Source organism: Acomys russatus, chromosome X, assembly GCF_903995435.1.
Source record: "Acomys russatus chromosome X, mAcoRus1.1, whole genome shotgun sequence".
Classification (NCBI taxonomy): Eukaryota; Metazoa; Chordata; class Mammalia; order Rodentia; family Muridae; genus Acomys; species Acomys russatus.
This window is the reverse complement of record NC_067169.1, coordinates 47,374,537-47,518,715: the sequence shown is the minus strand read 5'-3', so window position 1 is coordinate 47,518,715 and position 144,179 is coordinate 47,374,537. Positions and strand designations below refer to the sequence as shown.

Sequence of the window (144,179 nt, the reverse complement as noted above, 5' to 3'; positions counted from 1 at the left end):
ATTCATACCTATAGTGAAAAAGAACAAGCAGAGCAGAAAGAAATAAGCAGTGAACAATTTAGTTTGTTGAGGCAAAGGGCTTGAGCAAGGTTTAAATTGCACCCAAGGTATTTGCTGAAAAAGAGGCCGAGTAGTTAAAAAGAAACTGCTTACTCTGCATTGGAATGATGAGAAAGGTGCCTGAACATGAAAGTTTCCAAGCATTTGAAAGGAAAGATTCTCAACTGGGAATGATGATTAAGGGATTCTCTATTCCTTGAAAGCAATAGTGTAGAGAAATTCCCAGAGACAGCACACAAAGCAGTCAAAGAAGTTCTGCCTGGATTTCCACCTGACAGCAGAAGTTGGTAGCATTGTCTACATGTTACTGGGTCTGCAGGCATACAATATACAAGATTGAGAGGTATATAGAATCTCCCATCATGGTTTCAGAGAGCCACTGATGTTCAGGCAATGTGAGTCAGTGTCTCAGTCCTTGAAAGGAGGCTCTAAGAGGCCAATGTATGAGGCTGTGCAGATAAAGCCTAACTTGCGATGGAGATGCCAAAATATTGGAGATGCCATGGTACCTTGATATGTAGGTGTTGGGACAGAACTGACCATACAATGAGGTGGTGTACATTATCAGTAGCAGAGCTGGAGGCATCAGACTACTCAAGCACTGTCAAGCCCAGATGATTCTATCACAAGTTGCAGATGCCTCACATGGTAGAAAGAACTGACTCCTACAAGTTTGTTCTTCATTCACATGAGTAAATAAAAGTGTATCAGGGATTGGAAAGACAGCTCAGCACTGACTTTTCTTCAGAGGAACTGGGTTCAATTCCTAGCATCCACTTGGCAGCTCACAACTGCCTGTAACTCCAGTTTCAGGAGAATCTGGCTCTCTTCTGGCTTCTCTGGGCCCTGCACATATGTGGTAATGCAGGCAAGACACTCATACACATAAACATTATTCCTTAGAAAGGTTTTTAATAGGCAGAATGCAACCAGATTTTCTGTCAGAATAGTACTTGAAAGGCCTCTAGCAGATTTCTGATAGATTATCTGTTTCCATCTGACAGCTCAGGAGCTGGGCCTGCACCATCTGTGATTCTTTCAGCAGTGTGGTCTTCTAAATTCCTAGGTCAACATTCTGTTAAGATAGGCTTACAACATCCAAAGAATTTTTCTAGCTGAGTGTTCCAAACTCTTCCACATGCCTCTTGCAAGCCAATTCCAAAGGTCCAAAATGTGAGAATATATAAGAATTAAAAGTGTAGAAAGAAAATGATGTAAATTTAGAGCACTTTAACGGCTCAAACAGGCTTTATTTAAAACCAGAGAAGTGAAATCTATGGAAAGATCTGCCTACACTGTGACCAGACCTGAGTTCAGGTAAACACAGTACACACTTCAAGCTGGGGTTTTTATAGATAAAAATAGGGAAGGGGGAAGAGGGTTTCCTTGGGAACAGAATATAGAAGTTAACTGTTTTCCTTAGGTAAATATTTTAAAAACCAACAACAACCTGCAGGGTATGTTGTCTCTCTGTGCAGCCACCAGGTGTCTGGAGTAGGGATCAGCTGCTTTTCTTATGCAATCCTCAAATAGCTGGCTTCCTGGAACTCTGAGTTCAGTTTAGGGCCTTCAGTTTTTGTTTTGTTTTGTTTTGATGGAGTGTCATTTATTAAAGACCCTTTATATATAAAGGATAAAGGATGTCATTTTCTGTCAGGCTCCTTGCTGCTGGTAGAATGGACATAGCTCTAGGGACTGGAGTGACACTGAATGTTATTTTTACTTTGTCTTGTGTGATGGACTGAGTGATAACAGGAGGCTATTCAAGAGGAATTTCTGTAAAAAGTTTAAAGGATAAAGTATAAATATAACTATGAAGCAGATGAGGGGAAACAGGGTAAGTAGGGAAAGGAACCAAGATGGAAGAATCCATCTGGAGTATGAGACGTTGGAATTTTAGTGCCTGTCTTAATTGTGGGCTCTGTCCTAAACAAGTTTTGAATTGTTATTGTAAAAGCAGCATTGTATATATTTTATTTCGGAGGTGTCAGTACAAGTAAAGTAAAAACTTAAAAGGGAGAGCTCTAATTCTTCCAGTGGTGGCAGTTAGGAGATCTCGCTCTCTATAGTTTTGGGGCAAACACCACAGCAGCCAAAAAGCAGAGTTTTGTTTTAGACTTTCTGAGATAAAGAAGCTGACTGATATAAAGATACACCTAGTCCTTCCACCTCCATTCCAATCCCAGAGATGACCTTTGCCCAGAGTTGCCAGCGAAAGGAGATAGGGTGGGTAGCTAGCTCTCTTTGCTTTTACTGGAGTGGAGGCCAGCATGATGAGTGGGGTAACTAGAGAGATGACAGAAATTCTAGGCAAAGGCAGGGCCTGGGTATACATCCCTGTCCAATTACTAGGTAGACATATGTAGGAACTGGTACCACTGACCCGGAACAGCCTTGTCTGATAGGAAAGATTTGGAATAAAGCTGAAGTAGATTAGTAGGTGTAGCTCACCATTTTTGTTGTGCAATAAGGAAAAGGTATGCCTTAGGGATATTGTGATAAAGCGCCGTAAACTGATTAGGAAAGACCAATGGGTTTTGGATTTCTTCTAACTAAAAACAATGTATTGGTGTCAAGGAAGGACCAGTAAGAGATGGAGGTGCTTAGAAGCCTACAAGTGGAGACAGAATCACATATTAACAGAGAGGCCACAGATTTCAGAAATGTCTTTCCTAGCCCTAGGAAATCAGGTCTCTCTTCCAGACCAGCAAAGGAACCAGAGGTAAATTTGGACAGACTGAAAGGAGGAGGACTAGAAAGATGAACAGTTTCTGAATCACCATGTTCTATAGGGGATTCTAGGCTTTTCTTTGGGGGAAACATACTGAGGGTGATATTGTATTGGCTTGGTGTAAGGTTATCAACTAGATGGATACAAGGAAGCAGGGCCTATGTATACATATGGTCCCTGATATGCTAGGGCTATTAAGTTTAGTAAAGTTCTTTAAATAGGCACTGGGGGATGGGAGAGTTGATTTTGTTAGAGTTGCAAAGGAGTGATTGATCATGGTTTGCTTCTTTGAGCCATTTAGATCCATCAGAACTTTTCCTGTAATATAACTCAAAATCAAAACTGGTCCATAGAATGCTCTCATTGGCTTCTGGGATATATTTTATTTTGGAGGTGTCAGTACAAGTAAAAACCTAAAAGGTAAGTCAAGTGGAAAAAAAGTATGGAAAATGTCTCGTTGGCTGTCTGAGAGAGGAAGAGGCAGGACCAACAAGGAGGGGATAAAGTGAGAATATCTTTCTTTAAAAGTTTTTTTAAGAGGAAGAGTCCAGAACAACAGGATAAGGTGCCCAGACAGTTTAGTGGTGAGTAGGCCCGGCCCGGGTGCAGCCTAGAATCCCAAGCATTGGTGTCACCAGAGCCCACTGAGCATTCGGGATCCATTGAGGACAGCAGCCTTTGCTGTTGCCAGGGACTCAGCCATAGCCAACCCAGGCCTGCAGGCCTAGCATGGCCCACCAAGCTGGAAGATCTCTGCCATGAGTACAGCCAGTGCCCAACCTCTGCAAGTCACTTACCAATTACGATGGAGTAGATTTAGTTGGCCAACCTGGACACTAGCAAGTTGTAGGCCATTGCCCAGGGAAGATCTATGTAGATCTGATAGAGGATTCCTGCTTGGGATTCTGCTTTGAGGTGCACTGGGATGTCAAATGCAGCTACTTCTATCTGGAGTTTGCAGACACTGCTAGCATGAAAGATGTTGGCATTCAGCCAGTGGAAGGCAAAGGAGCATGCGGCCACCCATGTTGCTCCCTTCTTGGAGAACCTGAGAATAGGCCCCCAGCAGGAGCTACAGCATTTACCTCCAGAATTCCAGTAGTCGCAACATAAGAGAAGGCAAACTGGACAGTAATATACACTGGTCCTGTGGCTTGGAGGAGTAAGCTAAATTGAAGAGGAAAAAAGCAGAAAAAGAAATAAAAAAGCAAACAAAAGTTCTATTTCCCCTTAAAGATCCTAGCATTTAAAAACACAAAAACAAAAACCCCAAAGATGAGAATTTAAGTATTCAGATCCATTTGAAAAGGTACCCAGTGCCCGCTCTGAAATCCTGGAGAGAGAAAGTCCACAGGCACCATGCTGTGTTTTGAGCTGTTTAAATACATCTGCATATACAAGATCCCTGTACTGCCCTCAGTACACAGCTGAGCAGCTGTGTGCCCAGCATATAAAATTCTTTTGTTTCTCAGATTTTGCATCTGCTTGATAACAAGGGCTTCCTGCACAGTTTGGATGCTGTTGATGGTCAAACCACAATCAGCTACAATGGACTGCTCCTCTGATTTCTAAGCCTCCAATTGGGCCTCTTTGATAGAAATAGAAGTCAGGTATGAGACTCAGAAACAAAAATATTCATTCCTGTTTGAATTTGGTAGGAGGTCCTATGACACTGTCTACAAGAAGTTGAGAATCGCCTGTTTTCCAAAGGTCCAGCATTTTCAGTCATTCATCAAAAGCCCTATCTTTCGATTCTACCTAGTGACAAAGGACAAGGCAGTTTGCAAACAGCTGAAGATTTTGTTTTGATGGTGGGAGGATGAAGTATACCTTCATGACTGTATACCATCTCCACTGGAAAAAGCTCGTGTCTTGAATTATATACTGTGGACATACGTTTGGTGCGGCAGGCTTTTCCGGCTTTTGAGTTGCTGGTGACGTAACTAGCCCATGGGTCTGACTTGATCATTATGACAGGTCACTATGCTCCAGGGTTATCACTGAACTATGGAAAGCATCATGGCCAAGGAAGAGGAAACTCTTTCCATCTGCCCCCAGTAAATGTGAATGAGAGTAACACTAAGAGTCCTGCACAGGCCTGGCATGGTTGTAGAATCCCTTGTTCCTTAAATTGGGTAGTTAGACCTCTGCTATGGTAAATAAGACTGTCACCACCATCTCTGCCTTCAACAAGTGGCAGTACTATGTCACTTGGTCCTCCCGACCTTCTTGACAGCAGAGATTGTGTTTTTCTTGTTGGAAGTTGGGAAAAGACCTCCAAAATGTCCTGACTTTGGAGGCTGGGTTAGAAGTGGATGGGAGGTGAGTGGCGTATCAGAACTGCCTTGTGTTTTAGTCCCTAAGTGAGGGTCTATGGAGGGTAGGAGGATGGAAGTCCTAAGGTGAACAGGATAGAACGGTGCTGCTTTATTTGAAATGTTTTCTTACCTCATTTGGTGCCCTAGTACAGGGTCCAGCCTTATCTGCCTGGCTTGGCCATGTTCCTGTCCATTGCTCCACTGCCTCTCTGGTCCAGCTCACAGTCCCAGGTGCTGCTTGCCTCTCTATCTTATGCTTTTGACCAGTTTCAGTTCATCTTCCAATGATCCTGCTCTGAAGCCTACACACATTTCATTTATCCATTTGTTTTGTTATTGTTGTCTAAGTTTTTCTGTTGTTGGTTTGTTTTACCTATTTGTGTGAAGACTTGGAGGATAAAAAAAAAGTTGTGTTGTGAGGGGCTGGAGAAATTGGTCAGCAGAAAAGAGCACTGTCTACTCTTCCAGAGGTTCTGAGTTCAATTCCCAGCAACCACCTGGTGGCTGACAGCCATCTATACTGGAATCTGATGCCTTCTTGTGGCATGCAGGTATACATGCAGATAGAGCACTCATACAGAAAATAAATAAATAAACTCTTTTTAAAAGTTGTTTTGCATGTGAGAGAGTTTGATTTTGTTATATTAGAAAAGCATGCATCTGTTGATATAGATGGTTAGGGAGGAGAGGGGCACATGACAGGTGGCTTAGCACATGTGATCAGAGCAACAAGTAAGTAGTCAGAGAAAATACTAAGTTCCACAAAGCAGGTAGCTCCCTCTCAAATAGGAAAGAGCTAGGATACTTCATTGTCTAGTCCATCCTCTTGGAACTGCATTGGCTAACATCATAGAAAGCATTATGATTATTATTCTTATGAACATCAATGTGACTCAGGGCAGGATGACTCCCCATCTACAAATTATAGCTATTTAATTAGTATTATTTGAAGACTCTTTAGTTTCCATGTTTGTTCGACTCCTGTGTCCCCTTGAAATAAAATGGAGTTTGTCAAGACAAGAGGACTATGAAGGAGTGAATGAGTGTTATTTTTCTAAAATCGAAGTAGAGTGGCTGAGTCATTTTTGGGTTTTGTGTAGTTCCCTCTATGACCATGATGAATGTAGAGAATGTGAGTAAGCCTCCTAAAAAGGCAGGGATCAAGGAGAGAGACCCTTCAGTGTCAAAAAAAGGAGCTTGATTGGCCAGACACTGTCTTGATTATCATGGATCCATGGATTTTCCAACAGCGGTAGGGGCTGATGAATCCAAGCAACTTCCAGGATTGCCATCTCTTCTGGGGACCTTGCATTTTTCCAGTGTCCCTATTTTTGACAGTTGAGAAAGGGCTCAGGAGGGAGGCCTGGGATTGGGGCATGCTCTTGCCCAATAACCTACTGCAAGAAAACTAAAGCAGTTCCCAGAAATCATTTGGGGATACTGGCGACCTAGTTTTATAGGCTGATTTGTCTTTTGTTGAGGATTGATGGCAGGTGCCAGTAACTGTTATTTAAGTTGAAGATGTTTTTCAACTTCTCCAATTTGGATTCTTCCTTCTTGTTATTAAAACCCTGAAGACCAGGTTGAAAAAACCTTGTGGGAAGTTATAGGAGCTTATTTTGAGTCTGTGAAGTTTTTACAAACATCAGGAACTAATTTGAATATGAAGGAAGAGCTGACCCTTGCAAGAAGTAGGGTCCAAACAAGTATATGAATTGCCTCTGTAAAGAAAGTCTTGAAAAGAGGTGGATTGTAATTGGACTCCTGACTGGTTTCCCTAATCTTAGCATAACTAACCTGTCCGTCAGCATTTTTTTTTAACATTCCTATTAGGAGGCAGGAGATCATATGATCTTTCTTATGTATATCATAAGTTGGTGTGTTTAGAAATTCCAACTGGGATCCTGGGAATGGCTAGCATCCATTCCAATGGGATTTCCCCTTATTTTGTTGATATAAGTCATTAGCATGTTGAATAACTATGAAATATGGCCTTTTTCATTCATTTCAATGGTGGATGTCAGAATATACTAAATATCTGATCAAGTTAAGTAATAATCTTGTGTTACTCCTAGAAACTCTTCTCTAAACTGGAAAGGGTTTCCCAGAAGAAAACCCTGCTCAACTATTCCTTTGCTTGAGATGTATCTGCCATGGAAAAGGGAACATGAAAGCAGATGTAACTGTCAGTCCCTCTAACTCCATGGAAGGGAAATGCAAGAAGTAGGTAAATGTGGGTAGGGATGCACTTTGTAGTCACATGAAGGGAGGAGAAGGAAGGAGTAGGGGAGATAGATAATAGCTGTAGATAGATGGGAAGTACAAGAATGTGGAGAAGAAGGGAGCTGTGTACAGAGAACTAGTGGCTGGGATTGAAGTGAGAATTGGGGGTAAGAGATGAAGTTTCAGTAAGGCTGAAATTGAGAGATCAGATAAGTGAGGGTAGATTGAAGGGATTGGGGAGTTGAGGTTGGGAAAGTAAAGGTAAGGGATAGGGGTTGCTGAAATACTTTAGGGTGGGGAACATTTAGGTGGGCAAAGACAAGAGTCAGATGGCCCAGAGCAAGATTCAGTCAACATTGAAGGGGAGGACTCCGGTGGGATTTGGTATGGGGGGCAGCTTATTTTGACAGAGAAGGATCTAAGAGGGAGACAGGAGAATTAGGTTACGAAGCTGAAGGTAGTAGGGACTGATAACCAGAGTCTGGCAAACAAAGGGAAAGGCAGGAGCAGAGATTAAAGAAACCCAGGGGAGTCTGCAGAGACTGATGCACCAACCAAGACGCATACATGGTGAAGACCTAGAGGCCCTGTTCAGATGTAGTCAGCCTGAACCAGCAGCTCAGTCTCCATGTGGGCCCCTAATATGGGGAACAAGGTCTGTCTCTGACACGGAATCTGTTGCCCACTCGTTCATTGATCACTTCCCCCTGGAGGGATGGCTTTCTTAGGCCACAGAGGAAGAGGATCCAGGCAGTCCAGAAGAGACTTGATAAGTCTGAAGTCAGATGAAAGAGGAAGAGGAATTCACCTTTCTGATGATAGGAGAAAGGGAACGAGGGGTTGGGGGAAAAGAGAGGGAGGGTGGGACTGGGACGAGATGAGGGCTACAATAGAGATGTAAAGTGAATAAATGTTTAAAAAATTAAAAGAAGGTCTGAACTTAGACAGTCTTTGACTCTGACCATTTGCCATTTCATTCGAGTTAATGGTTAAAGTCCTAAAAGATAGGGTGAAGGGCCCCAAGGCACTCTGGCAGGCCTACAGCCAAGGCCTGAGCTGCCAGCTGTGCTTTGTGCAGCCTTCTGTGCACATGCGTGACACACCACGGACTCTTGCCTGCCTGGCTGAGGTCACATGGCACCTGTGGCCCTAGACTGTTATTGCACTGCCAGCAGGCTTGGGACTCCGGAAGGGTGGCCCTGATGTAGCTGAGGCTGGGTGGGTGGTGGGAGCCAGGGCCAGGACTAAGGTCAAATCCAGTTGCTCTGCGGTGGAAACCTGCCCTCCTGCCCCGATTTAAACTAAATTTATGTTAAGGCCCTGGAAACCATTGAGGGCAGACTTTGCATGGTTAACTTTGCATTCTACCTCCCGTTTCCCTGATGACACTAAAAAAAAAAAAAAAAAACAAAAAAAAAAAAAAAAACAAAAAAAAAAAAAAAAAAAAAAAAAAAACAAACCACAAAAAACAAAAAACCTAACAACTGCCCCTGCTTAGGCTTCTTGGTCAAAACGGAAAAACGGAATAAGCCTGCTCTACGTGGAGTCCGTGGAGACTTGACATCCAGATCTGCTCCACAGATTACATTACCTGCTATTGTCTCCTCTCTTAAGCTGTCTAGGAGTCTGAGAGGCCAAAATGACCCCCATCCTCAGATATGTAACCCATTTTGCTGAATGTCCTTTGTCCTAGATTCCTGCTGCTCTCTGTCTTTAGATTCGCCTTAATTGCAAAAAAAGGCCAATAGAAGAGATAGCCTGCTGCTTCACCTTGAGCCTATGTAAACATCCCACTATCACAAACTATCCATCCCCAGGACAGGCCCTTTACTCAGGAAGGGGCCTGTCACTTCAAAGAATGACTGAATGTTTTACTTCAAAGAATGATTGAATACTTAGTTAATCCTCTTAATCCTCCCCTGAACACCTGGTTGTGGCTCTTTGCTTTAAAAGAAACAAATTTTCTCAGGGCAGCAGTCAGCTCAGAGTCTGATTGTTGTCTTAGGTAACTAGAAGCTCTTCCTGCAGTAAATAAAGTTGCTTTTTTGGTATACCTAGACTTCGGTGGTTCTTTCCTTTTTATTTTCATGTCCCTCTGACCCACCAAGCTGGGGTGAGTGGGATGGGGGGGAAGCGGGGTGGGGGGAATCAAACATGCCAAATTCAGGCCAGCAATTTTGGTTGTCAAGGGGATTTTGAGGCTGGATATGAATGGGAAATCAGATGGAGGTGGATTTTAAGATCTGATTTGAGGCTCAGTTATTTGAAAATGTTTCAGAAGGAAAGATAAAGGAATAGAGCACTGGTCCTCAAGCTTACTAATTCTACAAGCCTTAAATGCAGTGTCTCCTGCTACCTTCCTAACTGTAATTTTGCTACCATTATGAACTGAAATGTAAATATATGACATACAGGATATCTGATATGCAATCCATGTGAACGGGCCATTTGACTCCAAGAAGAATAGCAATCTACAGGTTGAGAACCAGTAGAATAGCCCATGCTAAAAACAGGCTGTTCAGGAAACAGCTAGTTTCCTGCTCCGGAGGAAATTCTCCAGGGATTGACGTTTTACCAGGACAAAGTTTTTGACTGTTTCTCAGGTTTGGGAAGAAGAAAAAGTCCTCATGATCTGAAATGAAATGGAGTCGAAGTCCCAAGTCACCACTGAGAATCGATGGGGCTCTTACCTACTCACATGATGAAAAGGGCAATGTACATGTGAGGAGTGTAGCTTCAGAAATGCCATAGATGACCTCTTGTCTGCTGGAACTTGAGTTAGATAATAAAACATGTGAATTTGCTACTCCTGCCAACAAGGAATTAAGGCAACTCCCCTCCCTCCCGCATTCCCCCACTTCACTCACATGCCAATGATACCACCAGAAACCATGACCAACATTTTTGTCACTGTTCTAAATGCTGTGAAGAGACATCACGATCACAGCAACTCTTATAAAGGAAAGTATTTAATTTGGGCCTGGCTTAGAGTTTCAGGGGCTTAATCCATTACCATGATGTTGCAGAGCATGGTGGCAGAAATGACAGCATGGTGCTGGAGAAATAGTGCTACATCCTGATCTGCAGGCCAAGAGGAAGGAAGTTGATCCTGGCTTGGGCTTTTGAAACCCCAAAGTCCACCCCTGGTGACATGCCTCCTCCAACAAGGCCATACCCCTTAGTCCTACTCAAAAAGTCACTCCCTGGCAACTAAGCATTCAAATATATGAGCCTATGCAGTCATCATTATTCAAACTACCACAAGACCAGAAGGGGTTGATAAGGGCCACCATTTAGCCTTAGGAAGCTGAGAGAATGGGATGGTTCTTATAGCATGAAGGAAGGATGAGAAATGGCAAATAGGAGGTAGGATAGAAGCCTGGTGAAGAAGTGACCCAGTGGAGCTGTAATGCCAATGTGTAAAAATTAAGAGTGTAGGAAGAACTAAATGATGAATGTTTAGGTAGCCTCAACAACTAGAGTACACTTTATTTAATGCCTGACATGTGCTTCTCCAGATCTGGCCACTCTGGGATCAAGGAATAAGACCCAGAAATAAAATTATCAGAACTCAGGAGAACACGGATTACGTGCTTCAAGCTAGTGGATTTGTGGCTACAGATAGGGAAAGGAGGAGTTCTCCCTGGGAACAGAATGGGAAAGAGCTATTTTCCTTAAATATACTTTTTTTGTTGTTTGTTTGTTTGTTTGTTTTACACTTCAGGGTGTGTTGGTTCTTTTCAACCACTGGGTGTCTGGGGTAGGGGTCAGCTGGTTTTCTTAGACAACTCCCAAATAAATGGCTTCTCAGAACTTAGATCTCAGTTTAGGGCCTTGCCTTTTCAGAGGGAGTCTTTTATTAAAGATCCTTGTTACATAAAAGGTGGAGGGTGTTGTTTTCTATCTGGCTACTTGCTTCTAGTGGAAAAGGCATTGTTCTATGGTTTGGGGCGGGGGAGGGGGTCTGGAGTAACTCTAAGAGAAGGATTGTTTTTACTTTGCCTTGTGCAATGGACTAAATAATGGCAGTAAGGCAATAACCCCAATTTTCAATACCAATATTCTGTATCTAATTTAGATAACCATGTATACAGATGCCCAGAGGCTATCCTAAACTAGATAATTTCTTACAAACATGCCCAAAGGTTTGTCTTCACAGTGATTCTGGATTCTACCTAATTGACAATATCACATCTAGTTTCCTGTACATTATTGCAATATCCTTAAAACATAAACATACTTTCCATTCCCCATAGTTAACAGTAGTGCAGATGCACTTAGCTGTGTCATTGGGAATATAAGCACTAAAACAGTTTTCTTTCCCTGGAAACCCAATATTATGTGAGGGTGGGGTGGGCTTTTACCTCAATTACTGCTAAGGAGAAACAATTCCAAAGCCACGATAATCCAGTACCAGAGAATATTTAAAACATTCTAAAAGAGATTTTGTGGGGTTAAATGTGCAAGCTAGGTGACCTACCCCTTCAACCAACAAATTAGAGCATTTGGCATGTAAATAATTTTATGATGTCCCTCCCAAAAGATCAAACACTAGGCAGTTGGCCCTTCTGGAAGGAAAAGTATTTGTTAAGATTGAAAGTATCTTTCTAAGACCTAAATGTCAATGGAATTTTTTTATTAATTAATTTATTCACTTTACATGCCAATCGTAACCCCTCCCTCTATTCCTCCCAGTCCCACTATCCCTCCCCATCCCCCCATGCCCCCACCCCCACTTCTCAGAAAAGGAGAGCCATATCACCTACTCCCCCAAGCCAGGGGGAAGTGATTGAAAAGCATGCAACAGAGATCCCAGATCTCTTTACTAGGGGACCCACATGAAGCTTGAGCTGCCCATCTAGTAATCTGTGTTAAGGAGCCTAGGTCCAGGCCATACGTGGCCCTTGGATGGTACTTCGAAATCTGCAAGGCCCCCTGGGCCCTGGTTAGTTGGCTCAGCAACAAAAAAAATTTTAAATGACAGATAATAAATCTGAAAGCTTATATTTTGATTAACAAGCAGAAACGAAAGAGAATTAATGGAATGGCATGAGCTTTTGAAACCTCAAAGCATAACCCAGTGATACACCTGATTCCATGAGGAGATACCTCCTCATCCTTCCCAAACATTTCTACCACCTTGGAACCAAATTTTCAAACCTACAGGGGCCCTAGAGGGCCCATTTTTGAGTCTACAGGAACCATTCTCATTCAAACATCACATTCTATTCCCTGATCCCCCTATGTAGTGGATTTAATTATGTTTTTGTTTTGATCCCAAGTGTGGAAAGTGAAACAGACTTGTGTGAGGGTGTGCAGTAATTTTCTTCTTGAAACAGATTTGTGAGAGAACAGGTAATATTTATCTACTAGAAGAAGAACCACCTCTCGTGGGAGCATGGTCTTTGCCAGCTGAAAAACATCCTAGTATGGACTCTGAGAGGATATGTGCATGTGCGTGCATGTGCGTGTGTGTGTGTGTGTGTGTGTGTGTGTGTGTGTGTGTGTGTGTGTGTGTGTGTGCGCGCGCGCGAGCGCACGCGTGGGCCCAAAACAAGAGGCTGTGCTTTTTGGTCTTCGCATTAGTTCCTATTGTTTGCCTGTTAATCACTCCCCTTGAGACATTCCTAGAGAGAATCACTCCATAGAATGTTTCTAAGTTCCAGGTTCCAGCTGTTACTCCAGGTTCCCATAGCTGCAGTTGTAGTTACCTCTTTGCTGAACTACTGGTTTGCTGTTTAATGAGCCTGCAGGAATCCTGCCAACTATGTCAAGAAACTGGGTCTTAAAAGGTATACTTTTAATGTGCCTATTAATCTCTTTTCTCTCCTATCTAGTGTAGGTAGGTTGGAAGAGAGGTATAAGCATTAAAGAACCCCAAATAAAGTGAGTTTGAAAAAGTTCAAGGCCTACACCCCTAAGCTTTTGGCCATATCATAATTTAGAATAGATTTATTTCAACTTTTCAAGTCCCCATAGTATTTCACTATCTCAACATAGATTAAAAGTCCAGTATCTCTTCTGAGATTCAAAATAATTTCTTAATTGTAACCCCTTAAAATAAAACCTCATACACTTCCAACCTACAGTTGCACAGAATATGCACTACTATTTCAGAAAGGATGAGTGGGGGAATAGTAGAGAAATATTGTACTAAGCCAAGAGCAAAGCTAGCAGGACAAACACCAAATCTTGCAACACCATGTGTAATTTCAGAGGGCTTAGATCAGCAGTTCTCAACCTATGGGTTGTAACCCCTCTGGGGGTAGAATGATTCTTTCACAGGGGTCACCTAAAAACATGAGAAGACACAAATATTTACATTAAAGTAACAAAATCACAGTTTTGAAGTAACAATAAAAATAAAGTTATGGTTGGGGATCCCCACATGAAGAAGGGCCACAGCATAAGAAAAGTTTAGAACTACTGCCTTAGATTGATCCATATTTACTGCTTGGCTGACTAGAATATACTTCTCACTCTTGGGATAGTTGTACTTTCTGTATGCAGCTCTCCTTAGCAGATATCCCAAGTTTCTGGCACCTTCAATATCCTGGGGTCTCCAACACAACCTAGACTTAATTTTCACAGCTTTAGGCAATGGCCTTTCAGGTCCTCCACCCAGGGCTTTCGCTGCCGCATACTTGTCTTTGGTTGCAGTCCTTAACTGAAGAGAAAAATTTTACAACCTCTTTACTCCTTCATGACAATAAAAGCTGAACAGTGTGGCTGACATTGCCAAGTTTGGCTGCCTGCTTGAGTCTGGCCCCCTCTTTGAATACATTTGCAAAGTCTTTGATTTGTTGTTGCCTCCTAGGAGCAGAAAAGTCCTCAAACCGTTTATTTTTACAAGTTCCAGGATTAGTCTGGGGGAGAGGTCTTGTGCTGAATATGCCACTCCCTTTAGTCCCTTTGCTTTAGGTCTCTATCTCTTTTAGCACAAATAAGACTTGGTTCCAACATTCAATTTCCTGGTGCTCATTTTCTCCTCAAATTGTATGTTTTGTATTTCTTTTTGTCCTGCTTGCTCTTTGTCTTTGCAGACTTGCATAAAGAATGATTGCTAAGGACCACGAGGCAGAGTCAATATTAAACTATCTTGAAATCTCTGTGAACAAAATTAGTCCAATATTTTGAAATTTAGCCTCAGGCAAATATTTAAGACAAGGTTTGCACTACTTTTCTAGTTCAAAGTTCCAAAGCCTTTCACAATGCTACAAAACAAAATAATAAAAACATCATCAATCCTGTTACAACAAAACCCCACTCCCAGTTTCTATTCTATTGCTGTGATAAAGCACCATGATAAAGGTAATTTATGGAAGAAATAGTTTATTTGGAGCTTACAGTTTCACAGGATGAGTCCATAAACATCATTGCAGGGAGCATGGCAGCATATAAGCAGACATGGCTCTGGAGTAGCTGAGTGTATACTTCTTGATCCATGAGTATGAGGCATAGAAAAATAACAGGGAATGGTATAATCTTCTAAAATCCCAAAGCCTGCCGCCAGTGATACACCACCTGTCACAAGTCCATACTTTCTAATCCTTTCCAAAGATTTTTATAACCAAGTATTTGAATAGGTGAGCATAAGGAGCCACCTAATTCAAACAACCACAGACAGGGTCAGAGTCACTGAAGAGATCCCAGTAGATGCTATTTGTGAAGGTTCAACTCAGTTACAGCAGAGATACCTGCATTTTAAAGATGCCAATATTGGAGAATGACTACTGGCAACAGCAGCAGGCATAGGAGATAAGCTATATGTTATGTGTATGACAAAACCAGAGACATATGACTGTTCAAGCCCTTTGGAGCCCAAACTATCTTTAGTGAATCTCAGACATTGGACATTGAGTTATTTACATTGAAGTTTGGCTTTGTTTTGTTCAGACTATGACTGTATTCTGGTTCTTTCTTCTTAGAGTAAGAAAGAATGTAACTTATTCTGTATTTATATGACAGGAGCCCACAGTTAACAGACAAAAATTTTACAGAAATATTGGGATTTGACAGTGACTTTAAAATTTTAGAGAGATTCTTAGATATGAGAAAGGCTTTGGATATTTCAGAGCAACTTTGAACTTTGAAAGAGACTAGATATTTTAAAGTGACTGAACTTTTAAAGTGTTTAAGTTTTTAAATATTGTGGAACTTTTAAAAGTTGGAGTACTTTTATTGTGATGTTAATAATAACATCATCTTAGAGATAAATGAGACAGGAGAGGTTCCAGTTGAAAAGTGATGTGTCTGTGTATGAATTTGGCAAGGGGTCAATTTTACTGGCTAGTTTTATATCAATGTGACACAAACATGTGTAATTTGGGAAAAGAAACCCTCAAGTGAGAAAATGTCCTAATCAGAGTGACCTGTAAGCAAGCCGACGGTACTTTTTATGGACTGATAATTGATGCAGGAGGGACTAGTTCATTGTAGGCAGTGCCATCCCTGAACTGGTGATCCTGGGTTCTATAAGAAAGTAGGCAGAGCAAACAATGAGGAGCAAGCTAATAAGCAACACTCTTCTATTGCCTATGCATCAGCTCCTGCCTCTAGGTTCCTGCACTAAGTTCCTGCCCTGAGTTTCCTGGATGATAGACTACAACTGTAAAGTGAAATAAACCTTCTCTTCCCCAATTTGCTTTGGCCAGGATATTTTACTACAGCAATAGATATTCTAATAGTAATAGACTACTCCTTAGGATATTTTAAAGAATGCTATAGAGATTACCATTCTAGATCTCAAGACATGGTTACAGTAAAAAAAAACAAAAAAACAAAAAAAAAAACTACGGTGGTAGTTAAGGAGAAGACATGTTGACCAATGGAACAAATAATGAGTGCATATAACTATAGATATCTGATTTTGACAAATGTGCCAAAAAAACCCCAGAAACTTCAACAAATGGTGTTGGAAATGCTGAAAGGCTATATGCAGAAGAATAAAATTAGACCTGTTTTTATCACCCTGAATGAAAATTAACTCCAAATGAATCAAAGACCTCAATGTGAACCCTTAAATAGTAAGACGTCTAGAAGAAAATACAACCAGTACCCTTTAAGATACAAGAGTAAGAAAGAACTTTCTGAATAGCACTCCATTTGTCCAGTAATTAATGTAAACAATTGACAAATGGTACCTCATGATACCAAAAAGTTTACGTACAGTAAAGGCAACAATCAACCAAGTGAATAAAAAGCTCACAAGAGTAAGAGAAAGCTTTTGCTAGCTAAACATCTAACAGAGGTTTAATATTCTGATGATATTAAGAAATAAAAATCAAAATAAAATAAAAAGCAAATAATCTAGAAAACAATTCAGTTAAAATGGGCTGAGGATATGAACAGATTTTGCTCAAAAGAGGAAATAATAACGTCTTGGAATATCTCAAAATGTGTTCCTGAATGATGTAAATTATTTGCTCCAAAGCAAATAGTACTACCTTCTTTATTTGCTTATCATGCTAGTAATGTTGTGGCCCCATCCCCAAATGGATATATAGAGAAGAATATGAAACTAATAAGCATATGTGTAAATAACAAGGCTCTGAAATTATTAATTACAGCTGCTTTATATGCTTTCTTTCTTTCTTTTTTTTTTTTTTTTTTTTTTTTTTTTTTTTTTTTTTTTTGGTTTTTCAAGACAGGCTTTCTCTGTGTAGCCCTGACTGTCCTGGACCCAATTTGTAGACCAGGCTGGCCTCGAACTCACAGCAATCTGCCTGCCTTTGCCTCCCGAGTGCTAGGATTAAAGGTGTGCACCACCACTGCCCGGATTATGCTTTCTATTCTTGTGACAAGATACCAATACAAAAAGCAACTTGGGGAGGAAAGTGATCCTGACCACTGTCCATCACTCAGGGAAGCCAAGGCAGGAACCTGTATGTGGGTTCTGAAGCAGCAGCCATGAAGGGATGCTGTTAATAGACTTATTATCCATGAGTCACTCAGTCTACTTTTTTATGCCACCCAGGACCACCTGTCCAAGGATGGCACCACCCACAGTGGGTAAGACCCTCCCACATCACTCATTAGTTAAGAAAATACCCAACAACCATGCCCATAGGCTGATCTGTGGAGTATTTGTGTAACTTCTGTTCCCTCTTCCCAGATAATCCTAGCTTGTATCTACTCGACAAAAAAGCTAACCAGCACACTTGCAAATCAAAGACATATGTACTTAATCTACAAAAACATTCTCATTAAACACTGGTCATTTATTTCAGTCACACAAAGATGGTAATGGTGTCACTTACTGCAAATCTGTTTAGATCAGATAAAAAAATTTAAATATTTCATGATATGAGCCTTTTTATGTAACTTTTACCCCATGCTATATAAAGATAAACAACTTTATATTACAAAAACTATGAAAATTAACCAATGGAGCTGGGCATAGTGGCATACACCTGTAATGCCACCACTCAGCAAGACAGAAGGAGGTGGATTTCTGTGAGTTCAAGGCCAATATGGGCTACAAAGCAAGCCTAGAACAGCCAAGTCTACATAGAGAAACTCTGTCTCAAAAAAACAACAAAAAATTAACCAAGAGAACATAAGTAAAGACTTGAAAAAACTTAAAGACATGAATTACTTTAATGCAGAAGCCTTAAAATTGTATTCCTCTCAATATGAATATGAGAATAAATTTAGAGAAGAATCATATTAAAAATCTTTTGGAAAATTAAACACGCAAGAAGACTCCAAAACATTGAAAAAATAATAAAGTGATACCTATCTTACCAGATATTTCTATATAATATAACTTTACAGCAATTAAAGAAATTTGGTACAAGCAAATAATGTAATAGAAAAAAATAGTAGAACAAATCTCAGAATTAGACGCCATACATCAGAGAAACATAGGTTACTAAATACAGACTGTGTGAAGCCTTGGACTTGATCCCTAACACTGTACAAAAAGTACATTAATACTGGGACAACTAGATGACAGATAAGCCGTTTTGACAAAAAGGAAAAAAATGACTCATTTCTTATCTCTGTCCTTACATCAAAGTAGATTGTACATGGACGAAGGAACAAAGAACAGTCTGTCTGGCTTTCTTTCTTTCATGTTCTTTCCTGAAACTTTGTTGAGATTCAACCTCATAACCACCTGTAACTCAAGTTCTAGGAGATGTAACATCTTCTTTTAATCTTATCAGACACAACGCATGCATGTTGTACCCATATAGACAAGAAGACACAAGCACATAAACAGAAATAAGAAAAAATGTATAAAAAATAAAGATTAGTGATATTAGTTTCATTTTGTGTGACAGCACTGTAGTAGAGAGGTCAGTTATACAATATCTCACAGCCAATACAGTACTGGATAAGAATTCACCAATATATGGTATGATCCTAGATTCCAAAATTCCTCTACTATGATACCTTGGCTCTCTATAACAATGATAGAATATACTGGTAAGCACAGAGAATATGGAAAATAAAGCTAAGAATAAAAAATAAGCCTCAAGATAAGTATGCATGTATGTATGAATGATGTATGTATTATTTATGTGTTTCCTTCTGTTAAATCATAATCATTTGAAGTAGCATTAAATAATATTAATACAGGAAATAGAAATCTAAACCACTTCAAATGAGGTTCTAAATATTATCTTTAAATGGTGTATTTTTTTAATATTATTTCAATAAACCTAGGCTTTCATGTCGAGGAAATTTGTCTCTGACATGACAATGAAGAAAGGCAGTGTTGAATCAGGAATCTATAAAACTGATTACTACCTAGTAGGCTCTAGATTGGATTCCTTGCACTATCAAAAGAAATTTTAAAAAATTAGGAAGACAAAGAGGAATTGCAGATTTACTGGAGTTGAATAGTTTGCTAAGCGAGCAGTTTTTTAGGGGTAATAAGAAAGCCCTGAGATAATTCTCATAATATCTTTTAAACAGAATAATCAGTGCTTTTGTGTCTCACCACATGATCTCCGCTGGCACATATTCTTGTACTCTATTGGTATCTGCTATGTAACATAGCCAAGGCAATCCTCATTATAGCCCAAATGGTGCCAGACCCATGCCCTTGAATCTCCAGAACTGTGAGTTAAATAGAGCTTTTCTAGGTACATGTGGTATTGGGGGTTGAACTGTGAGACTCTGGACATTGTAAGCATGTAGTATACCTTTGTGTACTGTCTCTTTTTAATTTAAATGTCCTTTATATAATATATTTTGATATTTTTTTTCTTCCCCAACTTCTAGAGCCTCTCCACTTCCCTATCCACCCAACTTTGTTTTCCCCAAACAACAACAACAAAGATACCTCAAGGGATAGGCAAAGTCAGTTTTCTCCAATGCAGTATCACTGTGTATATCAACTATAATCTAGGGCAGGCTCTATACCCAGTAATAGTTAGCCAAAATAAAATAAACTTCTTTTTTTTTTTTCATGTAAGCTTTTAATTTCATTGTTTGGCCATTTTTGTTCAAGTCTTTTTTAGAAAATATCCAGCATCATGTGTCTTATGATAGTAACAAAAAATGAATTAATATGTGTGTCAGTGAAAAAAGTTGCCACAATTTTCTGGAAAGAATAATTATATTTGACAATAGCATACAAAATGATTTTGAGAAGAAAACACGAGGACAGAAATACCAGCAGGGAGGTAATGACAATGTAACTGAACACAGGGAACTATGATTGATATGATTGGAAAAGAAAGAATAGGTTGGGGAACAACTTTAAAATAAAACATAAGACCTTGGAGATAGTAAACAAATGTAGCATTTCTATCATTATGTAAGTATAAAACTTATCTATTGATATGAAAATATAAATTGTTAACAAAGAAAAATCATTTTAAAATTGTATAATGAAATTGAAAACTGTCTGTCAAAGGTCCTTTAAAGAAGTTTGAGACTTAACTGGTGAAGGCAAGAATATAAAGACGTCTTTGGCTTATTCTTGGATAATGGGAAGATAGGGAATAAAGCAGAGAAGAAGGAAGTAGGATGAAGAGTGGTAAAGATCTTGCAAAAAACTATAACTAGCTTGCAATCTTACTTTAATACAAGTCTTTTATTATTAGAAATCACTGTTTCCTTTACTCAACAGAACAGGGATTAAACTCGAGATATTTGAGTGCTTGCCTAACAACCATTGAGCCCTGGGTTAAATCCCTAGTACCACACAGAGAATCCAAGCAAACAGAATAGGAATGGATATTTATAAATTTGAATTTATTTGAAACGAATAAAATAAGAGACTTGGAGAAATAAGTAGGAAAACTCAACTTTTTGTTTTGTTTTTTTATTGTTTCATTTGGGTACTCGGGATCAAATCCAAAGCCTACCACTCAGCTACATTTCAGGCTGGAAACTTCAAATGAACAAGTACTGTTTGAGGATGACAGTAGAATAAAGGTTAAACAGTAAACAATTCTTCATAGCAAACTAAGAAAGGACCTCCAGATGAAAGGAGCTGGTCAAGCGATGGCTGCTGGGAGAGGCAGAGTCAATTTCTTTGAAGATTCATGCTCCAGTAGATGGCCCCACACTCATACAAATAGTGGCAGTACTGAATGTACTCATGAAGTGATTGGAGGAATGTTGCACTTACAGAATTATAAAAAATAAATAAATAAAATCATTTAAAACTCTAGAAAATCAGAACATATTTCATTGTAAACCTTGTTTTATATTTTATTTAATAATTTTAGTAATTAGCAATTTAATTCCCATTCAAGAATGACTACACACTTTTTAAATTGTGGCATGTTGCCAGCTCTTAAGACATTCACTCTCTGGAGTTTGGGTATAGCTCAGTGACAAAGTATTTGCCTTGCATGTGTGAGGCCTTGTGTTCCATCCCTAGCATGGAAGAGTAAAATTTAAAAATACCATGTAGTTCTGTTGATGGTCCTTTGCCTTACAGAAGCTTTTCAGTTTCATGAGGTCTCATTTATTAATTGTTGATCTTAGAGCCTGAGCCATTGGTATTCTATTCAGGAGATTGTCTCCTGTACCAATGAGTTCTTGGCTCTTTCCCATTTTTTCTTCTAACATATTAAATGTGTCTGGTTTTATGTTGAGGTCTTTCATCCATATGGACTTTAGTTTTGTGCAGGGTGATAAATATGGATCTATTTGCATTTTTCTACATGTAGACATCCAATTAGACTAGCACCATTTGTTGAAGATGGCATCTTTTTTCCATTGTATGGATTTGGATTCTTTGTCAAAAATCAAGTGTCCATATTGTGTGGATTTATGTCTGAGTCTTCAATTTGATTCTATTGATCAATCATCCTATTTTTATGCCAGTACCACACCATTTTAATTACTGTTGCTCTACAGTGCAGCTTAAGATCAAGGATGGAGATTCCTCTGGAAGATCTTTTATTGTGCAGGATTGTTTTAACTATTCTGAGGTTTTTTATTTGTTTGTTTGTTTGTTTGTTTTTCTGTACGAAGTTGAGAATTTATCTTTCAAGGTCTTTAAAATAAATGTGTAGATATTTTGATAGGGATTAGATTGAACCTAGTAGGTTATCCGGATGAGACCTGATAGGCTGTAGTCATGTAGTGGAGGAAGAGGTTCCCTTCTGTCAGAGGTCTAGAGGAGGGGAATAGGGTGAAAGAGGGAGGGAAGGAGGAAGGGTGGGAATGGGAAGATACAAATGAGGGAATAACCATTGGGATGAAATCTGAATAAAACATAAGAAAATATAAGGAAAAATACCATTCAGTCAACAAAATTAAGGACTAGGTCTCAATTATATCCTCTATAAAATAAAGAGAATGAAGTTTCAGGTGCCTTTTACATGTAATATTCTGTGTGTGTTACAAAATGGCTGTAAAAGGCTTTGATTCTTGTAGAACACGTGCCTAAAAACATCTAAGAGTGTGAGTCAGTTTAGAGAGTGCATATAGAAGCAAAGCAGAAAATTGCTAAAAAATATATTGAAGAAAGACAAAGAAGGAGATGCAGCTGCTAAGAACCAAAAGTGTCCCCTCATCACCTTTGAATAAATGTGGCCACAACAGAGACAGTGATTGAAAACACCTAAATGAAGTGTCCATTGTTTTGGAGTTGACAAATGTGCAAAAAATAATAATTTTTATTATTGTAAATTATGTTATTATATTATATAATAATACAATACAAAATGTGCTACAATAATAAAATACACTGCAATAATTATGAGTTGAATGCAGTAATCCTTGTGGTTTTAGAAGGATAATGATTCATTTTTGATGTCATGTTTGTTCCTGAGTTTAATTATGAAAAGATAACAAAATAGTCTTCATATTTTGGTGGAATCTTTTTAATCCGCAAATTATTAACACTTTCTTCCAGTTGTTTTGGGGAACCAAACCTTTCATAATTTCCAGTGGATATGCTGTCATAGATTGATTGCAAAACCCCAGTGCTTTCCTAACTTTTTCATAAATCACCTTTATTAGTAATTTTACATGCAGTTGTGCCAGGGATATAAATTTAATTATTTCTTATCCATAATCATAAAGTCTGAGTGGGCAAAGAGGAGCAGAGTAGAAACAAGAATTGGAAAAGTGTCATTAAAACCATTACTATCATGTTAACATCAAGGTTCATGGTAGTTGCAATTCATAATATATATAGCAGCATTTATACAGACTGAGCTAAAATAAGTTTTTGTTCTTCATATGAGAAAAGTCATAATTAGAACTATTTGGTTAGTGTACAAAAACAATGATGATCTATGATCCCAATGTAAGACCTGTGGGGATTGTGGAGATGGTTCAGTGAGTAAAGTGCTTGCTTTTCAAGCATGAGGACCTGAGTTCGGATCTCTTGGATTTGCATAGAAGCTGGGGACATCAATGTATTCCTGTAACCCTGGTGTGAGGGAACAGAGAGAATAGGATCTTTCAGGGTCACTGGTCAGCTAATCTAGCCAAAATGATGATCCTCAGGTTTAATAAAAGACCCTGTCTTCAAAACCATAAGGTGCAAAATCAACTGAGAAAAATATCCTGACATAAACACCCATTGTTTAAAATGCCTGTATAGGCTAGTGAACCTGCCAGTGTGTGCCCATACAAATAATGTTTTTTGGTTTTTGTTTTTAATTTTTTATTAATTTATTCTTGTTACATCTCAATGGTTATCCCATCCCTTGTATCCTCCCATTCTTCCCTCCCTCCCATTTTCCCCTTATTCCCCTCCCCTATGACTGTTCCTGTTTGGGCCCAGGGGTCCCGCTCAAACTAAGGCACCAGCCAAGGACAATACAGGAGGTAAACTTTAAACCCCTACCCAGATCTAGCCAATGGGCAGAACATTCTCCACAGTTGAGTGGAGAGTGGGATATGACTTTCACATGAACTCTGGTGCCTCATATTTGACCATGTCCCCTGGAGGGGGAGACCTGGTGGCACTCAGAGGAAGGATAGCCGGTTACCAAGAAGAGACTTGATACCCTATGAGCATATGCAGGGGGACAAATAATGTTTTTATAAAGAAAAAATTAAATTAAAAATAAAACCTGTGGATTACCTTGAAATAGCATTCCTATATTGATACCACTGTGTATACCTCTTTTAGAAATTTACCTAGTATGTATGAACCTGTGCTCAAACCACTTGCTCTGTGACCTTAGACAGCTAATCCAAGTTCTCTACAATTTTAACTGTAAAACAAAGCATGGACTTTCAGGTATCTTTTATGCCTAGCATTTTAAAATTAAACCTTAAATTAATTTTATATGAATTTTCTCTGCAGATATTTAAAACTCACACTCATTTTCTTGCGTATGCTCTTAAAAAACTTTACTCAAATAAAATAAAATCAATCTAAAGTATACGTTTGATAGCCCCTACTGCTATTTTGATAAACGTTATTATTTTGATATCATGATCCTATCTTCATAAATATAAGAATATAAGATTTCTAAACTCAGTTTAACTCAGAGAGATACAAAAGATTTCAGTAAACAAATATGGTACACGTCCTTAATCCCGGCACTCAGGAAGCAGAGGCAGTCAAATAGCTGCAAGTTTGAGGCCAGCCTGGTCTACAAAGCGAGTCCAGGACAGCCAAGGCTACACAGAGAAACTTGTCTTGAAAAACAAACAAAAACAGGAAAAAAATAAGTAGCATTCTAATTATTCACTAATATCTTTTCTGTGTGTTTATATGTATGTGTGTGTGCATGCGAGTTTGTCCGTGTTGGTTTGTGCATGCGGTCATACGCGCATGCGAGCAAGTAAGTTTACTCACACACGCACGTGTGCGCATGCACGCCTGTGGGTCTGTGAGCATGCGCACATGTGTGAGTGTTTGTGAGTGTGTGGGTGTGTGTACGTGTGCGCAAGTGTCTGTGTTTGGATGTGTGAGTATGCACGGGAGAAATCAGGATTCCTGTTGTTTTTCATTCACCGTTCTTTGTTGTTAGTTTTGTTTTTTGTTTTGTTTTTCGAGACAGGGTCTCTCTGTGTAGCCCTGGCTGTCCTGGACTCACTTTGTAGACCAGGCTGGCGTCGAACTCACAGCGATCCACCTGCCTCTGCCTCCCTGAGTGCGAGGATTAAAGGCGTGTGCCACCATGCCCGGCTTCACTCTTTTTTTATTGAGACAGGGAATCCCACTCAGGCCTAGGGAAGCAGAGGCTGGTAGATTTCTGTGTTTTCATGGACAGCCTGATGTATATAATGAGTTTAGGCCAGCTGGGGCTATGTAGTGAGACTCTGAAAAACAAACACAAAAACAAAAACCTAAGCAAACAAATCAATACAAAAACCAAACAGTTCTCCAGAGAAATGATCAAAACCATGTACTGCAAAGCAGTTCATTACCTCGCTATGTTCAGCATCAAGTTAGTCCAGTGCTGACCCAGTGCAACGCCGCGCCACTTGATTGCCAGGCCATGACTGTATATACAGCTCCTTTAAAGGTCATGATTTACATTATGCACTATCATATCCTGCATTCTTATAGCACCAAATAGCTAACTTCTGCAGGGAACAAAGCGGGCGTTTGCAGAAGATACATGGCTCGTATGTCGTGAGAAGCAACAGAAAAAACATCCAAAGTGGTGCCCCCTGCTGTTGTAGCTCACGACTCCTGACTCCTATTTCCTTACAAAGGCCCTCCTCTACCGGAAGTTCCCCAATAGTCACGTGCCAGGAGCAGAACTAGCCAATGAGAATTGCCCCCCTGGAAATTAAGGCCCACCCACAAGGAAGGTTCTGAAGACCAGTAAGCGGCATTTTGTCACGGAAAGCTGCTGCTTAACCCGAAGTGAATTTCCTCTCCTGGTGTCTCAGGTTTTCGTTGCTGCTTGCGATCATTCAGAGCAGACATTTTCTTGAGGCATTGACCTTGGAAAACATGGAGCAATTCTGCAAGACAGTGGTTCCTAGCTTTCTCACCAAACTGTGGATGTTAGTCGACGACGCTGACTTGGACCGCGTAATTCGCTGGAGCAAGGTAAAACTGCATGGGAAGAAGTGTGGGTGTAAATAAAGAGAAGGATATGGCTTCGGGAAGGGTCTTTTCAGGTTGTGGAAAATTTTCAGACAGGTTGAAGGATGCACGAACAAGACTGTTTTGCAACCCCCAAGCCCTTTTGTGGACACGCAGTTCCGTAAGAAGATAATTAAGCCTCACTTCACCCAGGTCTGTGATTCCTAGCAAAAAGTAGACCCATTTTTCTATCTTTAATTTTTCTCTTCAGAATTCCTAAATGTGTGTCACTCAGGAATGGGACAACGTCACCATAAAAATGAGTAATGCATACTCCTACTGAAGCCCAAATTAAGGGGTTTATTGATTTTGAGTCTTTGGTACTTAGTATGGATCTGAGTATGCGACACGAGTGCTCTACCACCAAGCTACACAACAAGCTCTTCTTTCTTTCTTTTCTTTTCTTTTTTCTTTTTTCGTTTTTTGAAAGATAGGCTTTGACTATGCTGCCCTGGCTGACCTGAAACTCACTATGTAGATCAGGTTGGTAAGCGAGGAAGCTTTCTAGCCGAATGTCCCTAAACTTGGTGTTTCAGAGCTAGCAATTTTCACAGTTTCTGAGAGAATTTGTGATATACCTCCTTTTATTGCTGGGGCATTATTAGCCTCTCATTGACAGAACTGAGTGAATTATGAGTGCACTTTTTCCCCCACTGGGATTTTGAATAATATTTAGGTTCTAATCATTCTAACTGGGGATAAAATCTTGTAAAATCTGCTAAAGGCAGCCTGTGGCCAGTTCTCTAAGATAGTCTCTGTGGCATAGTGTCGATTTGTTTTTGAAGCAGGGTCTCAGAGTGTAGCCATAGTTGGTCTTGAATTCATGGACTTCGAGGATGTGCTACCATATTTAGCTGAGGTAAAACTTTTTGTTAATAAAACGTCAAACACAAATATAAAGTGGTACAGTGAATTCCCAAGTATCACATCTACCTTCAAATAATGATCAACTCATAGACATGCTTGTTTAATAAACAGCTTTTACTTTAATTCATTTGAAGAAAATAGTAGGTAGCACCTTCGATTTATAGCATCTTCATGAGTATAGCTTTAAAACAAATATTGAAATAAATATTTAATATTTATATAAAGATGAGCTGGAACATAGGTCTGTGGTAAAGCGCTTACCTGTCCTGTGAAAGGTTCTGGGCTCATCACCGAACCCTCAAAAGCAGCGATAATAAGTTATTACTAAGTTGCCTTAGATAGTTTAGAGATTGATCTTTCTATCCTTCTGAGCCTTACTCTAGGATTTTCAGAGTTATGAATTTATGTGAAGTTCACGTGTGTTGTTTTGATGCCATTTAAAGAAGACACTATCTCAAAGCAGTTGTCTTAATCCTCTCTGCATTGGTTTTCAGAGTTGCTTCATCAGTTTGCAATTACAGCAATGGTGAATAAGGCATCCCCCTCCTCCATATCCTAACTAACATTTGTTGTCAGTTGTTTTCTTGATTGTAACCATTCTGTGTAAATGAAACAATTTTCACCAATGTTTTAAAAGAAATAAACAAAAGCAAAACAAATGAAAGAAATCAAAACCACTAGCACTATCAAATAAAAAAACAAAGAAGTTAAAATGTAATGATTATAAGAGGTTAGTACAACAAAATTAATGCAATAAAAATAAACAAAACCGCTATGATAATCTATTATGATACTAAATGTGTATTTGCTCTTTAAGTAAGCAAAATAAACCAGGCAGTGGTGGCACACGCCTTTAATCCCAGCACTTGGGAGACAGAGGCAGCTGGATCTCTGAGGACAGCCTAGTAAACAAAGCAAATCCAGGACAGCCAAGGCTACACAGAGAAACCTTGTCTCAAAAATAAACAAAAAATAAAATAAGCAAAATGTATTCTTACATATAATTATACATAAAAAGAATATTTGCTCATTGATGTATAGAATGAAAGCTCTATTTTGAATATTGAAGATGGATAAAATTTATTTGTGTTGCTAATTTTACTAGGCTATTTCACAGTGGACCAGGAAAACATTTATGGATTTTGAAGATACTGTAATTCTTCAATTAGGATAGTGGTCTCTCTAACAGTGATGTTTTTAACTATTGCATTTTATTTTTTAATTATATGTTTGTGGTGTGTGTGTGTGTGTGTGTGTGTGTGTGTGTGTGTGTGTGTGTGTTATGAATACGAGTGCCCATAGAGGCCAGAAGAAGGTTTTGATTCCCTGAAGTAGGAGTCATGTGATCATGAACTGCCTGATATGGGTGAGTGCTGAGAAACAAACTTGGATCCTCTGAAAGAACTGCGCGTAACTGTTGAGCCAATTCATAGCCCCAGATACTGCTTTTTTGATAATGAACATAGAAGTACAAAATAAAGGAGAATAACACTTTTATATCTTAGCAACATTGAAATGGAATCCTTTAAGGGAGTAAGTTTTGGGTATTCGAGACAGGGCTTCTCTGTAGCTTTGGCTGTCCTGAACTCGCTTTGTAGACCAGGCTGGCCTTGAACTCACAGAAATCCACCTGCCTCTGCCTCTGCAGGTGCTGGGAAATGGAATCCATTTTTAAGTAACTGGTTTACTAAGACATTCACACATTGTTCAGTTCACTCAAATAATGTAATTCAAAGTTTTGTTAACATGTTCACAAAGTAGTGCAATCATCAGCATTCCTGAATTTTTTTTATCATTCCTGAAATATAAATTTCTATCCATTCCCAGTCATTCCTTAGTGTGGAATAATATTTAAATGTAGCCCACCCTTGTTTAAATAACACTTTGATTCAGCTACAAATCTCAATTGCTTGCATACTGTCCTATGAGAACATTTAGAAGGAATCTTTTGCAGCAACAAACTTATTTTAGTGGTGGACCAGTTCTTATTAACCGTGCTGTGGTGAGACTGAAAAGTAATTACTGCCTTTGGTGGAAGTCGTAACCTGTCCTGTAGACTCTCCATATGTTGTTGTTTGCATGAGCAATACCCCCCATAGGCTTGAGTACTTGAACATTTGGTTCCCATGTGGCATCACTGTGGACAGCAGTTTAGGAGACCCAGCATTCCTGGAGGAAGTGTGTCATTAGGGACAGGCTTCAAAGTTACAAAGTCTTACCTACTTCCAGCTCTCTCTCATTCTCTCTGAATCATCATGATTGTGGTTGAGGATGTAATCTCCTTGCTTTCTGCTTCTGCTTCAATGCCTCCCCACCCTAATGGTCTCTTAACTGTGTGAACCTATAAGCCCCAATAAATTCTTCCTTCTGTAATTTGCCTTGGCCACAGAAAAGAAACACACACACACACACACATACACACACACACACATTAATAGTTTACAGTGTAATAATAATACAACCCTATGGAAGGTTGTGTTCATACATACATATTCATACGTACTTACATATATGTGTGTGTGTGCGCGCGCGTGCGCATCTCATTTTTTACATTTAGTACTCCATATTGCTACCTTATCACCTTTAGTTCTAGCATTGTTACAACTCACATACATCATGAAAGGATTCTCCAATAAATCAAAGTAGTATCTCTAGACAACAGGAATCAAAGTTCCTTTGTCTTTAATGTGTGTTCAGTGAAATTAGCTATTGTTCTCACAGTTTATTTTTTCTTGTCTGAATAACATAAGTTCAACTCTATCCATCACTTGTAAGTGATGAGTCTTAGCTATTTATTAAATTACTAGGCAAGATGACATATTTTTATTAAGCCCAAAGGTTTTTTTGTACTATCAGACTTAAAGATAATACATTTGCTTGCCAAGTTTCACTTTGATCATTTTTAGAAAACCAGAGTGCCCATCGATATTCTCATTCCCTCTCCCTCCCTCCCTGTCTCTCTCTCTCTCTCTCTCTGTCCCTCTCCTTGTCCCTGTCCCCCTCCTCCCTCTCTCAGTATGTGTGTTCAGATGATACTTAATACTGTACTCTGTGTTAGCAATCGCCTGATTAGAGTCATTTTCTCCTCTTCTGTAGATAAGAAAGTAGTATAGATGGTTTGCTCTTTTGTAATTGCTACCTTATATAGTTTTGATCACACAATGTAAATAATTACTTTCTAATTCTTCCTATGGACCAAACTTAGGGCTCTGTGCTGCTGGACAAACCTCTGCCACAGAGCTAATCTCCAGATACCCCTATTTTCATTTCATTAGGATCTTATAGTATAGCAATATTGCTTTTAAACTTGTGATCCTCCTGCTTCTGCCTCTCAGGTACTAGCTTGCATGTGTGAAAGCACTCCCTGTGTTTTCTATTTGAATTATTCTTAAATTATCATACAAAGTAATTTCATAATATGGAAATTATTACATTTCATACATATGTCATTATAATTTGTTATTATTTATCTCCCTCTTACTGCTTTACTTTATTCTCCAAGCCTCCTCTTGCTAGTGCCTCTCCACTTCGGCTTTCAAGTTATAGTGCTTTTTCTGATACATATGTTGTTTTCAATACTCACTATTTAGTTTTCAAAAAGCTAAAGATGGAGTGAAATATAGTATGTGGTTAACTTGAAACATACATCATTGCATTTCCTTCATTCATTATGTATCATTATCAAGCCTTTAGTTATTTAGAAAACATGCATCCAATTTATAGTTATTGTGGTCCATGACAATTCAAACTTACTGACTTCTTTCAACTGAGTTTTTTTTTTATCCCCACAAATGTTTGATCAAGAAATAGAATATCTCATATTTTGTAGATATTGTCCGACATTCTTAATCTGTGAAGTCCAGTCAGTTCTAGAGAAAGCTAAGATGGTGTAGATTCTGGTCTCATAATAAGTTAGTCTATGAATAATTTTAAATAGCAAAGCCACTTAAAGATATCCCCATCCTCCTAACACGCACATATGCTCTCTTAGAGTGACACGGGGATTCCCACTAACGACTAGACCAGAATGAATTAAAATCCTTAGCTCTAGTGCCAGAGAAAAGAGAAATGGTTCAGTGGGTAAAAATGCTTGCTGTACAAGCATGAGGACTTAAGATTTCAGCAGCATCCAGGTAAAAAGTACATGTGTGTGTGTGTGCACGCGCATGTGTGTGCACATATGTAAGCTTTCTGACTGCTTGCGTTTTAAGGTTCAGTAAGAGACCTAGGCTCAATAGAATAAGGTAGAGAAATAGAACAAGATACTTAATGCCCTCCTCTGGATTCCAGAGGCATATGCATCTATACACGTACAACACACACACACACACACACAGACACACACACATTCTTGGTGGTTTGGGGGATTATAATGGGTAAATAGATTATCAGAACTTTTTTTCTAAATCTTAGTTGAAGTAGGAAATCAAGCTTTAAAAATGACATTTAAGTTATTTCATTCTTTCATAATTGCATTACAATTTAAATATATAATTTAAGAGAATGAACAGCATATAAGAATATTTTCACCTTTGCCTACTTTAACATGACTTTTGTTACAGTCTACTTTTTTTTAAAGTAAGCAAGGTAAGTATAGTGCCATCCATTGATAACTACTGTTTCGTATATGTGACTATCTTTTATGGGAGGCAGGGATGCTATGAATTGAATCTAGGTAGTCTTTGATCTGTATCATTGTCTCATTTCTTTTGTTTATGAAATGACACATTTTATACTTTTTGAAAATTTGTCTTTCTCATTTGAAATATAACATGAGCATTTCCATTCCTTAAATATCTTTATCATTATATAATATTCATTTGTATAGATTTAGTTACTCTATTAGTATTATGGTAGTTTCCAATTTTTGACTTTTATATAAAATACTTTTCTAAATATTCATTGCACATATCAGTCATTATTCTCTATACAATCTGGAATTAGAATTTCTAAGTATTTGGGGATTTTGAATGCCTGTTGTTAGTAATGTTAAGACAATTTAAATTCTGACAGTATGAGTGCCTGTTTATCTGAACCCTTGCTAATTTGCAAACACCAATTCATATTTTCTTTAGTCTTTATCAATTTGATTAACAAAACATTATTTCATTGTAGTAATTTACATTTTGAACACTTTTCTTGAAAACTTAATTGGTGCCTTAGTTTTCCGTTGCTATAATAAAATATCTTGATACAGGCAACCTAAAGGGAAGAGTGTTTATACCAGTACATAGTTCAAGGTCACAGTCCATCATGATGGAAAAAGACACAGTGGCAGCCATTCAAAGAAGCTTGCCACATTGCATCCATAATAAAGAAGTAGACAGTAAGACGTGAATGCATGCATGATTCTGAGCTCCTTCTCTGCACTTGTACAGCCCAGGATCCCTGGTTCGGAATAGTCCTACCTGCCAATAGGAAAGGTCTTCCCACATCAATTAACACAGTCAGGATAATCCCCTTTGGGTGTGCTCAGCACTCCATCTCCCAAGTGATTCTAGATTATGTCAGGTTGAGAATTAACACTAAGCATTATAATTGACTGAATCTTTAAATTACTCCTACATGTCTTTCTTTCCCAAGTTTGTGGAAAGTTTGTCCTGCTTTTGCTTTCCAAGTGCTGGGATTACAGATATGCTCCACCATGTCTGGTTTTGTCTGTTTACATTTAATTTTTGAGCATTTTGGACATACACTTTCATAATCAATACATTACATTTTCCTTCATAGCATTGCTTTTGCTCATGTTCTGTGTCTTTATGGCATATTTACCCCTATGATAAAGAATTGAAACCAGAACCTCATGCATGCTATGAATATACTCAACTAGTGAGTTCTACTTCCAGTGTGAAGAATTTTGTAATTTGGGCTTTAAATTTTTACAAGTTTGGGGCTTATGAGGCATTATTTTGAATTGTTACTAGGATGAAACTTTTTTTTCTGTAAATGACTACTTTTTGGTCTTTCTTTATTTCAAGGATGGTCAAAGCTTTCAAATTGTGAATAAAGAAGCCTTTTCCGAAGCAGTACTACCAAAACACTTCAAACATAACAAAATGGCCAGCTTTATACGACAACTCAATATGTGTAAGTATGATTTAAATTATGCAACTATTAATATTTATCACATAAATGTCCACTTTATTTCAATGTATAAATAGAAATCCAAGTTGAGTAAAAGCTCTTACTATAGTGTATTATTTAAACTTTGCTTAGCTTTTTTCATTGACGGATTTTGTCTTAGTTACTTTTCTATTGATGTGATAAAACAGTATTACCAAGAAAACTTATTTTTTAAAAAGCATTTAATTTGGGCCTTACATACAGTTCCACAGGGTCAGAGTCCCTGATCAGCATGAGGGGAATCATGGCAGGGGGAAGGAAAGCATGGCACTGGAGCAAAGAAAATTAACTGCGAAGTGTTGGCTTTAGAAACCTCAAATGCTACCTCCAGTGACACACCTCCTTCAAAAAGGCCATGTCTCCTAGTCCTTCCCAAAGGGTTTCACCAGCTAGTGACCAGCTATGCAAACATATGTGACTGTGGTGGCCATTCTCCTTTGAACCACTACAGGTCTCAAACACAGAACTTTCCTTTCTGGAAAGATCTGATTTAAATTTTTGAGTTATGCAAAACTACAGATGAATGAAAACAAAGATTTATCTAGTTTACATCATTGATAGCATTTTATGTAATACCATTATTAAGATTGCTTTCATTTTAGACACTTTTAAAAGTTGTTTATGTTTTTCTCTCAAATTTTTCATAATGTACATGCATTATTTTTATAGTGAAATGATATAATATTATCATAAAATATCTTTAAATTACTCTCAGATTTCTTTTTGGTGGTAAATTTTCTCTGAGCAGCTGACTTGATGATTACAGTTGTTAATTGTCTCTCCTCAACTTATCACAACTAGGGCAAAACTTTCCATTGCAATACGGAATTCACTGTATAATTAACCCACAGCCTCCTCCTTGGTGCGTTCATTAACCAATCACTGCTTGCTTTCAGGGCTTTATATGTGAGAAGTAGTATATGTGGTGATTTAAATCATCCAGGGTAACAAGCACAGAAATTTCATGTTTATTAACAATACCCAATATATCACTTAAAATATTTAAGATATACCAACTACAACTATAGGTATAATAAAAAATATATTTAAAGATTTCTTTGTTAACTCTCAAGTTAGTACATGTAGTTATTTTACCTTACTGTTTCTCTTCATCTTTCAACATTATAACATTGCTATTTAACCAGTCCAACTTTAACTACAGACATGATTTATTTTCATAGTTCCTAAGAAAAAAAACGATTCTCCTAACTCGTTATTTTCATCAGCTCTTGCAGTTTTTTTTTAACATGCACTCTCTCCAATATACAAAAATTAAGCCAGGATCACTCATATTGGAAACATGCAGTATTTTTCTTTCAGAGATTGAATTATCTCATTTAATAATAATATTTTATACTTCTATTTATTTTTTTGAAGATTATATTTTTTCTTTATGCTTTAGTAAAATTTCATTGTGTATATATCATGGTTTTTTCCCATTGATGTGTTGCTAGGTTGATTTTATTTTCTTGCTGTTGAGAATACTGTGACTGTGTGTGTGTGTGTGTGTGTGTGTATGTATATGTGTGTGTGTGTGTGTGTGTGTGTGTGTGTGTGTGTATTTGCCTAGGAATGCTGAATCATGTGCTACATATGTTTTGAATTTTTTGAGAAACGTCTTATGTTAGTTCCCATGGTGGTTACACAGTGGAAATTACACTCTTAGAAGCAGTGTGAAGGTCTCTTTTCCCAGCAGCATCTGTTGCATTTGCATTATTGATGAGACCCACTTCAATGGTGGTAAGCGGGAATCTCAAAGTAGTTTTAATTTGCATTTTCCTAATAGATAAAGATGTAGAACGTTGATCATAGCCACCTCCACCTATACTGCCTATCTCCAACTCCACTCCCCAAATTCATTCATGCATTTTCCCTAGCACATTGAATCTAGTGCTGCCCATGTGAACATGGGTGTGGGGCCATTCAATGGGGCACAGCCAACTAACCAGTGGCCATACTCCCAAAGATAAGTGACTTCGCCTTCTCAGTAGCTATCAACTGCCAGTACTAACCATTCTAGGGCTGAGGCTCAGTAGTCCTTTCTCCATTCATTTGGGAATTTTAACTGTCTTTTTTTTTTTTTATTAATTTATTCTTGTTACATCTCAATGGTTATCCCATCCCTTGTATCCTCCCATTCCTCCCCCCCCCATTTTCCCATTATTCCCCTCCCCTATGACTGTTCCTGAGGGGGATCACCTCCCCCTATATATTCTCATAGGGTATCAAGACTCTTCTTGGCTACCTGCTGTCCTTCCTCTGAGTGCCACCAGGTCTCCCCCTCCAGGTGTCTTGATCTTGTGCAGATGACCACAGCTACTGTGAGTTCCTGTGTGCATTGCCTATGTCATATCCAAAACAACATTTCAAATTAATGTTCTCCATCCTCTGGCTCCTATGTCCTTTTCTCCCCATCTTTCTTAATGTTCCTTGGTGGTTGATATAGATGCTGATATATGATTGTGAACTCATGCTTACTCTTCCTTATTGCTTTGATGAGTTATATGTCTCTGGATTAATCAATGCCCATGTCAGAAAAGAAGGTGTTCTGATCAAATTGAAAGCAAATTTAATCTATGGGTATAAACAAAAATATGTAGATTATTGCAATCTGATAACATTAGCACCTAGCAAAATGACACCAATAGAGTTTTCTCATAGAGACAGTGATCTCTCCAGACATAAACTGTTGCCCAGGTTAATAGTACCAGGCATGAACTCCCTCCTGTAGAAATGATAACAAATTTCCAACTTGTTTACCAACATAATAGTCATGCATAACTAGGCACATCTTGCTTGACATGTCAGTACTGTAGCATAAAGAATTCAGGACTGGATTAAGATGATCTATGCCTTTTCTTCTCCAGTAGCCTGAATAGCACCTCCTGGATAGTATGAAAGCTAGCCAGCAGAGAGAAAGTTTCCTGGTTAGTTTTAAACTGATTTCTCTATGTCCTACAACCAAAGTGTGTGGAATCTTTAGCAGTAGGGTCTTCACATCTAGTTATAGTGAGCAACCAAGAGCAATGGCAATAGTCTGTGCTGTTTTGGGTGCCAATGGGTCTTCCTGTCCAAAAACTCATAGGAACGTAAACTGTGCCTGATACTAAGATTTTCATTTAATAACCTATGTCTTCTGGGAGCAGCATTGTCCACCCACGAAGGGTAACTCTGATTATATACTGTTTTTAAAAACAATTTTAATTAGCTTACAAATTAGTGAGCTTTAAAAAAGCTTCATACATCTGTAGATTTGGCTAAACTTTCCCTTGTTTCCTCCCTTTGCCCACCTCTTCCTCCATTCTTACTTAGACCTTTAACCCTTAGTGTCCTCCTAAATACTTTCAGACTACACATGTCCAACTATGACCTCTTATTGTATTTTTAACTTCGATCATAGGTTTCCATGTTGCTTTTTCATACACTCTTTATTTTGGTTAATCCTTCCCCTATCCCTTTTTCTCAAATTCTGTACCCCACTTCTTTGAACCTTTTTGCCCCCAACATAATCCTTTACTTTAATTTTACCTATATTTTACTATGCTAGGATCCACAACTGAGAGAGAACATGTGTTGTGTTTCCTTTGGAGACTGGGTAATTTCACAGAAGAGTGTAGTCCACTTCCACACATTCACCTGCACAATTCATTTTTTTAAATCTTCTATTTTACTTTTTCATTAATTAATTAATTAATTAACTTTAAATCCCAGTTGGGACCACTCTTCCCTCCTCTCCTCCCAAGCCCTTCCTCTCCCCATCCCTTCTCCCCATGTCCCCCTTTCTTCTCAGAGAAAGAGAGACATGGTTATCAACCCTCCGTGCCATATCAAGTAGGACTGGGTGTATCTTCTACTAAGGCTAGACTAGGCTATTCAGTTAGGACAAAGGGATTCAAAGACAAGCAACAGAGTCAGTGGCAGCCCCTGATCCTGCTGTTAGAGGGCCCACAGGAGGACCTAGCTGTACATATGTTACGTGTGTGTGTGTGTGTGTGTGTGTGTGTGTGTGTGTGTGTGTGTGTGTGTGTCAGGGTTACTTTAGATCCATCCCATGGATGCTCTCTAGTTTGTGGTTCAGTCTCTGTGAGACACCTATAGGTCCAGATGAGTTGATTTTGTAGGTTTCTTTGTGGTGTCCTTGACCTCTCTGGCTCCTTCAAGCCTTCCTCCCTTCTTCCACAAAGTTCCCCCGAGCTCCACCTAATGTTTGGGTCTCTGGCTGTGGGTCTCTGCATCTATTTCCATCAGCTTCTGGGTGAAGGCACTCCGATGACTGTTATGCTAGCCTCCTGTCTGCAAGTACAGCAGAATATTATTAATAGTGTCAATGGTGGGCTCTCTTTCATGGCATTCAACTCAAGTTGGGCCAGTCACTGGTTTCCTGGGTCAAAGGTTTTGTATGTGGGTTGATGTCCCCCTCCTACCACTGGAAGTGCTTCCTTGCTATAGGAGGTGGCCACTTCATGCTTCATTTTCCCTACTGCTAGGAGTCTCAGCTAGGAGCACCATCAGAGATTCCCAAGAGTCTCCCCTGTTCCAGAGATGCCCCCCTAAGGATTTCTATTCTCTCTCACAGCCCTCCCCGTTTCTCCACACTTGACCACACTCCCATTCCCTTCCTCATCCTCTCCCACTATGTCCCCCCCTCCACCTACTTCTGATGTCTATTTCATTCCTCCTTCTGAGGGAAGTTCAAGCATTCTCCCTTAGGCCCTCCTTGTTACTTAGATTCTTTGGGTCTATGGCGTGTAGAATGGTTATATGGCTAATGGCCACTTATGAGTACATACCATGTGTGTATTTCTGGGTCTGGGTTACCTCACTCAGGATTATGTTTTCTAGCTCCATCCATTTACCTGCAGATTTCATGGTTTCCTTGTTTTTAATAACTGAATCAAACATTGAGATGTAACAAGAATAAATTAATAAAAAAAAATAACTGAATCATGTATTCCATTGTGTAAATAAACCACAGTTTCTTTATCCATTCTTCAGTTGAGGGACATCTAGGTTGTTAACAGTTTCTGGCTATTATGAATAAAGCTACTATGAACATAGTTGAGCAGGTATCCTTGTGGTGTAGTGGAGTGTCTTTTTGGTATATGCCCAGGAGTTAGTATAGCTGAGTTCTGAGTTAGAGCTATTCCAAATGTTCTGAGAATGAGCCAGATAGATTTCCAAAGTGACTGTACAAGTTTGCACTCCCACCAGCAATAGAGGAGTGTCTCCCTTTCTCCACATCCTTGTCAGCATGTTTTGCCACTTGCAAAACTCTGCATTTTGATTGGTTGTGGTTTTCCATAGTGGTCTTCATCTGTTGCAAAGAGAAGTTTCCTTGATGAGGAATAGAAACTACACTTATTTGAGTGAATGACAATTATTTAGAATGTAGTTATGGATTGTTCTGGTTTAATAGAGTAGTGATTGTATGTTTTCCTTCAATATCTATGTCTTCACTGGCTCTGGCTTGTTGGCTAGATTTACAGTACCAGGCATGATTTTCCTCTTGTTGCACAGGTCATAAGGTCAAATTATTGAGCTGTTGGTTTTCCTACTGTAATCATAGAGTTAATGAACCATACCAGTCTTTGTGGTTAGTAGGATTATTGGTTGCTTCCCTGTTTCAGAGCTTCTATGTCACCGTCTGGTATTCAGGTCAGTTTCAACTCAAGGGCCTTTGTGTGATGTTTTCACCAATAGGGACTTATCTTCCACAAATTGGAGGGCATCCAAGGAGAATACCTATAGCCTATAATAGTTTGGTAGTCTCTTAGACAACCCTGAAAAACAAATCAAAAAAGGAAGCCTCATACTTAGTGTTAGGGTTTTTGTTAGATGGGATTTGGCTCTTGCGGGGAGCATTTTCAGTCTAAGGACTTACATATATCATAGTTTTTTTTAAAAAGATAGGTAGTTGGTAGAATGATTCCTTATGGCTCGTTCATACACTTTTACTGTTATTTTAATCTCGTATGTATTTACCTCCCTCTAATTCTCTACTTGGATCCCCTCCTTTTCCCATCTCCCTAATCAGATCACTTGTACCCAGATATTCCCTTTTCTACTGCTCCCTCATCTCAACTCTAAAAATGGTCACTATTTTCCTGGTTTCCAAACTTACTCCAGGGTATTTACTCTCCTCTCAAAATTTGGAGCTAAGAACCCGAGTTGAGAGAGAATATGCAGCATTTATCTTTCTGGGTCTGGGTTACCTTGGGTTACCTCACTCATTATATTTTATAGTTTTGTCCATTTACCTGAATTGTATGTGTCTTGCAAAAATATGGGGGGGGAGTTGATGAGAAAAATAAGAACCCTCGTGTGATTAATTTTGTGTTATCTGTATTAATAGAGGATATGGTAATAAAAGTTAAACTTCTCACTGCCTGAAAGGAAAATAATCCTTCAGAAAGTAATTCTAGAAATAAATGTTACCTTTTAGAACATATTTTGGCAATTCTCTGCTTTTAATTAAGCACAGATAAGTACAGTAAGCTATGTTTAACTTCACTACTTCACAGGCACCCGGGCCATGCTTTTAACAGAGGATGTATTCTATTACCCTCCTCACCCCTTTTCTTTAGAAACTTTTCTCTCCTCTCACAAACCTTTCCATTTTCCTTGCCTCAATACATACACACTCCCATATAAATACAAATACGTAAAAAGTAGAATCTGGGGTCTACATGAGCAAGACACTGTGGTGTTTGCCTTCTCAGCCTTCATATAATATATTTTCAGTTTTGTTCATTTGTTTACATATTATATAATTTCATTTCTAATTTGGATGAGCAAAACTTCATTTTATTTATATATCACATTTTCATTGTCCATTAAACAATTGGTAGACATCTAAGCTGATTCCATTTCCTTCCTGTTGGGACTAGAGCAGTTGTGAACATGGATAGGCAAGAATCTTTCTGGTAAGATATAAAGTCCTTTAAATATATACCCAAGAGCCATCTAGCTGCATCATATGTATTGAACTTTTCATTTTCCTTTTAAAACTCCACACTAATTTCCATAGTGACTACACCAGTTTACATTCCTACTAACAGTGAATAAGGGTTTCTTATTGCTTAATCCTCCCCAGCATCTATTATAATTTTTCTTCTTCATAACTATTCTGAATGTGGTTGTAGGGAGCTTTACAATATCTTTAATTCTTATCCTGTCAGCTAAGGATGTTGAACATTAAAAAAAAAGTTCACTGGGATTTTGCATTTTTCTTTCAGAACTCTGTGTTCAATTCCTTAGCTGCTTTTTTTTTATTAGTTGTTTATTTTCTTGTCGTTTAGAGTTTTTAATTATTTGTACATTATATATATATATATATATATATATATATATATATATATTAATACTCTTAAGTATACTGTTGATAATACTACTGATTTGTGGCTTAGTTTTTTTCCTGACATTTTTCTGAAAATGTTTATCAGTTCAGTTTTGAGTGGGATGTTTACCTTGTCTTATATAGAGAATTATATTATTGGGTTAGTTTTGTAGCTTCCCATTTTACTAAAAGTGTTTATCAGTTCAAGTTTTGGGTGGAATGTTTACTGTGTTTTATGTATAGAATATATCATCTGCAAATGAGATAAGTTTACCTCATATTTATGTATTTTTTTTATTTGCTTAATTTGCCTTATTGCTTCGGCTAAGAATTTCAAAACTACATTAAGTAAGAGTGGAGGAAGTGTCTTGGAATCTCACACTGCCTCACCTCAAGTTAGACCCTATGCCTTCCTACATTCTAGGCTTGTCTCACCTCTTCACCTTTGGGAATCACTAAAGCTTCCCCGATTGCTGGCCCACCTCACAACTTTCTATAACCACTTAAGAGGCCCTTGTGAGTGACGAATTTCCAGCAGATGTCTTTACTCAGCAAAACTGTCAATCATAATTGATGAAAAATGAAAAATCATCCATGATAACAAAAAAAAAAAAAAAAACCAAACTGAAAGACTCTGTAACCACCATACAAGATTTTTGTAACGACTACTTGAGAACAGAGAAACACTGGTAGACACTAAGATACAGAGCAACAGCAGCATGGTAAGAGTGGATGGCTTCCATAACATATCATCACTGATGGACAGGTCTTCCAGAAAAAAAAGGAAAGCATCAGAGTTAAATGTCAGAGACTAAATTGACCTAGCAGACATCTAAGGATATTCTCTAATTGATGAATAAGTGTGTAAAGATAAAAATCTTGTGCTTATCTTAATAGAGACCAAAATGGTCTCTGACAAAAATCCAAAATCCTTTTCATGGTGAACGTCCTAGAGGAACTAGAACAGGGGAGAGCATTCCTCAACATACTAAAAAGCATATATGACGAATTCACAGCAACATCACATTCAAATGGAGAAAAACTTGAACCAATTCCATTAAAATCAGGAACAAAAGACTGCAAACTATCTTCACTCAAAGTCCTAGCTAGAGCTTAAAACAAGAGAATAAAACAAAAGGATACAAATAGGAAAAGAGCAAGTCAAATTATCACTATTTGGAGATGATGTGATACTATAAAGGATCCCAGAAAATTCTTAGAACTTAACTGCACTTTCCACAAAGTGGTACTATAGAAAAAACAACATATGAACAAGCCTTATAGTCTCACAATGATCCATTTGTCTATTATTGTCATTAATTCATGGGCATTTTGATTGGGGTTTTATTAAATCTATAAAATGCTGTTAAAAGAATTGCATTCTATTCTATTTAGAGTGCATCCTAACTTTTCTAGAGAAGTTGGCAGCAGATCAAAATAAAAGTCTCTTCCTTACACTAATGGAAAAGAATGGTGTGGATAAATGATAAAAGAATAAAATATTAAGAGCCCCCTTTCCTAAAAATTTTAGCTTGTGCAGGGCCACTGTGGTGTGGCTTAACTGAGGAGTAAAAGAATACCAAGATTAGACATACAAATAAATTCTACAAACATATAAATATAAACATTGTATTACGCCAGAAATTGAATAAAAACTATAGCAACTTTGGCCCGAATATTTTTCTTGGGCCTAATAACTATTAGTACTCTTACTACTAAGGTTGATAATACATTGCTTGTGACATGACAATTTGCCCAGGCTGGCTTGGAGATTTTCTTTCTGTCTAGTGCCCTTGAAATCGCAAGAGTTACTAGCCTGAGAACAGGCTGCCATGCTTTGGCAAAATATGCCCTTGAAACTTCAATATTGTTAAAAGTTGGTTTGTCGGGTTGATGAGGGAAAATGATTGTAAAATATAATTGTGTTCTTTCATGGTTTATCACTGATGACTAAACTTATGACCAAGCAGCAGTCAAAACACGTGTCTGGGGAAAAATGACCTGATCTATGTTTTGGAACAGAATGCATCCATCCCTGCCTACTGAGTTCTGTATAAATAAAGAAGCACTCTGCGAGTCAGGCTGCAAAATTCCTCCTGATACCTGTGCTTGGCGCATTCCTCCCTCTCCGTTCTTGCACCCACCCTTCTTCAGGCCCTGACCTTACCCAAGGCTAGACCCCAGCAAATACATACCATATTTGTCTTTCTGTGTCGGGTTACCTCATTCAGTACTATTTTGCCTAGTTCCACCCATTTGCCTGCAAATTTCATGATGTTATTTTTTTAACAGCTGAGGAATACCCCATTGTGTAAATATCCCATATTTTCCTTATCTATTCTTTGGTTGAGGGACATCAAGGTTGTAGCCAGTTTTTGGCCATTACAAATAAAGCTGTTATAGTTGAGCAAGTGTCCTTGTGGTAGGGTGGAGTGTCCTTTAGGTATATGCCCAAGAGTGGTATAGCTGGGTCTTGAGGTAGATTAATTTCCATCTCTCTGAGGAACCATCATATTATTTATTTCCACAGTGGCTGTACAAGTTTGCACTCCCACCAGCAATGGAGGTGTGTTCCCCTTGCTCCACATCCTTACCAGCATGAATTGTCACTTGAGTTTTGATCTTAGCCATTCTGACAGGTGTCACAAAGTAGTTTTGATTTGCATTTCCCTGATAGCTAAGGATGTTGAACATTTCTTTAAATGTTCCTTTGCCATTTGAGACTCCTATTGAGAACTCTCTGTTTAGATCTGTACTGTATCTTTTAAGTGGATTGCTTGGGTTATTTAATGTCTAGTTTCTTGAGTTCTTTGTATATTTTTGATATTAACCTTATATTGGATATGAAGTTGGAAAAAAATTTTCCCCTTTCTATAGACTGATGTTTTATCTGATTGATGGTGTGCTTTGCCTTACAGAAGCTTTTCAATTTTATGAAGTTTCATTTATTAATTGTAGATTTTAGTGCCTGCACTGTTAGTGTTCTGTTCACAAAGTCTTTCCCTGTGCCAATGAGCTCCAGGCTATTCCCCACTTTCTTTTATATCATGTTCAATGTATGTGGTTTTATGTTGAGGTCTTTGATGCATTTGGAATTGAGTTTTGTACAGGGTAATAAGTATGGATCTATGTGCCTTTTTCTGCAGGCAGACATCCGGCTTCACCAGCACTATTTGCTGAAGATGCTTTCTTTTTTCCGGTGTGCATTTCTGGCTTCTTTACCAAAAATCAGGTGTTCATAGGTGCATGAATTTATGTTTAGGCCTTCAATTCAATCCCATTGATCAACATGGTTTTTTTTTTGTGCAGTACCATGCCATTTTTATTACTATAGCTCTGTAGTACAACTTAACATATGGGATGGTGAAAGCTCCAGCAGATCTTTTATTAGTCAGGATTGTTTTATCTGGCTTCATATGTTTTTCTTTCTTTTTCATACTGTCTTCTTTTTCACTATTTTCCAAATGATGATCATGCCACTAAAAGGAGATAAAACTCAGATTGTATAGTGTTACACTCACTTGGAAATAAATGAGGTATTGTGGTATCTTGCCATTTAGGCAGTGATTAGAAAAATTGAAATGTGTTGGTTAAAAGAGGTTTGAATATTGTACATGTATATATATTTCTTATTTATTTCTACTGTACAGTCACTGACAAGTTTGTACAAGCAAATTAAATTGTGATCTCAAAATCTGGAGCTGGAAAGACAGTTCAGTTGGTAAAGTCCTTGTGCAAATGTTAGAAAATGGGTTGAGACTCCATCGCTGCACCAACATAAGTAAAGTTGCACATATTAAATGCCAGTATTGTGGGGTAGAGAACAGATATAGGCAGATCCATGGAGCTCACTTGGCCAGCCAGTTTAGACACTACAGCAAATGCCAAGTTCAATGAGAGATACTGACTCAAAATGGGGCAACATAAGGTAAAAGAGAGATTGAAGAACACATGACATCAACCCTGGCCTCTACTTGCTCCCACACAAAGGACTATATCAGCTTATCATGCCTGTCCAGGCACTCATGCCACAGAGACATAGAAGAAGAAGAAAAGGTAGTAGTATCCAGGTTTGAAATTAAGCTATTAGAGTATACCAATTTATTTTTTATGATCATTAAACATTTTAAATATAATTGATTTGTTCTGATCCTTCCAGTTTTCCTGTTAGAATTTGTTCTATGGCATTAATTCTTATTGTTTAACTTTGATTTTTCTTCCTTATACTAGATGGTTTCCGAAAGGTGATTCCACAACAGACTGAAAAGACTAGTGAGGAGAACAAAGTATGTATGGAATTTCAGCATCCATTTTTCAAAAAAGGAGGCTCCAGTCTCCTTGGAAACATTAAGCGAAAGGTAGGAAGAGGACCACTGCAAGATTTAGGGTTGCATTCAGTCCTTACTTACTCTAATACTTTTATGATTTATCTAAGTCTTAACGTAAAACTGCTAGAATTGGGAAGTGGTTGCTAGGTACTTTTTCAGGTTGCTCTAAACATGACCTTAAGGTATTAGTTTATCTAAAAACTTAATATCCTTTTTTATGTTCTATTTTATTTTCTTGTGTCTTTTTATCATGTAGATAGTGATATAACATTTTAGGAAACAAGCAAAAGGGCTAGGATAGATTATGAAGTAGTAACTTGCATACTGAACATTGAAGAAAATAACTACCGACCTTGTCTGCTTAACCCAGATCCAATGACAAGTCAAAGCTGGATAAAAAATAGTAAGTTTTTTTTCCACTTGCAAGATGTCTGTGTATGCTGGAAATTCACCTGAACCTTATCTCTATACTGGAAGGTCAGGACCAAACACAAATACATGAAGAAAATTTAGAATTTCACTAAGGATAGTGATTTTCAATAGATATTCTTATTAAAAGTACTAAGAAATAATTTTTCCATATTTATTCTCTTATGATCACTGTTCAATATTATTAGGAATACATGATGTTTGATCACATAAGTATTCGTATTTTAATATGTAATGTGCATAGTATTGTAACTTTTAAATAAATTAACAATTATATTTTATCAATCCAAATTTTATTGACTATAAAAACATTTTCTTACAAGGACAGCAAGTAGCCAAGAAGAGACTTGATACCCTATGAGAATATATAGGGGGAGGTAATCCCCCTCAGGAACAGTCATAGGGGAGGGGAATAATGGGAAAATGGGGGGGGAGGAATGGGAGGATACAAGGGATGGGATAAACATTGAGATGTAATAAGAATAAATTAATTTAAAAAAAGGGAAAAAAAGAACTCATTATATACTGAGCATAGTCTCCATGTCATGCCCCCATGTTCTTTCTCCCTCCCTCTATGTACTGTTACTCTGCTTTGTTCTCCTAGAAAACTTCACTTCCACATTAATTGTGTGTGTGTGTGTGTGTGAATGTGTGTGTGAGTGTGTGTGTATGTGTGTGTGAGTGTGTGTGTATGTGTGTGTGTGTGTGTGAGTTGTGTAGGAATGTTCTCTCCTGGTCTATTTCCTCTAGGGCATTCACCATGAAAAAGATTTTGGATTTTTGTCAGACACCATTTTGGTCTCTATTAAGATAAACACAAGAATTTTATTTTTACACACTTATTTATCAATTTGAGTATAGCGTTAGAGACTATCCTTAGGTGTCTGCTGGGTCGATTTAGTCTCTGACATTTAACTCTGATGTTTTCATTTTTTTTCTGGATGACCTGCCCATCAGTGACAGTATGTTATGGAAGTCATCCACTCTTACCATGCTGCTGTTGCTCTGTAGCTTAGTGTCTACCAGTGTTTCTCTGTTCTCAAGTAGTCGTTACAAAAATCTTTGTAAAGTTTGTATGGTGGTTACACATTCTTTCAGTCTGTTTTGTATCATGGAAGATTTTTTTCAATCCTCACCCATTGTGTGTGTGTGTGTGTGTGTGTGTGTGTGTGTGTGTGTGTCTGACTATATGAAATCTAGAAATCACAATGAGACACTACATAGAAAATTTTTCTTTCTGTGATTACTTTTATTCATTCATTATTTATTTATTTTATTTTCTGAGACACAGTCTCAATCTGTAGCCTGGGCTGGCCTCAGACTCACAGAGATCTACCTGCCTCTGCCTCTCAAGAGCTGGGATTAAAGGTGTGCAGCACCGCACCCAGCTTAGTTTTATTCTTCAAATATGATTGTATCAGTTACATCCACTTTTCTACGAAGAACAATACTTTACTTTTTTAGTGGCTGAAAAGAACTTCCACCATGTATATTACAACTGTTTCTTTACCCATATTCTGTTGGTGCACACCTAGTTTGGTTCCATAAGTTAGCTCTTATGAATAGGGCTGAAACTAACAGGCATCTCTGTGATATGTTGACTTTAGATAAGTGACAGTGATTTTTTTCACTTAATATTCATGTTTTGGATTTAAATTTTTTATTTTACACATTTTAATTAAAATAGAATTATATTCATTACACCCACCTTTTTCTCTGTCCCTCCCTCTTGCCTCCCTCCTCTCCTCATCACCAGGTGCCTGTCGTTCTTTGTCTAGGGGTGGGACACCATGGAAATTTCCTTCTACATTGACATTTTGCTATTAGTCTCATCTTTTTCTGGAGCTGATTTTTGAGAGACAATTTCAAAGCAGACTTCCTGATATTCTGACTGTTAACATCTCCCTGCAACCTCTTCCATAATTTTTCAGATGCAGGAGCTGTGATGTAAATTTATCTTTGGGGGCTGCATTTCCCACAGTTCATTGGTGTCTACATTTGTCTCTGATGAGAGGTGATAGTTGTGGATATAAGCATAAGAGTTAGAATGTAGTAAGGAATAATGCTGACCGAGCAAAGTACAAGGAGTAAATTCTTTTCTAAAGTTCATGACCTCACTAGCCCCAGGAACTTGGTTAAGTTTCTAGTACCAGGCATAATTTCCCTCCTGATGATCAACCCTTAAGTCCAATTACACAACTATTGGTTATCACTAGTTTGAAAGCCTCCTTCCTTCCACCTAGCTTCGATGGTACCAAAAAATACTATGCATCTGAATTATGTGACACAGGAAGGCCTCATGAGTGAAAAATTCCTGGCTACAGGTCTAGAAATAGGCTCATAAGTTTACAGAATTTATGTATTCTTAAATTCCATTATGATTAATTAATTTTAAGTTACCTTATTTGTATCAAAGGGATTATTTGGTCTTTTCTGGAGCTACATTGAGCACATGTTTGCTTTAACACCACCACGACCCTCTCAGACCCATGGATCTATATTCCCTGTTCCACTGGAACTGCGTCTCTGTGCTTCAAACACAGCAGGTGTCTTTTTTTACACCAAGTTTTGAAGAAAAGAACTTAAGCAAATAGACTTATGTGCTCAGCAAAATTATCCTTCAGAAGCACAGAAGAAACAAAGCTTTCAGAGAGAGAAAGAATAAATTTGTTTAAGTCTTTCTGCTTCTGGGTTAACTCATTCATTATGATAATTTCTAGCTCAATCCATTTATCCACAAATTTCGGGAATTCCTTGTTTTTAATACCTGAGTAGTATTCCATAGTGTATATGTACCACAGTTTCTTTATCCATTCTTCTACTGAGGGACACTTAGGCTGTTTCCAAGTTCTGGCTATTATGAATAAGGCTGCTATGAACATGGTTGAGCAAATTTTCTTGTTGTGCGCTGGAGCATCTTCTGGGTATATTCCAAGGAGTGGAATAGCTGGGTCTTGAGGAAGCCCTATTCCCATTTTTCTGAGATAGCACCAGACAGATTTCCAAAGTGGCTGTACTAGTTTGCATTCCCACCAGCAATGAAGGAGTGGTCCTCTCTCCCCACATCCTCGCCAGTATGTGGTGTCATTTGAGTTTTTGATCTTAGCCATTCTGATGGGTATAAGATGGAATCTCAGAGTTATTTTGATTTGCATTTCCCTGATGACTATGAAGGTTCACTTATATCTGCATACTAGCCCAAGGGGCATGTCCCACCAAAGCCTTCACTTACCAGGAAACTGGGACAGAGGGGAGGACTTCCTATTGGGACTGTAGATGAGAGAAGCATGGGAGAATGGCAAAGTGGAAGGATCCAGAGGGTCCTAGAAACCTACAAGTAGAACATTATGATAGGCAGATTTGGGCCCAGGTGTCCAGCTCAAACTAAGGTACCAGCCAAGGACAATACAGGTGGTAAATTTTAAACCCCTACCCAGATCTAGCCAATGGTCAGAACAGTCTCCACACTTGAGTGGAGAGTGGGATATGACTTTCTCACATACTCTGGTGCCTCACATTTGACCATGTCCCCTGGAAGGGGAGACCTGTTGGCACTCAGAGGAAGGACAGCAGGTTACCGAGAAGAGACTTGATACCCTATGAGCATATACAGGGGGAGGTAATCCCCCTCAGGAACAGTCATAGGGGAGGGGAACAAGGGGAAAAGGGGAGGAAGGGAAGAATGGGAGGACACAAGGGATGGGATAACCATTGAGATGTAACAAGAATAAATTAATAATAAAAAATTAAAATAAAAGAAAAAAAAGAATAAATTTGTTATCAGTGGACCTACTAAATAAATAAATAAATAGAGGATGTTTCAAGAATGGATGGGTGACTGCCAAAATAGCCACATCATCAAAAAGTCTCAATGTTGTATAGGTGTAATTCTCCATAGCTACATAGGTCAATTTTAAGTTTCCATGTATACATATTGGCAGATAGTATAATACATACAAGCAAATGTTCTTGGTTCAGCAAAAAAGTATGAAGTCGTCATAAGAAAAATAGACCACCAAAATAGATCAAATTTTGTTTTTCTTACAGCAAATTAGAACAGCATTCATTTTTAGTCATGGTGACCTTGGAATGAATTTCAGTTCTAGGAGGTAAAAAAAAATGAAAAACAATGCTCCACTGAGTCATTTTTCAATCCCATTGAAAAGGAAGACATATTCAGACATCTCTGATTCTACTGAGAACTTCATCTGCTTGGTCTAATTAAGAATATTTTCAAGATACATGACCTGAGGAATGTTTAATTTGAGATTAAGACTCCTACGTAGGGAGTAGTTATTCTCATATCTTATTAGTTAATGAAAGTATAATGTGTAAAGGGGATACCATATTTTTTTAATGTCTTATGGCTGAGAAAGACATATTTTTTGTAGCAATGGATTGGTAGCTTTTATTCCATTAGTTTGGTGTATATTACAGAAAGGATACAGACTGTCTAAAGATGCCTAGTTTATGAATTATCCAAGTGGTAGGCAATTTGTTTTTCATCACAGAATAAAAAATGAGACCTGGCTCAATGCTAATATAATTGCTTCCTCTTCTGAGTCCTGATAAAATATATTATCTGGACTGTTCATTTGCAGTTTGCTACATACTGCTTTTCATGGTTATTGTTTTTAAGTTTAAATATGTATTTTCTTTCTGGTCTATTAATTACATAGCAGTGTTTCACAGATCAGCTTTTTCTTCAAACACAATTCCAACACCTAAAACAAGGTAGAAGTTTCTGTTCACAATTTTGAAATTTTACTTTGAGGGACCAGGAAGCTGTAGCTCCTATTTGCAGTTGATGGTATGATATAAAGCTTCAATTTATAATAACTGGTAGAGCTTTATTCATTTAAATTATTTTTTATTACTTCTCTCATCTGTATTAAATGATTTAATGTTCCAGGGTGGGTTGGTACCAATGGGGGACCTCCCTATTCTCTGAGGAGGAGAGGGGAGAATGGGTAATGGGTGTGTGATCAGAATGTAAAATGAATGAATAAATTAATGGAAAAATTAATAAATTTTATTATACACATACCTTGACATTTTGAATGAATGAGACTCTTAAAAGTTTTATTTACTATGATGGCAATGCATCCTATAGACCTTTGGAAACAATACAGTTCAAATCATTAAATCTGTTCCATCACTACCCGCAAAATTAAGTTTTGCATTATTGTGCATTAAATTGTAAAACCATAATATGTATGGTGTTTCATTTCATAGAAGAACATAGTTTAATATGCTTACATCTCAGCAGGCCAAAAGTGAATCTATAGTCTACTGTGGGTTATTTCTGAGACTTAATCACAATGTAGATTATTCATGAGATAAACCTTCTTCCCAATTATGCTCATAATCACACCCAACATTAAAATGGAGGGAAAGGTTTAGGGTTCAACTCTAAACAGAATGAGATGTGTGTATAACAGAATGTTTCTAAATTAATATGCTGTGTATCAAAATCATATAGTAATATATATTTTATTTTGTTATGTTGCAGTACTTACTATAAATTGCATTTTGTTATCCCTGTAAAATATTGTCATTTCATTAGGGATAGAAATTCTGCCATGCTCAATACTTTTTGTTTGTTTGTTTGTTTTTGTTTTATCTTTTTTGGAGGTTTTGGCCTCAAAGTTATGACCTCCCTCTCTCAGCCTCCAGAGTTATGGTGTTAACAATGTGTGCCAATAGTGTGTGTGTGTGTTCTACATATATGTATATAATGTGTGTGGTATATTATACATATATTCTGAGTTTATTGAAGATCTTCATGTAAGGTATTTGTAAGGTATTCTTGAAATCAGCAGGAAGAATATTGTGAAACTGTTTTCATTTAATTTCTATGTATGTGAGTATTCTGCCTATATATCTATTCACCATGCACATGTAGTTCTTGTGTAGGCCAGAAGAGGGTATCATGTCCCCTGGGACTTGAGTTACAGAATAACATGGGTCCTTTGGAAGACCATCAGTACTATTTACTGATGAGCCACCTCCCCAGGCCCCAGGAAGTCTATTTGTAATCTTCCAGGGGCTTAGTGCAAACATAATAATGTATATAATAACTCTAATATGAAGCGTGCTAATGTAGTATTATGATTGAGGTACATTTACAGAATTAGAGGCACTTTTTTTCCATTATGCTATTTTTTTCTTTCTCATTAATGCTCATAACTGATAATTAATGGTTTGCCAACTTTTAAACCAACCTGACTTTACTGTCCCCACTTTAGGTGTCAAAAATTGAAGATGCCAACCTCTACTCTGATGACTTTCAGAAAGTTGTGACTGAAATGCAAGAGTTTAAAGACAAGCAGGACAACATGGATACCTTATACGCACAAATGAAACAGTGGGTATTAATCTAAGTGTTCTAGCACCTGTTTCCAAGGTTTTAAGTTAGATTACTCCAGAGTTGTGAAACTACACTCACTTTTACTATTTTATTTTTAATACATTTTATTAATTTAATCACATTACATCTCAATTTTTGTCCCATCCCCTGTATCCTCCCATTCCTCCCTCCCTCCCATTTTCCCCTTACTCCCCTCCCCTATGACTATGACTGAGGGGGACCTCTTCCCCCTGTATATGCTCATAGGGTATCAAGTCTCTTCTTGGTAGCTTGCTATCCTTCCTCTGGGTGCCACCAGGCCTCCTCATCAAGGAGACATAGTCAAATATGGGGGACCAGAGTTTGTGTGAAAGTCAGACCCCAATCTCCACTCAACTGTGCAGAATGTCCTGTTCATTGGCTAGATCTGAGTAGGGGCTCGAAGTTTACTACATGTATTGTCCTTGGCTGGTATCAGAGTTTGAGCAGAAACCCTGGGCCCAGATCCGCCCATCGTAATATTCTTCAAATAGGTTCCTAGGACACTCTGGATCCTTCTATTTCCCCATTCTCCCATCCTTCTCGCACCTAGAGCCCCAATAGGATGTCCTCCCCTCTGTCTCACTATCCTGGTAAATGAAGACTTTCATGAAACATGCCCCTTGGGCTAATGTCCAGATATAAGTGAGTATATACCATTTGAGTCTTTCTGCTTCTGGGTTAACTTACTCATTATGATCATTTCTAGTTCAATCCATCTGTCCACAAATTTTGGGAATTCCTTGTTTTTAATAGCTGAGTAGTATTCCATAATGTAAATGTACCACAGTTTCTTTATCCATTCTTCTACTGAGGTACACTTAGGCTGTTTCCATATTCTGGCTATTATCAATAAGGCTGCTATGAACACGGTTGAGCAAATGTTTTTGTGTGCTGGAGAATCTTCTGGGTATATTCCAAGGAGTGGAATAGCTGGGTCTTGAGGAAGCCTTATTCCCAGTTTTCTGAGATAGCACCAGATAGATTTCCAAAGTGGCTGTACTAGTTTGCATTCTCACCAGCAATGAAGGAGTATTCCTCTCACTCTTCACATCCTCGCCATCATGTGGTGTCGCTTGAATTTTTGATCTTAGCCATTCTGATGGGTATAAGATGGAATCTCAGAGTTGTTTGGATTTGCATTTCCCTGATGACTAAGGAGGTTGAGCATTTCTTTAAGTGTTTCTCAGCCATTTGATATTCCTCTGTTGAGAATTCTCTGTTTAGTTCCAAGCCCCATTTCTCAATTGGGTTATTTGGTTTGGTAGTGTTTAATTTCTTGAGTTCTTTATATATTTTGGATATTAGACCTTTTACGGATGTAGGGTTGGTGAATATCTTTTCCTAGTCTATAGGCTGTTGTTTTGTTTTGTTGACAGTGTCTCCTGCCCTACAGAAGCTTCTCAGCCTCATGCCGTCCCATTTGTTAAATGTTGACCTTACGGCCTAGGCTGTTGGTGTTCTGTTCAGGAAGTTGCCTCCTATGCCAATGTGTTCCAGGCTCTTCCCCACTTTTTCTTCTAACTGACTTAGTGTCTCTGGTTTTATGTTGAGGTCTTTGATCTACTTGGATTTGAGTTTTGTGTATAGTGACATAAAAGGGTCCAATTCCATTTTTTTACACATAGACATCCAGTTAGACCAGCACCATTTGTTGAAGATGCTATCCTTTTTCCATTGAATAGATTTGGCTTCTTTATCAAAAATCAAGTGACCATATGTGTGTGGATTCATATCTGGGTCTTTGATTCAATTCCAGTGATCAACCAGCCTATTGCTGTGCCAGTACCATGCTGTTTTAATTACTGCTTCTTTATAGTACAGCTTGAGATCAGGTATGGAGATTCCTCTGGAGGATCTCTTACTGTACAAGATTGTTTTAGCTATTCTGAGTTTTTTGTTTTTCCATATGAAGTTCAGAATTGAACTTTCAACGTCTATAAAAAATTGTGTAGGCATTTTGATAGGGAATGCATTGAATCTGTAAATTGCTTTGGCTAAGATGGCCATTTTTACTATGTTAATTCTCCCAATCCACGAGCAAGGAAGATCATTCCATCTTCTCATGTCATCTTCAGTCTCTTTCTTCAGAGTTTTGAAAATTTTTCAAACAAGTCCTTCACTTGCTTGGTTAGAGTAACTCCTAAATATTTTATATTGCTTGTGGCTAACGTGAAAGGTGTGGTTTTCCTAATTTCTTCCTTTGCATGTTTGTCATTTGTATATAGGAAGGATACTGACTATTTTTAGTTAATTTTATATCCAGCCAATTTGCTGAAGGTGTTTATCAGCTGAAGAAGTTCTCTGGTGGAATTTTGGGTGTCACTTATGTACACTATCATATCATTTGCAAATAGGGATAATTTGACTTCCTCCTTTACCATTTGGATCCCCTTGATCTCCTATTGTTGTCTTATTGCTCTGGCTAGAACTTCGAGTACTGTATTGAAGAGATAGGGAGAGAGTGGGCAGCCTTGCCTTGTTCCCGATTTTAGTAGCTCACCGTTTAATTTGATTTTGGCTATTGGCTTGCTGTATATAGCCTTTATTATGTTGAGGTATGTACCTTGTATCCCTGATCTCTCCAAAACTTTAAACATGAATGGGTGTGGATTTTATCAAATGCTTTCTATGCATCTAAGGAAACGATCATGTGTTTTTTTATTTTCAGTTTGTTTATATGGTGGATTACATTGATGGATTTCTGTATATTAAACCATCCCTGCATGCCTGGAGTGAAGCTTACCTTGTCATGGTGAATGATATATTTGATGTATTCTTGTATTCATTTTGCAAGTATTTTATTGAGTATTATTGCATCAATGTTCGTAAGAGAAGTTGGTCTGAAATTCTCTTTCTTTGTTGGGTCTTTGTGAGGTTTAGGTATCAATGTGACTATGGCCTCATAGAATGAATATGGTTATGTTCCATCCATTTCTATCCTTTGGAGTAGCCTGAAGAGTATCAGTATTAGCACATCCTTGAAGCTCTTGTAGAATTCTGCACTGAAGCCATCTGGCCCTGGGCTTTTTTCGTTGGGAGACTATTAATGATTGCTTCTACTTCTGTAGGGGAAATGGGGCTATTTAGCTTGTTTATCTGTTCTTCACTCAATTTTGACAAGTGGAGTTGATCGAGAAAATCATCCATTTCTCTTGGATTTTCAAATTTTGTCGCATATATGCCTTTGATGTAGGATCTTATGATTCTTTGTATTTCTTCAGTGTCAGTTGTTATGTCTCCCTTTTCATTTCTGATTTTGTTGATTTGGATACTGTCTCTCTGCCTTTTAGTTAGTTTGGCTAATGGTTTGTTTATCTTGTTGATTTTCTCAAAGAGCCAGTTCTTGGTTTTGTTGATTCTTTGGACTGTTTTCTTTGTTTCTACTTTATTGACTTCAGCCCTGTGTTTGATTATTTCCAGACATCTACTCCTCTTGGGTATTTCTGCTTCTTTTTTTCTAGGGCTTCCATCTGTGTCATTAAGTTGCTTTTGTGGGATGTTTCCAATTTCTTTTTAAAGGCACTTAGTGGTATGAATTTTCCTCTTAGCACTGCTTTCAATGTATCCCACAAGTTTGGGTATGTTGTTCCTTCATTTTCATTGAATTTCAGGAAGTCCTTAATTTCTTTCTTTATATTTTTCCTGACCCACGTGTCCTTAAGTAGAGAGTTGTTTATTTTCCATTTACATGTAGACTTTTTGTTATTTCTGTCGTTGTTTTTGAAGTGCAGCCTAAGACCATGGTGATCTGATATGATACAAGGTATTATTTCAATCCTCTTGTATCTGTTGAGGCTTGCTTTGTGACCTACGATGTGATCAGTTTTGGAGAAGGTTCCATGGGGTGCAGAGAAGAAGGTATATTTTTTTTTGTTTGGGTGAAAGGTTCTGTAGATATCTTTTAGATCCATTTGATTCATAGTATTGGTTAATGATGTTATTTCTCAGCTTAGTTTCTGTTTCAATGACCTATCCTTCCGTGAGAATGGTGTGTTGAAGCCTCCCACTATTATTGTGTGGAGATCGATGTGTGGTTTAAGTTTTGTTAATAGATCTTCTACAAATGTGAGTGCCCTTGTATTGGGAGCATAGATGTTCAGAATTGTGATGTCATCTTGCTTGACTTTATCTTTGATGAGTATGAAGTGTCCTTCCTCGTCCCTTTTGATTAATTTTGGTTGAAAGTCTATTTTGTTAGATGTTAAAATGCCTATGCCTGCTTGCTTCTTGTGACCATTTACTTGGAATATTTTTTCCAGCCTTTTACCCTGAGGTAATGTCTATCTTTATGGGTGAGATGTGTTTCTTGAATGCAGAAGAATGTTGGATCTTTTTTATGCATCCATTTAGTTAGTCTGTGTCTTTTTATTGGAGAATTGAGGCCATTGATGTTGAGAGATATTAATGACCAGTGACTGTTAAGAGTCTTAATTTTGATGTTAGTTCCAGCAGAGCGTTTGTGTGGTTTTGTTTTTGCGATGGTGTAGTTATCTATATCCAGTGTAGTTTTGGTTGTAGCTTGTCTCTTTGGGGTGAAGTTTTCCTTCTAGTACCTTCTGTAAAGCTAGATTTGTGGATAGGTACTGTTTGAATTTGTTTTTGTCATGGAATATTTTGTTTTCTCTGTCAATGGTTATTTATAATTTTGCTGGGAAGGTAGTCTGGCCTGGCATCTGTTGGTCTCTTAGGGTTTGCAGGATCTCTGTCCAGGCCCTTCTGGCTTTTATGGTCTCTGCTGAGAAGTTGGGTGTAATTCTGATAGGTTTGCCATTAAATGTTACTTGGCCCTTTTCCCTTGCAGCTTTTAATATTTTTTCTTTGTTCAGTATATTTTGTGTTTTGATTATTATGTGATTGGAATTTTTCCTTTCCTGCCTATTCTATTTGGTGTTCTGTAGGCCTCTTGTATGTTTATAGGCATCTCTTTCTTTAGATTGAGGAAATTTTCTTCTACGATTTTGTTGAGAATATTTTCTGGGCCTTGGAGCCTGGCATCTTCTCTTTCCTCAATGCCTATTATCCTCAGATTTCTTCTTTTCATGGTGTCCTTGATTTCTTGGATGTTTTGTGCCAGGATTTTTCCAGATTCAGCGTTTTCTTTAATGGTTGCTTCAAGATCTATGATTGTAACTTCTAGACCTCAGATTAGTTCCTCTATCTCTTGAATTCTGTTAGAAAAGCTCCCCTCTGTGTTGCTCACCTTCCTCTCTGAGGTCTCACGTTCCCGTTTTTCTTCTGTCTGTGTGTTTATCATTGAGTCCAGTTTCATCTTCAGATCTTGAACTGTTTTATTTATTTATTTCACCTGGATGATGTATATTCCTGAGTTTCTTCCATTATCTCTTTATAGGCCTTCAGATATTGAAGAGTTTTATTGATTTCCGTCATCTGGTTGTTTGTATTTTCCTGAATTTTTTCCAGTGCCTCTTTATAGGCCTCTTGTAAGTCTTCCATCTGTTTAGCTGTGTCTTCCTCCATTTGATTACGAATTTTATTTGTTTCCTCCATTACCATCCTCATTACTAAGGATTTGAGGTCATTTTCTTGTATTTCCGTTGTGTTTGAATTGTCTGTGTTGTTTTCTTTGGGATTGCTGGGATCTGGAGACGACATATTGTTTTGGGGTTCTTTGCGCATGATTTTATTCTGTCCTTTAGTCATGTTGCCGTCTCTGGTTTTGGCAGGTAGCTTCCAGAATTGGGTGGAGGGAGTCTGAGGACAGATTCACCTGTTTTCTCATGATTTCCCTAGGCCGGAAGCTCTGATGCTTCACTGATCTGGATGGCAGAAGGCCAGCTCTGCAGTTTGGGTTTCTCACAGCCAGTGATCCCCAGCTCCATTGTAGTTGTTCTGGGTCTCAGAATGTGTGCTAGGTCAAGCCAAAGTGTCCACAGCCTTCTGGGTCCCTTTGTGGCACCGGAGCTCTCCAGGGTCTGGAACAGGTCAAGCAGAGGGCGTCTGATGGCACTCTACTCCCTGTCTCCCCGAGATTTCCTTAGTCCCAGAGCTCTGATGCTCCACTAGTCTGTGGTTCCTGGTAAAGTTTCGGGACCCAGACCACTTGCAGAGTCCATGTTAGTGTCACGGGGCCCAAACCACACACACACTAAGTCCAATTAGCATCTATGGACACAACCTGGGCGTTGGGTCCAGTTCGCTTCTCTGGACCCAAACGGGTCTTGGAGCCTAATCCACGCACTTAGTCCTGTTAGCACTGAGTCCAATTAGGGTCATGGGCCCAAACCGCACCCTGAGCTCTCCGAGTTCAGCCAGATTCTCAGGGCTGGGATCATTCGCCAAGCTCAGCGAGAGTCTCAAGGCCAGGACCGCATGCCAAGTTCAGCAAGGGATTCTGCGCCCAAACCACATGCCCAATTCAGCTAGGGACTCTGCACCCAAACTGCGTGCCCAATTCCAGCTAGGGACTCTGTGCCCACACTGCGCGCTGAGCCAGCCAGAGTCCCGGGGCCAGGACTGCACACCAAGTTCAGTTAGGGACTCTGCGCCCAAACTGCGCACCCAGTTCAGCCAGGGACTCTGCACCCAAACTGTGCGCCGAGTCCAGTTTGGGTCTCAGGGTGCGAGCTGCGCTCCGAGTTGAGATTGGGTCACAGGGCCCGAATCTTGCCGAGTCCCCTCTCCTGCAGCATTTCCCACCGGTCACCTCACCAATCGCCTCTGTTGGAGAGTTCCCAACTGCAAACCTCAGCTGCTGCCGCCGCTGCCGCTCTGGTCCAAGAACTTCTGTGCTCCTCCTGTGTGCATGGGTACGCAGGTTTTCGGTATTTTGGGCCTTTTGAACTGTGGAGTACTCCCGCCGTAGTGGGGTGGGAGCTTGGTGTTACTTGTTAAGAATTCTGTCCAATTCCCTGAATTGTTTACTGGGGCTTCTAAACAGGGTCCACATTGCTCGCCACCATCCTGGATCTCCCTACACTCACTTTTAAGTGTGATTTCTTTACGTTAAAACACAGCACTGAATTGAATGTTTTAATTCTTGAATTCCTATTAATGTACCAGTAGCTCAAATACAAATATTGTTGTCTAGCATACTCCTGTACAAATCAGAAGCAAAATTGCCAGGATATTAGAAAACAACATAAACATGAATACTAAGATAGATAGAAATTTTTATTTTAGCCAGGAAAGAAAACTAGAAAGGGGTATTAAATATGGAAGTTCTGTATTTAAGTACTCCAATGTACATGCCTAATAATGTGCTTACTGATTCTTCCTTAAGACTTTTTCATTTTAGTTTGGCCTACTAAATAAATTTCTTTAAAATACTCTTCAGTGTTTTATAAGGAATCATTCCATACCACACTATGCAATGTCTCTGATAGTAAGGCTTTTATTCAGGTAGTAATATTGTAAGGCAAATTTTAACTAGCTAAAGATTTGCACAGTAATACCTTTGAGAAAATATTGTAACCTATTATTTACTTTATAGGAGATATGTGTGGATAAGCTTTAGCAAATATTCATAAGTATTCAAATTAAAATTGAGTTTTTCTTAAAATCTTTCACTGATGTGAAAAAGAACCTTTAATTTCATGAATCTCTCTTTTATATTTAACTTAGTAAAATGATCTTTTCATATACAGCAACAGAGAAAGGAGAGAGATGGAGAAGATAGAAGCATTTTTCATCAACAATGAAAGGAAACCAAGCTTTTCATTGAAATTGAACATAAGCCAGTCTTTCTTGTTAATTTTAGGTGTCAGTCTGTTGTTGAATGTTAATCATTTCACATGTATATATCATGTGGCTGATAATGTACCTGTGATCTCTGTCTGGTTTTATATGGAAACAAGTCCAAACATTACCCCTAAGTAGTGAACAAAGTAGACTACTGAGGTTCCTTCTAAGCAAATATTTGTTATACTTTCCCATGGTGAAATTTTCATTATTTTATATCATATTTGGAACAAATTCTTAGAAAAATTTAAGTGCCTACAGTAAAAATTGAAAATGTCAGAATCTATCTGTTGAGTTAGATAAAAAGATGAGTCCAGAAAAAAATAACTAGTTCTTGGAAGCAGTCACCAGACTCATTCATCTGTTCCTCTAACTAGTATAGCTATTTTTTAAATCTTGAAAGTATAATTTACATTTCTCCCTTTCTTTTCTCCAATCTCTCTCATATATTCTTCTCCACTCTTCTTCAAGTCCATGGCCTCTTTTTTTAACTGATCATTATTGCATGTATATACTCATATGCATGTACATATATATTCCTTAATATAGCCTGTTAAGTCTGTATATTCCTGATCATGTTTAGGCAGTCATATTGGTGAGGCTTTATGGGTGTAGCCTCTGATGCTACTAGGAGACACAATATCACAATCTCACAGCAAGTTCCCTGATCCACTGGCTTTTCCAAGTCAGAATGTCAAATATCAACAGAAAAACTTACATAAATGCCAGAGATGATGCAGGGAAAAGGGAACCCTTATTCACTACTGGTAAAGCACCTTGTGAAGCCACTATTGAAATCAGTGTAGAAATTTCTTTAAAAGCTAAAAATAAATCTACCATAGAATCCAGCTATATTAATCGTTGGCATGTGCTCAAAGGTCTTGACATCATACTTAACAGATACTTTCTATAGCATGATCATTGCTGTTCTATTCATAATAGCTAAGGAATGGACACAAATTAAATTCTCTACAACTGACTAATGTAATGAAAACATCATACATATACACCATGAAACACTATTCAGCTGTAAAGAAAAATGAAACCTTAAGCTTTGCAGGTAAATGAATGAAATAGAAAATATCACATTGAGTGAGATAACCCAGACCCAGAAAGACAAACATCACATGTTCTCTCATATTGGAGGCTCCTAGCTCTAAATCTTTAGATGTGGGTACCTAGCCTGTAATATCTACAGAAATCAGGAAAGTAAAACATAGCCATTTCCAGGATGGGGATGGGATGGGGAGCAATACAGAAGGGGGGAATAACAATGTACAAATGATCTGATAAGGAGAATGGAAAGAATGAGAAAAGTTTATGGAAAGGGAAAAGTTTAATTCATAAGATAGAGGAAGGTGGCTAAAATATGTATAAAAATCCATGAAGAATAATATTATTAATTTTTACAACAAAAAATACCAGTATAATGCATGTAATCCCATGTATAGTTTTGATGAATTTTTCTCATCTAGACTGATGGCCATCTCTACTTGTACTTAACAACCCACTCAACAAGAAGGATATCATGCCATGTACTGGAATTCTAGCTAACTACTCGGGGGTTTTTGGAGGAGAATCTACACTAATATACTAAACCAGCATATTCCCTAACAACAATCTGTAAACATTTGCCCTTTATACCCACAGATAAGTGGAATCTTGCCCTTTCATCTAGGAAATTTTATTTATTTTTTAGACTTTATTTATTTATTTTACATTTACATATATACTTATATTATTACACATATATACAATAAACTACATACAGCAAGAAAGACCACAGAATAATTAGGAATTATGTAAATGTTACATTCATAGTGTTTTGGCTATTTGAATTTGACAGCCTTGGAGTAAACATCTTTCCTATCATGGTGAGTCCACAACTCTAATGTATATCAGTATCTATCATATCTCATCTCTATCAACATAAAAACTTCTATCTAGATCTAAAAACATGTCAACCCCTAAACAACTAAGCTTAATTTTAAAACTAAACTATCTGCTCTTCAACCCCTTCAGAGACTTAAGAAGGTATAAAATTAATTATCTTAGTGCAAGTTAGCAGCTTCCAAAATGAGAAAATGACAGAGACAGTTCGCTACCTGAACAGTCACCCAAAACTCTCTATAACATTGGAGCATTGTCTTCAGCCTTCTGGCCCATTATATCTGGCAGACATATTTGTGAAGCAGGAACTACTGAGGACTTGGCTTACCCTGTCTTGGCAGAGTTTGTCGACTCTGCTTGCATCTAAGGTTGCCCATTTTGGGGCAGAATTCTGTCTGTGTCATAAACGAGGACATTTTGCCCAGTGGCTTGTTTGCCACATTTGAAGCCATCTCCATAAGGAGGTTCTTTGATGCTCATCATCTTCTTTGAGGTAGGCTGGGTGTTGCTAGGAGTTAATCTGTCTTATTGTCAAAGGATCTTTAAAATAATAAAAAATAACATCTTTAAATGTCATATTCTGTGGGTCTCTGAGGGTTTTGAAGACCTTACCTATTTTGCTTTATATATGTATAGAATACTATCTATCTGTTAAACTTATCTGTATATTCTTATGATGAAAATAGATTAGTAACTGATATGACCATGAGTTGATCAATTAACAATTAACTTGTATTACTTAATTATCCTAAACAGCCTGCAATAGCACCTTCAAAGTATTGGAGGTAAACCTTGTATTATAATTGAGTTGTATAGGTACACAGTATTAGAGTAGCACTATATTTAATGTGTATGAATAATAATCTTGAATTTGAATTGTATACCAATGTATCAAAATCGACCTTATTTTGCATCAGTGCTCTTAACCACTGAGATGTCTCTCCAGCCCAGAGGCCATGAATTTGAAGATCAGGGAGAGATATATGGGAGGACTCATAGGGAGGAAAGAGAAGAGAGAACGTACTTAAATTATAATCTTAAAAGTAAAAGGCAAACAAAAACAAAAAACAAAGAATTAACTCTAGAATTTGGAATTGAAGAAAAAAAACTTATCACCCAAAGTTTCAGTGCTGTTGCATGTTTAGAGGCTTGTCAAAGGCATCTTAATGTTTAACCAGGTGGAAAGATGATAGTAAGCTACTTTATTCTCTCATAAATTGACTTTAATATATTCTATTCCATTCCTAATATATTTAGATTTTTAAATATATGTAGAATCACCACATTTTCTCAGTATATATATATGTGTGTTTTCATGAATTGCTGATATATAAAGACAGGTTATCATTGCTTGAGTTTCTCCTGAGTAAGATTTTTAAATATTAAAATCCCAAATTAACATGATATCCCATATGTAGAAAATCAAGATGTAAATTTCCATTAAGATTTTATGAAGCCAACTTTATTTTACTGATGTAGAACCAGAACCTAATTCTCTATGTCCAAAGCAACAAGGATTTCTTTAAAATATTTTCCTACTCTTAGTCTTCCTATTAAAACCTGACCATCATCTGTTTGCTTTGGCTACCAAGAATGTTTGTTGCCACCATTTGAAGCAGCCTTGGCATCTTCTTGACCACAGTTTCTGTATGTTGACGCTGAGGAAACATTCCCAGAAGATTTCATATCAATAATGTTGACCTTGTCTTAATCACAGCTGATTTCTTAGCCCCACATGACTAGTATCAATTGTGTCAGTAAACCAATGGTTTCACCTCCAAAGATTTCTAATCATGAGAATGTCCCTAATTGTGTCTTTGATTTCTTCTGAAACTTCATAGGCCAGACCTCCATTGCCTGAGCTACTCTCAGTATTATGTTTCAAGTAACAACAATAGATCATTAAACTCTAAATAGTAAATGTTGTTTCCAGCTCAGAGTTCCAAAATCCTTCACAGTCCTCCCCCAAACAATATGAGCATATCTGCTACAGCAATACTCCACTCCTGCTACCACAATCCTTATTAATTATTCATTGTTGAGTTTTCTAAAGATACAGGACTGATACAAACTATACAGAGATATATAATAATATTATATATACATATATATTAAAAAGGGATTTATTAGCTGGGCATGATGCCACACACTTGTGATCCCAGCATTCCAGAAGGCAGAGGCAGCCATGGATCTCTGTGAGTTCAAGGCCAGCCTGGTCTACAAAGCAAGTCCAGGACAGCCAGGGCTATACAGAGCAACCCTGTCTCAAAAAAACAAAAACAAAAAAAGCCAAGAAGGTGGGTTTATTAAACTGACTTACAAGATGCAATCTGGGTAGTCCAATAATGACTGTGTCACACTGGAGAAACTGAGAATCCAGTAAGTGCACAGTCTACGAGGCTAGCTGTCTCAGCAGTCCCAATCTGGTGCTAGAGACTTGGAGAATTTCTGGAGAACTGCTGATCATAAGTCTACATTGGAATTCCCACCCCACAAATGGTATTAATACTGGTGAAAGAATCGCTCAGCAATAGGATAGGTGAACTTGCCAGTGATAACTGAGGACAACCAGGCAAAAGCAAAGCTTCCTTCTTCATTGTCCTCTTATGAGGATTGCCATTAGGTGTGGCACAGAGTTAGGTGTGTTTTCTTGCTTCAAATAATCTGACCAAGAAAATCCCTCATGGGAGTGCCCAGAAGCTTGGGTTTTAGCTGATTCCAGATGTGGTCAAGTTGAGAAGCAAGATTAGCTGTCACAAGTCCATTCCTAGTTACCTTAACTATATATGGAATATATTCTTCTACAAGACAAACAGCATAGTACTTTCTAAGTATAGCTTTATTCCCCCCACTTAATACAATAGTGAAATGATAGTCATTACACAGAAAGGCAAGGAGTCAGAAAGAAGACTGTGAATAGATTCTGGTACTCTGTTAATATATATTTCAAAATGAGTAGAAGAGTAAGAAATTCTCAACATATACATATAGTTATTATAAGCCACATCATTATAAGCCAGTCTAACAAACCATTTGAATGTATATATTAATTCTATTGATTCTGTTTCTTTAGGGAATGCTAATACACTCCCCATTCACAGTCAAAGTGCCCTCAGTTCTCCCCATTTCCCCTTCATGGGACCTGTGTCCTGCTATTCCCATCACTAGAACTTCTCCTCCTCTTCATCCTACTCACCCCTCATCCTCCTCCTTGGTCCCTTTTAGCTTTCTTTGTATTTGTGGTAACTCCAGTCTATACACTCACATCTCAATACTCAGAGATCAGAACTACAAATAAGAAAGAGCATATAGTGTTTATCTTTCTGCATCTGGGTTACCTCATTCAGTATAATAATTTCTAGTTCCATCCATTCACTGATGGAACTGTGTTTATGGCTAATTGTTGTGGGCTCCTTTGAACGTTGAGTGTACTTACATTCCAAAGTATGTAACCAAACTAAACTTCAAAGCCTAGGAAAGCTCATAACCAAGTTGATATTCTCCAACACCATAATTGTAGTGCTGCTAACATATCCCAAGTTTTGTATTCATGCTTCTAACTGTATCATTTCTATTCTCTTTGAACAAAGATATGTTCCGACATTGTGCACTTCAAGCAGTGCCTCTGATGAGAGGGAGCATATCTGTAAGCAAGTACATTCAACTCTATTAAGAAAAGAGAATATTTTTTATTCTTAAAACACAAAATTCAATGACAATTTATATATAAAAACTAATTCAGTATTAGAAATGTAATATGATAGCATGTGTCTCTTGTAGTATTTAATAGAAATGTAAATGTGATAGTCTGGTATAAAAACTACTAACCTATAGATTTATTTGTTCTTATATACTTGTATGAAGTCTTTTTCTCCTCCAGTGACTGGAGGAACAATAAGGAATTTATGATTTTATATTCTCAAGTCTATAAAAAAATTAAGGTAGGTTGTACAAGCAATTTAAATATAATGTCTGCCATCTTATTGATCACTAAAGCTCAAAAGTATCAAGTTAATCTAAGCATTCAAGACTTTAAGTGTATGAGATGGGCATGCAACGTCGTGGTAGAATGGTTTCCTAGCATGTGCAGTGCTCTGTGTTATTATCAGCACCACTAAAAACTCAAAGCTCTGAAGTTTGGGTGAACTAATTAACTAATAAAGGCAGTAATTTTAAACTAAAAGGCAATAATATTCCATTAGGATAATAAGGGTATAATTTTGTGAAGAACATAATGGATACTATTAACTCAGACAATTCAACATTTTTAAAGATACTTTATTTTCAAATTTTGAGAAACAGTAATATCTGTCTTCATTCAAGTAATCTATTATATTTCAGGGACTATTCAGACTTATGTATTGAAGTTACAAACCTAAGAAAGAAGTACTCTGAGCAACAGCAGCTGTTGACCCAGGTATAAGTTGTTCTTTAACGGAGTCATTGCTTTTCTTTTCTGGGAATTATTGTTATTTGATGTCATTTTGTGCTTAAATATAAAATAGATCCAATATGAAGTCTTGTGAAAAACAAATGATAATTATACAAAGTTATACCTGTATTTTCTACAATCTCATGCAACTTTCCTGTCTTATTATTGATTTACCAAACATAGAGAATGGTGTCATCGCTAAAATGGTCTCTGTTGTTTGCAGGTACTCCATTTTATCTTTGAGTCTATGACTGGAAACCATACAGCACTAAAAAAGAGGAAAAGGTGAGTTTTCTGACTCTTATGTATTCTACAGCAATGCCTTTATTCTCTCATCTAAATCTGTTACTGAGTTCCTCCTATTTTTTTAGTTCTGAACAAGTCACAATGTATGTATTAAGTATGTACCATTGGGGGGGGGGGAAGTACCTACTAAGAAAAGAAAAACACATCATTATCCATCAATAAACCCTCTATGAAAATAACATACCTGTTGACTACAAAGTACTCAGTCCTTTCTCCTTAAGAATCAATTGTTTTAAGAAGTGAATGGACACTTACAGCAATATACAAACTAATATATTAGTTATGGTGAATATGAGAAATCAAAGCAAGAAGGAAATCACACTGAGACTAGTGGTTACCATTAGGTTGCAATGAAGGAAGTAAAAGAGTGGAACATATATAAAAGGGGGATGAGAGAGGCAAAAAGAAGAAGAAAGAGGAGGGAAGGATATGGGAGTTTTTGTTAAATATAAAGTGAAAAAGACAAGTATAAATACGCACTCAAATAATGAATAACAGCCTCATTTCCAAGGAAGTTGAGGCCCTGAGACCATGTAAACCAAGCCAGCATCTGTTCTTTTAGAGAGATAAAAGAAGGAGACAAGTGTACAGAGAAATCAGTAAGGGTGGGGGAATACAGAATGTGAACATTGGGGAACCAGGCTCACCTGCTATATTGCCCTAAATATTGTTTAAATGCAGAAGAATGGGGGCGGAGAGAAGATCTGCAGCAAGGCTGGAAGTCCCAACTTGCACTATTACCTTGCTGGATGGTTGAGATTGACGCTGAAGTCTCTAATTGAAGATTTCTAATTGAATTTTATAATACTATTATGCTGTATGGTGATAGCTTTCTAGTTACATAATTCCTCATTTTTAGTTTGCTTTCCATTTTCTGATCATATTTACTTAATAATTTCAGTATATAGAATTGTATATTCATAAGTTACTTGAAGGAATTTAGTCCTTACTAAAATCCATTAATAAACATATCCAGACACCATAATTACTGTGAATATTTACTTTGAATGTAGTAAAATGTCCCAGGCTTTATCTGTCTTTTGTTTGGCCTAGCTCAAGAATAAGACATAATTCAAAGAGATTTTAATTTTTGCTTTAGTTTTAGATTACAAGGTGCATTAAAAAATTTAAACCTTCTGAAAGGTGACTAGTATACAGAGATACAATTCCAAATGATCTCCCACTCTTTTAAGTGACTTTTAAGTTAAATGTGCAGTGTACTTTACTTTTGATACTAAGACCTGAGACCTAAAGCACTAATTTCTGATGTGAATATGTCAAAGGGTGAATAAAACTTGGGTTTTATACAACAGAGTTGGCCGATCATTACAACATTAATATATTTATGACATTAAATTTCGGGGTCTCATTACAGGTCATTACCATTCATAACTGGAGCTTCAGATTCTGAACGGGATCATCAGGATTTCCATATTCCAGAGGAAATGCAGAAGGAAGCTGTAAGATTTTAAAGCAAAATGGTGGTGGTGAATGGGTTAACAACTAACGTGATGTTAATGAAATATCTAGTTCTAGTTCCTGTTATTTTTACAGAATCGTTAAAGACTTTCAATGGGAATTGTATGAATTATGATCCAAGAAATACTAGATACATATTTCTCTAACCTTTTTATTTAGATGGAGATATTAAAAGATGGTTATGAATTTGTTGAAGACAAATATAAAAATCTCCTTGATAGAGTCTCACCAATTTGGAGAAATTCCAAAAAGCTAATTTCATCTGTAGACCAGCCAAGTGGAGATGATGGGTAAGCAGGTTTGTGGGCAATATATTGGTAATGAAACATAATACTGATGATACATTAGCAATATATTATTCATCTGTGTATATTTTTATACAGTAGTAATTTAGTCCATTAAAATGCTTATGTTTATGTTCATAAACAACAAAAAATACTTACAAAGCAGTTTGACCTGGATTTTATTGCTACACAGCACAATCACAACATTATATATGTATATATACATGCATGTATGTTGATGATTACATGTTGAATGTATGAAATTCTTATAGAAAACTGTTACACGTATTTTAAAAAGGAAAATAAGTTAAAGGGCTTAAGCCAATGCTCATTCATAAAGTAATTGCCTAGCACACAGAATTACCTAGGTTGAATGACTTCACTCTATAAAAAATAAATTAGTACACATTACAAATGTAATAAATATAGCAAGTAGATATTTGGGGGGGAAAGTTCAACAAACTTGAGATTTTCAGGGATTAGGGAACTGGTTCCATGGGTAAAGTGCTTGTTTATGGAAACCTGAGGACCTTAGTGTGGTTCTCCAGCACCACGTGAAAGTTGGGCATAGTGACAGGATTCCATAACCCTGGCACTGAAGGAAAGAAACTGCCAGATATTGCATGCTCACAGACCAGCCAACATAGTATAAATAGCAAGCTCCACATTGACTAGAGAGACTCTGTCCTGAAAAACAAGGGAGAGATAAAGACACTTGATATTGACCTCTGCCCTCCACATTCAAATGCATAGGCAAGCATACACACATACATACACCACATACCTACTGAATTGTTTTTAGAGTTTGTATACATGCTAAAAATTAAAATATAGTTACATCAATTCTCCCTTCCCCTTTAACCACTCCCATGTTACCATTCTCACTCTCAAATTTGTGGTTTCTCTTTCTTTATCAGTTTTATATTTATATATGCATTAATATGCATTAATCATGCAACCCGCTGAGTCCTTTTAGTGGGTGTTTTGTACGTATATGGTTTCAGGTCTGACAAATCAGTACTGGATAATCAATACGGGGTTCATTCCTGTGGAAGACTAATTTCCCTCTCTCAAAAGCCGTTAGGTGTCTGTAGTAATTGTCTAGGGTGGGGCCCTTCTTATTAGCAAGTCTGTTGGAGATGACTTTGTTCAGGTCTTGTTTAGGCAGCCATATTATTGAGGTGCGTGAGTATAGCTTCCTTGTCATTTTTAGAAGACAATCTCACAGAATATTTCCTGGTCCTCTGGCTTTTACTATCTTTTGGCCCCTTCTTTTGCAATGTTCCCTGAACATTAGGTGCAGAAGTTGTATTGTAAATGCACTCACTGGGGCTAGACACCCACAATCAGTTGTTTTCTGCATTTTTTGAAGAGTCATGGGTTCTTTGCAACAGTTTCCTTCTCTTGCAAAGAGAATCTTCTTTGATGAGAGGTGAGAGTTACACATATTGTAGTTTTAGGTATTTAGTATATAGTTAGGAATTATCCTGGCTCAGCAAACTCATGTTTGTAGGTTCTCCTTTAGGGTTTTGTTAGTCCATGGTAGTTGGATAAGTTTCCAATACTAAGCATAATTTTTTTTTTCCTGTTGAGCAGGACTTAAGTCTGATCAGACCACCAAAATGTTAACGTCACTATTTCACTTTCACTTTGGGTGCAGGGCTTGAAGCATTTTTTTTAATTACACATATACTTTTCTATCAGTTTTTTGTAAAGGCAACATTTTTGTTTGTTTTTTCTTTTTTTATTTTATTTTATTAATTTATTCATATTACATCTCAAAGGTTATCCTCTCCCTTATATCCTCCCATTCTTCCCTCCCTCCCTCCCATTTTCCCCTTACTCCCCTCCCCTATGACTGTGACTGAGGGGGTTCTCCTCCCCCTGTATATGCTCATAGGGTATCAAGTCTCTTCTTGGTAGCCTTCTGTCCTTCCTCTGAGTGCCACCAGGTCTCCCCCTCCAGGGGACATGGTCAAATATGAGGCACCAGAGTTTTTGTTTGTTTTTTCAAGACAGAGATTCTCTGTGTAGCCTTGGCTGTCCTGAACTCACTGTGTAGAACAGTCTCGCCTTGAACTCACAGACATCTGCCTGACTCTGCTTCCCTGAGTGCTGGGATTGCAAGTGTGTGCCACCATGCCTAGCTATAAATAGAACATCTTAACCAATATTTAATAACTTTATTTGTGTATGCTATTCTAAAATATGTTTTATTACTGGGAGACATCTAGATATTAAGGTTTATTTGAACATTTAAAGCATTAAATGCTTAAACATTTGTTTAGACTTTTTGTCTCTTTGGGTTTTTCCCATTTTTATTTTTCATTGATTTTTTTATTTATTATAATTTATTCACATTACATCCTGATTGTTAGCCCCTTGCTCTTATCTTCCTGTTCCCACCCTCCCTCCCCCTTCTGCTCCATTCTCCTCCCCCAGGCCTCTGACAGAGGGGGACATAGTCCCCCATCTTCTGGTCACAGTCCATCAGGTCTCATCAGGATAGCCTACATCCCCTTCCTCTGTGTGCCCACAAAGTCGCACTGCCAAGGGGCAGTGATCAAATCATGGGTACCAGAGTGCATGTAAGAGGTTCAGCAGCAATAACCCCTCCCCTGCACACACACGGAGAAGAATTGGCTGTCCATCAGCTACATCTGAACATGGGGTCTAGTTTCTCTGCTTGCATTGTCTGTTAGGTGTATCAGTTTGTGCAGGCCCCCCTGTCTCCAGATCCACAAGCCTTGATAGTCTCCCTGTGGAGCTCGTGACCCCTCCAGTTCCTTCCATCCCCTCACTCTTCCATACAACTCTCAGAACTCTGCCCAGAATCCAGGACATCAAATTTGAATTAATATCCACTTATAAGTGAGTATATACCATGCATGTTTTTCTGGGTCTGAATTACCAAATTCAGGATGTTCTTTTCTAGTTCTATGCATTTGCCTGCAAATTTCAAGATTTCCTTGTTTTTAATAGCTGAGTAAGAATCCAGTGTGTAAATGTACCACAGTTTCTTTATCCATTATTGTGTTGAGGGACATCAAGGTTGTTTCCATGTTCTGGCTATTACAAATAAAGATACTATGAACCATAGTCAAGCAAATTTCCTTGTTGTATAGTGGAGCATCTTTTGGGTATATGCCCAGGAGTGGTACAGCAAGGTCTTAAGATAGAGCTATTCCCAATTTTCTGAGAAAGGGACAGATTGATTTCCAAAATGGTTGTACAACTTTGCACTCCCGCCAGCAATGAAGGAGTCTCCCTCTTCCTCCATGCCCTTCTCACTTGAGTTTTTGATCTTAGCCATTCTGATAGATGTAAGATGGAATCTAAGAGTCATTTTTATTTGCATTTTCCTGAGGACTAAGGACATTGAGCATTTCTTTAAGTGTTTCTCAGACATTTGATATTCCTCTGATGAGAATTTTCTGTTTAGCTTTGTACCTCATTTTTAAATTGGATTATTTGGTTGGTGGTGTTTAATTTCTTGAGTTCTTTATATATTTTGGATATTAGCCCTTTGTCAGGTATAGGATTGGTGAAGATCTTTTCCCAGTCTGTAGGCTGTCTTTTTGTTCTGCTGACAGTGTCCTTTGCCTTACAGAAGCTTTTCTGCTTCATGAGGTCCCATTTATTAGCTGTTGATCTTAGAGCCTGAGTTATTGACATTCTATTCAGGAAGTTGTCTCCTGTGACAATGAGTTCAAAGGCTCTTCACTACTTTTTCATCTAACAGATTTAGTGTCTCTGGTTTAATCCTTATCAAAATACCTACACAATTATTTATAGACCTTGAAAGATCAATTCTCCACATATGGAAAAAAACTATAATAGCTGAAAGAATCCTGTAAAATAAAAGATCTTCCAGCAGAATCTCTATCCCTGATCCCAAGATGTACTGTAGAGCAACAATAATAAAAACAGCATGGTACTGCAATAGAAAAAGGCTGGTTGATCAATGGAATTTAATAGAAGACCCAGAAACTCACCCACACAACTATGGACACTTGATTTTTGACAAAGAAGCCAAAACCATACAATGGAAAAAACACAGCATCTACAACAAATGGTGCTGGTCTAACTGGAAGGCTACATGTAGAAAAATGCAAATAGATTCATATTTATCATCCTGTACAAAAACTCAAGTCCAAGTGGATTAAAGACCTTGTCTGTTTTTAAGGCAGATTCTCACCATGTAGCCTTGTCTGTCCTGGAATTCACTATGTATACCAGGCTGGCCTAGAACTCATAAAAATCTGCCTACCTTTTCCTCCCAAGTGCTGGGATTAAAGGATTGTTCCACCACACCTGGCCTTGGGTGGAAGGAAAAGCCTTCTAGTGACCATCAGGAATGCAGGTGTTTATAAAATAGCTTAAAGCAATATCAAAAGAAAGCATAAGGGATAGAATATTACGATAGGGGTGAATTGATTGAGGCAACAGTCATTATAGCAATGAGCATAGGTATACTACATCTAGGAATACAAAAGAGATTTGTTGCTAAGTCACTTGTGTTTAAGAAATGTGTTTAACAGAATTCTGCCTTAAAATGAGCAGTTTAGATGCAGGCAAAGTCGACAGCCAAACTCTGCCAAGACAGGGTAAGCAAGTTCTCCATAGTTCCTGCCTTGTGAATAAGTCTGGCAGAGGAATTGGGCCAGAAAGCTGAAGACGAGACGCCAATGTTATAGATATACAGTGTTGAGTGACTGACTGTTCAGGCAGTAAACTGTCTAAGTCAATTTGTACATTTTGGAAGCGGCTAACCCGCATTGCTAACCCGCACTCAGGAATTTAAGTTAAGTTTTATTCCTTCTCAAGTCTCTGAGGGGCATTGAAGGCCAGATAATATAGTTTTACAATCAAGTTTAGTTGGTTAGGAGATAAGATCTTTTTAGATCAAGATAAAGAAATTAAGTTATTAGAGTTGAAATAGGATAGATGTTGAACTTAATTCAGAAATTTAGACTCAACAAGACAGGAATGACATTTACTTCACGCTTGACAAATACAAATAGCCAAACCACTATGAATATAACATTTATAGAACTCATAATTGTCACATGGTTCTCCCTGCTGTATATAGTTTGTTTTATACACGTGTGATAAAACAAATGTATTTTTAGGAAGAAATGTGTTTAAAGAGTCATATTTTTAAGAAAAAACTACAATAATAGTTCTTGAGTTAAAATTTTGCACAAAGGATGGATAGATAGATAGATAGATAGATAGATAGATAGATAGATAGATAGATGAGCCATAGAAATATGTATCTTAAAGCCAACAGTATGAAAGCCATCTGGGTAGTAAGTGTTATGTCTGCCAATTGAACAGGGGTAAATATTCCTAACAGTAGGCACATCTCAAAATAAGAGTACACTAAAAACCATTGCTAAAGAAAGATTTATGGCCTCTAGAGGCCTAAATTAGAAATCTATCAAACAACTATAATTGTACAAATTAACCTGAAAGTTGACTTGATAATTTGCCTTCTTAAATTCAATGTGTAGATGTTCAAATATCTGAGAGATTTCTAATTTTCAACTCAGAAAAAAATTACAGAAATGTGGTTACTAATCAGATTTAATAAGTCTATATAAGTTTTTTTCATTATGTGCTGCATGGGTGTTTGTCTGCATGTATGTCTGGGCAACAGTTGTGTGCCTTGTGCCCATGAATACCAGAAGAGGGCCTTGGATCACTTACACATGAAATTATCAATAGTTATAAACCAACTTATTGGTGCTGAGAATTGAACACAAATCTTCTGAAAGGCAGTGCTGTTGATTGGTCATCCATCTCTCCACCTCCTCATTGTTCTACTAGAAAGAAATCATTAAAACTTTGATGAAATTAACCTCTGCTATAGTTATACACTAATCAGTGGAAATTTTAGCTTGTGGTGTGGCTTTTGTATCTTTTCTTTGATATAAGCTTATATCATTTGTTATATAATGTAACAATCAAAGAACTACATTTTACCTTTACATTTCCTCCTTTAAATGACAATAAAATAATCCCCATAATTATTTCTCAATTAAAATTGATGTGACAGAGTTTAGTGTCAGAATTTATTCATAAATAATATTCTGGGGGCTGGAGAGATGGCTCAGTGGCTAAGAGCACTGTCTGCCCTTCCAAAGGACCTGAGTTCGATTCCCAGCAATCACAACTGTCTGTAACTCCAGTTCAAAGGGATCTGACACTCTCATACCAGTGTACATAAAATTAAATGAATTTATTTAAAATAATAATAATAATATTCTGTTGTATATATGTATATACATTTTACTCACCTAGACATTGGTTAATTGAAACATAGTCTATATAAGTTATATGTGTGAATACAAGTTATATTATAAAATATCTATATTTAGGATTTTTCAGTTCCTTATAGTGCAGTTACTGAGTTGTTCATTTGCCCTCATAATTCATCATGAGAGTATTTTGATTACCCCGATATTATTTTTTATTCCCATATATAAAACTTATTTTGTGTCTCTAAGTTTTAAATTTGACTATCTTGGACACTTAATATCAATAGAATCATACAAGTGGTCTTTCGTGTTTGGTTTACTTCTCTTAGCATGTTTCTAAGGTTCATTTATGCTTCATGAATGACTAATAATATTATTAATTGGTAAATAATCATATCGTCTGTCAGTACCTTTGAGCATTGTATCATATATTATATAAATGAAAGTAAAGGAAAGCATAGTGGCACAAAAAAAAAATTTTACCTGAGCATTGCAAATCTGCTTATACAATATAAATGAATATATAATAGCCCATGTGATTTGAATTCTTGCAACATTTCGGGTTAATATTTTTCTGCACTATTTTTCAGAAAACATCCTAATGCATCACTTCAGAATATACCTATGAATGATCATTCACTGACCTTTCCGTTAGAATTGACCATGCCATCTTTACAAGACCAAATAATTGAGGAAGCCTCTGAGCAGGAACCTAAGAATATTTCTTCAGAATTAGTTCTTTCTTCTCAGGATTCAATTTTGATCAACAATGAATCAGACATTCTGTGTAACAGTGTAATCAACAGGTATTCAGTGTCCTCCATCTTTAATCTAGGCACTCAATTACATGGTTTTGAAAAATGTTTAATAGTGTGCTGAGGGAAGCTTGATGTGATTAAAGAAGCATTTCCCTTAGATACCTCAATTCCTGACACTGTCATTGATTGTCATGTATTACAGATATACTCTGATAATATATTTAGTGTTTCTTCTCTGGTATGAAAATGAGAACACAACATTGTTAGTGTAAAATACTCCATTCTATACCCATTATTAGCTCTGAAATAAGAGTAACATTTCCTTCTTAGAGCAGAACTATAAGAAAAAAGAAGCAATGCCTTCTTCCTGAAACTTGAAAGTTGTGTATGCTTCTTCAAAAATATTACCAAATTGGCGCCACAAAGGCTCCATTGTCAGCACATCTCTGTCAGCAGTTCTTGCAATTGTCTGTTTGAATGTTTTCTCATCTTATATTTGTATTATTCCTCATTACTAGCTCTCATTTATCGCCCAATTTCAACGGGTAAAGTTCACAATGGCTTGCTATATAAATATCCTCCTGACAAACACACCCAAAAGACCTTCTTCAGTTTGACCCCAAACTTCACTGTAGACTCATAGATATGCACATAAAGTAACAACTCTTGATAATAATCTGTTCATCCTTTTTCTGAGTTCATTGGGTTGAAAGCTCTGAAATTTGACTGAGAAATGGACTACTCTGAGTTATAACTGGTGAATCACATATTGCATTCTTACAGCAGTAGGCTTTATAGTTTGGAAGTGAGATATCTGTAACTGAAAATTGCAGTATTGGCTTGTGGTTTCTTAGTTGAGAAGCCAGCATAATCTTTTCAACTTACTGTCTGTTGGATTTTCTCAAAGATTCTTTCTTAGAAGTAAAAATACTATGTTTTGACCTTCACTCCCTATCTGTTTTTCACTGAAGTGATAAAACGAATACACAGCATACTGAAGAGAATTTCGTAGAGCTAAATTCATTACTATCAGTGAAGACAGTGAATTATGACTTTGATCACCTTAGTGAGGTAAGCTTATCAACTCAAATGTGTGACTTTCCTGCATTTATATTCATTGCTAAAAAAATAGAATGATATATGAGAATTACCACTGGTTTATGTCAAGCCTGGGACTCAAGAAACCTGTGCTTTTACTTGGCTTTTCCAATTTAGTATATTTCATGTTTGCCTAGTTTTCTGAAATCATTTTGTCTCTCTTCCTCATAGCAACATCAAAATATGTCTGTACAATTGTCATAACTTAAAATAGTAAATACTAATGTATTCTATGATATAAAACCATGATGTTTTGTTTATAGTGGTTTTATGTATCCAAAGTTCCTATTCTTCTCACAGTCTCTTTCAGTGCTGTACAAAATCCCTTTTCTGTGATTGCTAGATGCTTAGATATTTATTTATAATATATCATTCCATTTAGAGGATCTTCCTCGTAATTTCTTTTCAGCTAGTCTGTTGGGAACTTCCTGTTTTTATGAAAAACAAATCTGAGACTTTACTTAATATGGATATCATGGCAGAAACCAATGTAAAATCCATGTTTTTTCTCTTTATTCCTTTTTATACATCATCTAGTCATACATTTACTGATGAATATTGCCATAGTAGATTATTAGCAGAAAATCTTTTCAGTTAAGTGAATAGTATAAGATGGTTTAAGGTACACTATATTCTCTCATTGACCTATTCACATTTTTTTCTTAAGGGCCCTAATACTGATTAATTACAAAACCTGTCCAGCTTAATGTGTTTTCAATACGGTAATACTTTGGGGTACTTACAAGATACATTAGAAACTCATTTAATTAAGTACAGATTCTTTGTTCACACATTTACAAAATAAGTATTGATAATAAATTATTGGCAAGCTTTGTACAATGTCACAAGTACTTATAGTACATACACATATAGTCCCAGCTAACTGGGATGATGATGCAGGAGAATCTCTTGTGTTCAGCTGTTCAAGGCCAACCTAAACAATACAGTGAGAACTTATTTCAAAAAAAATGATATATGCTTCTAAATGAACTGCTGTTTTTCTAGGAAATTGCTTTGTTTAAGAGACTTGATACCCTATGAGCATATACAGGGGGAGAAAGTCCCCCTCAGTCACAGTCATAGGGGAGGGGAGTAAGGGGAAAATGGGAGAAAGGGAGGATACAGGGGATGGGATAACCACTGAGATATAATAAGAATAAATTAATAAAATAAAATTAAAAATATAAAATAAATTAAATCAAGAAGAATCTTATCATGTTCTAACCTATATGATCATAATTGAGGTTATATGTTCAATTTAATGGGCTTTTATACTATATATATCCTGAAATAACACACTTTTCTTGAGAACTTCCCTCAAGTGTCTAAGGAAAGTATGAAGAAGAAGGTAATATATTTATTAATATTCTTTTCCTCAGCTTCCCTAGTAGCAGCCTTCCATATGGTACTTTCACACGCATTTAATTTTAGTTGCATCTCCCTGTCACTCCCCCCTCAACCCTTCTCGCTCTCTATCCCTATTTGCCACTAGTATTCTCCTTCTACTTTGTTCTATTGTCTTCCCCATCCTGATCCCTTAAAGCTATTCGATTTATTTCCCATTTAATGGACCCTTTTCAAGTTTCTTGACCTTTAGCAATATTTACTTCTATTATGATACATATATTTAACACTTAGAGGCTCGAATCCACCTATGAGATCATGTGGTATTTGGTTTTCTGAGCTTGGTTACTTTGTTTAACAGAATGTTTTCCAGCTACAAATATTGTCTTATAAATTAAATTATTCTTTATGACCAAGGTAATTCATTGAGAGACATGTGAGCTATGTTGGGGGCAGGATGAGAACAGGACTGTGTTAGTAAGATTGATATAGCACATTGCCCATCTTTTACCCATTTTTTAAAAAAAATTACTACAGAATACCAACCTTTCTCTTATGCCACAAATTTATGATTTTGCGTGAAAATATTTCATAAGGGGAAAATCTACATTTTAGTTTCTGATATGGTCAAATATCTGAATACTAAATGTACTACTGTATTAATATTGAATAGTTAACCCAATTTTATCAAATAAAGCCTGAACATCCACTGTAATATATTGGGTTATGATATGGCCATAGTTATCACTGGAAAATAAAATAGAAATACAAAAAATGGGGCTCGTAGTTTTTGAAAATTGTGTTTATTAAAATCTCCCTCAACCAGATGTGGTAGCACACACCTTTAATCCCAGCACTCAGGAGACAGAGGCAGAAGAATCTATGAATTTGAGGTCAGCATAGTGAACTTCAAGATAGGCAGGACTAACTACATAGAGAAACCCTGTCTCAAAACAAACAAAAAATCCTCCTTGCTGAGTGAGGGTATACACATGGAAGGAGTTAAAGGGATGGAACTTGGGAGGGGCTGGAGGGAGGTAAGTGATGTAATCATATTTTAAATAAAATAATAGAATCAAAAGAAAATCCTTACTTGCCTACAAACAGTAAGGAAATACAATTCCTCCTGTCTTAAAAGTATACTTGCAGGTCTTTCTCTTAGTTTAGTAAGATCTTATTATTGTTGCTGTGTTAAGACAAAAATTTTTTAAACTTTTTAAAAAATTAAAAAGAGAAAAATAAAGCCCTATTCTCTCAGTATGATTTTTTCAACTAGGGAAGCCGTATAGATGGAAACATTATTTTTCATCACTGATCAATAATGTGGCTAGACAAGAGGTGAAGTTATTCTTGTTATCCTATTTAGACAGAAATGACTTGAAAGAAGTATTGTTTCCTTTTTGCCAGACATAGTAAGCATATTTGGTGACTCTCATTATTGAGGTTCAAACATGCATGTTTAAATATAGTAGTACTGTGTTTGCTTCTGTTTTGTCCAATAAATATTAGTTCAAGTTAAATAAAAAGTAAACCGACGTGGTATCATTGGCTGTAGATGTACTATGAATTGATTTTTTTTCTTCTGCCTAAACAGCAGTTAGGGAAAAAAAACTATACTTTTAGAAAAGAAGATAAATGGAAATGTTCTTTTCTTAACTTTGTTAATCTTCCAAGAAATGTGCTTCTTTGGGTGCAGAGAATTGAAACTAAGGCCCCATATTTGCAAAAACACACCATACTCTCACAGCCTCAAGGGAAAGATTTTATCTCAGTTATTTAATTTCATCACACACAAAAATGACACATTGATAAGGATTTCAGTGTTTTCTCTTTGTACCCAGGGTCTAAGTTTAATGAGAAATGAAGAAGAGAGAAGTCTGCTTGACACCAATGGGGAAAAAGGTACAAAATGATATTTGCAGAATTATCAGAAAATGTATGTCCTCATTCCAGGCTCACAACTGACTACCCAAATGACCCTTGGCAAGCCACTTACCATTTGAGAGCCTCAGTCAATGGTTGTATAAACTACTTTTCTTATTTCATTGGTAATTTTAAATAAGATTTCATATATATGAAAGAACCTTGATAATGACTATATAAACATAAGGGAGAATATAGTATTATGTGGCTGATTTTAACACAAAAAATATGACAAAACATGAAAAGGATGCAGTATAAACTTGTGTTTTTCACATGACATTGCAAGTTCTTTTTCAGAAAATAAGTCCTTTATTGTTTCCTAAACCTAGTCATTCACAGTTAACCTTAGATTTTGTGGATAGTGTAGTCTACCAAAGTTATGTTCTAGTGGTTAGTGCCTCCTTAATTCCAAACATATATTTCAGTGTAATTAGATCTTTTTTCCTATACAGAAGCATCAAAAATAGGAAAACAGGAAAGGCTGATAATAACTTGTAAGGATAATAGTAATTTTTCTTCACTGAAATAAACAAATTGACAAGTATAACTCAGGAAAATAGAAGGATGACACTTAATGTCTTCCACAAAGCATTTAACGGTGTAAGACTTGTGAATTGACGGTGTAAGACTTGTGAATTATACTTTGTTTTAAATTTTTTTTCTTACTACATTATATGTAACAAAATGCTGTCATTCCACAGACGAACAGGTGATGCAATGCAAGGAAAACTCCCAGCTTTCGCTATTAGACGAGACACCAATATTTGATTTTGGAGAAAATCTTCAAGATTCTAACACCCTTTTGGATGATCTGAACAACCCATCAAATGTCTTACCAACATTATATAACCGTGAATTTGTAACTCTGGATATTTCTGCTATACAAGAAGATACTGCAAATACTATTGAAAATGCTGTTCCCCAGTTCTGTATGGAAGGCAGTGGGGAATCCGATGTATCCCCTTTTCTCTACTTCGATCCTGTTTCTAATATGTTTTGAAGAGCATATTGAACTTAATCTTCTATTAGAATTTATTTTGAGTTTTGATGGATCATACTTCCTGCTGGTAAATAGCTATTCCTGGTTGCTGGCTAGTATATTTATGTTCATTTTGTAACTTCTGTAACTTAAAAAAATAGGTTGAAGTTACTGCCCCCCAGGATCTAAACAAATTTAACAATTAAGAAGAAATTCAAACCACAAAAATATAAGGAACATATCCAAATGCTAAAACAATGAAAAGTTAAGTTGTTTAATTTAAACCAATAATTTCTAATACCTTACTTATGACTGGAGCAGAGATTAGTGTTATTTCATTATCCCAATTAGCAAATTGATGTAGCCAGCTTTTTCTTATGATGAAGAAACAGTTATTAGAAGTTTTGTTGAAACAAATATCATTTAAAAAGCAAGGTTTAGAGTTAAGGAAAGCAATGTTACTCCTAGATTTTATAGATACATTTATTCTATAGCTTTCCACTTTATTCCAGTCTTACACTATTTTTAATTCCTAAATAAAGCCAAATTTTAGTAGAAAGTGGCATTTTCTGTATGATGGAGATCGGCATAGACAATCAAAGTCAACATATTGATGCTGACCTAAACCTTGGACAAGAACTCCAAGAACCAAACTTTTGCAAAGTTTTTTCTTAAAGCATAAGGCAATGCAAGGGCAAATGAGTCCTTAGAAATTAGGCAAAAAATTCACAGTTAACCACTTATCAACTAGCTATCTGCCATTTCTACATAGAACTCTAGCTATGTCAGTATCCTTTGACACATACAACTATTCCAACACCCACCAACATTCATACATACCTAAAATTGAGCACCATAGCACTTAAAATCTAAGCTTCTCTGTTTAGTTGAAAAAAAAAAAAAAAAACAGCGAAGAACATGTTTACTGTTTTCTGTTACTAACCTGAATATTAAAGCAACAAGTTTTTAAGGGTTCCAGCTGTTTTATTCCCCCTGCTAGACTGTTAACAAATTAGTTTTTGCCACTTTTATCCATCAAATATTAGCATATTCTTCCATAGTCTTGACTGATGAAGTCAGCTTTAAAAGGAAGGGGAAATTCGTCATTGTTTTCAGTCTCTAATTTTAAAAAGTGTGTACTTGTTTAAATAAAACGGTTTGTGTGTTTTTAAAATTCTTAAGGAAAGTCCAGATCTCATTTAGTTATGGCTGAGATTTTGATATGCAGTAGTGAAATAGAGTATTTTAAAAACTGAAAAAAAAATCTTGTCACTGTAATGTTATGTAAGTCAATAAAGAGCTGAATGTACTTTTCATAGTATCTTATCATTTGGTGTAAACAAGGATCTTCGACAATAATGAATGAAACTTTTGGCTGAATGTACATGTTGGAAGGAGAGTGTGTCACATACATTAATTTGCATTTGCACTATTTCTTTTACTTCAAAGAAACTTATAGCTCATAGAGAGGAAATGTGCCTGGCACCGTGTTTTGACTTAACCACCCATGTCTTCTGGAGCAACATGGTGTCCTTCCCATGCGCATTACATCCACTCCAACTCCATTTTTATCATATTTGCTAACTAAGGAATTTCCATAAGCATTTCAAACATCCTTATTATTAGTTTAGCTACTCAGTAGCCTTTCCCCCACAATCACTGGGCCCCCATCTCTGTTTAATTCTTTTTCTTAAAGATGGATTTATTTGTTATGTATACAGCATTCTGCCTGCAGGCCAGAAGAGAGCACCAGATCTCATTATAGATGTGTGTGAGCCACCATGTGGTTGCTGGGAATTGAACTCATGACTTTTGGGAGAGCAGTCAGTGCTCTTAACCTCTGAGCCATCTCTCCAGCATGGTGCATTTTTCTGGTCCTTCATTGACTATCTCAATATATTGTTTCCAGTTACACCCATTAACCTGCAAACTTGATGATTTCATCTTTTTCTTATCACTGAGTAATATTGTATTGGGTATATGTGTCACATTTTTCTTCTTCATTAGTCAGTTGATGGATGTCTAGGCTAATTGCATTTCTGAGTTACTGTGAATAAAGCTGCAACAAACATGTGTGTGTGTGTGTGTGTGTGTGTGTGTGTATTAGGGTATAAAACACATTAGCTATATTCCCTATCACTTGGTCACATGGTAGTATTATTTCTAGTTTTGAGAAACTTTCAGACTGATTTTCAAAGTAGATTCACTGGATGGCACTCCCATTAACAATGTATAAGGATATATATTCTTGTGATAAAATTAGACTATTATTTGACATGATAGTGATTTGCATCCACGTACAACACTCTATACCAATTAATTAAAAATAGCCTTCTTTGTGGGTAACAATTAAGGCCTTGAGTTTAAAAATAGGTTCAATTATCTGCCTTTTGTTTTATCCTCCCTCTATATTTCTATATCCTCCTTTCTTTTCTCAGCTCCTATCTCCTTACCTATGAAAGAAAGATAAAGGAAAAGAGAGACATCCCTGAGTCCAACTTAGTTTTCTCTCTGTCTAAGACCAATAATAACTTATAATCACCTCCCAATGAAACTAAGCATTTGTAGACCCAGAGAGAAAACAGAAACCTACCCAACCCCCCTTAGAGGGAATGGGATGTCATTCTCTTAAGGTTTCTTCAGGCTGAATTGGGGCAAATAATACCTTAGAAGGGGCCCCAAAAATGGGGAAAATGGTTAAGCAAGCTAAGCATTGCATTTGTGGTCCAATTTCTAAATGTTGGGATATTTCAGGCTTAATAGGAGTCCTGTGAGGGACAAACTTAAATGCTGGACCAAATGGGATCAGAAGCTTTCTACAATGCTGTCCTGGAAGCTGGCCAATTCTGATGGGTAACAGCAGCTGAGGGGCCTGGGCCTGGAACATGGAAGATGCGGGATGTTAGCATTCAGCATGCTGAGAGGAATGAATCCTGTCATGTCTGATCCAGCTTCAGTGTCTGGTTCTTTTGTTCTGAAAACATCATTTTTCACAAGCATTATACAGTTATTATAATTGTATGAGGTGTACAGGGTATACAGAGCAATTAAGGCTGATTCTCTGCTCATTGTAAGAGCAAAAGTAAGACATCTGCAGATATTCCTTCATGCCATACCAAGAATGGCCTCTAGTAATAAGTCACAGAGAATCTGTGACCAGATATGTATGATTCTATAGATATAAGGTAAAATAGTTAAATAAAGTCTTCAAAAGCCTCAGAGACCCACAAAATATGGCATTTAAAGATGCTTTCACTATTCTAAAGATTCTTTGACAAGACAAGTTAACTCCTGGCAACACCCAGCCTACCTCAAGATGATCATCATCAAAGACCCTCATTATGGAGTTCGCTTCAAACATGGCAAACAAGCCACTGAGCAAAATGTCCTCTTTCCTGCCACAGAGAGAATTCTGCCCAAAAATGTGCAAGTTTAGATGCAGGCAGAGATGACAGCCAACCTCTGCCATGACAAAATAAGCAAGTCCTCAATAATTGCTGCCTCACAAATATGTTTGGCAGAGATAATGGGCTAGAAGGCCAAAGATGATGCTCCAACATTACAGAAAGTATTGGGTGATTGTTCAGGCAGTAAACTGTCTCGGTCATTTTTTTTCATTTTGGAAGCTGCTAACCTGCACTTTTGCTGCACTCGGGCATTTACTTTTTATTCCTTCTCAAGTCTCTGATGGGGTTGAAGACCAGATAGTTTAGTCTTACAATCAAGTTTAGTTGGTTAGGGGATAAGATCTTTTTAGATCAAGATAGATGATTTAAGTTAATAGAGATGAGATATGATACTGATTTTCATTCAGAAATTTGGACCCAACAAAGTAGGAAGGATACTTGCTTCAGGCTTGACAAATGCAAATGACCAAATCACTGTGAATGTAACATTCATATAACTCATGATTGTCTGGTGGTTCTTCCTGCTATATGTAGTTTGTCTTACTCATGTGTAGTAATGTAAATGTATATGTTAAAAAAGAAACAAATAATTTAAAAAGAAAACAATGTGTAAGGGTTTGCCTTCCCACATACACTCCAGTATTTGTTGTCATTTGTACTCCTAACAATGGCAATTCTTACCAGGGTGAAATGGAATGTCAAAGTAGTCTTCCTTTGTTACATTTAATTAATTAACTAATTAATTAATTTTCAGCATTTTAGATCCAAGAGCTATAGTTACATCATTTCTACCAACTGCCTCTCCACTGGAAATCCTCCCACATACTCACTCACAAATATATGACCTTATCCTCTTTGATTATTATTATTTCATATTTACATAAATATATAAACACACATATAAGCACATTATATAAATATATTATTCTATAATTATATTTTAAAATAAAATATACATTAATACAACATTATGTATTAATTATTATTATATAAACATATATAAATACAACCTGCTGAGTTCATTTAGTATTTCTGATATGTGTTTAAGGGTGACCAATCGGTGTTGCCTAACTTATGGAGGAGCCCAAGAAAATTAATTCTCCCTCTCTTAGCAGTCATTAATTACCTATAGCTCTTCATTTATGGGTGGGGCTTTGTGAAATTTCCCCATCCACATTAGAGTGCCAACCTCTGTTGTCATTGTATAGGTCTTGTTTAGGCAGCCATATTGTTAGGAGTTCATGGGTTCTGCTTCCTTTCATAAAAATAATACACTATTTCACAGTAGGCATCCCTGTCCTCTGATTCTTATAATCCTCCCACTCCCTTCCCTTAGATGTTAGGGTTGTGTTTTTGATGCGTCAACCAGGAGATAAATACCCCACAGTCAGTGTTCTCTGTTCTGCCAAGTTATAGATTTCTGTAATGGTCTCTGTCTGCCTCAAAGAGGAGCGTTTTTAAAAAATGAGACGTAATAATTACATTTCTCTGTGAACATGAGGCCAGGTGTTTAGAATTCAGTAAGAAATTAAATGAATTTAGGAAGCTGAGAGTAGTAGGCTCGCCTCTAGGAACCATGAACACAACAGCCATGGTTAGTTGGCTAGGTCTGCAATAGCACACATGAACTTCCTCCTATTGAGCAGTTCTTACATATAATTAGACAACAGTCTGCAATCCTATAAGCTATACATACCACTATTGTACCCTATATTTTACCACTGTATTCTTCCCTGTGGGTCTTTGTGGTTTGTAGGACTATTGACTGCTTTTCTATCATGGCAGCTTGCTTCTGATACTGAGACCTAATGCTAGGGGAGGAACTTTCCAGCCTTCTATCTTAAATGTGTTGTATCTTTAAACATATGGACTTATTTTCACATTTTAAAAGGCAACCAAGGGTAACAGCAATAGCCTATATTATTTTGGAGGCTTTTGGACTCCTCCGACCAACTACTACTCAAAGAGAGATGTCCCATGCCTGGCTCTGGGGGTTTTGTTACACACTCTATGGAATTTAGGGGAAGCATTATTACTCCCAGTAGTATAATTTCATTGTGTGTGTGTGTGTGTGTGTGTGTGCATGCATGCGCTATATTATACTTGTTACATGAGTCATATATATTAGAAAACCATCTGCTATAAGATTTTACCTCCACACATGGCTCAGTAGTTTTGGCACAGATACCTGAGATTTTAGAGTTGATTGTTCATGCTTCATCATCAGTAGTGCCAGCCAGGAACACCTCAACAAAGAAAAAGTAGTAATGAGTTTAAGATCACTACTTTTTATCTTGGTAACTGTGTTGGCTACTCTTATGCCAACTTGACCCAACTGTAAGGCATTTTTGTAATTAGTGATTGAGGGCCTAGCTCACTGGGGGTGGTGACATCGCTGGGCAGGTGGTCCTAGGTTCTATAAGAAAGCAGGCTGAGCAAGCTGTTGGAAACAAGCCGTGAAGCAGCACCCTTCCATGGCCTCTGCATCAGCTCCTCCCTTCAGGTTCCTGCCGTGACTTCCCTTGGTCATGGAGTATTATTACCTGGAAGTGTAGCCAAAACCCTTTCCTACCCAACGTTTTTTTCGTCACAGCAATAGAAAACCTGAGAAAGTAGCAATAACCAAACAATCAGGAACAAAAGTGCTGGTGACCCCTAGTAAGACTTTGTTGGTTGTTCATTTGCCTTTTTTCATTTAGCCCCTCTGAAGGCCAGCTTTCATCCTCTTGCTTCATTTACTCCCATAGTTGCTTCATTTTTGCATGAGAGTGCAATTCTGATTTTTTCTATTGTGTCAACAACCATTTTTCCACTTTAGTCAGCATCTCTCTAGGCGTGCCTGAATTTCCCAACAACATTGTCATGAGCTTAACTGTCAGGTCTCTCTAGAATATGGTGATTAAAAGAAAATCAATTAACTACTCTGAAGTATATGAAGCCATGAGACCATTATTTGTGTAATAGAACTATAGTTTTATATATAAAACAGAAGAAAATTTGAGGAAATAGAAGAGTATCTTGCTGTCAATCTGTGAAGTTTAGAAATTAGGCCAATGTTAAGATTTCAGTGCAGTTAAGCTGCTAAATAAACATATCTTTTGCCTGGATTCTTTTTGATTTTGTCCCTCTTTTCTTCACTCCCACCCTCTCTCCCTGCTTACCTTTCTTCCTTCCTTCCTTCCTTCCTTCCTTCCTTCCTTCCTTCCTTCCTTCCTTTTCTGTCCTTTTCTTTCTGCCTGGTGGGGTCTTGCTACATGGCCTAGATTGGCTTAAATTTCTTGTATAGCTCAAACCTAAAACTCATCATCTTCCTGCCTCAACTACTCAAATGGTAAGATTACAGTCATAAAGTACTACATCAGACTGGATTCCTCTCCTAATAACAGAATTGAAGATGATCTCGCTCCTTTGTACTTCTGGATTACTTAGTATATATTACATACCAATTAATAAATATGCAACCAAGAAGTCTAGTTTACTTTATATGTTTATTCTGGATTCTGGGTTTCCCAATAGCAGGAATATTTCACATTTGTATTTGCATAGAATGAATTTTTCTAGCCATCAGTTTTAGAAAACAGAAAGGATTTGAACAGAAAACTGTAGAGATTAGAGTGATAGCTGCATCATTAAAGTGCTGGTTGTGATGGTGTGGACCTGTAAGCCCAGCATTAGTCTAGAGAGACAGAGATAGGAAGATCTACGAGACTCACTGGACAGCCAGTCCTACCTATTACTCAGTGAGTTCCAAGATCTTTCATTTAAAAATATGATTAAAATGAAGAGCCAAATGAAAAGGAATCCAGGAAAAAGATAATAATAATAGTAAAACAAGATATATAGCATCTTGACAAAGATATCAGATGTTGATATTTGGCTTTCATATGCATATTCACATGTGTATATACACACCTTCATATCTATGCACCCATGAACACATGAGCATACCTCACCACATACACACAGAAACTCTGTGGTATCTTATTCTTTAGAATGCATATCCTATAAATATTAAAATGACAGTTTAATTCCTACTTAAATACTACAAAATAAGTAAATTAAGTGCAAGACATAAAAGTGGTCACCCAGTCATTCCTTTAATAAATAAGTTATTGAATTGTCAGAAATCTAGCACATATCAAAATATATGTAAAGTCACCCCATCTTACATCCCATCAACCAAAAATAATCAGAAGCAAACTATGGGCTTAGGATGTAGATTGATGGTGGGACACATTTCAGCATTGTCAAGATTATGGGTTCAGTCTCTAACACCAAAGGGAAGTAAATTATATTTCCCACACCTACTTGATATTCTACTAGAATATGAGATATTTAAGACCATATTTAATTTTGAAGTTGAGAAAGCCTAAAGAATTATCAAATTATTTGGGGGATAAATGTAAGTTTTAATTTAAGATAGTTAGGTCCATGAGAAGAAATGGAGCAGTTGTGAGTTTCTGATAACCTCAGTGAGAAATTTGAAGAAGAGAGATCAAGACAATGAACGGCCTGAAAGATGTAAGAAAAAGTACTAAAAGGCTATTTCTCAAACTAAATATAATACAGGATGTATTAACATAAAAACTAGAAGAAGTTTAGAATATTCATAATGCTCACATTCATAAAGACATCATTTGTATCATTTCAACACCCCTTGACAATGTCAGCTTTTTCTGCTTCTTTTTTTCTCCCAAATAAGTGAGATGTAAGAAGTAAATTTGCCACCACAACCAGAAAAAGTGTGTATCCCAGGCTGGCCTCAGATTCGTGATCTTCCTGCCTCTACCTCCTTCAGGAAATCCTACTGGTATGCACCACCTTTCCCTTAAGGCCTGTTGGGTGGGTGTTTGGATGCTTTCATGGACTTTAGGAGTTGGTTATAAATTACTATTGGGGGAATGGGAAGATACAAGTGAGGGAATAACAATTAAGATGTAATCTGAATAAATTATTTAAATAAAATTTTAAAAAGTTTTAAACATCTGTAGTCAGCACAGAAATGGAATTCCACAGGAACAGTCATAGGGGAGGGGAATAATGGGAAAATGGGGGGGGAGGAATGGGAGGATACAAGGGATGGGATAAACATTGAGATGTAACAAGAATAAATTAAAAAAAATAAAGCTAAGAGATAATCTGAGTATATATGAGAATGATAATGGCTATGGAAGTAGCTAAAGGATTCATTAGGGGAGTTGTAATTTATTTTCATTTAAATAAATCTCATGAAAGAACCTGAATTTGGAATCACACAGAACCAAGTAAAATTCCTGGTTCTACTCTCGTGATCTTTCAGCTGACGGCAGTCTCCATTTATTTATTTTCTTCTTTCCTTTCTTGTCTTCCTAACTTTATTATTTCCTCATTTTTTCTTTATTTTTTCATTTTTTCTTCCTTTTTTTCAGGAAGAAATGCAAATATCTTTATTTACAGATGATCTGACTTATCTATATTAAACCCTACACAGATACTACTAGAAACTATCAGAATTGATAAACACTTTAAGCAAAGTGTCAGAATGCAAACTTAACATTCACACATCAGTAGCCTTCCAATACACTAACACAAACATGATCAGAAAGAAATCAAAGAAACAATCTCTTTCACAGTTGAGAAGAAATAAAACTCCTGAAATAATTCTAACCTTCTCCTCATGCTCTGCCTTCCTTGTTCCCTGCCTTTTCCTCCTTCCAATGAGCAACCCACTGACTTTTTTAAAATTAGTTTTTATGCTTCATCTTCTTATAGGACATTTTATTTTGTCTTTTACAATTTTCTCTTTTTTATTTTTGACATTATAATATTATTCTTTCCCTCTCCTGTCCTCCCTCCAACTCTTTCTGTACCCATTGTAATCCCTTTCAAATTCATTGACTCTTTTGCTTTAATTCTTATTGTTACATATTCATGCAAACACAAAAAATACATAGATACAACCTGCTAAGTATTTAACTTGTATGCATATGTTTTCTGGGATAACCAGTTAATATTGAATCATATAATTATTATTTATTATTATAAATATAATTTTATATATTAATAACACTATTATTATTATAATTTTTAATAGCCTAATTATTCCAAGGATAACCCTGTGGAAGACTACTTCCCTGTCTTACCAGTCATTAATTGCTCTTCTTTTGTGGGTAAAGCCATGAGATTTGTCCCTTCCACATTGACATGTCAGTTGGTACTATCTTTGTTCAAGTCTTATTTTAGCAGCCATGTCCTTGACATATTGTGACTGCAGCTTTCTTATCGTTTCTAGGAGACAGCATCTTCATGCATGTTTTCTGGTCTTCTGGCTCTCAGAATACTTATGTTACACCCCCCATGATATTCCCTGAACCTTAAGTGCAAAAATTCTATTGTAGATGTATGAATTGGGTCTGAACACACCAGTACCATATGTTCATTGCATTTCGACCAGTTGTGGCTTTCTGCAATGATCTCTGTTGAAAATAAAATCCTGTTGAGTAAGCCTTAAGTCCAATTATAAGTCTCTTTATTACTACAAATATATAAATGTCACTGTTGCACCTCTAAGGATCTATTGTCAAGCTGGTCATTATTGTGGTTCATAAGCATCAAATATTTGGGGAAGTTTCCTCATTTCTTCTTTGATCTCTTAATCATTCAGTAATGAGTTGTTTAATCTCCATAATATTATACACATTCTAGGGTTTTGTTTGGTGTTGATTTTGTTTTATTGTATAATGGCCAAATAAAATATATGGGATTATTTTAACAGTCTGTATTTGTATAGTTTTGTCTTTTGTATCAGTATGTGGTCTACTGAGTAAGTAGAATTATATCCCTTGGGTATGGAGCTAGTCTGGAAGGTTTTCAAATGGAGGAGGGTCAGAAGTATAAAAGAAAAGAAAGAAATGTCTTATCCAGGAAAAGTGGTAGTTGTGTGGTGCATTAAGAGTGTTCATGGGCATGGGTCTCTGCAACAATCCCCTCCTCTAACCAGATTTGTTGGCTGATGCACCAACCAAGGACCATGCATGGTGAGGATATAGACCCCATGCTCAGATGTAGTGGATAGGCAGCACAGTCTCCATGAGAATCCCATAATATGGGGAGTAGGAACTACTGACATGGACTCTGGTCCTCACTAATTGATTACTCTCCCCTGGCAGTGTGGCCTTGCCAGGCCACAGAAGGAAAAGGATACAGGTAGTCCAGATGAGACTTGATAGTCAGATATTATGGAAGGAGGGCTCTACTTTTCTGAGGGCCAGGGGAAGGGGCATGAGGAATGGAGGGTGAGACTTGGAGGGGGCTACAATTGGTATGTAAAGTGAACAATTCTTTTAAATGTTCATGAGATGTAGGTTTAGAACTAAACTTGTTAGAATATTTTTAATATTTTCTTACTAATTTATTAATTTGTTCACCTTACATCCAGGTTGTAGCCCACTTCCTCTTCTCCTCCCAGTCCCAACCTCCCTCCCTCTTTCTCTATTCCCCCTCTCCCATTCCTCAGAAAATGGGAGCCCCTTATCCACCCACCCAGCCCATCAAGTTGCAAGAGAACTGAGCAATCCTCTTCCCCTGTGGCCTGGCAAGGCAGCCCCATCAGGGGAAAGTGATCAAAAAGCAGGCAACTTGAGTCCATGTCAGAGACAGTCCCCTTGTCCCATTACTAGTGGGCTCACATAAAGCCTGAGATGTCCATTGGTTACATCTATGTAGGGGGCCTAGGTCCAGTCCATGAATGGTCCCTTGTGGGTGCTTCAATCTCAGAAAGCCCCTTTGGGCCCTGGTTAGTTGGCTCTGTTGGTCTTCTTGTGGAGCACTCATTACCTCTAGGTTCTTTTATCCTTCCTCCCACTTTTCCACTAGACTGCCTATGCTTTGCCCAATGTTTGGCTGTGAGTTTCAGCATCTGTTTCAAACCACTGCTGTGTGGAGCCTCTCATAGGACAACTCTTCTAGGCTCCTGTCTGTAAGAAAGCCTGAGAGAATCCCATATGATAGTAGGGTTTCATTTTATCCTTTGTTCACCATCTGTATCTATCTCTTAGCAAGCATGTCTTTCCATGGACTTTCATCCTTCTTTGCTGCACAAGTCTCTATCCATGACCTCTTACATCCGTCCAATAAAAAAGGAAACAAATGGTAGACAGACATTATGCACAGTGAAGCATTAATTTCTGTTTTTTGAATTGCTTACACTTTCAAAGCTTAGCTGACTGAAGGTCATTCAAAACCTATAATTAGATGGATGAAATTACTGTCACTCTGTTGTCTGTGAAAAGGGGTGGTTTTTGAAGCAACTGGGAAGCAACTTAGGGAGCAAGTTTTCATTGTCTTGTATAAATATGAAATCAATTAAAATTTTCAACCTAATAAAACATGCCCCTATTAAGCCCAGCACACTACAAATAGGGCTTGTCTTTCTCTTAAAAGAAATAAAAAGTAGATGCCTTTGCAAAATCATCATGAGGAATATTCATTAAAATGAATCATTTATTGTCATCAGAGACGGAGCTATTGGCAAATTCAGTCAACAAACTTTGCCATTGTGAAATATGGGACACCCTCCCATAACAAATATAGCTCTCTTTTTCTTTTTCTTTTTCTTTTCCTTTGCACATGCATATGCATGTGCGTTTGCGTGCGTGCATGCGTGCGTGTGTGTGTGCATGTGTGTGTGTGTGTGTGTGTGTGTGTGTATTTTGAGACAAGGTTTCTTTGTGTAATTTTGACTGTCTTGGAGCTCACTTTGTAGACCAGGCTGCCCTTGAACTCACAGAGATCCGCCTGCGTCTGCCTCTACCTCCCAAGTGTCCAGCAACAAGTGTATCCCCTAGCCTTGACAATTACTAAAGTTTTATGTGTAGAAAGCCTTCTAATACACTAAACTTATATTATGAAGCACTCAGGTGCCTTGCCTCACACACTGTGCCAGGGGAGTTAATAGTACAACTGATGAAAATTGCATATGCCAGAACAAATAATTTATCTTCCATGGACCTATTGGAAAGAAAAACATCCCGGTACTGGAATAAGCAGACTCAAAATTCTGGGACATTAAACACTGGAGAGCACTACTGGTCCCAAAGAAAGTCAAGTCCTAGCAGAGTAGAGGAACTGTTTCACCCTGAAATCTCTAACCTTAGGCTGGGTGAAAGGAAGAACTCCTTGTGACTACTCCAATATACGGAAGTTAGTGGGAATGTGTGATAAGACCAGAATTTTGAAAAAAAAATCGAGAAGTAATGCATGAACTTGAAGTCACCAGCATTTCCAATCTCTTCAGCAGCAGGAGGATGGAAGAAAGAACTGACGTGCCTTCACACAGGATGAAGATCTCATTTGGACTGCTGTTCCTGGGCCAGTTAATAGCTCTCACCTATGGTAAGGAAACATATTGATGCCTGACTGTCTCTTCCTTTGGCAGAGAATGTGGGATTTGATGCTAAGTCTTTACTGAGAAAATCATGTTCCTAATGGACAGTCATAGTTACAGGCAATTCTACAGGCTTTCTGAACTTTGGGCAGAAGGGAAAGAAGTCATTGAAGTCTCGTAAAAGTTCCAGAAGCCGCCTTGGGTAGAAATTGAAAAGGTTCTCTTGGCAAGTATCTGCATGATTTTCTAGTATTTCAGGGATGTCAGAAGTCTCCAATTTCACCCAAACTTCCTGTATTCTTTTTCCCTTGAATTCTACAATTATGACTAACTTCTTATTTCCAAACTTTGATTCTTGCTACAATATACAGCTTCCTAATGAATGAATATCATTTAATAAATGGGAGTCACCTTATAAATAACATAGCCAGGGAATGGGGAGAGCATACCTTTAATCTCACTACTTGGGAGGTAGAAGCACTCTGATCTCTATGAGGTCAAAGAAACTTTGGTCTATATAGAAAGTTCCAGGCTATTTTTAGCTACATGGAGAGACTCAGTTTCTAAATAAATAAATAAAAGTAGCATGTACTACCAATTAGAATAAATTACAAATGCTCAGAATTTGCTATTCATGCAGTTGTAGGGAACAGACACTTCCTGATTTCCTCCAGACTCTATCCAAGAGCATTTCCAAATAGTACTGTGTTATTCTAAATCCACTTCTCTGTTATTTCCACCCAAGGGCTTCTTTAGATCAACCCAGAACACCTATTCTTCCTTTTCCCATATCAACACTTCAAACATCTGGAGAAAGGAGAAATCTGTGTTCCCTTAACTCTCCTATTCTATAAGCTAACCATCTCTAACTTTAACAACTAAAGGATTTGCTATAATACTTGCTGCTGGGATAATTCACTTCCCTATGGACATAGTAAGCCAGTTGTAGGATCTGTATGCCGGAATTCGAGATACACATCCCAGCAAAGGCTGGGTGACCTCATAGTAGCTTTATTCATGTGAATCTTCATGCACACTCATTTACAATTCAAGGAAATAAAATGTCTTTTCAGGAAACAAGGTACAAGTAATAACTAAGACTCAGTATAAGATAAAGAGGTTCTTGCTGAATTTCTGCTTGTTTCATCTTCCTACAGGGCGAGATTGGGTCAATCATAATTTGAAGTATCTAGAAATATTGAATTATGTTACTTAATCTTTTTCTTTACTGAAGTTCGCTGTTTAATGGTTAATATATGCCATGAATGTTCCAGGAGCTCCTGGTGAGGGCAAAAGCCATAGATTCCCTTCAGAGTCCCCATCAACAGAAGCTCTGGCTCTTAGCAGTATGTGCTGGAAGATGGATAGCATAACTTCACTCCATCAACAAGGCATCATATTCTACCTGCTTCACTAAAATATGTACTAAATAAAAAAGGTTTATTCAGTAATACCTTACATTTTGAAACTACATCTACCAGGAAAGACATTGCCTAAATGCAGCCCCTGTCCACAGTTGAATAAAATATAAATTCATCAAGATTTAACTTACATATGAAAAATTCTAATAAAATGCAATGGATTCCCCATCTTTTTTGCCTCTGGGCTCCCATCCCTAGCCCATCAAGAAGCAATTGCCTTTGTTTCTACCACAGTAACTAGCACAACCAGCTCTAGAAATTTCTTCTCCAGATCAAGCTTGGATGAAATCATTTCTCCCTCAGGATATAATTTTCCAATATCTTTCTGGTAATAACTAAAAGAAATGGGAAAAAAGGAAAAAGAAATAAGGACAAAAAACAGCTGGGCTTATTTACAAACTACAAGTTTCAAACCTAATAGCTAATGGTTGAGTTAAATAAGAATCTACTCCAGGATTTTTGCTTCACTCTATGTTTCCTATTGCTTGTCTCTTTCACCCTTCCAGAAAATAACTTGAGTTTATGTCCAAATCACTAAGCCTTTCTCTTGAGTGAGCAAGAAAAGATAATATAGAAAATGGCTGTTTCAAGCATCAATCTGCACAAAAGAATGCATTTCAGTTTTCACTATTCACCATTTTTCTCCCTAAATCTCATTTGAAAATAGTAAAAGAAAACATTATGGGCATGTAAACTATCATAGAATCCCTAAAGATTAGTCTATCCTAACTCTCCACATAATACTTGGAAAAAATTGCTCCTTTATGATGGAAGTGACTTAGTAAGCATCATTTCCTGTCAAGACAGTGACATAAAGGGGGCCTGAAACCACTAGAGCTAAAGAATGGTAAGGACTTCATCCTATAGGCTGACAGGATTGATGGGAAAGGTAACAGAAGAGAAGAACCCAGAAATGATGAAAGTGTGATTTGGAGGAAGGCTGTTTCTCAGAAACCTATTAAGCCTGTCAGTTACACTCTCCCTCAGGTGAACTTGTCTGTGTTTCTTTTTCTTTGTTCCCTGTCTTTAGGCCATCCCATCCTAAAAACCCCAGAGAGTGTGATAGGGATCTGGAAACAGGATGTGAAAATTCAGTGCATATATGATCCCCTGAGAGGCTACAGTCAAGTTTCGGTGAAATGGCTTGTACAACGTGGCTCTGACCCAGTCACCATCTTCCTGCGTGACTCCACAGGAGACCATATCCAGCAGGCAAAATACAGAGGCCGCCTGAAAGTGAGCCACAACGTTCCAGGGGATGTGTCTCTCCAGCTGAATACCCTACAGATGGATGACAGGAACCGCTACACATGTGAGGTCACCTGGCAGACTCCTGAAGGAAGCCAAGTGATGAGATATAAGATTATTGAGCTTCGTGTTAAGAAATGTGAGTCACCTTGAGAGTAGAAATGCATTGGTAAACAAAGACACAATAGAGTAGTGCAATCCTAGACACCTCTGAAAAATTGGGAGGTCTTGCTTTCTATGTACATATGTTCTCTCTAATTAGATGAGCTAATCACAGGAAGTTTGAAGTCATCACTTTATTAGAAATGTAAGGTGTTGGGAAATATAATTGCATTGTCTTTTAAAATGCTGCCCCATCTCTCCTATATTCACAGGTCTTTCTGAGATAGGTAGTTCCCACCTGCTGTACTTTCCAATTTACCACAAAACTCTGCAAACTGAAATCGGCATTATCCTCTACATAACAAAAGCCCAAATTATCCATTTACTTCCAACCATATGCAACTCTCTGCAGCAGCTGGCCTTGCTGGCCATTCCTTGCTCAATCTTTTAACCCCTTTTGCTTGGGAGGTTGTGTCAACAGCTGGAAAAACAAAACCAGGTCCTCTGCAACAGCAAAAAGACCTCTTAATCCCTGAGCCAACACTGGAGGCCTTCCTTCTAGTTTTATTCATTCCGTTGGAGAAGATGTTTATTGTTTCAGATATGATTTCAATTTACTGAGATTTGTTTTTCACACAAAATAATGGTCTTTTCCAAACAATGTTCCATGTGTAGTTGGTAATAGTATCTACTCTGCTGTTATTATATCAAATGTTCTATATATGCCACTGTTGGTTAATGGTGTTATTCACACCTAAACCTCCTTAAAAGTCTTCTTTCTAGTTGTTATACACATCATTTGAAGTGGGATATTGAATTCAAATTGTTAGTAGTAAATTAATTATATCGCCTTCCAATTCTACTAATTATTTCTTCATGAATTTTGGGTGCTCTCTTTTTTTCAGCATATATTTGTAGGTGAATTTTCTCCTTTACAAAAAAATTAATTTTTAGGATTTCAAATTGTTCTTCTTTGTACTTAGTAAAAAAAAAAATTTCTCACCCTTAATTTTTCTTATATTAGTATAGTCATTCTACCTATATCTTGGCTAATGACTGCTTGGTACATCTTTTGACATTCTTTCACTTTAAAACCTTTTCCCCCCTGTAGGCACTAAGCAAGTATATTACATAGTTAGATATAGATAGATGTGATAATCTGAGACTCTGCCTTTAAACCTGAGCTTTTCTACCCAAGTTGATCTAATTATTAATAAAGTATGATTTGTGTCTACCAGTTTTCTATTTGTAGACTTTATCCTTTATGTTTATTTCTTTATTCCTCCATTGCTTCTACCTTTGATATTTAATAGATAATTTCTAGTGTATTATATAGTTCAATTATTGTTTAGTTTACTACTATGCTGGCTAGTTTTTTGTCAACATCATACAATATAGTCATTTTGGATGAGGCCACCTCAACTGAAAAAATATGTCTCTATTAGACTGGCATGTGGGCAAGACTATGCTGTATTTTCCTGTCTAATGATTGGTTTGAGAGGATCCAGTTCTCCATAGGCAGTGCCACCTTCTGGGTTGGTGGTCCTAGGTGCTATAAGAAAGCAGGCTGAGTAAGTAAGCAAAATTCCTCCATGGCTGCTGCTTCAGTTCGTGCCTTTAGGTTCCTATCCTGAATCCCTGAAATAAACCCTTTCTGCCTCAAGTTGCTTTGCAACATTATGATTTATCATCACAATAGAAATCTTAACTAAGACATTTACTAAGTATTTTCATTACTTTTTGTCTGTAGAATATCATCAATTCTTAGTTTATTAGATTTATTCCTATTTAATTTCATAATATACAAAAGGCTGTTTCTATAAAGCTCAATTTCTTATCCTTTAATTCTATCATCACTACAAATTACATCTTAGTGTATTATAATTTTATGAGTATTGATTTTGCATTATTGTTTTGTAAAGTGTTTTTTTTTTTTTAAGTCAGATTGGAAAAGCAGGTTTAGATTCAAGACTTGCTCATGTAATTACCTGTACTGGTCCTTTTTATTTCTTTGTATTAGTTTTAGATATCATCCACTGCCCTTTTATTTTAGCTTAAAGAATGCCTTTTGACAGTTCTTATGCATCTACTCTACTAGAGAATGTTCTCCCAATCATTATTTTCCTCCATTTTCATTTGGGGGTTTTGTTTGTGGTGTGTGTGTGTGTGTGTGTGTGTGTGTGTGTGTGTGTGTGTGTGTGTGTCTGTGTCTGTGTGTTTTAGATGGGGTTTTCTATGCTACCCAAGCTAAATTCATACTTGTAGTTGGGACAACAAATACATGTTCTGCTTACTTAATTTTGTTTGTTCATTCAATTATTGGGGACTTTTGTATAGTCCTGTGTATTCATTGTCATGAATACCCACTGAATTTACTATTTGATTAGCTTAGAGGTCAGCTGATAGCTGGATAGAGATTTTCTTAATTGTCAGGTGAAAATAAATCATGTATTATTTGCCAAAGAATTATGTTGCTTATTTACATATGATATCAACATGTAGCCAGTTTAGAATTATGGCACATTGTTTATTTTATGCTAATATGAAACCTTGAGGTTAACCATAAGTGTGACCTTATGTTTTTCTTATATTTTTTCTGAATATGCGTAAGACTTTATGAAAGGATATGACACCCTTGATTATGGGAAGTTGTAAGACTTTCAAACTTCCTGGGAATATCTCATCTGTGTACAATTCCTTTTAAAATTCTTGGTTAGTCTCTTCTTTCTTCAAACTGTTATCTATTGCCGTAGGCTTCTTGTGACAAATATTTTCCTAGCAATAGGGAAAGACTTTTAGTACAGGTACTAAATGAAATAAGTCTTTGGAGAATTTTTTTTCATGAAATTATTAAATAGGTCAAATAATAATAATATTTTCATAATGAACTGCTTATTCTTGCACCCGGAACAGGGTATTAAGTTTTGTTACCTATGAGGAAAGTTTAAATTCCATAAAGATTCACATTATTATCAAAACTGGGCTGTTTCTCTTCCATAAATGCACCATAAATTCTGATGAACCAATTTCCAAAATTCTGGGAAAATGACAATATCAAAATATTTCAATTATGCCTTTATTTCTTTGAGGGGGTAAATTTTTTAAAGTCATTATGTCACCATTTTCATTGAAGTTACACACTAACATTTCCTTTGTTAGACTTCTAAGGTATTTATCAAGAATGAATCATTATATTTTATTTAAAAGTCAGTGTAGCCAAGAAGAGACTTGATACCCTATGAGAATATATAGGGGGACGTAATCCCCCTCAGGAACAGTCATAGGGGAGGGGAATAATGGGAAAATGGGGGGGGGAGAAATGGGAGGATACAAGGGATGGGATAAACATTGAGATGTAATAAGAATAAATTAATAAAAAATGAAAAAAAAATAAAATAAAATAAATAAAATAAAATAAAATTTAAAAAAAAAAAGTCAGTGAAGACCAAATTTTAAGACCTTCTCAACTTTAGGTATAGGTTCCATGAAAGTCTATAAGCCTTCACTTATGAGTCCTACCTTGGGGTGATGTGTGAAGAATGATGAACAGGCAATAGAAGTTCCCAGCATTATGAGTGGAGGGTTGAGATACTTAACCATGAATCTGTGTTTACCTAAGTCCTAATTTTGCTAGTGTCTTCAACTATTTATCTAAGGGTATCAGAATCATTAACCAGGCTTCTTTTTTTCCTTGTAGACCCCTCTAATACACCTAAAATCAATACTGAAGCACTTACAACCGTGCATTTCTTTTTGCAAGGTAAGTTATACTAGGGCATTGATACAGAAGTGCCTAAAAATGGTATGTGGAAACCAAGGGTGTACAAGTCCACTGAATTTCAGCAAAGAGATTACTGTGTTACTCAGAGAGACAATGGTAATAAAGAAATGGATACAAAATAAATGTAGCAAAGATTTAAGGAGCGTGAAGAAGTAGAATCACAAATATATATTTTTCTTTGTGAAAACAATGAAAAAAACATATTATGACACATTTTTCCTGACCTGATTTACTATGTATATTTCAGCATATTATTTCTTTGTATAACTTGTTTCCACTGACCACACTTTATAGTAAGAAAGAGAGATGTTTCACCTCATAGTACAATATAGATCAATGATGTGGTTAGACACACTAGAAACTCAGAAGAGATCTCCAGCAAAGATATCAAGTCCTTCCCATCATGGCCTACCCTCACAGCTCTTTAGTGCAAGAGAGTCCTCTGACCTGAATTCTCTGTTCCCATAGGAACAACTACAATGAATTCAGCCTCTGACCTGACCACTAATGGAAAACTTGAGGAGACCACTTCTGGCCCAGGTAAGAGTAACATTAGGAATTCCATCTTTCTTTGACCCTGAACTTTGTGACTCATAAACTCTCTAAGTAGAATTCAAGTCCACAAACCATCAATGATGAGCCAGGAGCTGAATTAGGAAGATGGGATAGAAAGGGAAAGATAAAGACACAAGAAGGAAAAAGTCTGTATTCTTACTTTGTTTCCTGATGCTATAGCAATATACTTCTCAAAATTGCATATATATGACTATCAACTCAGCAAGCCCTTGTAAAGAGTCAGGTAATGGAATAAAGATCAAAGGAGTACTATGCTACTTTAATTCTTGACAAAGGCCTTTGCAGCAGTTCACAGCTAATTTATTTCCTGAAAACTCTCAAAGATTCCCAAGTCAGGAACTCAGGGATTAAAATCTCAAAGAGAAAAAAAATATCAAAGAGAAAATATTCTGTGTGTCATCACAAACTGATAGCTAATATGCACTGACATGCGTAAATTAACTCCTAAAATAATGAACTTCTTTCACATTAATAACTACCTACTACCCTTCAACAATAAAATCTCAAATATCACCTGGGCTGCTGTAAGCCACCTATTAGACCTCTACAGATAATTTCACAGTCATGTAACCAATTGTTAATTCTAGATATACCACAGAATATCTATGGCTCCAGGTTCTATCAACTATATGTTGTGATTATTTGGTGTGAAATAGTTTCATAACTATTACTCATTGTTTCATGTTCTGGCTTTGTATCATTGAAGACATACTTTTTTGGGGTACTGGGTATTGAATTTCTCAAACATGCTAGGTAAATGCTCCATTACTAAAGAAAATAAAAAACACAACATGAAGCATCATGAACAGATAAGGCCAGGCAGAAGAATGAATTTCAAGGATGGATGACAAGGTAAAGAAAATAATGCATAAGAATATACATAAAGAAATAATTTACATGTCTAAAATATTTGAGAAGTCATGGACATATTTAGGGGACCAAACTTAGGAATAGAAGAAGGAGAAGTAGATAAGTCAAAAGTCTCAGAAACAGTAAAAATGCTTAGATAATATATTCAATGATATTATAGCCAAGAATTTTCCAAAAGTATTAAAAGAAATACACAGTCAAATAAAGTACTAACTAAAACATGTACAGGGAAGATGCCAAGACACAGACAGAGGCATGAATGTCAGCATAACATCAGATCTTTCATCAGTAACACTAAAATCCAGGAAAGCATAGAATGATAATTTTTAGCTCTGAAAATAATCATTTTTTTCCTTGTAGACTCTTCTAATCCACTTACAACCTCTTCTAATCCACTTAAATCCTCTTTGGAAGGTAAGTTATACTAGGGCTTTGATACAGAAGTGCTTTAAAATGATATATTGTAACCAAGGATATGCAATTCCATTGAATTTGGGAAAAGATCACTGTGCTACTCATAAGGATCATGGTAGTAAAGGAATGGATACAATAGAAATGTAGCAGAGATTTAAGAGGAGTGAAGAAGTGAAAATAATCACTGTCAACTAAGATAGATATAGTCTACAAAGTTATATCTTAGAATTGATTAAGAATAAAAGCCACTGAGACTAAGAAATGGGTGGCAGGGCAGTCCCTATATGAATAGCCTAATAAAACAACATTCCCCAAGAGCACATTGTGTAACACTGTAAGAGTGAAACTTGGATTGTTTTGGATACCGCAAAATGTAAGTGATGCTAGATCCATGAAACATCTGTAAAGAGTGCTGCAAATAGAGAATGGTAACAGCCCAAAAAAGAAATGCCTGCTGAAGGCAGCAAACAAGTAGTGACAGAGTCATATAACCCCTGTGACATCAGAAACAAGGCTACATAATTTGGTGTTGGTCCTGCTAGGTTTTAGTCTTTGGATCATTATTTTCTCACTATGCTCCCGTCCTCCCTTTTGTAATGGTAACGTGTATTCTATGCCATTTTATGTTGGATATATGTGATATGCTTTTGGTTTTACAGGAGGATACAGTTAAGAAATTGCTGGAGTCTCAGAAGAGACATTTAAATAGTTTTGAGACTGTCACATATTGTGAAGAATTTAAGTTTGATTAAGTGAATTTTATATTAAGATGTGCCATAAACACAACAGGATCAAAGAGTGGAATGTGACCCTATATTCATTATTTGACATTTTGGTCCCCAACTGATGGCACTGTTTAGAGAGATGTGTGGCTTTTGTGGGGGTATCCTTTAGAAGTTAATGGCCTCACTCAGTTCTGAATTTATCTGTTTTGTGTTTGATGTTGAAGGATGAGATCTCTCAGCTTCTTGCTCTTGCTGCTATGTCCATGTTTGTTGTGTGCTTCCTGCCATGTGAGTCTCTTATCCATCTGGAACCATAAGCCAAATTAAACTCCTCATTCTGAGAGTTGCTGTCAGTCATAGTATTTTATCACAGCAACAGAAAAATAACTATTGCAATAAGTCATTTGTGTTTAGAAATGAAGCTGTTTCTTAAAGCTTTCCAGTTTTTATATAAAATGTTCAATTATCCTCCAATGATCCTCCTGACTTCATTGAAGTCTATTTTAACAACTTCCTTTCATCTTTAATTTTATTAATTTGAGACTTCTTTCTCTTGCTTTTGGTTTGCTTGGCCTGGGAATTTGTTAATCTACTTTGAAAAATCAACTCTATGTTAACTCTATGTATATTGTTCTTTCAATCTTTGTTTCATTTATTTCAATTCCTAGTCTTTATCATTTTTTGTTGTAAACTGCATTTGGGATTGACCTCTTGTATCTCTAGAGCCTTGAGTTGTGTATTAGTTACTTTTCTATTGTTATAACAAAACAGTATGACCAAGGTAACTTACAGAAAGAAGAGTTTAGTTTGAGGTTACAATTTTAAAGGGTTAGAGTCCATGGTGGTGGCATGGAACAGGTAGTAGGTAGCCAGCAATTTAGAGCACATCAGTCCAACCACAAACAAGAAGCCAAGAGAGTAAACTGGAAGTAGCATATGGCTTTTGAAGCCACAAAGCCCACACCCAGTGTCATACTTCCTCTAATAAGACCACACCTTCTAATATTCCCCAAATAGCAACCAACGGAGAAACAATTATTCCAATTCCCAAGGCTCATGGGCAATACCTCATTCAAGTGAGCACATTCTGCTCCCTAGCCTTAATGGTCTGTTGGCCACATCAGGATGCAAAATACATTTGTTCCAACTTCCAAGGTCCCCATTGTCTTGCACAGTCAGCACACTATTTAAAAGTTCAAAGTCTCTTCTGAAACGTAATCTCTTAGTTGTAATGCCCTGTAAAAACAAAGAGGAGTTACACCTAAAATACAATAGAACATATGTATTGCCATTATAAAAGTGAGAAATGAGGAATAGTAAGGAAATACTAGATCAAAGAAAAACTGAAACCCAGAATAACGAACTCCAAAAGCCTATAGTTCCATAGCTCCATATCTGATGTCAATGAACTTTCTTGGCTCCACCTCTCTGATTTTCCTGCCCACAACACCATTTCTTGTCAGGCTGTTTCCATTCTCTGTCTACAGTGGCCTTTCAGGGCCACTTGACCTCTCAGGACCTTCATGGATGGACTTTTTCTGCCTCACTTTGCATAATCTTAGAGGCTATCTGAAACCAGAGGAAAAATTCATAACCTTTGCATCCTTCATTCCTTCAAAGTCAGTACCATGTGGAAAACAATGCCTAGTTTGACTGCCATCTTAGCTTATTATCTGCACAGATACAGAGAATGCATTTGATAAAATTCTACATGAATTCTTGATAAAAGTTCAAAAGAAAGTAGGAATATGTGGAACATACCTCAACATAAGTAAATGCTACATATGAAAAATCTCGAGCCAACATTATACTATGTAGCAAAACTTAGAGCATTCTCTATGAAATGAAATAATCTCCAGTTTTATTAAATATTGTGTTCATAATAAAGTTTCAGGATACACAATCAACATATAAAATCAATATTTTTATATATACCAACAATGAGCTTGCTAAGAATGAAATGAGAAAAAAATTTCCCATTCACACTCGAAGGCATATACCAAAAGACTTAATGTTCTACCATGGAGATATTTGCACGTTCATGTTCACTGCTGCTCTTTTCACAACAACAAGAAATATAATTAGCCTAAATAGCCACCAACAGATTAATGGACAAGGGAAATATGTTATATATGACAAGTGCAATTTTATTCAGCCATAAAGAAAAACATGAAATGTCAGGAAAATATATAAAACTGGAAAAATTAACTTAAGTAATCTAGGTTCAAAAACACAAATGCTGAAGGGGGTTTTTCCTTATATGTAGACTCTAGCTTCTAATTTTAATGCATGTGTATTTTTGTATGAATAAGCCATGAAACTAGAAAAAGGCCAATTAGAAGGAAAAAGTATGTGTGTGTGTGTGTGTGTGTGTGTGTGTGTGTGTGTTATAATGTGCATGTGTGTGTACATACTTGCCTGTGTGTGCTTTTGTGGAGACCAAAGATCTTCCTTAGATGCTTCTTCTATTGTTTTCTATCTTATTTTTTGAGACAGAGTCTCTCACTGGCCTATAGCTTACCATCTTGGCTAGACTGGTTGGCCAACAAGGGTGCAGGATTTACCTGTCTCTGTCTCTGAACACTGTGGTTACATTTTCTCATGACTATGTCCAATTTTATGCGGGTAATGGGGATGTGAAGTGTAGTTTTCCTTATACACCAAGTATATCAACAACTGAGCCATCTTCTTCATGCCCCTTCAAATAAAACCTAGTTTTAAGGAAATAAGTGAGGAGGGAAGTTGAAATGGGAACTACTGGAAGAAGGATACAAGCAGCAAGAAGACAACAGGCAGTGATGGAGAAAAGAAATCAATGAAAATAAAGTATGATGAATATGTTATTTTGAATGCTGATTATAACTAAATGAAAGTAAATAAAGATGTGCATTGGATATCATTAAAACTTGCCATTTAAGTTATGAGGAAACTAAACTCCAGTGACAGTTAGTGATTTGACTAAAGTCACCGTATTAACTTTTCCATGACTGACGTAAAGTCTTACTTGAAATTTTGTATATTAAAATGACAGAAATATGTTATCCTATGCATTTGTTATGAAAAGTCTGACATAATTATTAGGGAGCTAAAATATGGTGCCAGAAGCACTATATTTGTTCTGGAAGCTTTGTGAAAAGATTCATTCCCTGATATTTTCTACTAGGTAGAAGCTACCCACATTCCTCAGCTCATGACCTCTTTCATCTATTTTTAATATTAGCAGTATAATGCCTTCAAATCTCCCTCTGACCCTGTTACACTGTGTCCATTGTATGCCATGAGAAGGGCAGAGAAAATGGCAGTGGGCTTGTGAAACAGCAAAATCTTTTACTATTCACACCACAAAAGCATAGTTACTGGTAAATAACGGCCACCAAAGATTTGGGAGCCTTGTTTATTCTGAAAGGCCAAAGTAGAGAGTGAAGCAGGGTTTATAAGCATAAAAACTGCAAGCATCTGAGCCAAGTTCCAGTTATAATTTTACCAATCAGAACTTGGGAAGTAGGGATTTGCCAAGTGATCCGTTATTGTCACTTGACATTGAAAGTGTTTTTGCCCAAGCAATGGACTTCATTTTTTTTTCTGTTATTAGGAACAGGCATTATGTTTTGAGGAACTAGTGTTGCTTAGAGAGGGGGATGGTAGCTGATGTTTTGGGGAACTATTGTTACTTTGAGAGGGAAGTGGTCAGCTTAGGTAAAATGGAGTCTGAAGTCAAAATGGCAGTACTTATGACAAGTTTGTTTTTATTTGTTCCAACAACCCTTATCGTCTCTTGTATCTCCTACATCCACTATTAAATCAATGCTTATGATTAGATTAAGCCCATCAGAAACATTAATAATAATCTCTCTATTTTAACTACAGATAACTATAAATCTTAATTCTACCTTTAACCTTAATTCTTCTTTGTTTTGCATATAATTCTAGGAATCTAAGAGCAAATATATATGGAGAAAGGGCCATTATCTGGCTGATATGATCAAAAGCAAGTAAAAAAGACTTAAGACTAGAATCTTCATAGTATTCCTTCTACTATTTTTATGTCTGTATTGGTTACTTAAGTCATTTCTGCAACAAAAATACCTAACAAGTGCTACTTAAGAAAGAAAAGGTTTCCAAAGTGAGCAAAGTGCCTTAGATGGTTTACTGCCTGAACAGTCACCCAACACTATAACGTTGGAGCTTCATCTTCAGCTTTCTAGCCCAACATCTCTGCCAGACTTATTCACAAGGCAGGAACTATTGAGGACTTACTTACCCTGTCTTGGCAGAGTACGGCCATTGACTCTACCTGCATCTAAGCTACCCGTTTTTAGGCTGGATTCTGTTTGTGGCAGGAATGAGGACAATTTGCCCAGTGGCTGGTTTGCTACTTTTGAAGCCATCTCCATAAATAGGCTCTTTGATGATCATCATCTTCTTCGAGGCAGCCCAGGTATTGCCATAACTTGTCTTGTTGTCAAATAAATTTAGGATTATAAAAACATCTTTAAATGCCATAGTCTGTGTGTCTCTGACACTTTTGAAGACCTTATTTAACCATTTTACCTCATATATTGATAAAGTCATATCTATCTGTTAGACTTAGGATATATATTCTTGTGACAAATATTTTAAATGCCCATGTTTTGTATCAATATACTAAATTCTATACCAATGACTTAGGCATAACCTTCATTATGAGTAACAATTAAGGCCTTGAGCTTTTGTTCTATCCTTCTGCTATGTTCCTATGTCTCCCTTTCTTTCTTTTCAGCTCCTATCTCCTTACCTACATATGCAAGATAAAGGAAAAGAGATAAATCCCTGAGTTTCACCTAGTTTTTTCTCTGATAAGACCAATAATGGTTCACTCAGGAATTTAAGTTTTGTTCCTTCTCAAGTCTCTGAGGGGCATTGAAGGCCAGATAGTATAGTTTTATAATCAAGTTTAGTTGCTTAGGGGATAAGATCTTTTTAGAGCAAGATAAAGAAGTTAAGTTATTAGAGCTGAGATAGAATAGATATTGAATTTTGTTCAGAAATTTAGACTCAACAAGACAGGAAAGATGTTTACTTCAAGCTGGACAAATACAAATAGCCAAACCGCTATGAATGTAACATTTATAGAACTCATGATTGTCACATGGTTCTCCCTGCTGTATGTAGTTTGTTTTATACATGTGTTATAAATAAATGTATTTAAAAATATTTTTCCCCAGAGGGGCTGACATCCTATTGGGACTCTAGATGAGAGACGCATGGGAGAATGGCAAAGTTGAAGGATCCAGAGGATCCTAGAAACCTACAAGAAGAACATTATGATAGGCAGATTTGGGCCCAGGGTTCCCCCTCAAACTATGGCACCAGCCAAGGACAATACGTGCAGTAACATCGAAACCCTACCCAAATACAAGCTGTAAACTTCAAACCGCTACCCATATCTAGCCAATGGACAGAACATTCTCCACAGTTGAGTGGAGAGTGGGGTATAACTTTCACACGAACTCTGGTGCCTCATATTTGACCATGTCCCCTGGAGGGGGAGACCTGGTGGCACTCAGAGGAAGGATAGCAGGCTACCAAGAAGAGACTTGATACCCTATGAACATATACAGGGGGAGGTAATCCCCCTCAGGAACAGTCATAGGGGAGGGGAATAATGGGAAAATGGGAGGGAGGGAAGAATGGGAGGATACAAAGGATGGGATAACCATTGAGATATAACAAGAATAAATTAATAATAAAAAATTTTAAATAATAATAATAATAATAATAATAATAATAATAATTTTCTTCCAAAGAAAGAAAGAAAGAAAAGGTTTATTTGGACTCATAGCTTAGGGTCCACTCTATCATGTCGAGAAGTCATAGCAGATAATTGCATCAGATCCTCTGGCAGAAAACAGAGTGCTGGTGTTCAGCTTGCTTGCTCTTGTTTATTCAGTTCATCCCAGCCTATGGATGCCCATATTAAGATAATGCCCAGAGGCTTGTCTCTTTGACTCACCTAGATCCTTTCAGATTGACAGTATTTTAACTCTTAAAGGTGCTCCAGATTTCTGAGTTGAAATATTTTTCAGAAAAGAGGAAGCTAGACACTGTGGCCAAGGAATAATATACAGAGAGTCGTCTTTATGGCTTAAAGTTGCCAGGATCACATGAATATAGCATTTCTAAAAAGCTGGTGAGTCAGAACTACTTTTTCTTCTTTAAGGGAAGGTGAAAGCCTCCTGTCTTGACTCCATGCAAAGCATGGAAATCTTGCTGTGGCCAAAAATAAAAAATAAAATATCAACCAGTGGGTCTACAAGAATTTGTTCTAATATTGTACCTCTGACATTTATCAAGACTTTCTTAAGAATGTGGGATTTTGTTTTTCTCTCTAGCTAGCTCAGAACATCAAGACATTCTAGGCTGATACTTAAGAGTTTCTGTTTGATCTTTTTCCCCGGGGCCAATATTTTTAAATTTATTTGGCTGCTTTTTCTTTATTTAGTAAACCATTTACTGAAACATAGTATATGAATAATGTATAGCTAAATTAATATTTAAAATCTGAAAAGATGTGCATACTTTCCAACCACATTACCTGTCTATTCCTCACCAAAAGATTTCTTTTCCTAGTCACTATTGCCATGTGTTATTTTAAGATATTTTGTATTCTTTTTTTAATTAATTTTTCAGATTACAACTCAATTGTTATCCCATCACTTGTATCCTCCCGTTCCTCCCTCCCTCCCGCTTTCACCCTATTCTCCTCCCCTAGATCTATGACCGAGGGGGACCTCCTCTCCCACTATATGGTCAATAGGCTATCAAGTCTCATCTTAATAGCCTGCTTATTCTTTCTTTGAGTGCCATCAGGCCTCTCCACCAAGGGGAGATATTTTGTATTGTTAAAAAGGAATAAAATAATGTATTTTTATAGATGTCTTTTTCTTCCTGGGGTGTTTGTCAGAGTCAATGGCAGTCATATGAATTTTCACATGTATGTTATGTGCAAATATATTTGTATTGTTGGTGATTGGTGGTGGTGTGTGTGTGTGTGTGTGTGTGTGTGTGTGTGTGTAAAACAATGCATTTATTTATGTTATTTTTGAATGTTAACTACAAAACTTCACATTTCGGCCATTATTAATAATTCTTGGATAAACAGTACTGCATTATTGATACATTATGTGGCATTGGCTAATGCAGACCAAATTGGCCTCAGACTCACAAGTTCTACTTGTCTCTGCCTCCCAAATGTCAAGATTAAACATATGCACCACCATTCCCACTAAATATTGTATTTTTAAAAGGCATATTATAAAAATATTCAAGACTTTTATTTTCATTCTTCATAACTTCATACATGTCTAAAATGAAATATGATCATATCCATCTCTCATTTCCCTCTTCCAACTCTGGCCATATACTCTGCAACCTTCCCCATTCTAAACTCATGTCTTCTTTTTAGATAATCTATTACATATGATTACTGCTGCCCAGATGTGCATGAGTTTGGGGCCATCCGCTGGAGTATGGAAGTCTCTGAGGGAACACTCTGAAAAAAAGAATGAGTATCTCTCACCCAGAAGCTATCAATTCTCAATAGCTCTTCAGTAAGGGGTAGGGCCTGAAGAACATTTCTACCATCTTTTCAGGACTTTTGAGTTGATGGTGTGTCAATCTTGAGCAGGTAACCCCAGCTACTATAAATTCATGAATGCAATAGGCCTTTCGTGTCCAGAAAACAGCATTTCACGGCACTCCTCCTCATTGTCTGGCTCTTACTCTTTCTGATTTCTTTTTCATGATGTCATTTGGGTCCCTTTGCCCTCCTCCCCTCCCGTGTGTGTGTGTGTGTGTGTGTGTGTGTGTGTGTGTGTGTGTGTAAGAGAGAGAGAGATAAAGGTATACCATTTAGGAATGAGCACTCAGTCTCTTCTCAGTACTTTCACCAGTTATTCATCTCTGCATTGACTGTTGTTCAATGCAAAATAAGCTCTGTCCAATACTGAGGGAAGTTTAAGTCTATGAGTATATGAAAAAATGTTCAGATAGCAAAATGAATATTTATAAAAATAACAATAGAAAGTTCTACTCTAGGGTCTATGATCTTCTCAGCCATGGATTTTGACTAGGGTTACAGTACCAGGAATGATATTCCTTCCTGAGGAGCAGTCCTCAATTCTAATCAGAAAACTGTTAGTTATCCTATATGGGTCTTATACCATGGCATCATACAAGGGGCACATCTTGCCTGGTATGTTGGTGTTATAACATGCAAGGCCCAGCAGTGAATAAGACCATTGGCTGACCTCATTTTTAACCAAATACCACATAGTTTTATTTATATTTTAGGAAGAGAAAACTGCCTTTCTTTGCCATCATCTTAATCATCTCCCTTTGCTGCATAGTGGTTGTCACCATAGCTTATATCATGTTCTGCCATAGGACATTCCAACAAGGTAAGTGAAAACTAGGGATGGTTGCTTTTGTTTATTCATTCTGTCCAAAAGTATATTTGTCTATATTCTGTATAAGGCTCTATGATTACATTCTAAGGAGCTTGAAGACTAGTTTTAGAATAATGATAGAGATAAAGAGACAGGTGTTCATTGTCCCTGCAAACAATAATGTAAGACTTATGGAACAGAATATAAAAATCCAAGGTAAGCAGCCAAGTACAACTGTCTATCTTTGTAATGAATCACTTTATAAGAATGTAAGAGAAGCTACCCTCGAGTTGCTTGCAATTTGTATGCATATTTCCAGGTTGAAACATAGACATTATCAATAATATACATGGCAGAAAAATTAGTGATTCAAAATATAAAGAAGAAAATATTGAAGAAATACTGAAGATAAAAAAATCAGATCTGGAATAGTCCACAAGGCCTTTCAGCATGTGTAAATGGAACTAGGTCATAGTGAAAGAAGACAATGTGTGAAGGAACAGTATTCTAGGGAAGTGAAACCACACAAGCCAAAGTGCAAAGGCCTAAATTGCAAATGAGTGTAGATCATCACGAGGGAAAGTTCATGTTGTTAAGGGTAATGAAATACAGGGAAGAATGAAGGTTTCTTTCTAATCACAGCAGATTGAATTCCTAATGAATTTCTTCACTGGGCCTTGCAGTGGTACTAAGATTTACCTGATTGTTTTGATCATGGCAATGGCCTGATGAAGACACTATTGTCAGATCTATTTAAGGAGTATGGAAAACATAGGGAGATTGGAATATTTGTTTCTGTGAATAACTTAGTTATAAGTAAATACTCACTTCACACGTCATTTTGCTTAGAATTGCCCTGTCTATTTTTCTTTAGCATCTTCCACTCACAAGCACTCAATTCGAGGGGAGCCTTGTGTATCTCTTTTCCCAGGGTCTCAAATATAAACTATAATGTCGGCCAGTTACCATTACTATTGATGCATCAGAATGAACTGAAGAGTGGAAATACCTGAAACAGCCACAAATACCAGCTCCATTTGAAGGAAAACATTCACCATAGTCTCACTGAATCTGGACAGTAATGACATATTATGTGCCTCTTAAAATATCCCAAACTATCTCAGTTCCTAGTAGCTTAAGGGAATAAAAAGTCATGGTATATCCTTGTTTTTAAGACTCCTTATGATATGACTCCATGCATATTTTTCCGCACACAATTCCCTTCTACTTATTCTCATTTCTAGTCACTGAATTCAGACAACTAAACCTTATACAGCATGCCTTTGTGATTTAGTTTTTTACCCTTCTTAGCTTGCCATCCCAGAATTCCTGCTTTCTGTTTCTCTTTAAGAGAGAAAGCGACAGAAGAGTAATTCAGTTTAGTCTGTAGTTGCTGAGAACAGTTTGTATTCCAGATATAGAGTACATAAAGGCAAAAAAGCACAGACTTGGTGTACAGAAGCTCTCAGTCAGTGAGAGAGACAAAACATGGAAATGTGGGTCATTACAAAACAAAAATCCCATAGCTAGCATTGGTATCTTTCTTGTAACTTAGTCCATAAATTTCCAGTTGCTACCCTGAAAGATTCTAAGCACCTAGAGGACAGTCTGGAATCAGAAGTGCCTATCTTCCTACCAGGCTAGTCCTATGCAAGAAGACAGTTCTCCTCCACAGACACTAGCGGGCAATGGTTATCTAGTTGGGGGTCCCTATATTTTATTAATTCAATGAAATACCAACTTTTCTATATTTGATTTATATGTATCAACTGAGCCCTTTCTTGAGTTATTGGGCTGTAGCCCCTGACATGGAACCAAATTCAATGCATGTTTCCTGGGCTGTATGGTCAACAAGTTTCCCACAGAACTTTCTGAGAATCTTTGATGAGAATCCTGGGTGAAATTTAAGTCTTTTCTCCATTTACTCACACCAAGCAACATCTTCCACCTGATGCTCTGAGTCAGATATGCCAAAGAAAATGAAATCAGGCATGTGTACTTTCCACTTCTCTGGCAAATCTGCATCTCTGTATTTGAACCCTTGACAAAATCTCTCAATATTAGAAGGATGACACTTGGAATTCTCTTGTTCCCTTCCCCTGACTTTGAACTGGTACTCTGGTTTAATGATTAGCTCTTGTGCAGTCCCCATATACATTTCTGACCTGACTATTCCTTGTTTTCTAGAGCATATCTATGAAGTGAACCGGTAAGATACCATCTTCTTTTCTTAATTAGTAACCATTCCCTGTCCTCAATTCTGTTGATCATTGGCAGAAAAACTGGAAACTGGCTCTAACAGAGTCTTTCAGGGTCTGAAAATATTTTACCCTCTAACATAAATGCCCTCGTATTGTGTTCTGGATCAATGAACACACAAGATGATTTAGGTATACCAATTTTCTCTTTCCACAATCCCTGATTAGCAAGATCCTGAGATTCAGTAAATAAGAATGTAGGAAGCAGGATACTAGAAAAAAAAAAACAGGATCTAAGCCCCAACATCTTTCTTATAAGTAACTGGGTCTTTGTCCATAGTGTATGTGCCAGGAAGACAAGCAACTCTGAAGAAACCACAAGGGTGACTATCATTGCAAGTGATGAACCAGATTCTCAGGCTCTGATCAATGGTTATTCTGATGACCCCAGCCTGGACCAGGACTACCAAATAACCACCAGATGAACAACGGCTGTTCCTCCCTGTTGAGCACAGTTCCCAGAAACTAAGAAGTTCTTGCTACTGAAGAAAATAGCATCTGCTAAAATGTCCCCACTAAGTCAATGTCTAGTCTGTGACTTACTCACTTCTTCCCTTCAACATAACTTTCTTCCCTGTTTCCTTTCTTCCTACACAATCAAGTATCTATTCTGCCAGTGCTGGAGCCACAGGGAAATCCTGGGTTTGTCTAAGAATGTACTATATGCACCTTAAGAAATCTAATTTCTGGGTTTGACCCTGGATGCTTCTGTGTTCCTTCCTGGGGCCTCCACAACTCCTCTCCAAACACTAGAGAAATTTCCATAGCACTAGAGGCTCTTTGTCATGCTTGCAGGCATCACAGAAACTCAGATGTGGCTCAGTCTTAGCAACTCAGGCAAACACCTGTGTCCAGGATTAGTTCTCTTTTTCTAAGGCCAGATGACTTTTAGTTGATATTACCACATCACAGGCCAGGGTACAGATCTGTTCCTACACTATGAATCTAATGCTCTAGTATTCTTTTGGTGTTAATAAATGTTTAATCATGACAGCATCTTTAGTTGTGTTGGTCTTCCCTCAAGACATGGTAGGACCTGCTCAAATTGATTAAAATGAGACTAAATGAGATGGTAAGCACCCCTAGGAAGCACACACTATTGTCTGTCTGTCTGTTTGTCTGTCTGTCTGTCTGTCTGTCTGTCTCTCTCTCTCTCTATCTATCTATCTCTATCTCTATCTCTCTCTGTCTCTCTCTGTCTATCTCTGTGTCTCTGTGTCTCTGTCTCTCTATGTCTCTCTCTGTCTCTGTCTCTCTCTCTCTCGTGTGTGTGTGTGTGTGTGTGTGTGTGTGTGTGTGTGTGTGTGTGTTTTGTTGTTGTTGTTTTGTTTCTTGGTTAGTTGGTCTTTCACCTTCCAACTCACGCCACCTCCCTTCTCACACCATGGCTAGCCCTATCTAGAACACAATCAATCTTTGCTTAAATAGTATGCGACATAACATCCATTCCCCACTCCATCTTTCTTTCAGCTCTACTTTGTGACTCTACTCAGGGTAACAGGAAGTTTGGAAAGGAACCTCACTTTTTTCTCAAAAAAAAAAAAACTATGAATATACGTAGGAAATAGTTCCCTTCTTTTTAAAGTATGTGTGCAGGGCCACTAAAATCTTCAGGATAGTTGCAATATTCATGGGTTATCTTCTCTAATTCCCAAACTCTCCTTACAATATGAAGAGAGTCAAGAGTAATACATTTCCCCTTTCTTTTCTTTCTTTCTTTTTTGAGGGAATGGGAAGAAGAGAAGGGAAAGGAAGGGAAGGAGCTATTTGTGTATGTTTGAATGAAACTTCCTTGTAAAGAAATTATTTGGGCTCAGGTTTGCCTTGTTTCCTTTTCCCCTGTGTATTTTATGTCAAATCTACTTCCTTACTTTTTATGAGAACTACCATGCTGCCTAAGTTTTCCATATATGCACAGGAATAGATCAAGTTTCAAGAAGAGCCGCTCCCACATTGAGATGACTGCACAAGTCAAAATAGTCCTCCTCTTCTCACCCCCACTGGTGCTGCCAAGTTCATGATCAAAACTTCAGCATTTTCTTCTTTGCCAAATGCTAGTAAGAGAGATGACTTCTTCTTCTCCATCTCACTTACAAGCCTCCACAACATGGGCCCCACCCAGTAGAAACCTCAGCTTCCTTCGTGAAACAGCTCTGAGTCCAGATCCCCCAGCCTTCAAAAACACCATTTATGTTATTTTGCTTTTTTAAAAAAATCCCTGGGCTTGAGCAAAGAATTTTTATTCAAATGGCCGTAGTAGAATGGATCACAAATTCAGGAACCCCCTCCCCCTTGCACAGGAACAGCCAGGGATGGCTCCTATTCTTTCATCTGAAAAAGTTTAAAGATTGCTTATCTGAACATTTACATATCACAAGTTTGGAAAGAAAGCCCAGAGAGAAATGATGATTTGCCAAAAGTAACATAGATCAAGGCAATGGCAGAACAAAGAGTAGAGGCCAGACCAGTGAATTTTTATCAGTGTGCATACATTAGCTGCAGATATCCTCTGAAGATGGTCTTTGCTCCTAAACTGCGATATTTTTCCATACAAGATAAGCCAGTAAGTCATTTCTATATAGAGATGCAGCCCTCCAGCCATGACAATACAGGTCTTGTCATTTAGGTGGCTGATTGGTGAGTAGAAAGTTAAAGAGGGAATGGTATCTCCAGAACAGAGGGAGAATATGGAATTCCTCTAGAGAAGCATCACAAAATATATGTCATTAAATGTTAGAGTCTGAAGATGTTGGAGATGCTTCATTCTATGATTCTGTATTAAAAGTTCACCCCAGTACAGCATTAGAATAGTAAAGGCCCAGAAAGGTCTGTTAAAATGTACTCTGGTGCCCCATATCTGACCACATCCCCTGGATGGGGAGGCCTGGTGGCACTCAGAGGAAGGACAGCAGGTTACCAAGAAGAGACATGATACCCTATGAGCATATACAAGGGGAGGAAGTCCCCCTCAGGAACAGTCATAGGGGAGGGGAGTAAGGGGAAAATGGGAGGGAGGGAGGAATGGGAGGATACAAGGGATGGGATAACCATTGAGATGTAATATGAATAAATTAATTTTTAAAAAGCCCTGTGAAAAACAAATAATTCCAAAGTTTATTTTCCATTTGACTCTACTCTTTTCTTTTTACTCTCCTCCCTCAGAGCTGTCTTAGTTCTCAGGGGGGAAATCCCTTTTGGTTACCACTTGTATATATATAGCATCCTCAGCTAGATTTTTTTTCCACAAAACCCTGGGTGAAATTTGACCTACATACCCAAAGGTTATGGACTAGTATAACATCAATTAATTGGTAAACACTTATTAAATAATTAAAATATTGGACAGTTATTAGAAAGACAGCCATCAAGTAAATATAATATGTTCTAGACTTTTAGAATATAATGGGGAATTCAAGAATATACCCTGGAAAAATGTACTGACAACTGAAGAGAATATACTGCATGGTAGGACATATGAGAGCACATACCAGTGTGTGCCTAACCAAGGAGTAAAGAAAAATATAGACTGACTTTCCAAAGTGCCCAGAGAAATTGAAATTTGGTGGGGTGTGAAAGTCCAGGGAAGAACTGGGTGTACAAAGAGAAATAAGAATGGTGTTTTAAGAAGAAAAGCAAAGAGAAAAGCAAGAAGAAGAATGTGAATGAAGACATTAATAATCAATCAAATAACACTCCCCCCCACCCCCCGACTCCATATCCCTTATGTATTTTCAAGACCATTGTGCCTTCCATGGCATTTTCACAATGTCCATAGATGCATCTCAGACTTGTAGGCCCCAGAGCTGCATGATTCTTAGTCTGGTGTCCTATTTTCTCTGTCCTGGGCCTGGAGCTGATAGGCATGAGCCACACTTGGGGTATTTGACAAACTGACACTCTACCACACAGAGTGTCCAACTCAGCTTGTCAAATACACGGAGCGTGACACTGCAGAAGGCCAGGTCAGGTGCTTCCACTTGTCAGCAAGAACATTTTGGAATATGTGCACCTAAAAAGAGAAAAAAAAAGTGAGATGACTAAGTGTTACTCTGAGCCTCAGGCAAATGACAGAGGCTGACATGACTGGCTAAACACCAAAAGCAGGAAGTATGCAAAGTAGGCCTAAGGCTCTAAGCCAAACCAGGGATTCTGGGTGTTTGTCTAGAGACTCCTGTGGCCCAAGGCTCAATTATCTCTTCTATTCAGCTGAAATAGAACAGTTTGGTCATCATCCTTTCTCCATGACTTGAAAGGCCTCAAACACAATATCCATGTTCTTTCCTCCTATCACCTTCATTCACAGTGTTCTCAGCATCCCAGTTATGTACCTAGACCTTGAGTTTAAAAACTGGGTTTGAATTCTAGGCCTGCCATTAACTATCTGGACATCTTAAATAAATGACTTTATGTCCCTGACACCTCATTTTTTTATAACCACAAAATATGTATAAACTCATTGTGAGAATATATGATAGTTGATATAAAGCCATTAATTTAGTTCTATAACAAATGTTCAAAAACTGTAGCAATAGGCAGTATGCTAGTACATGTCTGAATACAAATTTTCATAGACAGGGGTAGATGAACCTCAGGTTTAAAGCCAACCTAGGCTATGTACCCTTTCTCAAACATTTCTTTTTAAATCAAGGACTATGAATAAAATTCAGTGGCAGAGCACTTGCCTTACATGTGCAAAACTTCATATTTGATCCTCCATACAGAAAGAAAAGTGACTAAAAAATTAATACTATTAAAATGCCCTTATACATCATCTGGTTTTACCCACTCAAGACAATAGATGAGAAAATGAAATCTAATGTGTGGGGAAAGACTTGCTAAAGGTCATACAATACGCTGGTTACAGCTTGGGGGTTATATCATACATCATCTCATGATGTCCCTTGGCTATCCTCACTGTCACTTTTTCCTGTCTGCTTTTTATATCCCCCCTGCAAAAAGGGAGAGTAAAAGCAACAAAAAACAAAATAGGGCAGTGGATTTTGCAGAGCACCACTAGGATCTTTGAACTCATTAGCCACCAGGATAGTGAGCCACCATCGTTGCCAGAAAAAACAAGCCATCTCAACTTCTTTGGGATTTTCTTTAGCATCACTATCCTATTACTCAAAATACCAGCTTGACAGTATCAATTTTTGTCCTGCCCAGGTCTAAGTGTAGGTTTGAAAAACAAACTGGATGGTTTTGTATTAAGCAGTGGCACAAAAAGTGGCAAACATCCCAAGATTACTAGGAAAGGAAAACTTCCCTGTATAGTATTCCAATAAGAATTTACTGAGTTTTTTCTAAATTCTTAGTTGAATATAAGTGGTTAACACATCACTTGGAGTGATGTGTTACTTGGGATAATGTAAAAGCTTAAGATTAAAATTATCTTTTCTACTCCATAAGTTTTCTTACTGTCTCCAATCCAGCCTACATCTCCCAGAAATGTGGCTCTCTGCCTTTAATCCAGAGGAAAGAATCAGACAAAATTGGATAGTGATACCTACATAGCCAATAGAAGCTAGGATAAGTCTTTCTTGGGCTTAAATTGTCTTCTCTAGAAATACAGACAGAAGTCTTACAAATCAAGGTGGTTGTGAATTATTTGATATTTCTAGAGCTTTTTATGAAGGTGCTTAAAGAGATCTTACTCTGGAGCTAGTAAATGCCAAGGAAACTGATTAAAAGAGAAAAGAGTAATGAACTGTTGGGGTTTTTTTCTATTATCATCTCCACTTTCTATCACCTGCTCTAAGAAGAGTTGGACACTCTGGAGGTATCTATAGCCTCCTGAATGTCCTATGTGACTTCATAAACCCCAGGAAGCTTGGGGAAAAGCTATGAAATGAGCTAAAGAGTCTTAGTGCACTGAATTAAATTATTATTATTATTATTATTATTATTATTATTATTATTATTATTATTATTATTTTAAATACTGTTTTCCAGGGTTGATGGAAGGAGTTAGTCATTAAGCTGGTTGTAGGCCAGTTTCATTTTCATTCTTGATGGTCCAGTTCACACCTCTTCAAAGGAATACATGGAAGAAAAGCAAGTTTAGTTGAGAAAGGTTAGTCAGACCCATAGAATGAAGAGATAGATGACATGGGGTAATAATTGAAGGATTCTTAAACTCTTCTATTTATAATTTATCTGCTTTGAAATAGCATTATTTGTTCCCATGAGAATGCAAAATATTCCATTGGAAAGCTCAACAAAGCTAATCTCAATAAGACCAAGAGGAAATTAATCTTCATGAAAGAAATTGGAAGGTATCATCCTGGTAAAAGAGGTATAAGTTTTTATCCAAAAATCTATAGATGTCCAGAATAAGACACATATCAGGAAATACATTGGTGAAAAAGAAGTACTGAGGACCATGCTCAAATAGCCATATTTCTTCCAATATAAGGAGAACCATCTGCCTCAGTTGCATGGCATCTCTTACTTGTGTCTCCGTCCTCCCACAGCAGAGCAAAAAGAGCACTGGCCTGAGATTACACTGAGCTGTGCTATAAGTTTTGTGTATGGCCTTGAGCAATTACCTTTTCTTCTCTCTGGACCTCTGCTCTTCACATATTTGTTCTCTTTCTACTTCCAAACTTGCTTCTCTCTGACTTTACATTCTGAAATTGTAGTGGTGTATAAGACTAGAAAAGAAAGGAGCATTCATTGTTCAGTCATACATTTCAGATCACCAGTATTTTCCAGGATGTGTTCAGCACTGCCTAGAGGTATAAATTCAAACATCAGTCTCATCTCCTTTCTCAGCAGAGGACTGATAACCTTCAAATTAAGAGATATACAGAATAAAACATTAGACAGCACCTCATCTTTGTCATTTTCTTTGCAAAAGAGTCTTAAACACTGAATCTTAGACTACAGAAACAATTCACTGAAAGAATAGTAACAGATAAAGGACAAAAAAAAATGCTATTTGGAACTCCTAATTCCTGGCTCTGAAGAGCATTTAATTTCTACATGATTATCTTCTAAAGGCCATAGTTTGCTAGAAATTACCATGCATCTTCTTTCTGCTATCATAAGTTCTAGAACAGAAAACCAATGGAAAAGTTCGCTTGTCTTGTCTTTAGCCCTTCATCTCTAACTATGATCTAAGTGTTAGTTAGGCATATCCAGAGCACTGTTAGCTATTATGGGCACTCTCTCAGCATGGGCATCTAAGATAACAAATGGATACTCTACCTGTCATTGAAGTGGTGCCTTGGTCCTGGGTGGGATATAGGTTCTGAGCCAAGCTATAAGAGACCAGGGAAAGCCGAGCTTTATGCTGTGAGCAGGAAGGTCACATGTTCTGATGGACTCTTGGTGTCAGGAAGAGGAAATAGAAATGAGGAAGATAAAGTTGAGGCTAACCAACGGAAATCTGGGTACAAAATGACAAAACAAAGCGATTGTGAAAGGAGTAGTTGCTAATGCAGCAATAGCCCCTACTGCTGTGTCTCCACACAGTCTCAACCAACCTCCAAAGACACTGCCTTCCCATGCTACAGAGTGGGAAAAAAGGAAGTTACAAGTTGCCTCTGGGTTCTGCCTATGAGGCAAGGAGGTTTCCCTAGAGCAACTGAGGGAATTCTCAAATATCAGAGCTAGGAGATAACCTAATGAAAATCTATTGTAAAAATGTGAAAATTGAAGCAAATTTGTGTCAAATCTGAAACCTGATACCACACCATTTCCATCAAAGCTATCTTAATCGTATTCTATGAGAATGCCTTCTGGTCCTGGAATCGCCCTTTTGCTTCTCTCCTGACATACAGAACCGGCTACAAAATTTACAAGGCCCAGCACAAAATAAATGTGATAAATTCACCCTACTCCTTTTAAAGACAAGCTACTTCTCTTCGGGGTATGACCGTTTTCCACAAAATTCTAGCTCTCCCACTACAGAAAAGTTTAGAAAGATTAACAGAGACTATAGAAACTTTTGGCTCTTTTGCTCTGAAAATGGCAGCACCCTCTTGCTCTGTCTTCACAGCAGCACCTTTGTGGAAGTAGAGACCAGGCCTCATCTGGCAGGAGCCCAGTGCATCCTTGAGTACATCACAAAAGGCAGTTCGCCTGAGAAGCCTGCACCTACTGGCCAATCTGGCAGGTCATAGAATTTAGGATGTCTTCACTGGGGAAACAAGAGAGCTCAACATCAAGGCTGAACCTCAGCACAACCTGGCAAATCTTCCCCATATGCAGTTTCCCAGTGAACTTTAGGCATGGCTTCAGGTATTCAGGGGTGTTGATAGTGGTTTTGATAGTGTGTTGTTCCGTCCCTGTAGGGCTCAGAGAGTCTGCATTCTCACCAGGGATACTGCACGGGAACAAGCCACATTCTGACCAAGTTGCCACAGTGAATATGCTGGTAAGTCTCTGCCATCAACTGTAAATAAATCAGCTTGCCTAAGCAAACAAAATGAGGAAATAATGGTGAAGGCAGAATTTTTATTCAATTATTGCTCCAGATGACAGGATGTTTTTAAACTTATTTTATTAATCACAAGGAAGGAAAGGGGGTAGCTAAAAGAAAACAAAAGATAATTCTTCAGCCTTAAGTCAATGTAACTTTGAGGATGAGAAAGGGAACTAAAGAGTTTGGGATTAGTTGCACGCTAAAGCCTCATGTTTACAATCCCTGGGAAGTCTTCATGTACACCTAGAAAAATGATGGACTTTCACTTAGGGCTTTCCACCTTGAATTCCTTTTTTTCTTTTTAAGTGAGCCAATATATATCCCTTATTTTTTTTAACATGGGCTTACTCTGTATGCAAGGCTGTAAATCAATATCTATCATATCTCATCATTATCAAATTAAAACATCTATCTAGACCTAAAAACATCTTAACCCCAAAACAACTAAGCTTAATTGTGAAACTAAACTATCTTGTCTTCAACCCCCTCAGAGACTTGAGAAGGAATAAAATTAATTACCTGAGTATACAGGGGTTATAGGTTGGCAGTTTCCCAAATGAGAAGATGACAGAGACAGGTTGCTGCCTGAACAGTCACCCCCCACCTTGAATTCTAATAACACAGAGGATAAAGGATGGTAGCAGATCTTGTGATATTTTCAAGATATACTTGAAATAAGTTTAAATAGTTGCAGTGCTCAGGTTATAAGCTTCAGTCTAAACTAGTGGAAATAAGGCACTGGGCAATATCCGAGCTTTTGTAAATAATCTATTCATGCCATATAAAGTTTTGTAAGTTCAGACTCAAGTGAAAAGAGCCCATGTTGAGAATCTAGAGTGTGAGGACCTAGTCTCAACTCTGTTCCTTCTCTAAACAGCATAGTTGGGAATCATTGTTCTCAGCCTCTCCAACTCAAAACATTCCACGGTTCCTTTATTAATGACTATTATTATGTGCTCTCTTGTTATTACAGGGTCTACAATTCTGAGGATAGTCTAGAATAAGGATCTATTCACATAAACACTATTCTGCAAATAACTTGCTTCCACCAAAAGAATTTGTTAGTTAGCTTAGGTCCTGAGACCAATGTCTCCAGATTTGGATTCTAGAAAAATTTCAGTTCAAATCCTTTTGGGTTTCTGACTAAAGCTTGGAGTAGAAGCAAGGCAGTAAGCATTTTCCTAATAAGGGACTGTGTTCTCTCAACCAACTCTAAAAAAATTAAATTCAACAACTCATTCCCTTCAGATGTCCTCAGTTAAGGTATTCTAGTGACTGTTTGTCTTTTTTGTGGCATTGGGGATTAATGTTATGCCTTCTCACGTGCCAGAAAAGTACTCAAACTGTTTGAGTTGCATTCACAGCCATCTTCACTGGCTTTTAAACAAGAATCTTCTGGAGATAATGGCTCCACTAAAGGAATAATTAACGGTGTCCATTATCAGCACCATAGAAGGTTGATGAAAAAGACTATTAGGGGCCAAATAGGTTTTAAAAAATAAAACCCAAATGTTAGAGAAGGAAGGCTCCCCTTTCTGAAGACTAGGAGAGGGAGGAAGAAGGTATGAGTGAAGGATGGTGGGATGGGGAGGTGACGAGGGAGGGGGCTACAGTTGGGATGTAAAGTGAACAAATTAAATTTTTTTAAATTTTAAAATATCATGGTCAAAAGTATAAAAAATAAAAAAATAAAACACATCTGTGAAGAGAGCATAAAGTAGAACAAAGGGTACTGAATGCCTGAGAGTTCCTCTTTAGCCCACAAGCACAAAACATGTTGGTAAGGGCCAAACTTGCAACAACAGCACAAAGGGGCTGTTTATTTTGCTTTTTTATATATATTTTATTAATTTATTCATATTACATCTTAATGGTTATCCCATCCCTTGTATCCTCCCATTCCTCCCTCCCTCCCATTTCCCCCTAATTCCCCTCCCCTACGACTGTGACTGAGGGAGACTTCCTCCCCCTGTATATGCTCATAGGGTATCAAGTCTCTTCTTGGTGACCTGCTATCCTTCCTCTGAGTGCCACCTGGTCTCCCCATCCAGGTGACGTGGTCAAATATGGGGCACCAGAGTTCTGCAAATCAAAACAACTCTGAGATTCCATCTTACACCCATCAGAATGGCTAAGATCAAAAACTCAAGTGACACCACATGCTGGCAAGGATGTGGAGAGAGAGGAACACTCCTTCATTGCTGGTGGGAATGCAAACTTGTACAGCCACTTTGGAAATTTATCTGGTGTTATCTTAGAAAACTGGAAATAAGGCTTCCCCAAGACCCAGCTATTCCACTCCTATTTTTATTTTTATTTTTGAGACAAAATCTGCCTTTAAATGCCAGACTTTCAGGATTTTTCTCAGGCTAGACTTGAATTCAAACTGAAGCAATCTCCTTGCCTCAACCACACAAGTGCTAGGATTACCTCTCTGTGTCACCACATCCACTGAAGGAGCCCCTTTTATTATACCTGACATCCACACATTTTCAGAACAAGGTAAAGCCAAGCTGATTCCTAGTTGAGATATTGTCCTCCATGGGAAGAAAGGAAGATGAGGAAAAAGAAAAGAGAATAAGAAGAATTTTCAGGCAAATGGGGACCTATTCTGTATAGGTTCATGTATTCACTCTGTGCTACATGAGAAAGAACATTGAGACAGAGTTCTTCACCTAAACTCTGTGATTCATTAAGTGTGTGACCTTAAGTACACCTGTACTAGCTGAGCCTCAATCATCACATCAGATTCAAGGATTCTCAGACTACAGGAAACGAGAAAACAGAAATGTCTGAAAGAAACTGTGATAATCTATAGAATGTGACAAAGAATTCGATAAGGGTATAAAGTGGCATCAGAGGTATAGATTAAAATATGTAATTCTTCCAGGATAAGGGAAAAAGAATTGATAAATTAGAAAGATTCTCAGAAGAGTAAGATTTTATCTATGTCTTAAAAGATAGAGAGATTAAAAGTGATGCTGTTTGTCATTAGAAAGTCTTCTTTAATTACCTCCAGCAAAACCAGTTGTTTTCTACACTGCCTTTCTGGATTTATTTTTATTAGGAACGCAAAGCAAGCATACTTATAATCTTTACTTTCTTCCCAAAGCAAGGGGCTAAAAGATTTCCCCAGGACTATCAAATGACAAATGAATGACTAAGTGCATAAGCAAATGAGGAAAACCTCCCAGCCTGATGTTCCAAGATCCTTAGTTTGTTTACCTCCATGTGGGAAGCAGGAAAGCACCCTTTTACTTTGAGTTCCTTTCCTTGGTCGTTCAGCTCCACCTATTTTGAGAAACCTTTGAGCCCAAAGACAATTGCAAAGTTATGGCCACTTCCTGTGCAAGAGATGGACGATGTCCACACATGCCACCTCAACTTTGATGATTGCGCTACACAGGGTTGCACTGGGCTTCCCGTGAGAGGAAACCTACAGGCTGCTGCAATGTATAAGGCACACTCAGAGCAGGGTCAAAGAATTTATTTTACACCTGAGTCTGAGGACAGAGATTTCACTGAGGTCCATGCATAGCCAATAATACTGATAAAATAAATTTCAGTATTTAACTCATCAACAACAGCTGAATTTTGTTTGTTTGTTTTTTAAGTTGTTCAAACGTTTACTGCATGTCAAGGTCTACATTTTGTATCAAGGGAAAAATAAGTATTTGACAATAGAAATAGGCAATAATTTATAAGAAATGTATAATGTAAGCTATAATGTATTCATAACAACACCTTTTTGGTTTCTTGAGACAGGGTTTCTCTATGTAGCTCTGGCTATCTGCCTGCCTCTTCCTCCTGGGCTCTGGGATTAAGAGCATTAACCATCACCACCACATGCTTTTGGGGTGGTTGTTTGGGGTTTTTTGTTTGTTTGTTTTTCAAGACAGAGAGTTTCTCTGTGTAACCTTAGCTGTCCTGGACTAACTGTAGACCAGGCTAGCTTTTTTTTTTTTATTAATTTATTCTTGTTACATCTCAATGTTTATCCAATCCCTTGTATCCTCCCATTCCCCCCCCCCATTTCCCATTATTCTCCTCCCCTATGACTGTTCCTGAGGGGGATTATGTCCCCTGTATATTCTCATAGGGTATCAAGTCTCTTCTTGGCTACTTGCTGTCCTTCCTCTGAGTGCCACCAGGTCTCCCCCTCCAGGGGACATGGTCAAATGTGAGGCACCAGAGTACGTGAGAAAGTCGTATCACACTCTCCACTCAACTGTGGAGAATATTCTGACCATTGGCTAGATCTGGGAAGGGGTTTAAAGTTTACCTCCTGTATTGTCCTTGGCTGGTGCCTTAGTTTGAGCGGGACCCCTGGGCCCAAATCTGCCTATCATATTGTTTCTACTTGTAGATTCTAGGACCCTCTGGATCCTTTTATTTTGCTGTTCTCCCATGCGTCTCTCATTTAGAGTCCCAATAGGATGCCTTCCCCTCTGTCCCAGTTTCCTGGTAAGTGAAGGCTTTTGTGGGACATGCCCCTTGGGCTAGTATGCAGATATAAGTGAGTATATACCATTTGATTCTTTCTGCTTCTGGGTTAACTCACTCATTATGATCATTTCTAGCTCAAATCCATTTATCCACAAATTTCGGGAATTCCTTGTTTTTAATAGCTGAGTAGTATTCCATAGTGTATATGTACCACAGTTTCTTTATCCACTCTTCTACTGAGGGACACTTAGGCTGTTTCCATGATCTGGCTATTATGAATAAGGCTGCTATGAACATGGTTGAGCAAATTTTCTTGTTGTGTGCTGGAGCATCTTCTGGGTATATTCCAAGGAGTGGCATAGCTGGGTCTTGAGGAAGCCCTATTCCCATTTTTCTGAGATAGCACCAGATAGATTTCCAAAGTGGCTGTACTAGTTTGCATTCCCACCAGCAATGAAGGAGTGTTCCTCTCTCCCCACATCCTCGCCAGCATGTGGTGTAGCTTGAATTTTTGATCTTGGCCATTCTGATGGGTGTAAGATGGAATCTCAGAGTTGTTTTGATTTGCATTTCCCTGATGACTAAGGAGGTTGAGCATTTCTTTAAGTGTTTCTCAGCCATTTGATACTCCTCTGTTGAGAATTCTCTGTTTAGTTCCAGCCCCATTTCTCAATTGGGGTATTCGGTTTGGTGGTGTTTAATTTCTTGAGTTCTTTATATATTTGGATATTAGACCTTTGTCAGATGTAGGGTTGGTGAAGATTTTTTCCCAGTCTGTAGGCTGTCGCTTTGTTCTCTTGACAGTGTCTCCTGCCTTACAGAAGCTTCTCAGCCTCATGAGGTCCCATTTATTAATGGTTGACATTAAGGCCTGGGCCGTTGGTGTTCTGCTTTCAGGAAGTTGTCTCCTGTGCAATATGTTCCAGGCTCTTTCCCACTTTTTCTTCTAAGTGGCTTAGTGTCTCTGGTTTTATGTTGAGGTCTTTAATCCACTTGGATTCGAGTTTTGTGCAAGGTGACAAATATGGGTCCAGTTTCATTTTTTTACACATAGACCTCCAGTTAGACCAGCACCATTTGTTGAAGATGCTATCCTTTTTCCATTGAATGGATTTGGCTTCTTTGTCAAAAATCAAGTGGCCATATGTGTGTGGATTCATATCTGGGTCTTCGATTCGATTCCACTGATCAACCAGGACCAGGCTAGCTTTAAACTCAGAGATCCACCTACCTCTGCCTCTCTGAGTGCTAGGATTACAGACATGTGCCACTGCGCTGGGCACCAAACTGTATCATATATATACATATGTGTGTGTGTGTGTGTGTGTGTGTGTGTGTGTGTGTGTGTGTAGGGTTGTAGCTCAGTGCTTTTCTAGCACACCAAACACTCTGGGTTCCAGCCAAAGCACCGAAAAGGAAACAATACATTGATAGGAAAGGACATGTATACCTTGTATAAAAAGCTCCTAATGCCTATAGATGTATTAGAATAATGAAAGTCTAACTAAAGGCCAATCTAATACAATTGTTTTTCTTGGGAAAACCAGGTAATCATTGGACCTACCAAAATAATAGTTTTAAACTATAATCACAATGATGAACAAATTTTGTTAGCTCACTTTGAGGCACTATGTGTGTGTTTTTGTGTGTTTGTGTGTGTGTGTGTGTGTAACACATATACACATATATTATATATAATGCAATCCTTACCATAGCCTTATGAGAGCAGTATGGTAATCATCCTTTTAAAATATATTTATTATTTGCTTGATAATTTCATATAATGTATTTTAATCATATTCACAACCTTCCTGTAGCTCCACCCCACCTCCCTATTCTGACTTAATGGATGAAGTAAGCAATGTCACAACTAGCAAATGGAAGAGGCAGGATTTCAATGCCTTGTGGCAATCCATGAAGGAATGGAATCTTGTAGCATTATAAAACTAAATGTATATTAGCTCTAGCTAAGAAATATCAAATTTGTGTCAGTTATCCTTTTATTTTATAAAAGTAGTTATATAATGAGAGTCTCACTAATTTTCAGTTTATGATTGTTAGGCTAGGAGCTTAGCTAAACCTCTTTGCTTAGCTTCTTAAAAGAACAAAATAGATGAAACAAATAAAATAGGTTTTCAAAATCTGTAGCTCTGTGTTAGAGCACCTGCCTAATATGTGCAAAGCTCTTGTTCAATGCTTGACACTGTAAAAAAAAAAAACAAAAAAAAAAAAAAAAAAAAAAAAAGGAAAGTGGTCCAGAGAATTGTTTAAAACCAGAGAAACAAATTAACTATACTCTTCTCTCCCCATACTTTTATCCTGGTCAGAGTCCCAGCTAAATAGTCTTATCTGTTTCTTCCAAAGGTCCACCAAAAGGCCTTTATCAGAGAAGGAAGGAAAACCCAATGTGCAATGACCTGCGCCAAATATTTGGAAGGGAAATTGTATTTTTAATATAGCATTTTCAATTAATTCTTTGAGAATTTCATGCATGCATACAATGGATTTTGACCTATTATGCCCCACTCCCTCCCCCAGCTCCACCCCTCCCACCCTCTCACAACTTCCTCCATCTATTTCTCTCTCTCTCTCCCAAAAATTGCATTTCTTGTTCCCCACAGACACATGTATCTAGGGCTAACTCCCTCCCCACCGCATATTAGACCTAACTTGGGCCACACTCTTAAAGAAAACCGACTCTCCTTCTCCCAGTGTCCATTGACTGTCAGTAGCTCCTCACCTAAGAGTGGTGACTCTTTAGGCCTCTCTTCCCTTCAAAGGTTGCATTACTTTAAAATATATACTCCTATTACTCAGCCTTAAAAAGAAGGAAATTCCATTATTTACAGCACATAGTATAAAAAACTTATGCCTTTCGTGGGACATGCCCCTTGGGCTAATATGCAGATATAAGTGAGTATATACCATTTGATTCTTTCTGCTTCTGGGTTAACTCACTCATTATGATCATTTCTAGCTCAATCCATTTATCCTAGAAATCTACAAGTAGAACAATATGATAGGCAGATTTGGGCCCAGGGGTTCCGCTCAAACTAAGGCACCAGCCAAGGACAATACAGGAGGTAAACTTTAAATCCCTTCCCAGATCTAGCCAATGGTCAGAATATTCTCCACAGTTGAGTGGAGAGTGTGATACGACTTTCTCACGTACTCTGGTGCCTCACATTTGACCATGTCCCCTGGAGGGGGAGACCTGGTGGCACTCAGAGGAAGGACAGCAAGTAGCCAAGAAGAGACTTGATACCCTATGAGAATATACAGGGGGACATAATCCCCCTCAGGAACAGTCATAGGGGAGGGGAATAATGGGAAAATGGGGGGGGAGGAATGGGAGGATACAAGGGATGGGATAAACATTGAGATGTAACAAGAAAAAAAAAAAAAAAAAAGAAAAGAATAAAAAAAAAAAAAAAAAAAAAAAAAAAAAAAAAAAAAAAAAAAAAAAAGAAAAAAAATAAAAATAAATAAAAAACTTATGCCAAGTGAAATGCGCCAGGCACAAAAAGACTACTTTATGTTCTCACTTATCTGTGGAATCTAGAGCAATTGAATTGAAAAGCACAGAGTAAAATTATTCTTATGGAGTCTGAGGATGTGAGAGGAGAAGAAAATAGTCAAAATACACAAAGTCTGAAAGGAAAGAGTGTAAATGTGTATCTCACAATTATAGAGATCAAATGTCAAATCACAGCCAAAATGTAAGTATTTGAGGTAATACAGTGTGTGTGTGTGTGTGTGTGTGTGTGTGTGTGTGTGTGTGTGTGTGTGTGTTCACTAATTTAGATGGGGTTTAGTGTCCCTTGCTTCAATGATTAGATGACGACTATTTTATCTTTCTTGTGTTTCCTCTTACTGAAAGAAGGGAAAGAATACTGCCTTTGAGGGAACTGAAGGAAAATATAGAACACACTCTTGAGTTTTTACCATAACTAACCACTTGCTAGAACTCAGTTTGGCACTGATTTAGGAGGCAATCAATTCCAAATAAGGTAAGTGTTCTGTGGGTATGTCAGTTACTTTTCGCCATTTAACACAAGCCAGGATCAACTGGAAAGAGAAACCCTCAAGTGCATAAAAATCCTCTGTATTAGTTAGAGTTTCTATTACTGAAACCAAACACCATGACCATACACAACTTGCAGAGGGCTTATTTTGGCTTACATATCCTGGGGTCATAGCCTATGGCTGAGGGAAGTCAGGGTAAGAACTCAAACAGGACAGGAATCTGGAGGCAAGAGCTCATGCAGAGGCCATAGAGGAGTGTTGCTTACTGGCTTACTCCTCCTGGCTCACTCATACTAATTTTCTTATACACACCAGGCCAGACGTATCACTGCTCATAGTGAACTAGGCCCTCCCATATCAACCATCAATCAAGAAAATTGATTGCCCATAGGCCAATCTGAAAGAAGAATGTTCTCAATTGAGGTTCCCTCTTCCAAAATAAATCCAGCTTGTGTTACATTGACATAAAAACTAGCTAGCACAATTGACTCCTTGTCAACATTACACACAAATACATTATTGTTAAACTATAACCTTTATATTCTTGCTTACTCTACAGCCTCATATTTAATATTAATATTACAATCTAAAACATTCTAATAATTTGAAGTTCCATAGTCTTTACAAACTAAAATACTTTAAAATTTGAATCTGTAGACCAAGATGCATTTTTTAAAATTCAATTGATTATTTTTTCTTCTTTGTTTTGGTAAGTTTTTCAGAACATCTTATGTGGCCGAGACTAGCTTCAAGCTTGTGTAGCTGGGGATGACTTTGATTTCCCTACTCTTCTCTTCACCACTCAAGTGCTGGGATCATGGTTGTGCATCTCATCCCTGGCTTATCAGTGTGTTGTGTTGAAGACCATTCATTTAAGTATATAGACATGTCAATCCAGCTCATGTTGTAAATAACTGTCTTGTATTCCATTGTCTTTATATGTCATAATTAATTAAGCTAGTTCCATACCAGAAGAAAAAATCAATCTCTTTAAATCATCCAAAGTCTCCTTCTAATTTCAGGCCTTTCTAAACTATCAAAAGTCTCTAAAATATCCATAGTCTCTCTACAATCCAACAGTCTTTCAACTGCAGCTTCCTGTAAGCACAAGCTAAGTTCAAAACATTATTACTCCAACAAGGAGAACCAAGACACAGGTACAATATAAGCAAAACAAAACCAAACCCCACTAATATAAATACTCAGTGTTAAAGATCTGGGAGTTGCTCACAGTCTTCTGGGTTCCTCCATAGGGCTTGGGCAGGGAGCCGTCACAGAACACTCAGGTTTAATTCTTGGCTCAGATCACCTCTACTCCACAGCTGATGATGTCTTTGAAGATCATCCCATAATACTCTCATCTCCAAGGTGCTTGGGTCTCCACTTCAACTAAGCTGTACCTTCATAAGTAGCCACTCCTCAGAACTCGTAATGGATTCTAATGCTGCCACATGATGCTAAGCCTCAGCTTCTCACCATGACTCTTTCCATCTTAGGCCTTTTACTGCAAATAAGGCTACATTTTTACCAATGGTCTCTCCTGGGTCCTCTTCATGTACTCCAAACCTACCACTAACTGCCAAGCTTCAGCTGCTATCTATGACCCCTTAATGCTTAAAAAACCAAATAGTACCACCAGGGTGATTCTTACACTACCAAGTTTGGCTGCCATCGTGACATACAGCTTGGGCTACCGCTGGGAAATAGCTTCTGTGCATTAGCTCTGAGGAAATACTTTCCAGAAGGCTTTATCTCAATTATACTGGTCTATTTTTGATTCTTCAGCCTCAGCTAACCAGTATCAATTGTCCCAGTAAAGGAAAGGCTTCACTTTAGGGTTTCTAAGTCAACAGCCCTAAAAGAGTCTTTTGTTGTTGTCGTCATTTGTTTGCTTGTTTGTTTGTTTTTGAAGACAGGGTTTCTTTGTGTATCCTTCACTGTCCTGGACTCGCTTTGTAGACCAGGCTGGCCTCAAACTCACAGCGATCTGACAGCTGCCTCTGCCTCCCGGGTGCTAGAATTAAAGGCGTGTGACACCACGCCCGGCCAGCCTAAAAGAGTCTTTAAAGGATTCTCAAAACTTCCCTCTGGAACTTCATAAGCCAAGCCTCCATCATCTGCACTGCTCTCAGCATGTTTTTCGTCCAGGCTCACACAAAACAGCCCATTAAGCTCTGATCACATTTCTAGACCAAAGTCTGAAAACTCTTCCATAATGCTTTCCACAATACATAGTCAGGTTTGTCACACCAATACCCTCATAATAATAAGCATGTGTGTAGGCTCAATTTTCTTAACCAATATATTTTATTAACAACTTAGTGACCGAGCATACGTCACTTATAACTCGACTAGCCAAAACAATAGGAAATGAGGATTAATGGACACAATAACAAAACCTTAAGGATATCAGTTCTGAGGAACGATTCTCCAGGCGTGAGCCACAGGATTTCTTCTGCTGGAACCTGGGGTAACCAGACCCCCGAAGCCTTCTCTTGAGCAGTTTTCTCTAGGAGCATCTTGAAGTGCAGCGATGAACAGCCAAATCTATCCCAAGTCTCCAAAAAGCCCCGCCTCCAGTACTGGGCTCATTTATATATCTCCTCCCAGAATCTGTTCACGGGATCTACTCAGCTGGCAACAATCAAGCTCCTGCATGAGGTGGTTGGTCTTCTAGTGGACTAACCTCACCTGTTCTCTCACAAGACCATTCTGATCCTGCACTTGGAATCCTAAAACACAGGTTTATCTCTCCTTCACATGTGAGGGGGGCTGCTCCTTGGTCCTATAAAAAAGCAGTCTGAGAAGGTCATGGGCACTGAGCCAGTAAGCATCATTCCATCATAGTCTCTGCTTTAATTCCTTCATCCAGGTTCCTGCCTTGACTTCCTTCCCTGGCTTCCCTCAATAATAAACTGTGATATGGAAGCACAAGACAAAATAAGCCCTTTCCTCACCAAGTTGCTGTCAGGCTCTTTACCGCAGCAAAACAAAGCAAACTTTGGGGTTTCAAAGAAACTGAATAAAAGTATTTTTTCATCCACAATTATTAACTGAGAATCCACTATAGGAGAAACAGCAGTAGGCATAAGGTATACAGTTGTGAATGATGTAAAAAAAAATCACTGGGGCTGCAGATACAGTTCAGCGCTTAACAGTTTTTGCTGTTCTTGCTGTTCTTCCAGAGGACCCAAGATTGACTTTCAGAGCCCATGTCAGGTGGCTCACAACCTCCTGTAACTCCAAGGGATCCTATACTTCTGGCCTCTAGAAACCACACTAGCATGCACATAGTCACACACAGAAAAGCATGTGCATACCTATAACCAAAAATAAGACAAATCTTAAAAATAGATTTTAAAAATCAGTGCTCTCAGTGAGCTTATATTTTAGTAGGGGACATAGATAAAACAGATAAGTATAAATCTAGAAGCAAAGGCAAAAGGAAAATGACAAAGTGGTGGAAATGATTGTATGTATTACACACAATGGAACCATCTTTTTAACAACAAAAAAAAACCTTCTAGAATCAATTAAGAAAAAGAAATTAATACCTCAAATAGAAACTAACAGACACAATTTTTGCTCTCACAGAGCTAGTAACCTACTGGAATAGCCCTCTTTTCTCTAAGGCTCTAGGAAGTAGCTGAACTAAAAATTTTAAATACTCTTCTGTCAAAACAGTAAGTCATTATGTACCTCTTTTCAAACCGCCTTGAACTTTTCATTAAGAACAACCATATACAGAGTATCAGAAGGTGTAAATTCTAGGCTCATCTATGTCATGGCTTTTGGCATGGCATTTGGAAAGTCCCTTTTTTGTTCTGGGTACCAGACTCCCCATTTATACATAGACCAGACTGAAAGGTTCTTAAGAGTATTCCTCTCCCATTCATGGATTTGTCCATTGATTTGAGTGACATAGATACTGAAGACAACAAGTATAATCAGAATTCTGCCTTCTAGAGTTCATATTTAAATGAGGAAAGAAGCTGACACTAAATAATCTCACAGTACAAAAGTATTGCCAGGCATGGTGGTGCACACCTTTAATTCCAGCACTTGGGAGACAGAAGCAGGTGGATCTCTTTGACTTTGAGGCCAGCTTGGTCTTCAAAGTGAGTCCAGGACAGTCCAGGACACAGAGAAAACCTATCTTGAACCCCCCCCAAACACACACACAAATACAAGCCGGGCATGGTGGCACAGTCCTGTAATCCCAGAACTTGGGAGGCAGAAGCAGGCAGATCACTGTGAGTTCCAGGCCAGCCTGGTCTATGAGTGAGTCCAGGACAGCCAAGGCTACACAGAGAAGCCCTGTCTCAAGAAACCAAACCAAACCAAACAAACAAAAAAGCAAAAAACCAAATGTATTATTTATGCTAACTATAGAAAGTTATAAGAGAAATAATAATAAATTTATTTTAAGAAAATTATAAGAGAAATAATAATAACTTTATTTTAATGTGTGAGATTAGGAAAGTCTCCAAAGAATATTTTTTAAATTATTTTATTTTTGAACATATGTATTTATATTATTACACATATATATAATAGATTACCTATGGCAAAAAGAACTGTGACATAATCAGGATTATATAAATGTTACATTCTTAGTGTTTTGGCTATTTGTATTTGACAGCCTTGAAGAAAACATCTTTCCTATCTTGGGGCATCTAAATTTCTGAATGTAAATCAATCTCCATCACATATTGTCATTTTCAGCTTAGAACACCTATCTAGACCTAAAAACATCTTAACCCCTAAACAATTAAGCTTCATTGTAAAAGTAAGCTACCTGGTCTTCAACTCCCTCAGAGACTTGAGAAGGAGTAAACATGATTACCTGAGTATGACGGGAGTGCAGGTGAGTAGCTTTACAAATGAGAAGATGACAGAGACAGTTTGCTACCTGAATAGTCCCCAAAACTCTCTATAATGTTGGAGCATTGGCCTCAGCCTTCTGGTCCAATATATCTAACAGACATATTCGTGAGGCAGGAACTATTGACTCTGCCTGCATCTGAGCCTGCCCTTTTTTGTAGGCCGAATTCTGTCTGTGGTAGAAATGAGGACCTTTTGTCCAGTGGCTTGTTTGCCACATTTGAAGCCATCTCCATAAAGAGGTTCTTTGATGCTCATCATCTTCTTTGAGGTTGGCTGGGTCTCCAAAGAATATTTAAAACTAAGACTTGAAAGTTGAGCCAGATTAAGTAAATTTCTTTGAACCATGTATGTGAGTGCAAGATGACATGTATATAAAACATTGATATTTATTGTGTTTATCTGTCTTTTCTCATACATGGTATTTCTTTTTGTTATTATAATAAATAGTATTTCTTCTTTTCTATATAGTTAATAATTACATTATAAATATTACTTATTTTAAATACTTATCTAACATTTGTGGAAAAACGTTTTCAAGGCTATAAAATGAATACACCATTGTGAGAGATATTTTATCCTGTATATTGGACCACATTTGGACTTGTTTGGTGTATTTTGTTTATGATCCTCAAAGAAGGGATGTTTGTGGCTGGGCCTAAGCCTGATTCCATGTCCACATGGGAATTGTAGAAGTGCACTGTAAGTACACTAAGTAGTCATATATCCCTAATGGGGAAAGTTAAGTTCCAGGGCTTGGCAGAGCCACTAACCACATACTAGGCCTATTTCTGTTATTCACTGATACTTCTGGGCATCTTGGAAGCTTTCTGGTGTATCTTCAAAGCCTAGCAGTAGATGGAGAAAGAGAAAAAGTTTTGTAGTATTTTCAGGCAAGCATGAGTCTATCTTGAAGACGGTTATCTCTTAGAAAAAATGAAACCCAAGCATCCATAAGTCCATGAATTTTTCATAATCTATTAATAGTTTTAAATAAAAAAGAGGTGACAGGGGCTATAGACATCTAGAGGTTTTGAGACCCTGTGTAGATAGAACTAGAGAAACAGAATGGAAAAAGAGAGGCAACAATTAAAGATCGGCTGCACGTCAAGCACTGTGCTGTGTGGTTTATGTACATCCTCTCCTGCAAGTCCCCTCTAGGAGGTAAGTATTGTTATGACCTTTTTACAGATCATGAAACTGAATTTCAGAGCACCTAAATGAAGACACGTTTCAAGTCTTTAATAGTCAGCAGAGCTGGATTTTAAATCATCTCTCCTGTTGTCTTTCATATCATATGCCACTTGGAAGGCTCACTATTTCTTTCCACTATCCACACTTGGGAACATAACTTTTTTATTTCAAAAGCAGAAATGATTCTAAGTTTAGGGGTGGAGACCATAAATAATGATATTCTCTCACTTCTCTTTCCATGAGCCATGTTCTGTTGGCAGGAAGCTGATCCACACATCTTATCTGAACCATGCCTGTTGTGGTTTAAGTCAATTTCCTCTCCCTTAATCCTACTTCTCCAAACGTTCTTCCCTGAGTGGCAAGCTGCAGCCTCAAGACTCTGGTGCCTCTTGTGAACCTCTCAGTTCATGCTAATTGAATCAAAAAGGGTATCAGAACTGAAGTTCACCACTCTGGTTTCATCTTATTCCAATATTCCACAATTTAGGTTCTCAAACATTTTTTCAATGCAAATGCCTCTTCTGAGATACCATCCTATTTTGTCATGTTTCTTGCCAGAGGAGTCATTTAAAACAACACAATTTTAATGGTCTTATTACACTGCTTTAAAAGGAGCCGTCACTAAATTATCTGGTCTTCAACTCCATCAGAGATTTGAGAAGGAATAAAACTTAAATACCTGAGTGAACCAGAAGTGCAGTTTAGCAGCTTCCAAAGTGAAAAAATGATTGAGACAGTTTACTGCCTGAACAGTCACCCAACACTCTCTATAACGTTGGAGCATCATCTTCAGCCTTCTGGCCCAATATATCTGACAGACATATTTGCGAGGCATGAACTATTGAGGACTTGCTTGCCCTGTCTTGGCAGAATTTGGCTGTCGACTTTGCCTGCGTCCAAAGTTCCCTACTTTGGGGCAGAATTCTTTCTGTAGCAGAAAGAAGGATATTTTGCCCAATGGATGGTTTGCCACATTTGAAGACAACTCCATAAGGATGTTCATTGATGCTCATCATCTTCTTTGAGGTAGGCTGGGTGTTGCCAGGAGTTAACTCATCTTGTTGTCAAAGAATCTTTAGAATATTAAAATCATCTTTAAATGCCATATTCTGTAGGTCTCTGAAGCCTCTACGGCCTTGTTTAACTATTTTACCTTATATGTCTATAGAATCATATCTATTAGACCTAGTTAAACTTAGTAGGTTAGGAGTTAAAATGTTTTTAGATTAAGATAGATGTTTTAAGTTAATAGAGATGAGATGTGATAGATACTGATTCAGAAATTTAGACACAACAAGATAGGAAAGATGTTTACTTCAAGTTTGCCAAATACAAATAGCCAACACTATGAATTTATATAATTCCTGATTATCTCTGGTTCTTCCTGCTTTGTGTAGCTTATTTTATTCATGTGTAATAATATAAAATATACATTAGAAAAGAAACATAATTTTACAAAGGAGCAGTCACTCCCTATTGTCATACTGAATTTGTCAGTCAGGTAATTGGGGTTTTTCACAATATTACCACAAACTATTTGTTCATCTGTCTCTACTTAACCTATATTTAAACTATTATATGCCATGTATGGTAGTACATATCTAGCCTTCACATGCTTATCTCTGAATCTGGAGAGCTTCCTGGTTCATTCATATCTATCTTGTCATGAGATACTGCATTTATTCTTCAGCCTCAGTTAAATTATGTTCTCAATTACTTATCAGCTAGGAAATTTCCAGCCTTTCCTTTTCTTTGCATGTACCAAAATTAAAACCTGACTATATTTCATTTATGCTAGCTGTTTACATGGCTAGACTATGTGCTTTATCAGGCATCCTCTTTGATTTACTCCTTTTTAGAGTTCCAAAGCTTAGAGTGAACCCCAATGTGAAGAAGACACTCTATAAATATTAGTTAAATTTGACCAAAATAATTGTTTAATGAATTGTTTTCTGTAGATTGGCACCACCTTGGTTCACAGATAATTTTCACCCATGTTATAAGTCCATGACCCCAATTCCACCCCAGTACAAAAGTCTTTAAATGACAAGTCTTTTTTCTGTAACCTGTACTTAAAACACAGGAAGTGCTTAGTGAAAGATCCAGAATTAAGATCAGGCTGACAGTGAACTTTCACCTACTAGTGCAGCAACTGTGGTGATGAGTGATGTCTTCTAAAGAACTCTCGGCTTTCTTCCCATGGACATGGTGAAATGCATTTCAAAGAAAGGCAAACATAACCAGTCACAGTATTATTCCTGTTAGCAAGGAAAAGAACAAAATAAAAGCCAGAATGAAAGTGGAAAAATCTGGATAGGGAGAAAAAAAGAAATCTATCTTCTAAAATCAAAAGGCAAAGCTACAATTATAAGTTGTCTCTTAGAAAGATACTAGAAAGGTTAAGTGCAATCGATTTATAACCTGCGTACCTCTATTCCCATCCACTAGGAAAGCTGAAAGGAGATTAACAACTATGAGGCCTGTTTACACTGCATAGTGAGACTCTATTCCCATTTAAAAAAAATTAAAAAAGTAATCAAGCATGGAATTTTCAGAGAACTTGTAGAACTACTGATTCTGAATTAGGATCTAAGACAGATTGTAGAATCCAGTCACATAATTGTGTAAAATAAGTATAGAACAACTCTGAGTTCTGTACTGACACACTACTCAAACTCTGTAGGCTTCATTTTTCAGATCTGAAAGTAAAAGGCTTGGCTACTTCACATCAGAGATATAAATGCTCTCCAAAGATGGGACTTCACAAATAGAGTACATCTAACCACAGACCACAAGCTTTAGTTTTACACAACCTTCAAGTGCCCTTTTGAAAAGACATCTTGAGTTGATCTAACCGTACTCCATTGGGTGACTCATGCAAGTCAAATTCACAGAAGAAAAAAGATAATCTAGAGTTTTCTTTTTGAAAAATTTTCCTTTAACAGCTGGTAGGGAACATGTTAGTTAAACAGAAATTTCTTTTGTTTGGAAAAAAAAGTATTCTGAAAGCCAAAAGAATCCACATGTTGCTTGATGATAACGAGGGGGTCATGTGAGCTTTACAAATTCTCATCCCCCCAAACCTTGTCAACTAAGAAGAGATAAAAGGGGTCAGGCTTAGTTATCTTTTCTTTTTTCTTTCTCTTTTCTTCTTCTTCTTCTTCTTCTTCTTCTTCTTCTTCTTCTTCTTCTTCTTCTTCTTCTTCTTCTTCTTCTTCTTCTTCTTCTTTTTTTACAATGACCACTTCCAGTTCATGGAGTTGGGGGTTTGTTAGTTAGTTTGTTTGTTTGTTTGTTTTCATTCTTCATACAAGACCTTACATGTCCTTCTTAATTTTTCTGCAGCTGAACTAGTTAATCCTGCTAATAACATTCCTATGATTTCTTTAATAATCAATCAGACCACTGGAGATTCAACCTTAAATTAGATGCCTGCTATCAACCAGGCCTTGCTCTTTCCTGCTTGGAGTAATGAGAGTTCCTGTCTCTTTCAGAACTTTTCCATATGACTAAGCTGCTATACGAGGGAAGGTTTTTCTCTGGGTGGGGGTGATGAGAAGCAGAATAGCTCTGCTGGCTCCTCTGGCTTTGAGATCCTGGAGATTGGCTCAAAGACTTTGCAGGCTTTTAGCTAAACAAGCCAGTTTGATAATGTTCAATACCCATTTGCTGAATTTTTAAATATCAAGATTAAACGCTATTTTATGAAGAATTCTTTGGACCATAGAAATTAGCATATTGAGGTAGGATTGGTGAGTCTACTGGCTAAAAAGAGATGTTACCTTTTTTCATCGCATCTCTATTTTTCTTCTTTATTTCTTCTCCATTTCTTCCTGCCATGCCTTGTCCCCCTTTTGTCTTTCCATTTTCTCTCCTCTTCTTTAGCTGCTTCTCTCCTTTTTTTCAGTCTAGTTCAATGTTAAGCATGAGTGTTAAGCTGAGTCTGAGCCTCAGCTTAGAATTATAATTTGGTAGCATTTTTATGAATTTTAAATATAGAAAACCAGAAAAAAGTAAAAGGTGAGGCAGACTTAGTATAATCAGTAATAGCAAGATGGCTATTTGAAACAAACTAAAATGTGTTTGAAACATCAAGCTTCCTCCTCGAAAGGCACGTAGATTTTTGGACTTCATAATCAATCCTACTCCAAGGTGTCAATGCCCAAACTCTGTGATGCAGTTTCTACTCTTCCTGGAAACATCTGTTGCCAAGAACAGTTCTCTACAGCTAAAGAAGCAAGCCTACTGTTAAGGGTCTCAATAAATAATGTTGACGCTCTCTGTTCCTAAAGTCCCCTCATCCATTACTTCCTGAAAAGTACGGAGGATTCACGTACACTTTAGTTTAGGTTAGTATGTTTCATCTTATTCTAGTTGGATACACCTAGACTTGAAAACCCTGCTCATTCATTAGATAACACGTGGGAGAAGCATTTTGTCTTCCAAAGCACCTCAGCATCTGTCCTATACAGTCTAGAGAGTGATCTAGCACAGCCATGTTTTTGGTTTGTGATGAATGAGTTTATTAAGTACATATCAAGCAATAAATAAAAATTTTAAAATCAAATAATATGATAGAGCAGTAGATATATCTATTAAAACATCATGAAATTCGGAACTCCTGGTCTTGGAAAATGACAAGATCAAGACTAGCACCTAACAATGAACAATAAATTCCACCTTTTCAGTTCCACTTAAAGAGCTCTTAACAAGTTGGATCTAATAGCAAGAGGATGCATATGGTTTAGACCTTAAAGTGTCTTCGCCATAGAGTAACTTCACTACAAAATCTACTTAAAATTATTTTCTTATCATTTTCTTGCATCTGCTTGGAATCTATTGTTTTGCTTCAGAGTAATTCATACCATTTAGAATAATTTATTGAAGCTTCAGAGATGGCTTAGTGGCTAAGTAATTGTTTTTCTTGTAGATAGTTCTAATTTGGTTCCCAGCATCCATATCAAGTGGCTGTAACCTACTTTCAGGTAATAAATTACCCTCCTCTGGCCTCTGAAGGTACACATACTCACATACACAAACAAAATACACATAAATAGTAAACAAAATAAGAGTCTGGAGAGATAGTTCAGTGGATAAAAACACTTGCTAATTTTGCATAAGGCTGTGATTTAATCCCTAGCACCACAATCAGGCAGTTCACAACCTCCCATATCTCCAATTTGTGGGAAATCTAATGCCCTCCTACAGGCCTCCACAAGCACTACACACCAATGGTGCACATACATGCATGCATAAAAAGATAAAATTTTTAAATTTATTTGTGGTTAATGTAAATGTTTTTTGCTGGTCACTCCCCTAGTTCCAGGAACAATGTATTTGCAATTGGGAATTCTATGTGGCCAACAGAGACTAGGTTTTATTCATTCATGAATCAAATAACACTTAGAATAGTATATGGTACATGTCAGGCTATATTGAATAAATTTAGTGAGCAAACAGATTATACTAAAGAAACCGACAACACTGGAGCCAGTGTTAAGGTTTTGCTACAGTGGAGAATTTGAATGTATGGAAAGAGCAAAGATGTATTAGGTTGGACAAACATGAGAATTCAGTCAGAACAGAGCTCAAGCTTTGAGCATGAAGGCTCCACAAGGTAAGAGAAATTGACCAGCTAAGTGTGAAGAAATAGGGAACCTCATTGCTCACTTTTGTGAGATATGATATACTCAAGTGTAAACCCGATCATAATCCCTGTTGTTCCTGCACTGCAAAGCTATTGTGAGCTCTGATGTAAGGATATATGAAAATAGGATGGGGTGGCAACTCATGGATACATGGCTTATCTATAACTACCCGTAGCCCAGTTTTGGCACCAAGTGGCTTTGTAACTGCCTTCCTATCCTCTGAACTGCAGAGTCATTGTTGAAAGGAAGTCTGAGCAGCAACTATCTGGACTTCTAGGCCATTCCTCTTCAGTTACTCAAGAATGACAGTTGATTTTTGCATCAGCCTCTCTGCACCATCCCACCCTCCACTCTTCCTCCACTTTATCTTCTCAGAGTCTGTATGTGGCAATTTCCATGCTAGCATTTCCTCATTAATGTGGCAATGTTCTGGCCTCTCAGGCTTTCTTTAGAGGTATGGGTAGTACTATCCTAGGGGTAGTAACCACCTCATAAGAAACCAGATGTTCTTGATTTTTTTTAACACAGTATCTGATATGTTCAAAGATATATCTGTCCATACATTTTCTCCTCTTTTAAACTTAGTTATCTGTTTGGGTGTTTATTATGACAAGTGAGATTATGCTTCCTAAGAGCATAGCTTTGCAAATTTGGCATAGATTAAATTAGTTCCTACAACTGAGGTCTAGGTCAATCTGCATGAACCAAATGTTCAACCGCTCTTCTCCCATCTCACCATCTTAATCATAGAAATTGCGTAGAACATGTGGACAGTTAAGAAGGAGCAGACAGAGGGTCCCATGGCAGAGGTGCAGCAACTCCAAGTGCAGAAGGCTGCGGACACCATGATGAAAAGTGTGGATAGAGAGAGCATCCAGAAGATGCAGGGCCTTGTGTTCTGGCACAGTGTCAAAGGACAACCGAGCATCTATGCAGCAAGTGCACCAAAGCATTCAACACCATGCACCTCTAGCTCAAGCCCAGGCCTTGGTCACCAGTGAGCTGGAAAGGTTCCAGGACTGCCTGGTTCGGTGCACCATGCCCTGCAATGACAAAGCCAAAGACTTGATGGAGGCAGTAAATAAGGAGCTGCAGGTGAAGCCACAGCTTGTGTGGCCAAGTGTGTGGATGACCACATGCACCTCATCCCAACAATGACCAAGAAGATGAAGAAGTCTCTGTCATCCACTGGCAGAGAAAATTGTTTACCAGTGACCACTGGGTCTGAAGGCAGGCTATTTAAAAGGAAGAATAGCAGTTTAGTGTGATAAGCAATGTTTCTGAATGAACAAAACTTAGGACACAGCAAGTTCCTGCCATATGCTACTCACCACTAGATGCCAGTTCCTTTACATTTGGATCTTATAAGGTGAAGTGCAAAGAAGCTGGTGCTAAAATTTGGCTTGCAGATAGCACAAGGGCTCAGATTCTTACTGCATAGACATCCAAGCTGGGGGCTTTCTTCAACCTGCTGGTAAAGTTAGAGGAGAAGTGTGTCTGTTGCCAAGCTCCTGGTTACCACAAGTGTCACCACACCACTTTGCATATGCTGTGAAACAAAACCCAGTAGGCTAATAATTTAGAGGGAGGAAAAGGTTTCCTTTCCAGGTCTTTTTTGTTGTTGTTGTTGTTGTTATTTTATTAATTTATTCAGATTACAACTCAATTGTTATCCCATCACCTGTATCCTCCCATTCTTTCCTCCCTCCCATTTTCACCCTATTCCCCTCCACTAGGTCTATGACCTAGGGCACCTCCTCCATCACTATATGGTCATAGGCTATCAAAAGCTGGTGGCACTCAAAGAAAGAATAAGCAGGATTCCAGGTCTTTATTTTGCTTGGTTTGGCTTATATGCAAGGGCATAAAGTGAAGTGGATTTAAGATAGAGGAGAGAGAGTAGTTTGAATAACTTCTAAAGGTTCCTTATATTTTCTGGCTATCAAAATGGGAATGTCAGAGCTGGAAAGATGGCTCAGTGGTTAAGAGCACAGCCTGTTCTTCCAGAGGTCCTGAGTTCAATTCCCAGAAACCACGTGGTGGTCCATAACCATCTATAATGTGATCTGATGCCCTCTTCAGCATAGAAAGCACTCACATACAATAAAAAATAAATAAATCTTTTTAAAATGGGAATGTCCATTTCTTCAAAATTCTGTCACTGTGGAAGCCCCTGAAGAAGTCAGTGTCACACTGTATGTGAGAAACAACTTTCCTCACTGACTCCTGCTGCAAAGTGGCACATCCCCATGAAGAGAAGGGGGTTTTGATTGTCACTCACATACCAGTAGCTGAGAATAAACAATAAGATAGGATTGTTGAGAAGTACTGGACTTCAGAATAAAACTCCAAATCCAGTATTACTCAGCCCCTGAATTCACAGAGCCTTATAACAGTAATCCCTTAGCAACAAGGAGGCCTAAAAGTAAGCAACTTGGGCCAGTGAAAGCTAGAACCACTACAGAGCAAGATGGGCACACACCCTCTTTCCAAATGACATTTTTCCTGGGACTCTGCAATGCAGTGTTGCTGGCCCAACATGTCACCTTATCTTTTGGATAAGTTCTATGTTGAATTTATACCAATTACTTGAAACGGTGATATACCTGTCTGTTTACTGTGTCAAGCCTGCAATATATTTTCCAAGTGTTTTGCTTTTTAAATAAAATTTCATTGTCTCAAGATGAGGAGGATAAGTTACTCTGAGCCAATTAGTCCAAATTTCTCACCACCGTAATGTGTTCAAACATAGAAGATAGATATACAAGCTACAATGGCAAAAGTTAGAAACAGATTCACAAAGGAAATGTGAACGGAGACACCAAAGATAAATAAGAGGATAACATGGACATTACAGGTAAAGATAGGAAGAACATGACTGGCATTCTAGAAGGGATTCATAACACACAGTGTGCATGAAGCAGATGGAAATATCTTGTGGCTAAGATCTTGAGTGTAAGTGTTGTATTGAGGAGTAGCAGGAGATGAAACTGAATTGATAAGCTGAGAAGTCTTAATGCTGTGGTGGATTTATATCCCAAACAATAGAAAATATAAAGATAATACTAAAATCCATTTCTCACCCTCCCAAACTGTATTATCTGAGCTCAGATGAGAAAACTCAGCTTGATAAAGGTATGCATACTTACTGGAGCAGCACGACCAAGAATTTCAATGTGAGATGGCGCTAGGAAGCCTGAGCTCTCTGTCTGCTGTTTTTGTG

At 37.6% G+C, this 144,179-nt stretch overlaps 2 protein-coding genes, 1 long non-coding RNA gene and 2 pseudogenes across 4 annotated transcripts; 4 read left to right on the top strand and 1 right to left on the bottom strand.

The window, feature by feature from the left end:
- Positions 1 to 3,596: 3,596 nt before the first annotated feature.
- Positions 3,597 to 3,893, top strand: LOC127184602 (ataxin-7-like protein 3B; annotated as a pseudogene).
- A 21,782-nt stretch (positions 3,894 to 25,675) lies between these two features.
- On the top strand, positions 25,676 to 79,759 carry LOC127184601 (heat shock factor protein 3-like). The gene is made up of 13 exons (XM_051140947.1): positions 25,676 to 25,774; positions 32,656 to 32,764; positions 44,367 to 44,494; positions 46,650 to 46,655; positions 51,142 to 51,260; positions 65,214 to 65,289; positions 65,528 to 65,589; positions 66,986 to 67,070; positions 67,249 to 67,379; positions 74,227 to 74,442; positions 75,366 to 75,465; positions 78,678 to 78,738; positions 79,461 to 79,759. The coding sequence occupies exons 1-13, from the start codon at positions 25,676 to 25,678 to the stop codon at positions 79,757 to 79,759; spliced, it is 1,491 nt and encodes a 496-aa protein (XP_050996904.1).
- A 12,615-nt stretch (positions 79,760 to 92,374) lies between these two features.
- Vsig4 (V-set and immunoglobulin domain containing 4) lies at positions 92,375 to 113,322 on the top strand. The gene is given in 9 exon segments (XM_051140950.1): positions 92,375 to 92,517; positions 94,961 to 95,317; positions 98,978 to 99,040; positions 99,530 to 99,601; positions 100,922 to 100,925; positions 109,984 to 110,084; positions 112,260 to 112,281; positions 112,611 to 112,744; positions 112,747 to 113,322. Coding segments are annotated over 9 exon segments (981 nt in total). The 5' UTR covers positions 92,375 to 92,378; the 3' UTR covers positions 112,836 to 113,322.
- A 2,525-nt stretch (positions 113,323 to 115,847) lies between these two features.
- LOC127184608 (uncharacterized) lies at positions 115,848 to 119,696 on the bottom strand. Of its 2 annotated transcripts, none has more exons than XR_007830163.1 (3): positions 118,879 to 119,696; positions 118,273 to 118,359; positions 115,848 to 116,339 (listed from the first exon to the last, which is right to left on the bottom strand). It is a non-coding gene; the product is annotated as an uncharacterized LOC127184608 (long non-coding RNA). The 2 variants fall into 2 exon arrangements; XR_007830162.1 differs by lacking the exon at positions 115,848 to 116,339 and having other exon boundaries at positions 117,537 to 118,359; positions 118,879 to 118,959; positions 119,540 to 119,693.
- A 22,060-nt stretch (positions 119,697 to 141,756) lies between these two features.
- LOC127185263 (protein FAM136A-like) lies at positions 141,757 to 142,224 on the top strand (annotated as a pseudogene).
- Positions 142,225 to 144,179: the final 1,955 nt, after the last annotated feature.

Bases quoted from the DNA above. Each gene is read 5' to 3' on its own strand.
- LOC127184601 (XM_051140947.1), top strand. From the start codon at position 25,676: ATGGAGCAATTCTGCAAGACAGTGGTTCCTAGCTTTCTCACCAAACTG. The intron at 65,590-66,985 runs GTGAGTTTTCTG...GTCTCATTACAG, and splicing joins GCACTAAAAAAGAGGAAAAG to GTCATTACCATTCATAACTG. The intron at 67,380-74,226 runs GTAAGCAGGTTT...ACTATTTTTCAG, and splicing joins CAGCCAAGTGGAGATGATGG to AAAACATCCTAATGCATCAC.